Below are 144179 nucleotides of genomic sequence, written 5' to 3'. Positions count from 1 at the left end.
TTAGGTCTCACAAGATGCCACATAAATAAATATAAGATCTTATATCAGAAATATTAATTTGATACTTAATGTGAGATTTGTCACTTCAATATTTGGTCTCAACTCAATTTAAATTTTATATTATTTTTATTGTAAAAAATAACCAAAATATAAAAATTATAAAACTACACAATTAATAATTATATACCATATTTAAAAGATATTATACACTAATAAAAATATACTTTAAAATATTATTTAAATAACCATAACAACATTATAAAACACATTATATGTTTGAGACATTACATATTTTGACTCATTGAATTTGAAAAAAAAATTACAATAAAAAAATAAAAATTTTGGAGATGTGAAAATTAAGAACTTTGTGCATTTAGATTGGAAGAGAAATTAAAATTTTGTAAATAATTAAAAAAATATTAAGTTGAATTGGGTTGGATCTATTTTTTATTAAATTGATAAAAAGATAACAAAAAATAAAATAATGAAATGCAGAAATACAACTGAGTATATTCTATATATCTTATTTAGTTTGATTGAACTTTTGTCATTGTACGTTACAATAACAATATTCAAATGTTTATTTAATGGGTTATATAAGTGATAGTATTCAATTGGTCTTTTTTTTAAATAATATAGTTTTTTTTACTAATATTAAATATTATTTTAAATAACATATCTAATACAAATTTTAATTTTAAATTAATTTAATTATTGTATATATCAAAAATAATATCCAAAAAATATCATATTAGAGTTGCTCTTAAAAATATAGACACTATAATACATATTCGTTATTTGTTTAGTAAAACACATATTTTAGATGGATAAACTAACACACAACCACACATAACATAATACATGTATTTACTGTTTTGGCAAAAAGTTGGGACATAAATATTATTAGATATGAAAATGAAACACATTTTCCAGGCGAAAAAATTGTTACTAATAATAAATGTGTTTATGTTTACTTATAAGTATCTTAACAACCAAACAAATTATATATATGTGTGTGTGTGTTTTTTTTTTTTTTTGTTATACATACTTATTCACTCACACATGCTAAAAGTTTTTTATACTACAATCAAACTATATTATTGCTAGGAATAAAATTTGTTATCATATATGAGACTGTTTTGCTTTATTTTTGTCAATTTTAATAGAATGTTGAATCAAACTTATATCTAACATTTTAATTTAGGGAGCAAATATAACTCTTTTTATAAGAGAAAACTCGACCTAAAATTTATTAAACGTGTGTGTCAAACAATGAGTTAATACTCATTTTGGCCCCTGAAATTGTCGAGCGGACTCAATTTGGACCCCGAAATTTATAGTTACCCAATTAAAACCCTGAAATATTGAATCGTGACCCACGTTTGCCCTCGTAGCTATCTCCGTTAACGGAACGCTGATGTGGCACGTTAAATTGACACGTAGGAAAGTATAAAACGACGCCGTTTTATGTTCCCTCCCAGTTTTAACTCAATGTGACGTCGTTTAAGGGCTTTATTGGGTTAAAAAAATTGGGCCAACGTGTAGATGAAGACACAGACGTAGATTGACCCTTCTTCTTCCTTCTCTTTGTCTTCTATTCTTCTTCTCCACTTTGTTGTTCTTCTCCATTGCTTGACTGTGAAGAAGGAGAATCAGAGTAACATTGTTGGTGTATTGGACTGCTGGGTGAGGTTGCTGACGAACTAACATAGGCGCAGAAAGAAACGAAGAAGATCAGGTTAGGAAGTGAAGTTTTATTTTTTTTTTCACAAATTTCTTAATACTCTGTTTTTGGTTTTTGTTTGGGTTTTTGTATTGCATTGTTATTATCGAAGCAAGGTGCTGGTTATATTTAGGGCATTGAAAATTGTTGCATGTGAATGATGCTAGGGTTTTTTTTTCCTTGATGAAGAAGAGAATGTCGATTTTATCTTTTGCTATCTGTGAAAAAATGTTATCATGTGTGTGTTATTGCTTGTGTTTAAAAAATTTGTTGTTTTAAAATGAATGATGACCTATTGTCCTGTTTGAAGTTTGAAGTCAGTTAAGTCAGTATGCTTTGTTTTTTAAAATTATTGTTGAGATTTTTGTTATTTTGCAATGTAGATGGATGATGATATAACAATTGTCATCCACTATGGAGGAAGTTTTGAGACAAAAGAAGATGGAGAAGTTGTGTATGTTGGAGACCAAATTGAACAGTTATTTGGACTAGAGGCAGATACATTGGACGTGTTCTCAATAAGAAATTATTACAAGGTTCTAGGATATGACAACTTGAAGGAGTGCTGGTGGCTAGTTCCTGGAAGGCCCTTGAAGACTGGATTGAGAGCACTATCACATGACAAGGAGCTCTTAGAGATGTGCTTTCACGCAAAGAATAATGAAGGTGTAGTGCATGTATATCTTGAGCATGGAAATTCTGAACATGAAGGTGATGAGGTTCCACAACTGGTCCCTATGACCGCTAATCCAAAAATCATGGTATCTGGCACCACCTCAAATCCATCCTCATGTATTCCAAATACAGCCCTTGAACAAAATACGATCACATTCCCTGAAGCAAACTCTGTACCCCCAGGCCAACTGAACTCTGCTCCTCCAAGTCAGCCCCATTCAAAACCTCAAACCAAACCCACCTCAAATTATCCAGCTCAACCCACCTTTGAACCTGTAGCCCAGCCCACAACCACACCTCCAGCCCAGCCCACATCCACACCTCCAGCCCAGCCTAAACCAATGCCTATTTCCAATCCATGTTCTTCTAAACCAAAAAATAATAAATCTGAGAAGTCTATTCCACCTACCACTACAAAAAAGTCTGAAACAAGTGTAAAAAAGAATTCAAAGTCTACCCCAAAGAAAGGTGCTGTGAAGAAGGTACCGATACCACTACCAAAACGAGTGACACGATCAGCTTCAAGATTTGCACCCAAAGAGAAGAAGGTTGTTGGTGAGGTCCCATCCGTGACATTAAGCAGTGACAGTAGTGACTCGTATGAGAGTGCGAAAGATGAACTTTATAGGCCTGGATCCGAGGCTTTTGAGAGTTCAAGTGATGATGAATCTGATTCTGAAGTTGCTACAGCAAGACCCAGGGAGTTGAAAATGAAAAAAAATAAGGCAAAAGGTAAGATATGTCTCGAAGACTTGTGTGAAGAAGATGAGCTGATAGTTCAGAATTCTGATGAGGAAGTTGATCTGGACCAAGTGATTGGAAAAGCCCCTGAGCTCCAGCCACCATATGACGCCTTTGATGCATACCACGATGATTCTGATGGAAATGACTTGTGAAAATCTGAGGAAATAAAGACCCCACCTAATTCAGACGAAGAATCTGATGCAGATGAGGACGATGCTTTTCCAATGTTCATGGAGGGAGCAAAATTTGGTGAGCTAAAGTTGGAGGTCGGGATGAAGTTCAATAGCAAACATGATTTTATTGAGGCCGTGAGAGAGTTCACCATACAAGAGGGGAGGCAAATCAATTTCAAAAGAAATGAGAGTTATAGGGTGAGAGCTGTTTGCAAGTACAAGAAGGAGGGTTGTAAGTGGGTTGCATATGCCTCTATGGATCATGAAGGGACTTGCTGGCAGATGAAAACATTCAACAACAACCACATATGTGCAAGGAGAACTAAAAATAGGGCAGCAAATAGGAAGTGGTTAGCCTCAAAGCTGGTAAAGAAAATAAGAAAATATCCTAACCCGAAACATGGAGAAGCGTCTGATTACTTCAAGAGGAAGTGTGATCTTGACCTCAATAAGTCCTCTCTGACTAGAGCCTTAAGTGATGCAAGGAACATTGTATATGGAGATGCGGCAGCACAATACACACTTCTCAGAGACTATGCAGAGACACTATTGAAAAGTAACCTTGGATCAACTATTAAAATAGGAGTGAAGCCGCAGCCTGAAGGAGAACCAACTTTCGAAAAAATGTACGTATATATGCCTCGATGGATGCAAGAAAGGATTCAAGGCTGGGTGTCGGCCTCTAATTGGGCTAGATGGAGCCTTTTTGAAGACACACTTTGGAGGACAAATACTAGCCGCAGTTGGACAAGACGCCAACAACCATATATATGTCATCGCTTGGGCCATTGTAGAGGTTGAGAACAAGAAAAACTGGCGATGGTTTCTGGAGCTTCTGTTAGATGATCTGGGTGATGTAGCCTCTAACAAATGGTGCTTCATGTCTAACATGCAAAAGGTAATATTTAAGCTTTAAAAAAATTTGACTGCAACTATCGAGAACTCTGTTGGGACATAATTTAAATTTAAGGGTTTAGATAGAGTCATAACTGTTTATTTGGGGGGCTTAATTGGGGCTCGATAACAGTAATTGCTAACAGATATAGTCATATGATGGCAGGGGTTAATTCCAGCAGTCCGTGAATTGATGCCTGGAGTGCACCATAGGTTTTGTATGTGGCACCTATGGAAGAACTTTAACAAGCAGTGGAACACGCAAGAGTTAAGAACCATGTTATGAGAATGTGCAAGAGAGACAACTAGGCATAGATTTGAACAGAAAATGGAGAAAGTAAAGAGAAAGAATGAGGAAGCCTGGGCCTACTTGAACAAATGGCCAAAGGAAAGTTGGACGAAGGCATACTTTAGTCATGATCCGAAGCTGGATAATATTTGTAATAACGCGTGCGAGGTCTTCAATGCAAGGATAAAGGAGTATAGGAAAAAGCCTATACTCACTCTACTAGAGGAAGTACGCATGTTCGTGATGAGAACAATTGCAAAAAACAAAGTGAAGCTGCAACACCACATTGGCAGGTTACCTCCTATTCAGAGGAGCAGACTAGAGAAGATAAGGAAGGAGTCACAAAAATGGCGTCCGGTGTGGTGTGGTGATGATGGCTATCATAGATTTGAGATTCATGGATTTCCAACAAACATGGTTGTTGACTTGGAAAAGCATATATGCACATGCAGATTCTGGCAGATCACAGGTATAAGATTCTTTTTTTTTTCTTACTTGGTAGTAGTTATAAAATGTCTTAGAAGTACATATGAGGTCTCATTGGCAACTTTTGTAGGAATTGTAACATTGATTGAAATATAAACTGTTTGTGACGTGAATGAATATAAACTGTTTGTGACTGAACCTCCTCTTTGATTGAATATAATCTAGATTTCAGGCATGCCATGTGTCCACGCATGTGCTGCAATAGCTAGAATCAATGGGAATCCTGAAGACTATTATCACAAGTGGTTGACAATGGACTCATATAAAGAAACATATAAGCATTCCTTGAATCCCATCCCTGGACAAGCAATGTGGGAGAAGTCTCAGTATAGTAGGCCCAAGGCTCCCAAGATTCGGAGGAAGCCAGGTCCTTTGAAGCAGAAACGACGAAAGGATGCAGATGAAGAGCCTTCAGGAAGTAAGAAGAGTAAGACAGATGCAACAAAGCTACATAGAAAGTACAAGGAGTTTTCTTGTGCTTACTGTGGGACAAAAGGTCACACAAAGAGAAGCTACTCCCACAGAAAAGCTGATGACATTGCAGCTGCCCTTGCTACTACTGCAGCACCTGTAATAGCTAAGGAGAAACAAAAGGGTGCTAATGCAGCAACTAATGTTGCTACTTCTGCAGCAGCTAGTGTTGCCACTTCTTCAACAACTGGTGTTGCCACTTCTGCAGCAACTAATGTTGCTACTTCTGCAGCCCCAACAAATGCTCCTTCGGAGATTGTGCTTTCACAGACCCCTTTTTCACAACCAGATAATGGAGATCAGGAACAAGTAGGATTCCAATATGTCCTATTATTTGTGTTTTTAATGGTTATTTAAAAAATATCTGTTTAATTTAATTTTTACTTTGACTGACGGGGACTTGTATTATACTCATGCAATCATAGGTGACTCCTGCAATGAGGCCCGACAAATTACAGCCTAAGAGGAAAGCATCTCCAGCCCCAAGATCATCAAGTGTTGACCCATTGTAAGGAGCAAGTGCTGGAACATCTTCAAGGATGGCTGAATTCATGAAATATGTCCCAACACCAGGAGTGAAGCCAGCATTCAAACCTCCTAGGAAGAAATGAATGATGTTTAGTTGTGATAGACCATTATAGTTGGGGTAGTTGTTTTCTTAATTATGTTTATCTTGTGTCACTGGAACATGGTTATGTGTGTGTGTCCAAATACTTGGCTATTTTGTTAAAGAATTTCTGGATGTATTTTGTTAATGACTTTCTGGATATTTGTTCAGTTGTTGGCAAGCAATGCTTTTGGATATTCACTAAATATAGACCTTTATTTCAGGTTTATAAATGGTACCAATATGTTTAATATTTAGTTTTCCTTTCTTACTATTGCAATATGACATATGTACCAGAGGAGCTAAAACCATGCTTCTTTTTCATAAAATTCTGAATACAATACTTTCATTCACCCTCAGAGTACACACCTTCAGGTCCACACTTTTAATCAAAATTTAATCATACTTACACCATACATAACAATCAGAAACACAACTAAACAAATAACCAAACTTAAAATACTAATCCATATTTTCAAACACCTAATTTCAACTTCCATTGAAGTAATTCTCCATGCTAAATTCATCTTCCAACTATCATCACTGCTTGTAGGTTGTGTTTTGCCCACTAAACTCTGTTCTTCTTCACCGTCTGCCCACATAAAGAAACCACACCACATTCTCCCAGAACTCTGGCAATTTTGCAACAACCAGCAAAAAGAAAAAATCTTAAGATTACTCATCAACCACAAATACCAGTAGCAACACATTGAGGAAGAAGAAGACGACGTTGAGAACTTACATTATAATTTGGACACCCATAAAAGGGTCTATCAGGATTAGCATTTGTTCCAGACCAGCGAAGCAATGGACGCATTCCACAACCACACCAGTCAGGAATCTTCCCCAACCTCCCAACATTAAGGTTCCTCAGGGAAGCCCCATGAGAACGTGATCGTGCAGAACTCACTGCAGGTTGGCTTTCTGAACTCATCATTTCTCTAGCACAGTCTTCACCGTATTCGAAAAGGAGGGTTGCAAATTAGGGTTTTATCATCTATGGAGGGGTTAAATTGAGTTGATTCAAATTTGGCCACATCATTCACTCATCAAGAATCCACCCTGGCAAGCTACATGACACTTGGATACACACGCTGGCGACTTAACGTGCCACGTCAGCGTTCCGTTAACGGAACTATCGACAAGGGCAAACGTGGGGCACGATTCAATATTTGAGGGTTTTAATTGGGTAACTATAAATTTTGGGGTCCAAATTGAGGCACCTCGAAAATTTCAAGGGCCAAAATGGGATTCAACTCGTCAAACAATTATTTGTATATAAAATGTATGGAATATTTGATGAAAATTATATCAAAGAATGTAAATAATGATAACAAATGGAAATACAAAAAATAAATGAAATCTTAAATAAATAAGAAAGTAAAATTGAAACTGAGAGAAAATAAAATACTTAAAAAAAAGAAAACAATAAAATAAATTGAAAATTTGACTCCAGACACTCACATGAGTTCTCCTTGACGTTAGTATGAGTTGGAAATTATAGAGTTTTAGTGTAGTTTTTGTATTCAGATTGAATTCTCCCCATTCTTCTAAACTTCTCCTATTTATAGACAACAATGAAGGATTGCAGAATATTTCTCTCTTTCCATGATCTAGCTTTCCTTTTTTTTTCAGGTTCCCACAATCCATGGTCTTGCCTTGACTATGAAGAATCTTGTTCTCCAAACTGGATATCCCACGTCTTTTCTTTTATCTTGGTCGCCAAGCATTCATTCCCCACGTCCTTTATTTAGATTTTTTTTATAATTAAAATAATTTTTTTATTTATCAAAATATGTAATTTCTAACATTTTTATGAAAATACACCTTATCTCTTATTTCGTTTACAGTGTAAATGAAATAAGAGTACACGTATCTCGTTTACACTATAAACGAGATAAGGTACGGAATGGGATACATGTATATTTTGTTTACACTATAAACAAGATACATGAATATTTATGACGTTTATAGTATAAACGAGATACGTTACGACAAATTTTTAGCAGCTATAAAAGAATGTGCAACCCTTTGTATTCTCCACAAATATTTCACTTCTTCTTCTCTACCTTTTTTCTTCTGAAAAATAAGCCAAAATGTCTAGTAGTAGTGGTTATCTTATTGTAAGTATGTATTCCAATTGCCATATGAGAAATAGTAATACTAGAGTGATATTTGAGTGTTAGAATCTCATTCTATTGCATATCCGGCGAGTAAGTTCTTTGTCAGAGCTAAAGAGTTTGATATTGAGTAGCGTCCGTGGTAGCGGTAGAAAAGAGATCGGAAGGGTGGGGTATAGGTTGCTAACACCGATGAAAAATGGAGTTTTTTTTCGTCTGTTTTGCCTCCATGGCGATGAGCATGTGTGTCTGATGTTTGACATCCATAGGAGAATCATAGCGAAACAAGTGATAGAGATTTCTGCGAAGGTTAGTGATGTCGGTGGCGATGGATCTGGCCAGTCAAACTTTGTGCAGGATGACCCACCTCTCGCACCGAAACCGCTACACGTTGCTAGTCCAGTAGAAGACATGGACGTTGACGGTGGGGACTCCGACGAGGAGTATGTTGCGGATGGCAACGAGAGCGATTCTTCTAAAGATGATGATGATGAGGAGTTTGTACCAGAGACCCTAGTCGAGGCATTACGTCGGTATCTTCTGCCTACCTCGCACCCAATTTTGGCCTTATCATCTGTACCCAGTCACTATCATACATTGGATCTGGACGCGATACAAGAGAAAAATCCATTTTCCAACACGGGTGAAGATGTTTACAACTTCGACGGTGGTTTGGAGTTTTGGGTTGGGCATAGATTTAAAAGCAGAGATGCAGTAATACTGGGTGTAAAGAATTACATCATTCGCAGAAGTGCTGAGTACTGAGTCATGGAGTCAGATCCATTAAAGTACCATGTGCATTGCTGGCACTTTAAAGCAGGTTGTCCTTGGCGTCTCCGTGTTGCTCTCTGACAGAATCTCGGATATCAGTAAGTTCAAGTTTAACTGTGTTTTATATCCTCATTTATCATTATTGTGCTAGTTGTTCTATTTCTTTAGGGAGGTAAAGTAGGGTTGGAGGAGTGCACACATGTTTAGCACCCACCATGTCTCAAGACTATCGATAGTTGGATAACAGTCTCATCTGCCGTGTCATCCTCCCATTGATACAATCCTCGCCATCCGTTAGCATCTCTGTCCTATAAGGTGTAGTTAGGTAAAGATATCACTTCAAATCCTCATACAGAAAAGGTCTAGATGACGAAGCAAAAGGCAATTGCCCAGATATACAGTGGTTGGTAGGAGTCATACAATAAGGTGCCGAGGTTGCTGCAAGCACTGCAGAGTTGTTGCCCCCAAACGATATGTGAGATCAAGGCTATACCGTACTATGATAGGCACCTTATGGTACATGATTGCAGCGTGTTTGATGAGGTCTTTTGGGCCTTCCTTACCTGTGTGGAGGCTTTCAAGAATTGCAAGCCGTTCGTCTCCGTCGATGGCACGCATCTGTATGGCAAATATGGTGGTGTTTTATTTATTGTAGTGGCACAATACGGTAACCATAATATCCTTCCTGTAGCCTTTGCAATTATTGAGTCTGAGACCACGGAGTCCTAGTCTTTCTTTCTTAACAATCTGAGGTAACACGTGACCCCACAGGAAGGTTTGTTGATTATTTTTCACAGATCCCAGACGATCAAGGCTGTACTAAGAGCAGACAATAGTGGGTGGTAGCCTCCTAGAGCGTTTCATGGTTATTGTGTCTGGCACATGGCGGCGAACTTTATGTCCCATTTCAAGTCTGTCGAGAGAAAGCGGAATCTCAAAAATGATGCTTACAGTCCAAGCAAGGCTGGGTATATAACGACCCTAATTCTAGCCTGTTATGACCAAGGCTAGCAGTCAAGCGCTACTATTTAGCTGACTTTAGAGACTCTAGACCATATATTAAGTGTATATATATGAGCCTGTAGCGCTAGTCAAGAATCGTGTATCTAGTCGCGCATATTGGAATAATTGTAAGTTAAGCAGTTACTACAAGAAATGGAAAAGGATAGCAAAGCATAATCATATCATACATAAAACGCCCATAGGCTTTATTCCTTACAAGACCCAAGTTCATACTTAATTACTTATTATAATGTTTACATACTTCATTTTAATGATTCTAGGTCCCGGCTCACAAGAGCCACCGATCTACTTATTAAAGAAATACAAAAGAGCTAGCTTTCTAAGAAGATTATCAAGAGCAAGGGCAATGACCACTACTAGTAAGACTACTACTACTATTACTACTGGATATCCGAAAACTGCTGACACAATATGCTGAAGCGAGGGAATCACTCTGACGTGCCCGTGATGTTGCTGCTGCTCGCATCCTCTGTAGAGTCCTCCTCCCCGGTCCTAAAAGAACTAGAGTACAGATCCGCTATTATCTGATCAATCCATGCCTCTGAGCTATACTCTGTTGAAGGTGTGGAACCAGAGCTTTTGGGCATAGGTATATCAGGAACCACTTGATCCTCTTCGGGATTGAACCATGGTAGATACTTGGGTATGTCAACGATCAGGGATTCCAGTATTGGCTCTGCCATGTTTAGAGGGTAAGGCGGAAAAGGATACTGGCCTCTACCGGGGTGAAGCTCGGATAGCAGTGTATCATAGGGAATGTCAGGGTCAAACTCTTGGCTGAGCAGAGGGTGAGGAAAGGACAGTCAGAAAGATAGTAGGTGCGTGTACGTGGACAACCCCAAAACACCGCGCTCCCTGTCGTGGGGTCCACGTAGTTGTCGTATGCCAAGTACTCAAAGAAGATCACGCCGGTCCCCATCTGCAGACATGGAAAAAAGGAGTGAGAACCTGAGGTTCCCAGTAGGGTACTATACAAAAAATCTAAGGGGTCCGCAACCTAAGTCTAATCGTTTATAAGGTTACAACAGTAATCAATCATACAAACAAATTCAATCACAAGTATATAAATCAGTATAACAGTCACATATACAAGTAAGCAAACACAAGCAAAGAAATGTAGCAACCAAGTATGATGCATGTCTGGTCCTACGCAGGTCATGAGCTCATGCGTCAGTTGGCTACCTGCAACCCAACGTTATCCGACCCAAGTCCGGATATAGCTACTCCACTGGGTCGGTCGTGCACCAGTGCCCGAAATACAGTCACGACACTAATAAAGTATGGCCCAAAAATATGAGGTGCTCCCAATGAGTAACAGTCCATATGGCGGGTATCCCCACGTTCATATAGTCTCTGGCCAGGCGGGATGGAAGTCTGCTCTGACAGGTACCTCTTAGCACATGGGGGTTTACTGTTTCTTCTTCCGTGGCACATCTTAACAAAATTTATTTCTATGGGACTTCTTCTCCCTTTTTTTTTATAAAAACTTGTGGTCGGTTCTTTCTTAAAATATCTCAGCCTTGTCAGATTTTACCATTTCGCCCCTTTTATTTAACTTCTTTTTTTTACCATTTTCATTAAGTTTTTAATAACGCTTTCACCACTAATGTTATTATTTTACTATTGTATCTTTATATTTTTCCTAATAGACCTTTTTTCCTTCGTTGAGTTAATTAATCAAATTTAATTTGTGCCTTGTGCTTAAAAATTTCATTTTTACTCTAAGTGCTACAGTTTTACCGTTTAACCTTCTTAGTGTCAAAATTTTACCGGATTAATCCCAATAGTTCTCTATGACCAAAATTACTCCTAATATTTTTATTATTCCAATTTTCACTACTAAGGACCTAAAAGCCAATTTACCCTTTATTAATTTATTTACTTGCTCTAATGACCACTTTTTACCGTTTTACAACTACCTTTTACTAAAATTTTTATTCAGGCCTAAAACTTTATCTTAAATATAAGTTTTGACCCAAATAATTTATATAATTATTATTTATCCTCTAAACCTATTAAATTCAGAAATTTACTTATATCTTGTTTATATTATAATTTTAATCTCATTTTTATCCGAAAATGACCATAACACCCATTCTATTTTTACCTACTTGTTTTATAGGATCAAAACTATTTTTCTAACTAATTTTTAGTTCTTTTTTATCATAATTTTTGTGCTCTTGGTGACTAAAAATTTCAAAGGTGCAGTTTTTTATATTTTTCTTCACTTTTGTGACGTTTAAAGCTTGAAACTTATACCCCAAGTGCTTCTATGTTTCCGGCTGTTTTCACACAAAATTCAGAGGCAATACAACAGTATATTACACATAGTTAGCAAGCCAAAATAGTTGGTAACTTATAGAATTTCCAGAATTTTAAAACAAGTACAAATTCACCACAAAATGGCTCATATAAATACCGAAAATAAGCACAAACATACTCTAACTAATCGTAACCCTTATCTCTTATGTAATTCAGTTATTAAAGCTTTCACACACTAGAAAATATGCATACAAGGGCAGAAATACAACGGTTGGTGGTGAGTTTCGTTTTTCGGCCTAAAGTGTCACAAAACGTCGAAATTCAACCACTTTGAGCTCAAAACTCCCTAACTTCTTAGGCGTGCTCCATGGGTGCTTCAAGAGGATTTCTCTATACATGGAGAAGAGTAAGAATTCCTAATGGCTACTTGATTAGCGGATAATTTATACGCTTTTTGGCATTGTTTTTAGGTAGTTTTTAGTATGATTTAGTTAGTTTTTAGTATATAATTATTAGTTTTTATGCAAAAATCATATTTCTGGACTTTACTATGAGTTTGTGTATTTTTCTGTGATTTTAGGTATTTTCTGGCTGAAATTGAGGGACCTGAGCCAAAATCTGATTCAGAGGCTGACAAAGGACTGCAGATGTTGTTGGATTCTGACCTCCCTGCACTCGAAATGGATTTTATGGAGCTACAGAAGCCCAATTGGTGCACTCTCAATTGCATTAGAAATTAGACATCTTGGGCTTTCCAGCAATATATAATAGTTCATACTTTGCCCGAGTTTTGATAACGCAAACTGGCATTTAAATGCCAACTTTTTACTCTTTTCTGGTGTTAAATGCCAGAACTGGCATAAAAGCTGGAGTTAAACGCCCAAACTGGTACCAGAGCTGGCGTTTAACTCCAAGGATGGCCTATACACGTGAAAGCTTCAATGCTCAGCCCAAGCACACACCAAGTGGGCCCTGGAAGTGGATTTCTGCATCATTTACTTATCTCTATAAACCCTAGGTTACTAGTCATTATAAATAGGACCTTTTACTAGTATATTTTCATCAATCAGGAGATCTTTAGATCATTTTAGAGACTATCTTTGTATCACTTTTGATCTCTTGATCACGCTTAGGGGGCTGGCCATTCGGCCATGCCTGGACCTTCATCACTTATGTATTTTCAACGTTGGAGTTTCTACACCTCATAGATTAAGGTGTGGAGCTCTGTTGTTCCTCATGAATTAATGCAATTACTATTGTTTTCTATTCAATTTAAGCTTATTCTTGTTCTAAGATATTCATTCGCACTTCAACATGATGAATGTGATGATCAAGTGACACTCATCACCATTCTCACTTATGAACGCGTGCCTGACAACCACTTCCGTTCTACCTGAAAACAAGCTTGAATGTATATCTCTTGGCCTCCTGGTCCACGATGCATGGTTGCCTCTCCTGACAACAGAGCCTTCCATTCCGTGAGATCAGAGTCTTCGTGGTATAAGCTAGAATCAATTGGCAGCATTCTTGAGATCCGAAAAGTCTAAACCTTGTCTGTGATATTTCGAGTAGGATCTGGGATGGGATGACTGTGACGAGCTACAAACTCACGAGTGCTTGGGCACAGTGACAGTGCGCAAAAGGATCATTGGATCTTATTCCAACACAAGTGAGAACCGACAGATGATTAGCCCTACGTAACCCGTAGCCGGACCATTTTTATTGAGAGGACGGACGGTAGCCATTGACAACGGTGATCCCCCAATATACAGCTTACCATGGAAAGGAGTACGCATGATTGGATGAGGACAATAGGAAAGTAGAGGCTCAGAGGGAACAAAGCATCTCCATATGCTTATCTGAAATTCCCAACAATGAATTGCATAAGTATCTCTATCCCATTTTATGTTTTATTTCTCTTTTAATTATCAAAATCACATAACCATCTAAATTCGCCTGACTAAAATTTACAAGATGACCATAGCTTGCTTCAAGCCGACAATCTCCGTGGGATCGACCCTTACTCACGTAAGGTATTATTTGGACGACCCAGTGCACTTGTTGGTCAGCTTTGTGGAGTTGTGAAGAAAGTGTGTGAGATCACGATTTCGTGTACCACTACTATTTTAAAAAAATAGAAAAGAAAAGGAGAAAGAACAAGAGTTTACCTAGCCGAAATTTTGATATAAACGCAAGGATTAGCGAAAACGGGCAAGAGTTTGTGCTTGTATGGTTTGAGTCCTTGAATAATAGTGTATGAACAGTGAGATAGGAGGCTGAAAACGTAGTTAATAGGTGCAGAATTTTCTCTTTTTCTTCTCTCTCACTCACAGTTTCTATCTCTCTCTTTATGGTAAAATGTTATTGAATTTTTGCTTGGTGATTATCTTAAATAAAATCTGAAGTCTAACCAAATTAAATGTGGTAAAAGAGGTCTGAAAAAATGAGAGAGAAATGGGCTGATAATAAGAGAGAACGGGCGTGATTTCGAGAAAACACAGTCAGCGTCATAATAATGTGTTTATTCGCAGTTAACCGTGGTTAGTTACTCGTGGTTAAAAACACAAGAGAGAGGGGTGAGAGGCTAAGATAATCTCGGCCCAGAAGCTGAGAGAGGTGGGCCGAGTTACTTGGGTAGCAACCAAGAAGATTGGGGGCCTCTAGGAGTCGTTTGTGGAATACTAGATAGAAATTCGGTTGGGATAACTTTTACCAGGCGGTAAAATAATTAATGGCTAATATTTATTCTTAAAGAAGTAAATCATGAAGGGATGGCTAATATAAATCTAGAGACACATTTACTTGGATAGAAATTACTTTTACCACTGGTTCTAAGGTTTTTGGTTACTAGAGTTTTTCTCGGTGCGCGCAAAATTGTCACTAAAGTGTTTTTGTGGCTCAAAAGTTTCTGGTGTGGTAACTAAGCCAATGGTAAGATAGTATTTAATATCCATTAGTCAAATTTGACTTAGAGGGGTTAATTACCCTCATAAAGCCAAGTTTGACCTCGTAAATCTCTTTTTTCTATTTAATTTTTGTTTTTTTAATAGCCAAAAAAGTGTGTTTACCAAAAATCTGATTCTTACAGGGTACGAGCGGTACATGGATGCATTGAGGGGTTTGTCACAAGAGATGGCGAACTATGCTGGTAGGTTCAACAAAGAGATATGACTACAACAATGTTACGCCGATTGCAGGTTTGGGCACAAGACGACGAACCTCTCCGAGTGCATGAATGTTGTGCTTAAGGGTACATGCTATTTATCGATTTCAACCAGCGTACGATCCACCTACGAGAGGCTACAACAGTTGTTTGTCCGGACTGGATGGGAGGCACATCCACAACTAGTGGCGGGTAATCTATTTTCTCAATGGTTGATAGCTGCTATTGAGAAGAATAGAGAGGGAATCTGGAAGATGCATGTCACTCACTGCGACAGATGGGCTTCAATGTTCCTGGTTGAGGAGTTAGAGCCTTTCGAAGGTTGGTCGCAAGGGTAGTTCCGTGTTCGCTTGACGACGAACATGTGTGACTGTAGGCTTTTCTAGTCACTACGTTTCCCATGTCGCCATGCGCTAGCATCCTGTGCCGCCGCGAGTGTCGAATGGGTTGGGGTCAATACGTCCATCCGGTGTACATGCAGTAGGCTGTGTTCAAAGTGTATGAGGCGGAATCTCTGCCGATACCAGATGAGAAGCTTTGGCCGAAGTGGTACGGGATACAGTTTCGTCCTAATTCCGACATGTGCAGGAAGTCTACTGGCCGATAGGGGTGTTCAAAACCGATCCGGACCGAACTAAACCGACCAACCGAATCAAAAAAAACCGAAAACTGAACAAACCGATAATCGAAAAAACCAAAAAAAATATATTTTGCTATTTTTAGTTCAGTTTGGTTCGGTTTTCGGTTTTGATAATGAAAACCCCAACCGAACCAGTAAGGTAAAAAACATAAAAAAAAAAACAATCCCACCCCACCCCTCCCCCAAAATGAACGAAACCTAAACCTAACCCCGTAACCCCCATTCGACCATTCCCACAAGCCCCACTCCCAAACGAACCCTAGCCCTTATCTCCCTACTCCCTAAGTCTCACAGCCTCGCTCTCTGCACCTCCCATCGCCGGTGAGAGACCTCCTCCCACCACCTCGCAGCCACCGCCGACCTTCTTCCCAGCGCAGCCCTTTCACTGCTCCCACCTAGGACCTCCTCACGGACAGAGCAGCCCAACACTGCATCACACAGCCAGCGCTCAGCGCCCAGCGCCCAGCAGGTTGGCACCACCCTTGCAAGTCGCACCTACCACCACCCACAGTCCCTCGCAACTCGCAAATCGTACCCAGCAGGCCAGGACCACCCACTCACCCAGGACCACCCAGTGGACACAGAGCACCATATCAAGTCAGATATGGAATCCGAGCCATTGAGTCAGGTATGTAACTTTACTGAAATTGTTGTTCTGTTTGTTTTGTTGAATTACTGAAACTACTTCTGGTTTGTGTTATTCTGTTGAATTAATGAAAGTCTGAGTCTTATTTTGTTTTGCTGTTCTGTTGAATTACTGAATTACTTCTGAGTTTTGAAGTGATTTAGTATGATTTATCAAGTGTTAGAAGTTTTGGATCTTGATAATGTTAGATTGAAGGTAACATATAAATGGAGAAGTCTTGGAACTTGGGTGGTTAAGGTTATATTTCAATTGTGTCATCTGATGGTCACTACTGTTTGATTTGTAGAATATGTAACAGATTTCTATCTACCATGGTCTAGGTATAAAGGTGGACCAGCATTACCGAGGAAGTTGATCTCGCAGGGTGCTGCATTGAGGCAATATAGTGTTGAGGTTTACCCACTCATTTTGAAGTTGACTGATGCTAGAGATAACAGTGTGTCAGCTATAAAATTAAGCAAAAAGGTACCAATTGATTTCATATGGGGTTGTCTTGTTGGTTTTGCGGTTATGTTGCACTAAGTAGTAAGTATAGATGACTATCGAATATGATACCTATTTAATTTTAAAAGCATATGTAATACACATTGGCATTACCATGTCAATGATATTCATCTTTTATCCAAAAAGAAAAAATACTGTTGAGTATTTTTATGTGAGGAAGACATTGGAACACTGACATTACTCGATAGCCTACTGCAAGTAAAGAACATGATTTGCTATTATATGTAAAGTTCTTCTATTCTTTCTTATTAGCATATTTTCCAAGGCCATCTACTTTGGTTCTAACTTGGCATAATGTGATAATTGAAATGTTAGACTAACGTAGTTCTGATTATTGCTTTTTTGTTTCTCTCATAAATTTTAGGCGAACATAAGGGAACTATATGAACTGGTGTGTAAAATCAAAGGAGTAGAACAAAAAAAGGTGCTTATTTATTTATTTTTATATGTTTTCTTATGTGGTTATGTTTTGCTTTCTTTTTCTCTCTGTAATCAATAATGCTTTCCGCTTTTGTCTTTCTTTTCTTTTCCTGGTTAACAATTATGTTAAGCCAGTATTTGGGATTACTTCAATTTAAACAAACATTCAGTGCTAGTTGTGTCAGACCAAACAAGTATGGTAGTATTTTTTTTAATTGATTGAAAAAACCGAACAAACCGAACCAAACCAAATCGATTTTAATTGGTTTGGTTTGGTTCAGATGGCTTTGCTAAAAAAACCGAACCAAATCAAACCGCAGTTTAATTAGACGATCGGATCGGATGACCTTTCTCTAAAAAATTGAACCAAACCGCACCACGAACACCCCTACTGGCTGACCTGTTTCCACCAAGATTCATATTGAGATGGACAAGGGCGAGCGCGAAGAGAAAATGTGTGGTCTCTGCAGGCAAATCAGTCATACTCGAAAAGGATGTCCAAACCAGCCGACAGACGAGGTTTAGTTTACAGTCGCTACTTTGTTTATGTATTTTAAGGTTGTTTCTGTAGTTCATGTGTTTGTGTGGTTTAGTTTATTGTTCATTTTGTTATATTTTGAATAAGCAAATGTTGTACTCGAACATTATGCGGTTTAAGTTATCCATGTTTACGGCATTTATATTGTTAAGGAATTCTAAAGTTAAAAATACAACATATAACAGCATTTGCATAAAAATCCAAAAAAGAGCTCAATAATTGAACCTCAAACTAAATACAATGGATATAAAAAAAACCACAAATGGTGAATTAAAATGCAACATAAATATTGTACCAAAATATAACATAAATAGTGTATCAAAATACATCAACAGTAACATATGGAATTACAGCATACAACAGTAATAACAATATCATTGGTGGTGATCACCTGGGTAATGCAGCTGATGTCCGGTGCCACATAGTGGAAACTGAGCCTGTCGTTGAGGTCTGCTGAGGCTGTGGGTGATGCGAGGGATCCTGTGGCTGATGAGGCGGCTTTGAGGGCACAAGATGATATGTGGCAATGTAACTCTTGGAGTGCGTCACCGGCTGATACTGTGGCTGGTAAGGTGGATGAATCGGTGGTGCATGCATCGGCTGGGATGTCGTCATCAATAGGACATAGTCTACCGAAGGCGGTGTCGCATAATGAGCATCGAGTCTGACATGTGTGTCGTATGACGTGCCACAACCCAAAGAAATGTATGGAACCCAAACAGTGGTGGACATAGGGGCAGATGAATGTTGCTGTGCCTGTCCCATGCTCTACTCCCTACCTATGCAGAACTGCGCTACATGGTGGGTTGGTCAAGGGTATGAATGTAGAATGCCTCCTCAAAATCTATCTCGTCAACTATCAATGCCTCATAAGTCCTAATGACTGCTGGATGCCCCGAGGCATGCTAACCAGGGGGGCAACATCCCAATCACTTGAAATGCCTGTGATCCTGACCCTGAAGGTGGACGTGGTGGTAGAGGAGGAGGAGGGGTGGTCGTGGTGGAGGCGGTGTCACCTTGGTCGTCTAGGATATCACCGTGCTCCTCCTGCCGATGATACTTAGCCTCCTCCTTGGACTCAATGTCTAAGCGCCCCCTGCGAGGCCTAACCCTATCTTTCTAGGGTGCTGCAGCTCCTCCGTGCTCTCTGACACCCCTCTCTCTCCTAGTAAGCCTCTGGATGTCCGGCCAAACCTCCTTGGCCCACCGCCGACGATCAGGGACATCCCAGGGAATGAGGGAAGGTGTAGGACGTCCCTCTGCTAGCTGGCAGTCGGCTACTTGTCTCCCAGTAAATCCAACAGCATGGGGTCATCAAGCACATTATGTCCTGACAAGTGTCTAACATAGCAAGCCTACAGATACCAATCCCAATACTCCCGCGTTGGCTAATAGTTTGTTAACGGCTGAATGGATATACGGTGTCCCTCCTCAAACCAACCCCTCCACCGATCATACCACTAACAAAGCTTGGTAGGCCACCAGACATCCTCGCCCCGTCCTGTGGTAGTTAGGAACTTGTCAACGTTGACTGAGTCCCATAGCATTGGCTGCTAGACATTAAATTGGCATTTCACCCGGTCGACATAGTAAAAATCAACTATGTTGAAATAGACGAGGGGAACAACAAACATCCATGTTCCCCACTCCGCCTCTTCCTTCAGCCATACCGAGTAGATGTCCTACAGTGCAAGGTCATCGTAGGGCGTCCATATAAACTACAATGGACGTCGTGAAATAATCATGAATGACAAGGACTAAGAAAGTTTGAGTAATTTATGCAAATGTGACCAAATAAAAGGGTAACTCGCTTACCTCAGCTCACAGTAACTGATCCAACACCCGACGTCATCGCAGTACTCTCTGCTCGTACTGGTCCCTGCTCTGCTGTGTCATACCTATCAACCTATAGAATTTGCAAGAATATCCATTATTCGATTAGTCGCACATTATATTGAATTATGTAAACAAAGAATAATAAAACCGTAGTGAATAGTTACCTCGCAGCCATGAAGTACATGTAAACCTATCGCTTAAGTGGACACCACTGAGAAAATCTCTGGTATATCCAAGATACTAGCAAAAGAGTGCACCCTGTGATGTCTGTGGTTAAGCAGTGTGCTGTAGAACATAGAGAATGGTACGTCTATGCTAGCACCGCAGATCTCCAAGACAGAGAACGATACCTCTGAAAGTAATATAGTAGTGGAAGCCACCAGAGATTGACCTGATTATTTGACTTATCAGTCATCAGGTAACCCCCAATCATCAATAGTATGTAGCACCTCGCGTACTGTCAGAGGGTGGCTAGATCATCTGTATCGGGCATCTGTTGGAGTCGCTCCCAAAGTCATGTCAGTTTGAGGGAAAAAGACTCATTCCTCTGTGCACCCTGCCGCTAGACTGCAGGAAGCCTGGCACTGAGTAGCCGCTCCACCAACTCCAAAGCCTCGGTCTCATACAATGTGCAGAAATTACGGATGTACCCACCCACTGGCTCTCTATTAGCACGTAGCTCGAGGTGGTATGCGACATCCTAGAGGGTGATAGTGCACTCACCCACGAAAGGTAGAAAGTGTGGGTCTCAGGACGCCAACGCTCCACAAATGCCGTGATCAGGGAGTTGTCAAACAAAAAATCGTTTAGTGGTATGGCGTCGCCAAAGCCAACCTCCTTCAGGTAGAGGATAATGGCATTCGGTGGTGGGAGTGTGTGACTCATTCTCCTGGAAAGAAGTAGGTGAGACCTCTAAAAAAAAAAACTCTGAATCAGAAATGTGTAAATCTATCAAGCTATAAAAATTTCACGGTAAAAAATTAATTTGAATTATAAGTAAACTATTTTAACAAATAACGGCAAATATTTATCTTTTAAATTAATTTGAATAAAAATATTTAATTAAATAATAAATAACTAAACTAATAGATGTCTATATAATATAATTTAAATAGAAATATTTAGTTAAATAATTAATAACAGCATTCATTTTCCATCTCCTTCATAACTTACATTAAGTAGAACATTTACTTAAATAACTAACAACAAGTAAATATTTAATAACAAATTAAAAAAAACAATTTACTTAAATATTTAATAATTAAAAAAATAAACATCTTGTTACTTAATTAAGTTAACTAAAAAATATTTAGATAAATAATTAATAACTAAGTTAATAAACATATGCTTAATAACTTAATTTAAAGAAAAACAAACCTAAATAAACATTTAACTAACAAATCCAAGTCAAAGTATGCATAAAATCATACCCTATCATTTAAACCATTGCTAACAATATATTCATTCGCCTAATGTATACTACATAATAATTCTATAAAAGTACCCTAAATATGGCTACACATGTAAGCTTTATCATAAACATAAAATAAAAACAATACCAACCTCAAAATCGACTGCTCTTGTGATGTGCCATGTCGCATTCAGTCAATTGATGTTTGCATGATATGCATAAGCGCACACCATAATCTTGTAGTAACTCGAAATTTGATTAGAAAAGGATAAAAATGGAGAAAAAGTTGAAGAAATGAATGTGATAAGGATTAAAGAGGCATTGTGGACGAAATACATATATATAGGTTTCCTTCACTCTTATCTTGTTTACAGTGTAAACAAAATAAGAGTATACGTATTTCGTTTATACTGTAAACGCGATAAAGCACTGAATGACGTGTGTAATAGCCCAGACCACCCGCTAGCATGATATTGTCCGGTTTGGCACACAAGGCCTCACGGTTTTGCTTTTGACGATAGGGATGATAGCCGAAATCCCCCACACTCACTCGTCAAAACGCGTCATGCTAGGGAGAGGTATCCACACCCTTATAAGGCATGCTTCATTCCTCTCTCCAACCGATGTGGGACCTTACAACGTGGCCATATTATCTTGTTTACAGTGTAAACGAGATACATGTACTCTTATTTCGTTTACACTGTAAACGAGATAAGAAATAATATGTATTTTGGTAAAAATACTACAAATTACATATTTTGGTAAATAAGATATTTATTTTATTTATTTAAAAAATTCTCTTTTTATTTACCATGCATTAATGAATTAACCCACGTGTTAATAAAATTTCGACCTAAACCCTTCTTTGACTCATCTCACACATGATGTAATCGACATTTTATTTCATCATGATCGAATTGTACATCGTGTCGAGTTTTGTACTAACGGAGACAAACAACTTTGTCACTAGTATACAAGTCTCAGCCACATGTCATTGTGTCTATAACTATATTATTTTTAGATAGTCTATAATAACACAATTTAAAAGGACTCAACATCGATTAGTCCATTAAGATCGCAATATACTCTAGACTCGACGAATGCTGATAAAAAATACTAAAAAAAATGTTATAAAAAATTTATAATGTGATGGAAAATATTCAAATAATAATATTTAATATACATATTCTGAATCTGTGTATTTTGAATAAATAAAATTGTGTTACCCTAAAATGATATTAGGTTAGGGCTATATATCGAAATTATAAAAGTATGTCACATTTAGAATTAGGTTTAATTATATTACAAAAAAAAAGTTTATGATCATAGTGAAGAACTGTGATCATAGTTAGTGAAATGGTGACTATAGATCTATTGTCACAGTTTTTGACCTAAGGTCATGATTTTTCCACCGTGGCTTATTTTGCCGTGGCCATAGATCTGTTAACATGATTTTTTTATCTATAATCATGGTTTCTATGGTCACTGTTGCAGTGTTTAAATTCTGATACTTCAGACCACGTTTTTTTACCGTGACCATAGGTTATTCTATGTTCAGGCGTAAAAACCGTGACCATAACTTGCTCTATGGTCACTCTTTTATAAAACCGTGACCATAGCCTAATCTATGGTCACGGTTTTAATGTAACTATAGCTTATCTATAGTCACCCTATTTTAAAACCGTGAACATAACCTATTTTATGGTCACCTCTATTTTAAACTGTGACCGTAGCTTATTCTATGGTCACTCTTTTGTAAAACCGTGATAATAAGCTGGTCTATGATCACGATTTTAGTGTGACCATATGGTGCACGAAATTGTGATCTCAATGGGGCCAACAACTTGGTACGCACAATTGTAATCTCAACTCTTTTTCACAACGTCGCACAACTAACCAGCAAATGCACTGGGTCGTCCAAGTAATAAACCTTACGTGAGTAAGGGTCGATTCCACGGAGATTGTCGGGTTGAAGCAAGTTGTGGTCATCTTGTAAATCTCAGTCAGGCGAATTCAAATGGTTATAGAGTTTTGATAATTAAAAGATAAATAAAACATAAAATAAAGATAGAGATACTTATGCAATTCATTGGTGGGAATTTCAGATAAGTGTATGGAGATGCGTTGTTCTTTCTGAATCTCTGCTTTCCTATTGCCTTCATCTAATCCTTCATACTTCTTTCTATGGCAAGCTGTATGTTGGGTGTCACCGTTTTCAATGGCTACTTCCCATCCTCTCAGGGAAAATGGTCCTCTACGGTTTCTGTACGGCTAATTAACTGTCGAATTTCTCGTCTTGGATGAAAAATACCATGCACAGGTATCGTATGGCTAATCAGCTGTTGGTTCTCGATCGTGTAGGAATAGGATTTACTATCCTTTTGCGTCTGTCACCACGCCCTACAGTCGCGAGTTTGAAGCTCGTCACATTCATCCCATCCCAGATCCTACTCGGAATACCACAGACAAGGTTTAGACTTTCCGGATCTCAGGAATGCTACCAATGGATTCTAGCCTATACCACGAAGATTCTAATCTCGGATTCATATGCCCTATTGTCAGAGGGGAGTCGATGTGAATCGTTGATTAGAAACCCAAGAGATATATATTCAAGCTTGTTTTCATGTAGAACGGAAGTGGTTATCAGTCACGCGTTCATAAGTGAGAATGGTGATGAGTGTCACATAATCATCACATTCATCATGTTCTTGTGGGCGAATGAATATCTTAGAATAAGAATAAGCATGAATTGAATAGAAGAACAATAGTACTTTGCATTAATACTCAAGGAACAGCAGAGCTCCACACCTTAATCTATAGTGTGTAGAAACTCCACCGTTGAAAATACATAAGAACAAGGTCTAGGCATGGCCGAATGGCCAGCCTCCCCAAATGGCATATGAATTCAAAAATAGGGAAAAAGATCTGATCCCAAGATCAAGGATGATCAAAAGATGATCCCAGTATCCAAGATGTCTAATACAATAGTAAAAAGTTCTATTTATACTAAACTAGTTACTAGGGTTACAGAAATAAGTAAATGATGCAGAAATCCATTTCCGGGCCCACTTGGTATGTGCTTGGGCTGAGCATTGAAGCTTTCACGTGTAGAGGCCTTCTTTGGAGTTAAACACCAGTTTGTAACTTGTTTCTGGCGTTTGACTCTAGCTTGCAATTTGTTTCTGGCGTTTAACACCAAAATAGGGCAGAAAGCTGTCGTTGAACACCAATTTGTGTCATCTAAACTCAGGCAAAGTATGAGCTATTATATATTGCTGGAAAGCCCTAGATGTCTACTTTCCAACGCAATTGAGAGCGCACCATTTGGATTTTTGTAGCTCCAAAAAATCTATTTCGAGTGTAGGGAGGTCAGAATCCAATAGCATCTGCAGTCCTTCTTCAGCATCTGAATCAGATTTTTGCTCAGGTCCCTCAATTTCAGCCAGAAAATACCTGAAATCACAGAAAAATACACAAACTCATAGTAAAGTCCAGAAATATAAATTTTGCTTTAAAACTAATAAAAATATACTAAAAAGTAGCTAGATCCTACTAAAAACTATCTAAAAACAATGCCAAAAAGCGTATAAATTATCCGCTCATCACCATAGCATATCTATGATCACTCTATTTTAAAACCATGACCACATCCTACTCTAAGGTCACCCCTATTTTAAATTGTGATCATAGCTTACTCTATGGTCACTCTTTTGTGAAACCGTGACCATAGGCTGATCTATGGTCATAGTTTTAGCATGACCATCGTGTATCTATGGTTACCCTATTTTAAAACCATGACCATAGCTCACTCCATGGTTACCTTTTTAAAAAATCGTGATCATAGCCTTATCTATGATAACGGTTTTAGTGTGACTATAGCTTATCTATGATCACCCTATTTTAAAACCGTGACTATAGCTTACTCTATGGTCACCCTTTTGAAAAATTGTGACCATAGCAATTACCCTTTTGAAAAATTGTGACCATTGCTTACTCTATAGTCATCCTTTTAAAAAATCGTGACCATAACCTTATCCATTGTAACGATTTTAGCGTGATCATAGTGATAAACCACAATTTTATGATTTATCTTGTATTGAATTTTGTGGATTTTATCAACTTTTCCTACATTTACTCAATGAAATAACATGGTTTTGTGAATCTCTCCTAATTTGTGCTTAAGGGGAAAACATGCTTTTTAGGCATTTAATTTGCTAAATAAAATTTACTTTAAATAAAATATGTTAAGTGATTTCAGTCTTAGAAGGCAAAGATTAAATTGAAGAAGTGAAGAAAAAAGCATGCAAAGTGGAGAATTCATGAAGAAATGAGGATTTGGAGTAATTCATGGTCATGTGTACGCATGCCTTGCGTGTACGCATGATTTGGGAATTCACCATGTTGTGCGTACGCATGACTTAAGGCACGTGATTCACTTAAGAAAAAAGTGGCTGGCAATTTCTAGACCTCTTCAAGTTCAACTCCAACTCATTTCTGAAATATTTGAGACCAAATTCAAGAAGGAATAAGGAGAGAGCAATTAGGTTTAGTTTAGTATCATGTTTTAGGTTATATTTTAGAGAGAGAAGCTCTCTCTTCTCTCTAGAATTAGGGTAGATTTAGGTTAATCTCTCTTAGATTTAGGTTTTATTTCTTGTCTTGATATAGTTTCAATTGTTTTCCTTGTTTAATTGCCTTGACTCTCTTAGTTTACCTTGTTCATTTCTTAATTATGCTCCTTTTAGTTTATGAACTCTTGTTAGTTTTGATTTATATTAATGCAATTTGATGTTTTCATGCTCATTGATGTTTAATTAAGTTGTTAATATTGTTATCTTGCATTTAGTAGTTTTAGATTTTATTATTATTTACAATTTTACCATGCTTTTACTTTATGCCTTCCAAGTATTTGTAGAAGTGTCTTTTTTAATTCTAGGATAGATTTCTACACTCTTGCCTTGGAATTGAGTAGTTTAGGTGACCTTGATTTCACCAATGTCTGAGTTGATTGACAATTTGGAGATCTTAATTAATCTCATTTCCATTAATGAGTAAGACCAATGAATTGAGATTGATTAAGCCCGATTGACATATCTCATCATTAGAGGTTGATGAATTTGGTTTGCTCTCATAATTGTCATGTCGTGGTTAGTGATGCAAGAGTCTTTGATGTTCAATATTGATTAGTGATCTAGGATTGTTAGTTGTTCTTATTTTCATTGACGAGTAAGACCTACGGATTAAGACTGACTATGCCTATTTAACTTTCTCCCGATGTTGGAGATGACTAAATCGGATTAACTCTGGGCAATCATCATATTCGTGATCAATGACTTGAAAACGAATCCTTGATTACCAATCCTTGCTAGGAGTGTCTCTTAGCATTTATACTTCCTTAGTTGTTAGCTTTACTTTCTTGTCATTTACTCTCTCGCTCCTCTATCCACAAACCACCCCCGTATACTCATAACTGATAACATGCATACCTCACTGCAATTTCTTTGAGAGGGGACCCGATGTTTAAATACTCTCAGTTAATATTAGTTTGTATTGTGACAAACAAATTAAACTTTGATTGTGAGGATAAATTGCCGATTTGAACTATACTTGCAACGAAACAATTCTATTTCTATTGAGAAATTTCGAATCGGCATAAATTCTCACCGTTACATAGCTTATCTACGGTCACCCTATTTTAAACCGTGACCATAGCTTATTCTGTTTTCTAAGATTTATTTTTTTAAAGCATAATTACATCCCAAAATTATGATAATCACAAAATAAGTCTAAAAAGGAGAAATTCAAGAAATCTAAATTATAAAATTTAAATTAGGGTAAAGTACTAAATTGGTCCCCTAGGTTTGGGCGTAATTCTGTTTTGGTCCTTAAGGTTTAAAGTGTTCTATTTGAATCCAAAAAAGTTTCATTTAGCATCAATTTAGTCCCGCAGTGAGGTCAAAATTAAACAATTAACAAAATGTCCTACATAACAACATTTCAAGAACAAAATCGATAATCTAGAGAACAAGTACAAGCTCCAGAGGCACAAAATCAACCATTGATGCATCAATACATTTATTTATCATTTTCTTTAGTTTTATAGAAAAGATTTTATTTATATTATAAAAAAAATAATAAATAAATATATTGATGTATCAATGGTTGATTTTATGCCTTTGGAGCTTGTACTTGTTCTCCAGATTATCGATTTTGTTTTTGTACTGTTGTTATGTAGGACATTTTGTTAATTATTTAATTTTGACCTCACTGTGGGACTAAATTGATGCTAAATAAAACTTTTTTGGATTCAAATAGAATACTTTAAACCTTAAGGACCAAAATAGAATTACGTCCAAACCTAGGGACCAATTTAGTACTTTACCCTTTAAATTATAAATTAGATATGTTTTTAGTTCAAACAACATAAATCAAAATAGGGTGCAATTTATCCATTATATGTAATACCGAATAAAATCTCTTAAAAAAAGTACAGAAGACATCGAAATAACTAAACAAAATGTTAACTAAAAATATATGCTCAACTTTCTATTTTCATACTAATCAAAATTTAAGGTGTAAACAATGTGAAGAATATATCAAATTTTCCTCATTCCTACAATGAATTCACTCATTTATCAAGGAGATTTTTACATCACTGGCTAATGTTGTTAATGTAACTTTTGATAACGGCTAAAGAAAGCAAAGCATTCAAATCTATCTTGATAAAAATATTCGCATAAAACAGAACAACAGAATCGTATCAATTTTGAACTTTTAGATGAAAAAAAAAATACTTCACAAAAAATTGTGACTATAATTCATCTTTTTTATTAGGTGCTTGATAACATTTCTCATCCTAATAATAAAGAAATTATAACTTTACTCTAGAGAGAGGCATGGATCAGTCCTCATATATGAACCTAATCAAGAACCAGAACAATCATAATGACTAATAAGTATGATGGTTATAGTGCAAAAGAATACGGTAAAACACTTATATAAACCAAAGGCAACTCAATTTTACATGAATCACCTAAAATAGAAAATGTTACGTGGATGTCTCCATGCACATTTCTATATAAATCGAATTATAGTAGTAAATCGAATTACCTTGTATCGAATTATTAGGGTTTCATGTAAATCAAATTAAGTAGAGTTGATTTACTAAGAAATGCACATGGTTTGACATCACCGATAGTAAATCGATACAGCTTACTTCGATTTAGTCCACGGTTTTTGCACATAATAAATTGACACACTCTGATTCAATTTATGCATGTTCGTGCTTCCAATATAAATCTACACACCTTGATTCTATTTACACGGAAACCCATATATATAGAATTCGAATTCACTTGTTTTAAATTACATTTCACCACATCATACCCCACCAAAACAAAAAATTCAGAGAAACTGAGACAATCTATACTAGAAGAGTGACACTGCGGAAATGAAAAATGACCCAAATCGAATCTATCAGTTGGACGGAGTCGCCCATATTGCTAGTAGTGTGTATGAAGAGGTTAGTAAATGAAATTTATTTTTTTATTTTCTTTAAGAAATAAAGAATTGTTAGTGATATTAAATGGCTGAAAACTTGATTATTAGAATTATTAGAATCTATAAACTTCAAATAGTAGTCAAAGTATTGATTTAGGGGTAATAGTGTGTTAGAAGATTGAAATTACAAATGCATGTTGGATGAGGGGTAACTAAGCATGTTGAATTGTAGATTTAATAGGTTTAGTTAGAGTTTGTAAGTTTTTATTGTTAGACGTGTAACGAGGTTAGAAATTTTGTTGGAGTTTAATTTGATTTAAATTGATTTGAATTTCAAGTGTTGGGTCAATTAGGTAATAGAATATTAACAATAATTTAGAATGATTTAATTTATTTAAAAAATTGAATTATTAAATGTTAGATTAACGAGGCACTACAACTTTAGTTATAAACTAAAGAGTTTAGTGTTTCGTCGGATATACTAGGTTAACTATGTTCCGATAGAATTTAATTTAATTTTTGTCAAAGTATTTTTTTATTAGAATTATCTGTTCTAGGTGATTTTTTATTTCTAAAGTGTTATGGTTCTAAGAGAATTATTTCATTGTCATGCAGCCCCATCGATGTATCCCAAGCATGAGGAGGCAGCATGGTATACCATTAGACGATAAGATCATGTTGTATCTGTAGATGGCTGACTTGCCCCATCTCGCGAGGCTCAACGGTTAATGGTTTAGGTTGGATGAGCCATTAGTAAGTACATTTGTTGAGAGATGGCATCCGGAGACGCCTATATTTCACCTACCATTCAGGGAGTGTATGATTACGCTATAGGATGTAGCATACCAGCTGGGGGTTTCCCATCGATGGATAGTACGTCAGCGGATGTCTGACAGACTTCGAGCGGTACATCGACGGCGGCTGTCCAACATGGTCATGGTTCGAGGAGTTATTGGGTGTGTTGCCGCCAGCGGGCTGCATCGACAAGTTCACTGTGAAATTCCCGAAGGCGCAAACGAGGAGACAGTTAGGAGGTACACGAGAGCGTATATCATGATACTATTATCGATGCAACTTTTTGGTGACAAATCCAGTACACACATGCATATTAGGTGGTTATCCTATGTAGCAAGATTAGAGGACATGAGCATTTACAGCTGGGAGTCCGCTGCTATATCGTGGTTATACCGGTGCTTGTGCCACAAGCACGTGGTTAAGTTGGCCGATTCATTGCAGCTCCTCTAGTCATGGATCTTTTGGCGGTTTTCGGATTTTAGGCCTGAGGGGTTTGATGCCTCTCGTTGGCTTTGAGGTACTCAACATTAATACTTATTCTGTGTGTCATTATTTTTATAATTTATGCCTGTTGTGGATACATGTATTGGGTCGCAGGTGGTCATGTTATCAGCCAACATCAAGCGAGAGGGATCTCGAGTCGTGCATTGCAGACTGAGTGAGTCCTGTCGACACTAACCAACGACTTACAATGTCGGAAAGCCTCGATACATGGTGGGATTGTCCAAAAAGACGATGGAAATAAACATGCGACTCATTGACTTGCCCACTCCCTCGAACAGGACTTGTCCTCAACACAGCAACACTACCCGACATCGTCATCTGCACACCTAGTCTTCTGTCGCATTCAGCAGTACCTTGACCGACACGACAACATCAACTCTAATAATAGGAAGTATGTAGGCCGTCATCACATGGTAATCAAGCATCATGTGATCACTCGATATCGACGTGGCTAGACAAGTATGAGGTCCATTATACCATTTTACCTCCCAAATACCTTTGCGCTGGCAGAGACTGATTCGAATCAACCATGTGCATCCGTTGCCAAATTCTTTACCCTTCTCAGAGTACTTGCGATAAAAAATTTGGGAGTATGAATTCTTTTAATTTTCATTAATTAATATTATTAAGTATAACTTTTTATAATTTAATATTTTTTCACATAATTTTTGTTCTATTTAAAAAATATATAATGAAAAATTGCACTTTACCATATCAATCAAGGAAAGAAAATAAATAAGAGAATCTATTTCCATGATATTGAGACGTGTTTTATTTGTATTTGTATGGATGAAAGTTGAGCCCTTGACCACATGGTGAGTTAACCCGGTCACCACTTCACATCTCATGGTTAAATAAACTATATTATTATATTGATTAAAAGAATCAAATACTTTATCGGAATAAATATTAATGTCATGGAAAATTTTAATTTTATTATTATGAAAAGAAATGTGATTATTCTATTATATTAAATTTAATTATTGTATTATTAAATATTTTATTATTATAGTAATTAATAAAAAAGAATTATGTAAAATCACATATAAAATATATAAAAGGTTTATTTAGTTATTTACTCTCCATTTTAATAAAATTATAGAATATTTTTGTGATTAATATAATTTTATTTCTTCAATGTACTAACTGTTATTAGAATGAATTGATGAATTGATATGTTCAGTTTTACTCATTTTATCTTTAAAATAAAACACCTTAATTAAATAATTAATCAAAAAAGTAATTGTAATTCATTATCATTAATAATTTTTAATTCTTATGAGAACCATTTAATTTTATAGTGAATCGAATTAAAATTATTTTATTTAAATTAACATCTATTCTCTACATATGTCAATAAATCTAACAAATCTACTTAATTAAATGAAATATATACACTATCTAAATTCTGCTATTGGTTTTTTATTTTTTTTTAAATTATAATAATAAAACTTTAAGGCTGCGTTTGTTTATAGAGACAGAACACTGAGATAGGGACACAGAGACACAAAATCGTGTTTGGCAGAAGAGACATGGACAAAGACAATGTGTCTAGAGACACTAAATTAATATATTTTGTGTCTATCCTGACAAGAAGGACACAGAGATTAACAAGGGATACAACTTATTTTTTATTTTTTCTCTCATTATTCTTGTTAATTTTTTATAATTATATTTTTTATTATTATATTTTTCATCTCAAATTTTTTGAATGAGAAAAATGAGAATAAATTGGATTTTCATAATTTATTCTAGTTTATCGCCAAACGGAATACAAAAACACAAAATTTTGTGTCTCTGTCCATCAGTGTCTTATCCTGTCCTGTTCTCAATGTCTTATCCTATCCTATTCTCGGAAACAAACGCAGCCTAAATGTTTGTGACAAATTATAATGATAATCAACATTTGAAAATAATATAATCAATTCACTTTTATAATAAAAAATGTTAAATAAAATATAAAATATAGCGAAGATTGATATTGATATTTTGTATGGTGCAAAGTTTAATATTATGCTATAAACATGTTTAATTATTCTACCATAAAAAAAATTGATATTATTCTATAAACATCCGGAAAAATTTGATATTGCTTTGCCATAAAACGTGCAATTATTTTATCATAAAATATTTAACTATTTTAATAATTGATAATTCTACTATTGATAGAAAACGAGACAAAGTAACTTTGGAGGATGAAGAAAATCGGATGGTACAATTTAAAGATGAGAATGTGAGTGAAAGAATCGAAAAGTGCGCTAATAATTTAGTGGAAAGATTAATGGCAGATAGAAAAGTCGGCACCGATACAACGGAGCCAGTGTTCTACATTATTTGGAGACAATTAGAGGGTCTAAAATAAAATTGTAGACTTGGAAGGCAGTGTTCTATACTATTTGAAAATAATTAGAGGGTCTGAAATTTGTAGATTTGTAAGGCAGTATCTTTTATTTCTTCTTCCAAAAAAAAACTAAATTTGATTCAGGTGGATAACCTGAATCTTAAAAGATGGTGTAAGGATAACCTCATTGATGAAAAAGACTTTGCACATGTCCTTATATGGATCCAATTATAGGAACTACCAGAGTATTATAAAACAAAGGCTTTAGGAAGGAGAGTAGGTGGAGCAACTGAAGAAGTTTTGGATGTAGACTTGTTTACTATAAGAAACCAGGAGAATCACATCATTAGGATTCAAGTCATGATGGACATGACCAAGACACTTTGTCGATTTCTAAAAATTTTAGAAAGTAATAACAAGGTGATCAAAATACAGCTCAAAAATATGAGACGATACGAAATTTCTGCCATTATTGTGGAAGTATTGGGCATGAATTAAGGGCGTGCGGGGGTATTTGGAGGACACGGAAGTTGGGAACACAAGGGAGGAACTTTGGGGGTCGTGGTTGAGAGCGGAACAATTCAGGAGGAGGATGAATGAGCAAAAAAGAAATCAATCCGCAATTAGAAAAGTTAGGCTGACAAAGATGTCCAGAGGTCAACGAGCCTACCAACCTGGTTTGCCTAATACGCGGTTTTACTAACCTTTCGGTATAAGATGACAATTCACTGATAAAGAAAACTGTGGAGAAAATTCAGAATGGCCAAGACAGAGAGGTTTAGGCAGAGAAAAGCAAATGTGAAGGAGCAGTGATGAAGGAGATAGAGGAAGCTGGTCAGAATCATAAAAGAATAGGAGAACCATTTCATTTATCCAGCTTCGTTGATACCTTCTCATTAGGTGTTATGGAGGAACCGAAGAGAAAAAAGGGGATGAGAAAACATAACATGAAGCAAATAGCAAGGAAGAGACTCTTGGGTAAAGCAATAATGGGAGTGAAAAGACATTTAGAAAGAAATGGAGATAGTACTGTAACTAAAAAATAGTGCCAAGAGAGATTAGAAGTTGCTGAAAAGGGAGAGGGTGCCACCTTTACATTGGCACCCCAAAAGGCATGAAGATGTTCGCGTGGAATTGTTGGGATTTGAAAAAATCCCTGACAGTTCACAACATGGAAGGGATTATTGAATCCCATTCCCCGAGATGTTGTTCCTTTGTGAGACAAAAAATAACAACTCAAAGGTAAAGTAGGTGCTTTGGAGAATCGGCTTTCAGTCAGTATTTACTGTTGATCCTATAGGTCAATCGAGAGGTTTAATAGTAGCTTGGAGGGAGTTCTTAGATGTGCATATACTCAACTATGAATACTATTTAATTCATTTCACCGCAAGTCATGAGCAACAAAGTAAAAAATGTGAGATAATGGGATTTATTTGCACTTAGAAGAGGCACAAAAGGAGGAACAGTTCTCGAGAATACTACACCTAATGAAAGGACGAGAAGATGATAGTGATGGAAGATTTCAATGTAATTAAAGCTCACTATGAGAAGGAAAGAGGGAGGGAAAAGTCGGCTTCATCAATAGCCAGTGATAGAGTATTTTTGTCGGCTAAGAATTTCTTCTCGGTTAGAGGAAATAACTTCGTTGCAAGTATAGTTCCAAACTAATAAGTAATGCTCAATCAAAGTTCTAATAGTGGTTATCACAGGTACAAACCCCAATAAAAATTAACTGAAGTATTCAAACCTCAGGTCGTCTCATAAGGAATTGCAATGAAGTGATCAATTATTGGCTATGAAGGAACAAGGGGGGTTTGATTTGATAAAATGGGCAAGAAAATAAAGCAAACAATTAAAGAAAGCAATTAATAAAGAGAGACATTCATGGCAATGATTAAGAATATATGCCTTCTATCTTAGTCACTAATCATAACAATAATTATCAAGAGCTTATTCTATTTAGTCATCTCCAACAATGGAAGAAGGTACAATATTATCTTCACACGAGAGAAAGTTAAATAAGACTAGTTAATCTCAATCCAAAAGTCCTAATCAACTCACTAATTAAATTAACAAAAGATTAGCGTCAATGAAAATAATATTAACTAACAACTCTAGATCACCAACATGAGTTGGGTATTAATGACTCAAGATTGCTTAATTCCTCTTTCCAAGCCAAGAATGCTCAAAAAGTTACTCTAACATCCAACCAAGCATTTTGTCAAATCTTGGAAGGCATAAAAGAAAAACATAATAAAATTGCAAGAAATATAAATTCTACAACTATCCAATGTAAGAAATTAACAATAACAACTCAAATAAAAAATAAAAGAACATCAAACATCAAATTGCATTAAAGGAAATCCAAATCCAACAAAGGGTGTTCATAAACTAAAAGAGGCAAAATAAAGGAAATAGCAAGAGAGACTAAGAGAATTAAAGTGCTAGAAATATAAATTGTAAAGAAAACAAGATGAAAACAAGAAATTAAACCTAGATCTAAGATGAAAATTAACCTAATAAGAACCCTAATTCTAGAGAGAAGAGGGAGCTTCTCTCTTTAGAAAACTAACCTACATGATGCTAACCTAAAACTAATTGCTCCTCCTTTGTCCAATCTTGAATTTTGCATCAAATAGCCTCAGAAATAAGTTGGATTTGGGCATGGGAAGTTCAGAAATCGCCCCAGCGAATTCAATTTAATGAGGTCGCGTGCCTGCTGTGACGCGTACGTGTCTTTTGGCCTTTTTCTTTTCACACGTACATGTCATGTCACGCGTACGCGTCGCCTGGACGACCTCATCTTCACGCGTGCGCATCTGTCATGCGTGCGCGTCGATGTATACACTCCAAATCCTTGTTTTTCCATGAATTCTCCACTTTGCATGCTTTTCTCTTCACTTCTTCCATCCAATACATGTCTTATGAACCTGAAATCACTCAACAAACACATCAAGGCATCGAATGAAATTAAAGTAAATTAAAATTAGCAAATTAAAGGTTTAAGAAGCATGTTTTCACACTTAAGCACAAATTAGGAGAGATTCACAAAACCATGCTATTTTATTGAATAAATGTGAGAAAAGTTGATAAAATCCCCCAAATTAAGCTCAAGATAAACCAGAAAATTGGGGTTTATCAAACATCCCCACACTTAAACCTCCCTAGCAACGGCGCCAAAAACTTGAAAGAGTAAAACCGTCAGCAAATAATTTCTTCTCGGTTAGAGGAAATAACTTCGTTGCAAGTATAGTTTCCAACCGACAAGCAATGCTCAATCAAAGTTTTAATAATTGGTTGTCACAAGTACAAACCCAATAAAAATTAACCGAAGTATTCAAACCTCGGGTCGTCTCACAAGGAATTGCAATGAAGTGATCAATTATTGGCTATGGAGGAACAAGGGGGTTTGATTTGGTAAAAGGGCAAGAAAATAAATGGCAAGAAAATAAAGCAAGCAACTAAAGAAAGCAAGTGATAAAGAGAGACATTCATGGCAATGATTGAGAATATAGGCTTTCTTTCCTAGTCACTAATCATAACAATAATTAACAAGAGCATATCCTATTTAGTCATCTCCAACAATGGAAGAAGGTACGATGTTATCTTCACACGAGAGAAAGTCAAATAAGACTAGTTAATCTTAATCTAAAAGTCCTAATCAACTTACTAATTGAATTAGCAAAAAATTAGCGTCAATGGAAACAATATTAACTAACAACTCTAGATCACCAACATAAGTTGAGTATTCATGACTCAAGATTGCCTAATTCCTCTTTCCAAACCAAGAATGCTCAAAAAGCTACTCTAACATCCAACCAAGCATTTTGTCAAACACTTGGAAGGCATAAAAAGAAAGCATCATAAATTGCAAGGAAAGATAAATTCTACAACTACCAATTGCAAGAGAATAACAATAACAACTCAAATCAACAATAAAAGAATATCAGACATAAAATTGCATTAAATGAAAATGGAAATTAACAAGAGTGCTCAAGAGGCTCAAAGGAGAAATTAACAAGAAAACTTAAGAGAACAAAGATATAGGAATAAGAAATTGTAAAGAAAATAAGAAGAGAACAATAAATTAAACCTAGATCTAAGATGGAAATTAACCTAAGAACCCTAATTCTAGAGAGAAGAGGGAGCTTCTCTCTCTAGAAAACTAACCTACATGGTGCTAACCTAAAATTAATTGCTCCCCCTTTGTCCAATCTTGAATTCTGCATCAAATAGCCTCAAGAATGAGTTGGATTTGGGCATGGGAAGCTCAGAAATTGCCCCCAGCGAATTCACTTTAATGAGGTCACGTGCCTGCTGTGACGCGTACGCATGGGCCACGCGTACGCGTCGTCTAGCCTTTTTCTTCTCACGCGTACGCGTCGCTTGGACGACCTCATCTTCACGCGTGCGCGTCTGTCACGCGTGCGTGTCGATGTATACACTCCAAATCCTTGTTTTTGCATGAATTCTCTACTTTGCATGCTTTTTTCTTCACTTCTTCCATCCAATACTTGCCTTATGAACCTAAAATCACTCAACAAACACATCAAGGCATCGAATAGAATTAAAGTAAATTAAAATTAGCAAATTAAAGACCTAAAAAGCATGTTTTCACACTTAAGCACAAATTAGGAGAGATTCACAAAACCATGCTATTTCATTGAATAAATGTGAGAAAAGTTGATAAAGTCTCCCAAATTAAGCTCAAGATAAACCACAAAATTGGAGTTTATCAGCCAGCTTTAATGACTTCATGGATTCTGGAAGGCTGGTGGATTTGGGGTTTGAAGGAGAGATTTTTATCTGGAATAATAGACAATTTGAAAAAATTACATTCGGGAAAGGCTGATGAACAGAGTTCTCACTATGAATGCTTACAGATAGGAGTTTCCTAATTCCTATGTGATGCACTTAACTAATATGGGGTCCGGCCATAAACCTCTATTACTTAGTGCGCATAAGGAGCAGCGTAAGGTCAAAAGGAGATTTCGCTTTTAAAAAAGATGGTGTGAGAATGAAGAAGTGGTGGAGATAATTAAACAAGCATTGAACCAAGAGAAAATAGAATCCCTGATATTTCAACTTGCTAGTAAGGTGAAGAAGTGTAGGTATAAGATAGTGAAATGGCAGAAAAACTATACGTCTAACTCCCAAGTCCAAATTGTTAATGCTAAAGACAAATTAGCAATCGAGTTGGATAAAGGAGACAATGCTAATGGAGTGGAGGTTCGGGTTCTTGAAGAAGTGTTATAGGAAGTGTTGATTCAAGAGGAGAGATTTGAAAGGAAAAATCTAGAATTCAATGGCTTCAATGGGGGAATAGAAACACAAAGTTTTTTCATTCCAAGTGTCAAGCAAAGAATAGAAAAAATAAAATTCATACATTGGAAGATGAACAAGGTAATTCAGTCTCAGACTTGGAAGGAAATGCTAAGATTACTCAAGGCTACTTTGAAAACATCTTCAAGACTAGTAACTAGGGGTGGCAAACGGGCCTAAATCCGCCGGACCGGACCGCGTAACTCGCCAAAAAAGGCGGGTCGGACTGAAAAATTGGGACCGCCAAATAGTAAAAGCCCGCCTAACCCGCACCGCTTAAACCGCGGGCTTTGGCAGGGCAGGACGGGCTTCCTCGCCGGGTTTAGTATTTTTTTTGCAAGGGGTGTTTTTGTAATTTTTTTGTCAAAATTCAACTTCCCCCAACCCAATTTACAAGAGAATGAAGATGAAAATTGAGTGTTTTGGATTATGTTTATTTTGTTTTGGAGACAATATTTATAATTATATTTATTTTGCTTTGGAGACAATATTTATAATTATGTTTTGGATGAAAACTTGGTTTATAATTATGTTTATTAGATATTTATAATTACAAAGACTTTAATGTTTGTGAATATAAAAATTATAATTTTTTTATGTCTTTAGAAATTATAATAGTTAAAAGTAAAAAAAAAAAAAAAAAGAGGATATTTGGCGGGCTTCTGGCGGGGCGGGGCGGGCTTCCCCGCTTGCCACCCCTACTAGTAACCCAAAAGACCTGGACGAAGAACTACTAGACATAATACCGAAAAAATTGACAAAGCAATTAAAATAATGTTGGTCAGACTGATGTTGAAAAAGGAGATTAAAGATGCTATTTTTTTTTAATTAACCCGTTCTCTGCTCTCGAAGATGATGGGTTTACAGCCAAATTCTTTTAGTTTTTATGGGACACCGTAATAAAGAAAGTCATAGCAATAGTAAAGAGTTTTTTTTCTAGAGGTAAAATTCTCAAGGCATTCAATTATACACATATTTGTTTGGTCCCTAAAGTTCCTAATGCCAATACTATGAAGCACATCATACCTATAAGCCTTAGTAGTATTTTTTTACAAAATAATATCCAAGAGTTTGGTGCACATATTACAGTTTGTCATGAATAGACTTATCAGTGATTCTCAGAGTGCGTTTACCAAAAGAACGCTTGTTAATGATAATGTTTTAATTGCACATGAATTTATACACTTTTTGAAGAATAAGAAGTTCGGCAGTTATGACATGGCACTAAAACTTGACATGAGTAAGGCTTATGATCGGGTGGAATGGACTTTTGTTTGAGCTATGATGAAGAAATTGGATATTAGCGAAAAGTAGATGATATGAATTAAGAGTGTGTGACTACAGTTTCTTACTTTGTTATTGTGGATGGACAACCTCATGGTTTCTTTAAACCATGTAGAGGGTTGTGTCAAGGTGACCCTCTATCTGGTTATCCCCTTACCTATTTCTTTTTTGCGTGCGTCAGAAAGTCTTTCCTCATCTGCTCCACAAAAGAGAATAGAGGCTGAAAATTTTAGGACTGAGACTTAATCATGGATGTCCTATGCTCAACCATCCATTCTTTGCAGATGATTCAATTCTATTTAGCAAAACCACAGAAGATGATTGTCTAAATCTGATTCGAATTTTGAGAAACTATGAGGAAATTAGTGACCAAGTAGTTAATCTAGACAAGTCATGAGTCTTTTTTAGCCATAACACTCCTAACACTACTCGTGATCACCTTGCTGAAATTCTAATAGTTTCTCATGTTGGAAATCAAAATAAATATCTTAGGCTACCAACGGTTGTTCAAGATCAAAGAGGGACACATTCAACTACATCAAAGACAAAGGTTTTCAAAAACTTCAATATTGGAAGAGATCATCATTATTTGTGAGTGGAAGAGAAGTCCTAATTAAGGTTGTAGCCACAGCAATACCTTTGTATACTCTAAGTTGCTTCAAGTTACTAGAATCGCTGACGGATGAAATACAAAAAACAATGCTTAATTTCTGGTGGGGACAAAATGGTACGAAAAGAAGGGTGCATTAGATAGGGCAGCAAACTTTAGCAGACCAAAAAATCAGGAAAGTCTCATTTTTAAAGACTTAAAAGTCTTCAACCTTGCAATGCTAGCCAAGCAAGGTTGGATACTTTTAACTCGACCTAACTCATTGATTAGCAAGGTTTATAAGAGTAAATACTATAGATATTCCAATTTCATGAGAGTCGAGTCAGAAAACAATCCGTCATCGGGGTAGAGAAGTATAATTAAAGGACACAGTGATAGAAAAAAGGTGTATATGAAAAATTGGTAGAAGTAACATTGTTCGTAATAAGAAAGATTCTTAGGTACATGAGTTCACAACAATTACAGCAATTCCAAATTCCTACATTAATTACTATCCAAAATGGGTATTTGATTTAATTCACTAAGATAAGCAATGAAATCAAGTTTTGATTAGAAAATTTATAGCCCAGAAGTAGCTATAGCAATTCTAAATACAGAAATCTATGGGAAAGAAGATGCAATTACCTGGCTAAAAGAAAAATCAGGTAGCTATTCAGTGGCATCCAGATACAAAGTAGCCTTTCATTTCTTTCATGCATCGTCAGACTTCTTGCCTGCACAAATGCCAAAATAAAACAACTGGTCAAATATTTGGAGACTTAAATATTAATTAAAAGTGAAGAATTTTCTATAGAAGGTTTTTCATGGGGATCAGGTAGGTAGAAGCTTCATGCTAGAATTTCATTAGTGGACCCGATTTGTCCTCGGTGTGGATTGATTGCGGAATCAATGGCCCATTGCTTCTGGGAGTGCCCTAAAACAGAGACAGCGTGAAAGATGATGGACTTTTCGGTACTGAACCACATCAATGAACCGTGGAAACGGTAGAGTGAATTTTGAAATCAAATTAGTAAAGATAGTAATGAGAAAGAGAATCTGAAATTAACGGTTTATCTAACTTGAAACTTGTGGAATTCGCGAAACTCATTGGTCTTCGAAGGTCAAAAGCTCTCCTCGGCCATGGTGGTAGAAGAAGCCTCTCGTTGTGTTCGTGCAATAAATTTTTCTCTCTAACTTTCTTTCTCAGCAAATGTATCTAATTAGTTAATCTTTAATTTTGGGTGGAACTTTTTTTTTGTTTATTCGTGTCTATTGTCCATATTTAGACTAATTCTTTTACTTACTAAATCAATAAAAGATGCCTACCTTTGATTAAAAAAAAATTGATAATCCTACTAAAAAAATATGTTAAAAGTTGATATATGCATATCAAATCAATTAAAACCAAATTTAAACGTTAAAATTCAAAACTCAAACTAAACTTCTTATTGAACTCAAACTCACAAATCAAACACCTCAAAACTACTATCAAACGTATAATTTATGATCAAAGCCAACAAAATCCTCTAATCAAATACTAATAAACTCAAAAATAAAACCCAAAAAATTTTACAAAATTCTCCCATCAAATACCAACTTAAAATTAAGGCACAATAAACCAAAAAATAAGCCCTAAACTAAAACCTATGAAGTTATAGATACGTATCAAACATTATTACAAAATACGAGTTTAGTTATTTTTTTTTGGTCAATTAAGTAAGAGTTGGTGAAATTAAAATTAAAAAGTCATATTAAAAATAAAAAATATATACACATTCCTATTTCTTTAATTAAAAAAGTCATATTAATAGTTGAGAAGATTTTTGAATTCAAGTAGAAAAATTAGTTAGTCAAGTTTTTTCTGGTTTAGAGATGAAAAATTCTGATCTCTTAACAAAACATGATCCAAAATCTCAACCTAATGCAATCCGATTTATTTGAATAGACTTATTTATTGTGGCTTTTTTTCCCTTTTTATTTTCTCTCTTAAAAAAAACCCTATAATAAAAATACGTAATTTAAAAGTAAAATATTAATACGAAATTCAGTGATATTTGATGTATCAATAATGTTATGTTTTTCTAAAATAATAAATCTGTTCTTATCTTCATTATTTATTTATTCTTTTTAAAAGGTAATATTTATTTGTTTTATTAATTTCCAATAATATCCTTCCTGGTACTTACTTACTAGACCAGACACGCACACACATCACTACATCAGCACAAAGCCCAGCATACAGACGGAAAGAAAGAAAGAAGGCATCCCTTCACTCTTTTAAGCACTGCGCTGCGCAATCACTCGCCTCTTTTACTTTCACTTTCACTTTCACTAACTCTCCTTCTTCTTCTTCTTCTTCTTCTTCTTCGTAACTTCTTCTCCGTCGTTCGCGCCTTCTTCGCTCACTGCTTCATACATCACTTTCTTTCTGCAATCGCAGCCGCCACCACCACCAATGCCTCCTCCACACTTAGAGGTACGTTATCACTCTCGCGCTCTCTTTTTTCTGCTTTTCTTTTCTTTTATTTGTTTATTTTTAAAATTCTTATACTTTTGTTTTTCGAATAGCTTCAATTCGGTGCAATTCACAACCGACACGACTTCTCTTCTCTGATTCTGAATTGACCTAATTTTTTCTTTTTATTGGTTTTATTTCTGCGTGCTTGCTGCTTTGCTTGGTTTATTTGTGTTCGTGATTGCTGCTAGGGTTTTTGGTAGTGAGGGAGAGTAGATCGGTTTGTGGTTGTTTGTTTGTGTTCTGAATTATGATTCTTCTTCTTCTTCTTGTTGTTGCAGCAGCAGGAGGACGAAGAGATGGAGGTTCCTAACTCTGATAATCCTGAAGGCCCTCTTCCCATGGAAGGTACAAAATAAATAAAGCTTAAATTGACATGCATTTGGTTTTTGGTGAATGATGGTGATGTTGCTAATGATCACGGTGGATGAGTCTGTTTGTAGAATTATTCGTTTATCTAATTCTTAATACCGTACGGTATCTATATTTGCATATAATATCTAATGTGTGCTTGTTGCTTCCTTATTGTACCCCGGTGAGAGGTTCGTGTCAGTACGATATGGTTTAGTTTGCTGTTGGGTAGCTCTTTTAGTTTTGCTTGTATTTTCGTTTACTGTGGGTAGCTCTTTTAGTTTTGCTTGTATTTTCTTTCGGTCTTTGAATTGTAAGCAAGGTCACTTCAATGTTGTCTCTATCTTAGTATTAGGTTTGTGTGTGTGTTGTTTTTATTTTGTGGTGGTTTTTTGGGGGAGACTTTGGTGTTTTGGGGGGGGGGGGGGGATCATGCATATTGTCGTGAAGTGCAAACATTGCTTTGATTAAGGAACTGCGGGAAGTGGGCATTATAGCTTTATGAGTTTCCCCTGCAATGTATGTCAAGCTGTTTTGATTTGCAAAGTGCTAGTTTGGTTAACGATTCTTTCCTCCACATTGTGCGTGGACTTGTTTGACTGGATAAGCATTTCATTCTGCATGGGCCTGCATTATGGAAGTGGATTATTGTAATATCAAAGCTAATATTATTTCCTCCACCTTGTGTGTGCTGTGTGGAGCTGCTGACCCTCAAGTGCTTGTTAAACATAAATCAATTATTTTATATTTTTCAGTGATTTGAGTAAAAGAGTGACTGTTCTACTTACATTTGTTGGTTTTCTTCCTTTATCCTTTTCCTATTTGGTTCTAGTACAAGCAGAAAACATTAGTACGGTTGATGCACCTATAGTGGATGATCCACAATCTGGGAGGTTCACATGGACAATTGATAATTTTTCGAGGCTTATGAGGAAAGTATATTCTGACTCTTTCCAAGTTGGAGGCTACAGATGGTATGTGGATTTTTTCTCATATACTTTAACTAAATTTTGTTGTTTGAGATGGCGGTCCTAACTCCTAATTCACCTTATTTGCAATGAGCAGGCGGATACTTGTCTTTCCGAAGGGGAACAATGTTGATCATTTGTCTATGTATCTGGATGTTGTAGATTCAGTGTTGTTGCCTTATGGATGGAGTAGATATGCGCAGTTCAGCTTGACTGTTGTTAATCAACTTCATAATAAATTCTCAATTAGAAAAGGTAGTTTCTCTCAATAGGCGTTCACAATGAAGATATTATATTGCCATATGTAATAAGTATAGGATGAGTTATGTTTCTGTTTGATGTCACAAGTCCTAGTGAGCATGTTTCCTTCTTGCACTGTGGTGTACTTAATTTTAATTATCTTATTTCTATTGAAACAGTGATTTCTGTAAGCTTTTGATCAAAATAGCTGTACAATTTTGCTTTTGGTTGACTTTCTATAACATTCTTGTTCAAATTATAGCAGTGGTCTGGATTTTGATCAGACATCTATTGATTTTTGTTTTGATTCAACACATGAAATTATATAAGTTTGAATAAATATTGGATATGACTGATATTCCACAGTGCCTGTGACTAATTAGTGCAGTTTATGCATTTGTACTCAGCTAGATTCTTTAGGAGTTTACCTGTCGATGATAATTATGCTTGCTCTTACTTGATTAGTTTCGTCTTCTATTTTTTTCTCTGGGTTTATTTATTTGCATTTGGGGAATAAAATATTTCTTTGATTGCTTTCCAATTGCAGAAACATCACACCAGTTCAATGCACGTGAGAGTGATTGGGGGTTCACCAATTTCATGCCGCTTTCTGAATTGCTCGATCCTAGTAGAGGCTATGTTGTGAACGACACATGTGTAGTTGAGGCTGATGTTGCTGTACGTAAGGTTGTTGATTACTGGTCTCACGACTCAAAAAAGGAAACTGGTTATGTTGGATTGAAAAACCAAGGAGCTACTTGTTACATGAATTCTCTCCTTCAGACATTGTATCACATTCCATATTTTAGAAAGGTTAGCTGGTATACACATAGAAAACTATTTTTCCTTCTCAAAGGAAGCAGCTCACGTGCATTATATTTTGTTACAGGCTGTGTACCATATGCCTACAACTGAGAATGATATGCCATCAGGGAGCATTCCCCTAGCATTACAGAGTTTATTCTACAAACTGCAGTACAGTGATAGTAGTGTAGCAACAAAAGAGTTAACTAAGTCATTCGGATGGGATACGTATGATGCATTCATGCAGCATGATGTCCAAGAACTTAATAGGGTTCTTTGTGAAAAGCTAGAAGACAAAATGAAGGTACAATTTTTCCTTTTTAATGGTAACTGCTTTTAGTTATGTTGTTTTGACAATGTTTTAGCTACACTCGTCATGTAGCTTTTTATATGCCTAGGATATTATTGTATTGAAGTTTCCTCTTGTTTTAGGGAACTGTTGTGGAAGGCACTATACAGCAGTTGTTTGAAGGCCACCATATGAATTATATCGAATGCATCAATGTGGACTACAAATCCACAAGAAAAGAATCATTTTATGGTACGTGCTTTAGAATGCTGTTGTATATTACATCATTCCATCTATTCTATGACTTTATATAGAATTTTGGCTATTTGATTGTAGATCTTCAGCTTGATGTCAAAGGGTGTCGGGATGTGTACGACTCCTTTGACAAGTACGTCGAAGTGGAACGGCTTGAGGGTGATAACAAGTATCATGCGGAGAAGTATGGCTTACAGGTAAAACGATTTGATACCAAGTTGTACCTTTTTCTTAGCCGTATATGGCTACACTGGTTATGCACTTAGTGCTGGTGCAATCAGCTGTAGTTATATCCATGCATTTATTTTTCTTTTTCTCTTTCCCTTTGTTCTGGTAATAGGGAGAAATTTTATAAAGGAGAAAACAATATACTATAGATGATAAGAAATCCTCAGGCATGAAGGTGTATCCATGCATTCTTATGGGTTCTTGTTGTGCGAGACAGCCTTGCTTTTTATGATGGTAAAGCTGTGTACATATGACCCTCTATAAATGACACAATATTTCTAGTCTTATTCCCTAGATGTGTTTCTTTTACTTTCCCCTCTTGTTTTCAATATTATATTAAATGTATTCCATATATGTCACTTTTTGGCATTTCTCAATATTATTCTTGTGATTATTCTTTCAGGAGGCAAGGAAGGGTGTGTTGTTCATTGATTTTCCACCTGTTCTTCAACTTCAATTAAAACGATTTGAATACGATTTTATGCGAGACACTATGGTAAAGGTTAGTATTAACTCTAAAATCAAGGATATATTCCTTCCTTTGTAATATAGTTGTATGTTTCAGTTTAGTTTTCAGTGTCATATTAAACCAAGGTAAGCAAAATTAGCATTTACTTGTTAACTTTTTTGTGTCTTAGTTCCTATTAGTTTTCTGTCTCTCTTATCTTGAATTCTTGATCCAAATTTGGTGAATTATGCCCTCAAGATCTATTGATGAAACCATAAAAGAATGTCTATATTTTAATTGTTTGATTGTCATTGGAAGAAACTGAGAGTGAGGGAGACAGAAAATTTTGGCTTGATTATTATGATCAAAAATAGAGTACATCTGAGTCTATAGGATCAGCAGATCCAATGTATTATGGAAACTAGTTGGGTGATTTGTTACATGTTTGTAAAATGTTATGCAAGACAGCTGTCACTTGCAAAGTTGCAGTGTAATTTTTACATCCTACCTTGTGTAACCCTACTCTAGCAGATGGTTGAAATGGTTTAGAAAGAGTATAGAACACTAGGTCTAGTTTTATCTGTGTAGTTGACTCGATCTATGCAGACATCTTGTTGGTCGCTGCTATATCTTAGTGTGTGTGTGTGTGTGTGTGAAGTTCTCCATTTTTCATCTTTTTGACATCTTTATGGGCCATTAACAGATCAACGACCGTTATGAGTTCCCCTTGCAACTAGATCTTGATAGGGAGGATGGAAAGTATTTGTCTCCTGAAGCTGATAGAAGAGTTCGCAACCTTTATACACTTCACAGGTATTTGAAATGTTTTTTCTTTTGTTGATAAAATAAAGGTATTCGATACTTTGTGACCATTGATCTTAATTATAGGAAATTCTATTCAATGAAATCTTCCAAGTTGAAACGAGTTTGTGAAAGATCAATCTATTTCTTGTGGACTGTTATTGATTTTTTTTATGTTATAGTGTGGTGCAATATTTCATAAAAAAAAAGGTCCAATTTGGCTGGACAGCAGTAACGGGGTTGACTGCTTGAACTCCTTTAATGTTTTATGTTTTGCTTCATTGTTTCATTTTATAATGTATTTATGTACACCACCTTATTGACCAAAATCTGTGTGTTTTATTTTCCTCTTCATCTTAAACTACTTTTAATTTGATATGGTTTGGTATCTAATTAACCAGTTGCTTATGATATTGTGTGTGCCATTATTTGTTTTCAGTGTTTTGGTTCACAGTGGTGGGGTTCATGGCGGACACTACTATGCTTACATTAGGCCAACTCTATCAGATCAGTGGTATGCACTTAATTCTTTCAGTATTTTTATATCAACTGTTACATGCTTAAGTCTGTTTCTTTGTTTTGTACTATATTTTCCATGAAAACTGGTTTGGTTTCTGATTGCCAACCAATTTTCCCCGTGAAACGAGAAAATATATTGGGTTCTGTATAGATGTTCCACAGTGCTAGTGGATTCTGAACAGTTGACATAGCTAGTCAATGCATTGATCCAGGCACAATAATTTTTTTCCCAATTCATTCCCCTTGAACTTCTGTTATAGGAAAAACATTTAATGCAGTGGAAGAAATGATTACAGATTTACAGCAGAGGCACTTCGCTAAGAAAGCAAAAGTTAACAACCGAGTCCTTTGTGAAAAAGAGGGATTGGTAGTTTGATGGATTTGCATTTCTTTTTTCCTCCACTCTTAAAAATGTAGTTAAGCATATATAATGCGCAGCCTAGTGCAAAGCATCCCACATTATGTAGGGTCCAAGAAAAGCCGCATCTATGGCGTTGTTTGCCTCATATAGTTGACTCATCAAGGAGAATAAGGCTTATTTGTTGTAATTTATTTATTTTTTTGATATGTAATTTTGGTCTTATCTCTAACTTTGATTGAGGAGTGATGCCTACATGATTGATGTTTCATTACTTTTAATTGTTTTCAACTGTATCTGTATTGTTCATGTCATCTTTTTGTGCTCTATTTTAAACTAGCATGACTCTTCTTTTAGGTTTAAATTTGATGATGAGCGTGTTACGAAAGAGGAGGCTAAAAGGGCATTGGAAGAACAATATGGTGGGGAAGAAGAAGTAATATTCCATTATCTTGCTTTGGCACTTCTTTCATCCATAGTTTGATATCAACTTTTGTCTGAAATGAATGTTCTTTTTCTTTTTAGTTTGAGTAGACTTTTTCCCCCCGCAATGTTTTATTTCTCAGTTACAATATCTTTCTATTTCTTAATTTTTGTTGTTTGCAGTTACCTCATACCAACCCTGGCTTCAACAACTCCCCCTTTAAATTTACGAAGTATTCAAATGCATATATGCTTGTTTACATACGCGAGAGTGACAAAGATAAGATCATATGCAATGTGGATGAGAAGGACATTGCTGAACACCTTAGAGTAAGATGTTTGTTTCACTGGTGTAATTTGATTTTGCTGTTCGTATTTTGATGTAGCAATGCTTTATTTTCAACTTTACACTTTAGGTGAGGTTAAAGAAAGAACAAGAAGAAAAAGAGCTGAAGAGGAAGGAGAAGGCAGAGGCTCATTTGTATACCATTGTAAAGGTTGCCACTTCTTACTCCAATATTCTTTTATAAGATGCTTTCTAGGTTGGGTGACTCATAAGAGATTGTTTAGTGATAAGTTATTGATGCTGGCCACAGGTTGCACGTGATGCTGATCTGTTTGAACAGATTGGAGAAGATATATTCTTTGATCTTGTGGATCATGATAAAGTGAGAAGTTTCCGTATTCAAAAACAAATTCCCTTCAGCGTTTTTAAGGTATGGATTACTGTTTTATAATTTGATCTGCATAGTGCTCTAATATGTTTGGCAATTTATACTTCTATATATTTCATTTGAGAATCTAGCAAAATTTACCATCCATTATGGATTATTTTCACTTGGCATTTGATATCATCTTTCAGTCATGTGGATCAATCTTGCAACAACACATGGTGCTGTTGTAAGTTATGGATATTGGACTTAGATTTGTAATGCCTGAATGACATTTGCTTCTTTTTTCTGTTGGGATTGCGGCAGGAAGAAGTTTATTTGTCATGGATTTTTTCCTTTCCTCATATATTTCACTTTAGGTGTCTGATACCCGGATCTGGGTTTTCGAGGATTGTACTGGGATCTACTCCCATATGTGGATTTACCAGACAACTGGTTGAATGAATTTGTCTCAAAAGATCTTTCTCTTATCAGGTTTTCTGAATGAATATCCTCTAAATTAGGGGTTTTGTTGGCTTTTTTTTTTTTTTTGGGTGGAGTGGTTTAGTGAGTCAGTTAATTAGAATTTTAAGATAATAAAAGCTGCTTAAGTTGATTAGAAATTCTCATTTTAAATGTTGTACCCGTCTTTGCTAATAGAATGCATGCTTTTTCAATTCATATTGATTGTCATCGTCCACTTAGGTGATCCTTGACAAGTTGGACTGTCATTTAATTTGTATGATATCTGAGAAAATAAAAAGTTATTTATATTTTCTCCGTGTCTTTCTGACAATGAAGCTTTTCTCAGGAGGAAGTTGCCAAAGAGTTGGGTGTACCTGTCCAGTACCAACGGTTTTGGTTGTGGGCAAAACGCCAAAACCACACATATAGGCCAAATAGACCTGTGACACCTCAAGAAGAAGCCCAATCAGTGAGTACTTCACCCATTTTAATTGCTTTGTGCCACTGGCCATAAATTGCATGCTGGTAGCCATGATCTATATATTAAGTATGATAACTATCTGTTATTGTGAGATTTAGAGTGGAAATTAAAGTTTCTTTTCTATCCAAAAGAGAAAAAACAAGATGTTTAAATTTTTTAATATATGTTATGATGATATTGCTGATTGTGCTATTTGCAAATTGTTTTGTTTTACTTATCACTTGCAGGTTGGACAGTTAAGGGAAGTGTCCAATAAGGCAAATAGTGCAGAACTGAAGTTATTTTTGGAAGTGGAAACAGGACAGGTACTATTTTCCTTTACATTTTCAACCTTGTTCCTGGTAATACAGTTCCGTCAAAAAATTGCACGTGATTATGTTCTTTTTCCTACTAGCTTCTAAAGGACATGGATTTTTTGTTCATGATTTGCATATTCAATTAGGATTTCCGGCCTATCGCTCTTCCTGAGAAGTCAACAGAAGATTTGCTGCTATTCTTCAAACTTTATGACCCATCAAATGAGGAATTTCGGTACTTGACTGTCTTATTATTTAGAGTGCAAATACATTTAAATATATAAATGGCACTTGATCTTCCTATTATTTTTTAGGTGAAAATACATTTAATTCACAAATGGCAGATCTTTTGTTTTCTCAGGTATATAGGGAGGTTTTATGTGTCGGCTAGTGGAAGGCCTATGGATATATTGACTAGACTAAATGAAATGGCAGGATTTGCTCGTGATGAGGAAATTGAACTTTTTGAGGTTAGTCAATATGCATTTGACATATCATCATTTACCATGATTGTAACATGAAGCGGAGAGGAAAAGAGTACTTACCCTTCACATGCACATTCAGGAAATAAAATTTGAACCTCAAGTCATGTGTGAGCTTGTTGACAAGAAATCTACATTTCGTGCTAATCAGGTATCATTTATAAATGATTAACTGCCTTTTTTTTTGTCTTTTTCTCTTCCCCTCAATGCTTTCTATGATCATTTGTTATTTATTTATTGTTATTGGTTGGGTTTTCAGTAATGTCCACACTATATTTGTTGACTAGATCAAATCAAAATCAGATTCCTAATTCTTTTTATGAATCTTTTATGTAAATAGAATTAATTATAAATCTTTTCCTTTTTTGGTTTAGCTTAATTTTAGGGATTTTATGATTAGAAATCTTTTCTTTATTTTTGGCTAGTATTTTCCCTTCTTTCCTATTTTCTAGTTATTTCTATTTCTATAATTCCTCTATAAAGAGGATGATTCCCTGTACATTTGATAGAATAATATATTCAAACACTTTAACTTGGTATCAGAGCAGGATCTCTGCACTGTGCCTTTGATTTATAGCTATGGCTGATAGTTGCTCAGTCATTAATCCTGAACAAAAGGAGAACACCACTCCTACTCCATCATATTTAAAATCTGAGCAATGGGTACTAGTTAGTGGTGATAGTGTCAAGGAGATGTACTCTGATCTTGGGAGTAAATCCCAGATTTATGAACTTACTCTAAAAGCTAGAGAAATTCAACAAGGGAGTGACAATGTCACCAAATATTTCCACACATTGAAGCGGGTGTGGCAAGATCTTGACCACTTCAATAACTACAAGTGGAATTCAGCCGCTGATGGCAAACACCACCAACAAACAGTGGAAGAAGGGAGGATATTCCAGTTTCTTGCAGGCCTCAACGTGGAGCTAGATGAAGTTCGTAGCAGAATTATTGGAAGAGCAATCCTATCCTCAATTGGAGAAGTATTTGCTGAGGTTAGAAGAGAGGAAACTCGTAGAGCTGTGATGATGGGGAAAAGCAAGACTGAACAGACTTCTTTGGAGTCTAATGCACTCTTAGTGGCACCTGCTGCACTTAAAAGTTCATCAAATCAGAAGCACCCCTCCAATCTTTGGTGTGACCACTGCAATAAACCAAAAAAGGAAAAGATTTATAATTAATTCTATTCACATAACAGATTCATGAAAGGAATTAGGAATCTGATTTTGATTTGATCTAGTCAACAATATTCTATTTTATTGACACACAATTGTGACTTCTATCTTTTTGTCCTTGGCCAGCTTGAGGATGGTGATATTATTTGCTACCAGAAGACCCCCAAAGTTGGAAGTGCTGATCGTTATCCAGATGTTCCTTCATTCTTGGAATATGTGCATAACCGTCAGGTATGACATTCCTATAGTTTTGTATCTTTGTGACTAGCTGTGTGTAATGATCTCGTTAAGGACATCATAGGCATAGTTTGCTAACAAGTCCTTTTGTATTTATTTTATTCCTTCGTTTCACAGGTTGTACGCTTCCGGTCTTTGGAGAGACCAAAAGAGGATGAGTTCAGTCTTGAATTGTAAGTTTCTGCTATTCCTACAATCATGGAATCTTTTCTGTTCCTTCTTTTTTGTTTTTCTCTTGTTATCATAACTAAATTGTAGATAAATGCATCTACCTAAAGATCCCGTCATTGTGAAAGCATTAGATAACCACCTTAGTTCCATTATAAATATTTCCAAGTAGTCAAGATTTTGATATCTCCACCTGCAAGTATCTTTATGTGGCAAGTGATATGTGCTTGATGGTCATTTAGGTCAAAGCTGCATACATATGACGATGTTGTTACAAGAGTTGCTCAACATCTTGGTTTGGATGATCCTTCTAAAATCAGACTGACGTCTCATAACTGCTACTCTCAGCAACCTAAACCACAGCCAATCAAGTATCGGGGAGTAGAAAATTTGTCTGACATGCTGGTTCACTACAATCAGGTATTAGTCACAATTTTACATCTTCCTCAGTAGATTATGTAGGACTATATAATTTTTGCAACTTTTAAGGGTTTCAAAAGTTGCTATCTGTTTTGTTTTCTGATTTCATAAATTAATTTGTTACATTTATATTTCTAGACTTCCGATATTTTATATTATGAAGTGTTGGATATCCCTCTGCCAGAATTGCAAGGTCTAAAAACACTCAAAATTGCTTTCCATCATGCTACCAAGGATGAAGTGAGTGCTAGTCATTTCATTAACTGTTTCACTATGTAAATTTGTTAAGCTGAGTATTCTTCTTCTAAGAGAGTTATCCTTCCTCAGGTGTTAATTCATACTATTAGATTACCAAAGCAATGTGACGTGGAAGATGTAATTAATGATCTTAAATCAAAGGTAAAGTATGAATTTATAAGTGATGCATAATCCAAGTCATACTGATTTTCCAGGCTACAAGAAATCATTGGCATGCCTTATTGCGTGCTTAATTCAACAGTCTGTTTTAATGCTTCTTTTTAATATATATATATATTTCTTCTATAATAATTGTGTATTTTGAAGCAGGTGGATTTATCTCATCCTAATGCAGAACTTAGACTGCTCGAAGTTTTCTATCACAAGATATATAAGGTGCTGAAGAGCATAGTTTGTGTTTTCCTTATTCAAATCCTAGCATTGTTACAAATTTCCTTCAGTTGGTATTTTTGTCACATGGCAAAAAGCAGATTGATTAGACTCAATCTAATGCATCGAGGCGATGTTGCCTTTATTGAAGTCACGCCACTAGAGTCCCCCAACCACCCAAATAATTATATAGCTACATTATTAACTGAAATTAGTTCCTTTAAGCAATTTACATGATAAAGTATTAAAGTTATAGTGATAGAAAGAGAGATGATAGCTTTACGACCCAATTGTCAAGTTATGACAATGTTCAAGAAAGTCTTTGTGAGGTAGCCACCTAAAACTGACTTGTTCTCTCCATCTATGATGATCTGAAAGTAAGATGTCATTTGCTGATCTCTCCTTTTTTCAATGATAATGATGCTTCATTATACATATATAACAATGTCCTTGTGGCAGTTATGTCTCTTGTGATGTATATAGTATAGGCATTTATGTTTCTAATGCGTCGCTGCTGCTTGTCTTATTTATTTTTGGATTTTTATTCCCATTGCTATCTTGCTAAAGATGTTTTAACTTTACTTTTCACAGATTTTCTCTCCCAGTGAAAAGATTGAGAATATTAATGACCAATATTGGACACTAAGAGCAGAGGAGGTAAAGATTACTGCATTGTGATGAGTTTATAATTACCAATCAAATATAAGATTCACTTGATAGAGAGACTGCTTTATTTTTTATACTACTGATGAGGTCCGGTGACCTGTTAAACCAGTTTTTAATGATCTGAAATGCAACTTTCATTTGATATTTTGGATAATACTAGTTTACTGTTCATCCTACAAAAACTAAAGAACTAAATTTATGGTGATATGATTTTATAATTTTCTCGCTACCTTTTCCTCTTTGTTTTAGTTTATTGTCCCAAAAGTAATTTTGTTGTATACTTTTGAAGATTCCTGAAGAAGAGAAAAATCTTGGCCCTAATGATCGGTTGATCCATGTTTATCATTTCATGAAAGATACGACACAAAATCAGGTAGTGAGATGAAGTCTATTGTATACTTTTTGTATTTTAGTGCTTTGATCCAAGTATATTTCACCTTTCAAAGAAATCAAGTCATATTACTATCTAAAACTTCACTTTCCTTCTGATTTGTGTTTCTATTTTTTTCTGGCGGCTTGGGAATTTAACAGCAAGTTCAGAATTTTGGAGACCCTTTTTTCTTGGTTGTACATGAGGGTGAGACTTTAGCTGATGTCAAGTTGCGGATACAGAAAAAGTTGCAAGTTCCAGATGAAGAGTTTTCGAAGGTTAATAAGCCCAATTAATTCAGTTTATACTGTTTCTAGGCATTTTCAAGCTTGGCTAGTAAATTTGCGTGGTATTGAGCTGTATTAGTCATTACTTGTTATTTGGGTGTCTGGAAAATTAGTTGTTCTTTGCATTCCACTCCTGCTTCAGCTTCTGTTTGGATGAGAGTACAGTTATAATGTAAATTGTGTTATTTTCCAGTGGAAGTTTGCATTTCTGTCACTCGGTCGTCCTGAATACCTACAAGATTCAGATGTTGTTTCCTCTCGGTTTCAGGTCTGTTGGTGTTCTCTTTCTCATGTTACTTTTACTTTTGGGTTGTGTAATTTTGAGTCTGAGTTTGTTCTGGATTCCACTGTGGCATATTGTTCAATTTCTAACTCCAAGTTACCGCACACTGTTTGAATGTTTAGAGAAGGGATATCTATGGCGCTTGGGAGCAATATCTTGGACTGGAACACACGGACAATGCTCCAAAAAAGTCCTATGCTGTCAACCAGGTAAATAGTATTTTCAGCTAACAACTCATTCTTTTCTTTGGTGATGCTCTGTGTGGCATTGTCAGTGGCATATGTAACCTGTCTTAAGCCTGATATGGATGGTATTGATGATCGAGAGTTAACGATGGATTAAAGTATAGCGTCACTTTTGTGCTTTTATATCAGGTACTAAACAGAAACTAAGACAACCTAGATATGACGATAGATCTCCTTGCAATGATAATAAAAGCTAATCAGAATTTTGAAATGTGATAAATCACCTCCCTTGTTTGAAGCTATTTTTGTCAATTACTCCTGTTAAAATCTTTCTACCTAGATGGTCTCTTAGCATTGATTTTCTTATTTAATTTTCTTTTATTTCATTATTTTTTCCTCATTTGATTAGGATTAGGGTTTTAGTATTATGATAAACAGGGATGATGTTTTGCTTATTTTATCACACTACATTAAATCATAAGAATATATTTCACGTTACATGTAGTTTGTTCTCTATTTCCTCTTACTTTAACGCCATAATCTTAAAATGGTATTTGAATGTTACCATCCTTTGTGACCTGTCCTATAATTTTCTCTGCTACGTTCCTAAACACATTAGAACTCGGTTATAATAATTTTTACTAACATGTTATAAGATTTTCAGATATTCAAATTGCGCAATTTTTTTTTGCCCTTTTGTATGGTTTTCTCAATGCAAGCATCTTCATTCACAACCGTTTTCAGTGTCTTTATCTGCCTTACCTTTTCCTTCCATCAGTCGGGATGCCCCCTGACCATTGTCCTGGAAACTTGATTGTTCCAGTATATATTTGGATATTAGATTAGAGAACGTATTTACTGAAATCAAATTCTTTGAATTAATGATCTGAGATCATGCATAGAGTATGCATCACTGGATATAATTCTATTTGAAGGTCTCTTGACATTTCCAATGATTAGTTCTCAATTTTGCAGAATCGTCACGCATTCGAGAAGCCGGTAAAAATCTACAACTGAGGATATGTATCATCTGAGCCAGTCAATATAATAATACATTCAGCCAATGGCACTCTGCAGCTTTCAGGGGGTGGCAAAAGAAGTGTGTAGATGATAGAGATGCTGTCTATGAATCTTATGTTGGAAATCATTACATTATTATAGCTTAGGAGATAGGTGTATAGCCTTAAACAGTTGCTTACTGGTTATTGAAACTCATTCCCTTAGGCTCTCATCTGTTGGCGATTCCTTTGTATTTTAGTACATAAGATTTTGGGTTTGGTTTTGTATAGAAGTTATAGGGATTACTCAAATGTCTTCCATGTCTGCTTCTATTCTGGCTCTCTTTTGTTTGCATTCGTTGGAGAGCTAGAAGATCAGGATTTTGTATATGCTTTTGCAGGGTCTTCCATGTAATTTTATTTCATGGCTGGTTTTAATTTTAAATAGAAGCATATTATTGATTTCACTTTAATTGGAACATTAGTTTGCTCCCAGTTGGGTTCTCATCTTTAAATTGCTGTTCTAATATTTTTCTGTTCAATTGCCAAGATCAGAGGACATATGTTTAAACCGATTCACAGCGTATTTACCTTTTGATAGCCGAAACTGTACGACGCTGGGTATATTGCTAAAAGCTATAATATGGGCTGCTTTCGAAGATTTTAAGGATCTTAGATCTTTGATGTGATTTTAACGAGTTTGCTTCATTCAGACGGGTTTTAATACTGTGCACCTCATTAGCAATGGTGCGTGGTTCATCGTTATAGAATAGCAGTATTCCTTTTGAGCCTACAAGGGTTTGGTTTTCAAAGTCATGGTCAATCAAAAGGTTGTATTAGGATTTTTTTTAAATAAATAAAAAAAATTATATATGTATCATTTTATATAAAAATATAACTATTATTTTACGTATTATTTCTTACTCATATTTGTAGCCGGTAAATGAATTTGAAAGCATATTTTCTATCTTAACTTCGCAGTCACTGTTTCATCCAGTGAATTTGAGGCAGAGTAAACACATTAGCTATTATACACAGTTTCTATTATTTTTAACAGGTTACTAGTATTTATGTTTTAAAGTTAATGGAGTCATAGAGAGTAAATAAATAATTAACTTCAAATTAACATTCATAAAAATATTGTTTTAGTTTAAGTTTTGAAAAATCAAATTTCTACAAACTTATAAATTTAAAACAGAATGATTAAAATATAAAGACACCAGCTAAATCTATGCAATTATGTAATTCGAAAAATAATTAAAATATTATATCAATTAAAATGTTATTTAATTTGTGAAATAAAGTGCATAATAAATATTTTGATGGTGGTATTTATTATCTCAAGTTCTGAAAAATCCAATTTTGAGTTCTTAGGCCACCATCTTGGAAAATTATATTTTATATAAATTTTGTTATTAAAAGTCTCGGTAATAATTCTTTGGATGCTAATAAATCAAAAGATAATTTTTGATAAATTTTAAGAAATTGTTAATCATGCCGTTATAAATTTATAAGTTTGTAAAATAAAATATTTTTCAAAATTTGAACTATTCTTATTACTTTTATTTTTTTTATATTTTATTTATATCCAAATAGAGTATTTTTTTATTCACATTTATGTTTTAAAATTAATTATTTATTTACCCTCTATTAAATTTAAATGTCAATGAATTGTTGAAAATAGTAAAAACTGTGTAAAGTAGCCGTCGTGTTTATAACTTTATATGTTACAAATTTTCTATCAGTGTTCAGTACCAGCGAAATTGTATTGAAAATTTTCTTTTTCAATTTCGCTAGCAGTTGACTGTAAAAATAAGGTTGAAAATATGCGTTTTTAATTTCGCTTACACTGGCTGCGAAAATTAAAAATAATATGTAAAATATTAAATAGTTGTATTTTTGTATAAAATGTTAAATATGTAACTCTTCTATTTATTAAAAAAAAGGCCAAGGATTAAAAGGTTCTTAAATGTCAAGTGAAAATCAGATGTCATTGATAATAAGCTCATAGTCTGATAATGTTTAAGGAAAATTAATGTAGCGTCTTTAATTAAATAAATTAGAAGAGGTGGTCCAACTTTAAAACCAAGGAAAAAAAAAAAACGGAAATGTTTGGTAACTAAAGAAAATCAGCCAAAAACAGCCATAACTTGCATTATTTAACATTCATTAATTGTTGCGACAATTAATTAATGCTAAATAAGGCAAGTTCTAGCTGTTTTTTTTTGTCTACCTAGCATTACCCAAAAAAAAAACCTAATATTGATGCACCTTAATGAAAAGTAATTAATAAACCTATTTTAGTGTCATCCTAACATGCACATGTGCAGAATATCCCATTTGTTCTCAAGTAAACAGATGAGAAAGTGAAGGGAGGTTGTGGACTTGATGCTGATGCACAACCATGGAGCAGAGGGAGTGAGTTAAAACTTAAAAGTACATTAAAAACATAACATAAAATCAAACTAAAAAGTCTCCACTGGTCCAACATTATAGTAAATGGTGGAACCACGTAGAACGATTTAAAACTTTATAAACTATAATAACAACGAGTTTTTTAGAAGAAATAAAAAATTACATATTTAGTGTTTTATACAAGAATACAACTATTTATCATTTTACGTATTATTTTTTATTTTTGCAGTTGGTGTAAGTAAAATTAAAAAACCTTTATTTTTTATATTAGTTTAACAGTCATTGCCTGCAAAATTAAGAATGAAAAAATCTCAATGTAATTTCGTTAGCACTGTCAGCAAATTTGCGACAGATGCTACTCTACACAACTTCAATTATTTTCAACAAGGTATTGACATTTCTTTTAACTTAAAACATAAATATCAAAAAATATAATAACAAAAATAAAAATTTAAAATTTTGTGTTTTAGTTCATATTTTAAAAAATATGTATTTTTACAAATTTATAAATTTAAAATAAAATAATTAATAATTTTTTAAAATTTATTAAAAATTATCGTTTGATTCATTAATATCTAAATAACCGAAAATCTTACTTACAACAATGGATTGTCATTTTCAATTACAAGTTGATCACTGATTATTTATATACTAAATCATCGTTGTGAAAAGTAATTAAGTTCATCATCATCATCCCAATTAAGACAACTAAAGTTCAAAAGTGCTATATATCATAAAAAAATACTAATAATAATGACGAAAATTCGAACAAAGCTAACAAACACGAGATTTTCATTAGCTTCGAAGTTCCAAGAAAAAAAAATATATATATACGTTAAAGGCAACATCATCGCAATTTGCAATGCTTGAAAACGAAATATTAAAATGCCAAGTAATAACCATTTGGAATTAATGACAAAACTAGACGGAGAATACAAAGTAACTAGTTATAACTACCAACTAAATTGGAATAATATTTTTATGCACTTTGAGCATATTCAGTGTACTTTATTCTCTTTTCATATAATTTTCAGATATTATAACATAAAAATCCATAGTTAAATATATTTTTAAAAGTACATATTTAATGTATTAGATCTTGCAAGTAATTATCACTAAATTTACAATTTATTTCTTTGATATCATGAATAGCAATTTCTAAAGAAAAAAACAAAGATTTATTTAGTCCTTCCTTGGTTATACCGTTAAAGTATATGTCAATTACATTGAGCCATTCAGCCACCATTAATCAAATCATAGTTCACATAATCATATTAACATCAAAACCAATATTTGTTTCACACCTACCCCTCATTCTCTACATCAATTCCTATATATACAAGAAATTAATTCATACAAAACTCATAACAACAATATAATAAAATCCAATAATTGTCACACCCTATATCTCTCTCTACACCAACTACTTTCTATATATATGCACACAAGGAATTGGTACACTCATAACCAAATTTCTTCAATATTTTCTCACTTTGAAGAAGTTAAGTTTCAACTTTATCATATATAGATACATGGCAAATAGTTCAACCAACACTATTGCTACTTTTCCGCCAGTGGAAAAATGTAACTCCATAGGGAGAGAAAACCACACTGTTGTGGCAGACATGGATGGAACTTTGCTCATAGGGCGAAGTTCCTTCCCATACTTTGCCCTAATTGCCTTTGAGGTCGGTGGGTTCCTAAGACTCCTCTTCTTTCTCTTGGCATCCCCATTGGCTGCCATTTTATACTACTTTGTCTCCGAATCCGCGGGGATTCAAGTCCTCGTCTTCGCCTCAATGGCGGGGATGAGGCTCTCCAGTATAGAGTCTGTAGCACGTGCCGTGCTCCCCAAGTTTTATTCTGGGGATCTCCACCCGGAGACATGGCGCGTGTTTTCGTCATGTGGAAGGCGGTACGTCCTCACGGCGAATCCACGGGTGATGGTGGAGCCATTTTTGAAGGAGATGTTGGGTGCCGACATAGTTTTGGGGACAGAATTAGAAAGTTATAAGGGAAGAGCAACCGGATTTGTTTGCAAGCCCGGAGTTCTTGTTGGAAAAAATAAAGCAGATGTGCTCAAGAAAACTTTTGGTGATGAGAAACCAGATATTGGACTTGGAGATAGACTCACTGATGCTCCTTTCATGTCTTTGTGCAAGGTAATAATAATAAATACCATTTTTTAATATACATTTTTCATAACATAAAAAGAAAATGTACTCATTTCTTAAAAAGGAAAAAGAGAGAGTAAATTTTGTTCTAGCTAGCTAGGTAGGTTAAGTAAAATGAAATTCTAATAGTATATATATGGTTGTTTGCATGCATGCAGGAAGCATATATTGTCCCTCCAAAACCACAAGTGAAGGCAGTTACAAGTGAGAAGCTTCCAAAACCCATAATATTTCATGATGGAAGGCTTGTCCAAAAGCCAACACCTCTCAATGCACTGCTAACACTCCTTTGGATCCCTCTAGGGTTTCCCTTAGCCTGCCTCCGCATCGCCGCCGGATCTCTCCTCCCTATGCCACTTGTCTACTACGCCTTTTGGGCCCTCGGCGTCCGCGTCACCATCAAAGGAACACCACCTCCGCCGGCAAATAAATCCAGCGGCCAAAGCGGTGTCCTCTTCATATGCTCCCACAGAACCCTACTTGACCCTATTTTTCTCTCCACAGCCCTCGGCCGCCCTATACCGGCCGTAACCTACTCAGTCTCACGTCTCTCGGAGATAATCTCACCAATCAAGACGGTTAGATTAAGCCGTGATCGCGCCACGGACGCTTCGATGATTAAGAAGCTTCTACAAGAAGGCGACCTTGCAATTTGCCCTGAAGGGACAACTTGCAGGGAACCTTTCCTTCTAAGGTTTTCGGCCTTGTTCGCGGAGTTGACGGACGAATTGGTGCCGGTGGCAATGGTGAATAGGATGAGCATGTTCCATGGAACAACCGCTAGAGGGTGGAAAGGGATGGATCCATTCTACTTCTTCATGAACCCTAGCCCAGCTTATGAGGTAACATTCTTGAACAAGTTGCCTAAGGACTTGACTTGTGGGTCTGGTGGCAAGATGAGCATTGATGTGGCCAATTACATTCAGAGGCTCATTGCTGCAACATTGTCATATGAATGCACAAACTTCACTAGGAAAGACAAGTACAAGGCTCTTGCTGGTAATGATGGAACTGTCCCTCTTGACAAAAACCCTATTCTTAAGGCCAACAAACTCATGGGCTGCTAATCAATTTCAATGTTAAACTTGTCTCTAATTCAAATACATACATCGTCTATCTTTTATGTTAGATCATGTTACTCTAAAATGTGAACATTGATAGAGCGAAAATTAAAGTAAACAAGTTTAGTCGGTCTTGAATCAAGTGTTGGAATTTATATATAATTAATAAAAAATACAAAATTTAATATTGGTTAATTTTTTATTTTATTATTTTAGTAATCTCCTAGTATTAGAACATCTTTTTCTTTTGAGAGCCACTCAGATAAAAGACGCTTAAAACAAATTTTTTAAAGATAGTTTTTAGTAATTAAAACTAGTATTTTTATCTGTAATAATATTACGGAAATATAAATTTTTTAAAATTACGGTCAACTTTGTTCTAACAGTATAAATTATGCATGACACAAAAGATTTACGAAATCAAACTACTTTTTTATGGTAGGTTGACAAAAATTTCAGACTAAGAAGACAAAGGTATCTGTAGATAAAAAATTAAATAATAATTAGATATTAGCATAAAAAATTATACTAATAGTTATAAAATTAACTCAAAAATTAATTTTTTTAAAACAATTGAATCTTGATTCTAATTTTTAATTATAATATTAGTATTCTCTCCAAATTATATGTAATAAATATTTGAAAGAAGAGAAATAAAAATATAGATTAGAAAGATAAGTGGTGAAAATTTAAAACTAAATAAAAAACTAAAAAAATATGTATATAATAATAATAATAATAATAATAATAATAATAATAATAATTTTTATTTGAATTATATTATTTTGTTAATTTTGTTTTCTGTAAAACAGAAATATAGAAAAAATAGAAAATGAGAGAAAAAAAGAGAGAAAGATAAAGATGAAGAATGAGAGTAAGAGTAAGAGCAAAAGTGAGAGTTTGTTAATTTTGGAAGAAAAAATTTTAATTTTAATAGTAAAAAAAATCGGATGACATATTTTGATTTGTCAAATTACTAATATAAAATATAAATTATATATAGAGTAAAAATGGTAGAGAGAAATGAAAAATGGAGAGAGATAGATGAGAGAATTTAGGAAGGGAGTTTATTAATTTTGAAAAAAAATATTTTTTCTCAATTTTAATAACAAAGTGTCATGTGATACTTTTGATTATTAAATTAGATAGTAATATATGATACATAATATAGGTATATTTTAATTTCAATTTTAATATTTTAATTTAAATTTTAATGTAATTAAAGAATATCACATTTTGGTTCTCAAATTAATAATTAATCATTGATATTGATAATGATATATAAAATAGATAGAGTGGTTGAAGGAACGAGAGAAATAGAGAAATGAAGAGGGAGGAGGGGAGAACTCTTTAATTCTGGAGGAAAATATTTGATTTCAATTGCGATGAGGGAGTGACATATAGCACATTTTGATTGTAAAATTAGTAATTAGATAGTAATATATGATACATAATATAGGTATATTTTAATTTCAATTTTAATATTTTAATTTCAATTTTAATATTTTAATTTAAATTTTAATGTAATTAAAGAATGTCACATTTTGATTCTCAAATTAATAATTAATCATTGATATTGATAATGATATATAAAATAGATAGAGTGGTGGGCAATTTACATCAATAAATTGTTTGTCCCTTAAATTTACGCAATTGCATTGTTTCAAAAATGAAGACGTAAATACATTGTTTCATATATCTATAGAAACCGCTACTACCAGTAGCAGTTTATCAAAACACGTAATCCGCTATAGCCAGCAGTGGTTTACATGCGAATGGGGGAACACAGAAACCGCTAGAGGCTGTCGCGGTTTCTGTTTGTTGATGCTTGGCCATAAACCGCTAGAGGCTTATGTGCGTACACCGCTAGAGGCAGTAGCGGTTTATGTGTATTGGGACATGTGCGTACACCGCTAGAGGCTTACGTTGATTAGAAAAAAAATGTTTGTTTATGCTAAATTAAGTTACAAAAAGATTGAGAGAAAGAAAACGGAGTATATATTTTTTGCAATTATATGATTTATATGGATAAAAAATGAAGTAATTTTTAAAGAAAAAGTGTATGCTTTAGTGAATTTTTTACTAAAAATAAATTATTTTATCATTCATGAGTTTTAGAAGGGATGAAGATAAAAAAAAATTTAGTCTTAGTTTATATATTTTAGTACTCTGTGAGTACTCACTCTTTGATTTGCTATTTAATCTCATTTTAATAATAAATACAAATAAAAAATTATTACATGCATATTTATATTTTTTATTTTATTCATCAAAATTATGATGTTATCACTATTAATAGTATATACCATTAATTATCATTTCACAATTAATGGTATATACTATTTAAATAATATTATAAATAAAAAATTTAATTTATCATTTCACAATATAATTTAAAAAATATAAATATGCATGTAATATAATTACTTCATTTTTTATTCATATAAATCGTATGATTGCAAAAAATATATACTCCGTTTTCTTTCTCTCAATCTTTTTGTAACTTAATTTAGCATAAACAAACATTTTTTCTAATCAACGTAAACCGCTGCTGTCTCTAGCGGTTTACGCACATGTCCCAATACACATAAACCGCTACTGCCAGTAGCGATTTATGGCCAAGCATCAACAAACAGAAACCGCGACAGCCTCTAGTGGTTTCTGTGTTCCCCCATTCGCATGTAAACCGCTGCTAGCTATAGCGGATTACGTGTTTTGATAAACCGCTATTGGCAATAGCGGTTTCTATAGATATATGAAACAATGTATTTGCGTTTTCATTTTTAAAACAATGCAATTACGTAAATTTGAGAGACAAATAATTTATTTATGTAAATTGCCCTAGAGTGGTTGAAGGAATGAGAGAAATAGAGAAAGGAAGAGGGAGGAGGGAGAACTCTTTAATTCTGGAGGGAAATATTTGATTTCAATTGCAACAAGGGAGTGACATATAACACATTTTGGTTGTAAAATTAGTAAGGATGAGAGAATAACTCTTTAATTTTGGTGGAAATGATTTAATTTCAATTACAATGAGAGAGTGACATGTGGCACATTTTGGTTGTAAGGAGGAGAGGATAATTCCTTAATTTTGGAGGGAAAAATTTGATTCCAATTGCAATGAGAAAGTGACATGTGGCACATTTTGGTTGTAAAATTAGATATATATAATAGATTTAATATATATAATTGATTAAATTGTGTTTTTTTACAAAATTAAATCAGACAAATTGATTTGGCCAAAAAATCGGTAAATTAAATCTTGAATCGGTCTAAATTAATATTTTTTTTTATAAAAAGTGACTACAATATTTCTATTATAGAAAACGACTAAAATACTCTTATTATTATTATTATTATTATTATTATTATTAATTTTGAGAACCGTAAATTCAAACTCTTCTCTTCTCTTTGTGTCATCGTAGGGTTAAGATTTAGGATTCTCAATATTAATTATAAGAATCATTTTCTAAAAAAAAAATAATTTAGACCGATTTAAAATTTGATTTATAAATTTTTTGGTCAAATCGATTTATTTAATTTAATTTTGATAAAAATAACACCATTTAATCAATTATATATATTAACTTTTAATTGCTAAAAAATATCTTTAAAAAAAATATTTTAGATTTCTTTATCTATTGGCTTCCTTTTCTTTTATGTGTTAGATGAGCTAGATATATATAAAAGATAAATTTTGTTTTTAATTGAAATAAAACGAAAATTTAAAAATTGTTTCTATTTTACATATATTCTAAAAGATGTCCTTAACGAGAATAATATAATATATTGTTTTGTCCATTGATGGATAACTAAGTTGACAATGTCTTGCATACATGCAAGAACATCAATTTTCAGAAACATTCTTAAATCCGTAAAGCAAAGTGACAAACATAGTATTTGTCTCTCGAATTCATCACTAAAAAGGACAGAAAATACTTTACTTCTTCCTTTGGAATACGATACATTAATGAGTATACCTAAGAGTATCAATTTGCAAAATAACCTCATAAACATGCTTTTAAAATATTCAAATCAAATATAAATTGACCTATTCAATTTAGATACTATATTTTTTTTTCTTAATAAAAAAAGTAAAGTTGGTTTTATTGTTAATCATCCACACATTTCAATTTAGATTCTTCTTGTTCCAAGGCCATTGTTATTATGGGCAGGGCTTACGATAGTCCAAATAATAACAATAATCTAATGATAAATAAAGTAGGATATACTTATATATGCACCTTATACTCTATGATGCATTACCCTTTTCATTTTGGTCAAATTTTATTTAAAAAACAACACGCGCACACATACACACGTTAACACATAAGTAGGCGTGATAAGAAAATATAATATGTATACTAGTACTTTTAGCTAGAATCACTTATAAAATTTAACCATTCAATAGAGATTAGATTTTATTTATTTATATGAAATTCTTACATGTTCAAAGGCGATTAGGTGATCAAATTTTGTTTCTGCAACACTAGAAAATATAATGATAAGTTATTCATAATATCCGAATAAATGATATGTACGAAACTCTCAATTTTTTTCGGATAGTTTGTACGAAAATCCCGTTACTTCTAAACTATATTTAACCATATTTATATTTTTTAAAAAAACTAAAAAATGTATAACAACATAGGACATTAGATTATCTAAGTCCAAAACTTAGCTAGCATTGGCTCCCAAGAACATGGTTATCACGGTTTGGAAATAAAAGGGGGGAAAAACACAAACACACACGACAGACTCATGAAAATGACCAAGTATGAAACTGCAAAGACATCAAATTAATAATGAAAAACAAGACATGTAAAGATTGTATGGAACTTTCACATGAAACAAACTCCAAAACAAATCAGGAATATAATATTCCATCTTGCCAAATAATTTCTTCGCCTACATCCCGCAGAAAAATGTACTAAAGTATGGAACCTTTTATCCCTTTACAAATTTATGGTACAAATCCAGATAGTGAATTGAGAATACCATACAAAAGGGTATAAATTTGAAATGAAAAAAAATACCCCACAGTCGGTGACAACAATTTATATACAAGGTTAAAACTTATTCATGCAAAATTGATAACTAAAAAATATTATATATAATTTAATTAAACATATGAAATTATTTCATAGTTTTCAATTATCAACTTTAAATAAAAGATCACTACATATAAATCTTTACATATAAATTTTTACCTTTATATTTTGTGAAAAAAACAATGGTCCTCTTTTTCCATATATATATATATATATATATATATCATCTTGTCTTTTGTATTTATTAAAAGGGATTTTTCAGTCAGGAACATAGACCTATCTTACGTGGAGAGAGGATACTTGTCACCACTGAAATTAAAAAAAAAAAATAATCAAAGTTGTATATTATATATATTTACTCTTATTATAATGTTTTTGTTCCCATAATAAATTATAGATGATTTTTTAAAAATTTATCTTTAAAAAATAATTTATTTAATTGAACGAAACATGCAGCAATATTTACCTTGTTAAATCTGATTTAATATTAAAACTCAAAATAAATAGAACTGCTCAATAAAAAAATTAATTAGTGATAATATATTTTTTAAAACTAACCAATTAGTTAATTATCAAACTAAAAACTTAATTTTTTAAACACATAAAATTATCAATGTTTTTTTTTTGTCTTCAAAAATCATTTGATATAAAAAAGAACATTATCTGTTTATCTATCTATTAATTAATATTATTTATTTTAACTCTTAAATAATCATATTTGTAACCGTTGTTTTTGTTGAAAAGGTTATTTTTTTTTTCCATAAATATTATAACAAATGAATTCTCTAATTGAGTGGAAGGTATCAACAGTTAAGTTTTTCTAATACTTAAATATAATTCTAACTTCAAATTATAAATACTAGTATATTAATAGACATATCATACCTATTGATTAGTTCTTTTATTTATTAAATATGTAAAAATAATAAAAATACAATTAACTGAAAATATGAGATAACAAATTGCTTATAATTTAACTAAAATTTTGAGTTCAGATTTTAGAAATAAAAAAAAATATTTTTTCAAAATTGTATATAATAAAAAGTATTTTTAAAAAAAAGTTGCGCACTAATTCTTTTTAATTTCTATATCTCTAATTTTCTATTACATAAAGTATAAACATTAATATTCAATAAAATTTATTCTAATATATTTTCGTCCCCACTATGAAAATTTTATGGATACGTCATAGAACGAGAATGAATTATCTTTAACTATTTATTGGCGCTGATTTCTGCCTCATATTGTTGAAGAATAAGGCTGCATGAATTAATGGTCCGTGCATGTAGAAGACCATGATTCCATAATTTGATGGAAAGCAACCTCCAACACCTACCAACAGGACCAAACTTGTTATTATTTGCAAATCCTGAAACATCCAAAATATATATATGATGATAATGAAGCATGACATTTTGATTGAAGGCTAAGTCATAAAGAGGATAAAAGAACATATAATACAGAGCAAAGTGTCAACTTATTCTTCCTTCAAATCCAGATTTGTGTCTCTCACTCTAATATAAAACAGCTCCTTTCAATATGCATCTATATATTAAGACAACGTAATTTTACTCGAATTTTGGTTTCTCACATTTGTCTCACGATTTTGTAAATAATAAATTTAAAGATAAAGTATATTTTTTGTCCTTGAAATTTGTTAAAAGTTTAGAAAATATTCTTAAGTTTTATTTTGTTTCAACTTTGTCCAAAAAATTTTCAATTTGTATCGAATATATTCCTGGCGGGTAATTTTTTCAAAAAAATTAGAATGAATTTAGCAACAATTTCACAAGAACAACCTTCAACACAACCAACTCAAACATAGGTATCATGCATTATTACTAGATTGGTCCTAAACCTTCTCAAAATTTGACTATTTGGGATATATTTGATGTAAATTAAAAACCTCAGAAAAAATTGAAACAAAATACAACTTAAGAGTATTTTTGAAATATTTTTCAAACTTTAGAGACAAAATATATACTTTACCCGAAATTTAAAATGGTTATAGAGCAGACTAGAGTCAAACCCAGTCTCTTCAAGTAATACTCCATATATATGAAGCACGAACAGCGACAAGAACATGGGACACAACACGCAGGCACACTAATTTCAATTTTTTTTGAGACACAAAAACATGCCATATATATTAAAATATAAACTGCTTTAGATAAATTGTAACAATATCTTGATATTTTATTAAAATTAAAGCACAAACTAATTTTTTTAATGTCTTTTTTAATTATATAAATCATGTAAGAATTGTTTGTATTAATGAATAATAAGAGTAATATTAGGTAATCAACCTTTTTTTCAACCAACATTAGCCGATATATTTAAAACTATTTTATTTATCTTAAATCTTAGACATTAAATCATAAACATTTAACTCTAAATACTAAATTATAAACCTCAACATTAAAGTTGACTAATGTTGGTAACTAAAAGTTGGTTCCTTATACTTTCTCATAATATTATATATTTTTTCTAAGCTAATTTAAGAAAAGACCAGAGAATAATATGAGACACACCGACACATGATGATTTTTGGATATGTCCAAGCGTTTCTGCAGAAGTATTTTTATTTTTTATTAAGACACAATCAGACATAAAAGATTCAAAGGCATGTCGAAATGTGTCCAACACGACAACTCAATGAAGTGTCCGTGCTTCATAGCTCCTTGCGGATTTTTCTAAGCTAAAAAGTGGCCCGACATGCAACACTAGTATAATATAAAATGAGAGCACTCTGATACAAGAAAAAAAGGAAAGGCTAGTTACCAAGTCAATTTGGAGCACTCTAGAAGCTCATAGCCATGGACTTTTACAAAAGCCTCACATGCCCATGGAACATGACCATTAGCCCGCACCCTGCCACATGAAAATAATTGATGCTAGAAAGTTTAAAATCGAATGAACAAGTCTATCAAAACAAGGAAGATGCAACGAACAGAGAGCGAATAGAGTCAAAATGAAAAGAACTTACCGTTGCTTTCGAATAAACGAGTTCCACATATGCATGAATTTCTTCTCAGCATTGGTCACATTGTCAAAATTACCAAGCCTCTGCAAGGTATCAAAATGTTTCAATGAATCCTCAAAACGTAAAGTATGAAGAAATACTAAAAGGTGCAATAGATTTCATATTCACATCCCAAAGCCTCAAACTAAACCTATACAATGATCAAGCAGAAATTTAATTGTCATATTAGAATCACAAATGGTAATTAAGCTCTCCTAACAAGGTCTAAAATTCGATTAAACCATCCAATTTAAGTGTTGGTAAAGTATATTCTTTTTGTTCCTGAAGTTTTCGAAAAGTTTCAAAAATATCAACGTTTAATTTGTTTCAATTGTGTCCCTATTGTTTCAAATATGTCTCTTAACCCCGAAGGGTATAATTGAAACATATTTGAAACTAGAGGAACAAAATTGAAACGTTAGGGTAATTTTAAAACTTCTCGAAAAATTCAGGGACAAAAAAGCATATTTTATCCTTTAAGTGCAGTCGATGTAAATCCAAACAACAATTTGTTAAGAAACGGCATATAAAGTAATTAGGAGACTCTTATGGGTTAAGTAATTAGTCACATCGCTAACATGTAAACACTATTAAGTAGAAGGTTTTTGGGTAAACGGCAAAATATTTCCCTACAGCTTTTCTCTGTTCTTTCTTTCTCCCTTTGAGACACTAGTCTTTCAAGAAGTTAATAATAAAAGTAACAAAGAACTACTGAGCCTCATAGCCACAGGGCCATCCAAGTTTTACCCAAAAGCTTTACCAGACCATTCTTGTATCACAAGTGTTACATTTAAAAAGGTAAAAAAGATTATAAATTTTAAAACAAGGATCATATATATAATCATGCATACCCTTAGCTCTTCAAAATCAGCAACTTCATCATCAACTTCATCCTCACTATCTCCTTCTGATAGAACTTCTTCAAGTTCCATTGGCTTGAAGAACAAATAAATAAATGAATGAAAATGGAAATGAGGAAAATATTTGTCCGACATAATAAACCATTAAAGGGCATGTAATTACATATTTTGATTTCTTTTGAGAGAGAGAGAGAGAGAGGGAGATTTTTCTAAAATATAGAATTGCTAGCATACTCTATTAAGAACTTTCCATTTGATGGACAAAAACATACTTTTGGTAAAAAATTTCTATTCGCATCCCCAACATTATCGAACCGATGATCTAAAATCACATTTATTATCCAACCAATTGCAACAAATAGAACAATTTCCACAGGAAGATACAGGGTATAGGCCTCTTATTGTACTCAGATCGTGGTTTTTCAGGATGATTTATATGTGGTATGTCAAGGAAACTGAAGTGCAGAACAGTAAACAAATAAATGGCAACCACTTATTACCTGGTATATGCGAGAGTGATAGAATTTTCGCTTGCTCAACTGGGAAAGGCTGAAACGTTTTCGAAGAACTATGTCAGAGCTGCGTACATCAAGTAATTTACAGGAAAAAAGATTTATGATCACATGTAGAGAATGACATGACAACTTATTTCAACGCTTCCTATATACCAGTCCAAATATCATTTAGGCAGATCAGTTTTATTCCCTCTTAGTAAATATTGAGAAAACCTACATCTCAATCCCTGAAAACTTCTGATAGTATTATATTTGTCCTTCAAATAAAAAACACACATTTTGGTTCCTGACTGTAACAGAAAATATTAAGACAGTAATTTTGAACTTGGAAATAGAGTGGAAAATGAAGTTCAGGCATAAAAACATTGCAAATAACATGAACAAATCAAAAGTAAACAAAACCCAAATAAATAATCAAAATCCACATACAATTAGCTCCTACAAATTAGCAATGCCTTTAATTGCAAATGAAGATATCTAGCTCAACTTGAGCACTAGCTTAATTTATTAATTGATTTATACAACCAAGTGGTTTCGCAATATAATTAGGCATCTAACAATATCCCAAAATGTAAGAGCTCATATATGTATTTTCATATGCCAAAGAACATACATTTGTGGGTCAATGTTATAACGCTGAATTGTAGACTTCCGTGTTATGGCATCCGGTAACACAGCATGATTCAAAAGAGCATTTTCATCTGTCAGTGGTTCCGGTGGGACACAGTCTTGATCAGGTTGAAATGGTACAATTGCGGTTGAAATCCCTGCGATGTCTAGAATTTCATGACACATTCATCACACTACAACACTGATGCTACCATAAATATCCCATAAGATATGTTACCCTTTTCCCTTTTTATCAGCAAGATTATTTGGAAAAAAGTTATCAAAGCCCATATGAAATAAGTTAACAAGCATTTCTAAAGGGGAAAAACAAAGACGGGAGTTTTCAACTTTAAGTTGTAATCAAATAAATTATGACTAGTTGTTCTGATCACTTTGACTTATGTAACAACCATCTATGAATTATAAAAAATTTTGAATTAACTGTCAGATTTTCTTGGCTAATTAACATTGTGTGCATCTGATAGAACCAGCAATAGTAGAACGGGTAAGCTTTATTGCTGCACAGGGATGGCCAATTAGCACTCCTTAGAAGGTTCTACACAGTTGGAACTACCAACTCAGGGAGAGGGATTCTCTCCAGTTTCTAACAGAATTCATAACAGAAAATACACATAAACTAAACTAACTATAACCTAGCTATTTATAGGCAGTGAGTAATAGAGTCTAACAACCTATCAGCCAACTGGAACATGCCAACAACTCCTAAAACTGTCACTTAACCGCTACTTACCTCTCCTTTTGTAACACATCCCAAACCTGATAGTAGTAGGCGTCTCTCTATCAATACTCCCCCTTGGACAACCACCTTGTTCTCAGGGTGAAACTCCGGAAAGGTAGCCCGCAACGTCGCTGCTCGCTCCCAGCTGTCCTCACAAGGAGAGATGCTCACCAAGCGCACCAAATACTCCAAAACCCCGTCCTCTGTGGTTCGCGATGCCACGATTCGAGACGGATGCATCACCAGTTCACCATCCTCAGCCAGCCCCGGTGGAAGCGTCTACACCTGCTGCTGCGGTGTGGGACGGCCTTTTTCAGCTTGCTAACGTGGAAGACCGGGTGAAGTCTGTACCCTTGAGGCATGGCTAACCTGTATGCCACCGCCCCTATCTTCTCAATCACTAAACGGTCCATAGTAACGAGGGCTCATCTTTCATTGACCTTCCGCGCTAGTGTCCGCATCTGACAAGGTTGCACTTTCAAATAAACCCACTCATCAGGCTTGAACTCCACATCCCTTCGATGCCCATCTGCTGCTTGTTTCATCCGCTGCTGAGCCTGCACCAATCAGCTCTGCCAAAACAGCATCCCTGGCTGCAGTCAATGCTGCCACCTCCTCAACATGCGATGGAAAAGTCTCTCCACGGAAAAGAACAGGTGCTGGCACACCATAAAGTGCTTGAAATGGTGTTGTCTGGGCTGAGGCATTGTAGGAGGTATTAAACCAAAACTCAGCCCATGGTAACCACTCCAACCATTTCCTCGGGTAGCCACCCACAAAGCACCGCAAATAAGTCTCCAAACAGCGATTCACCACTTCGGTTTGGCCATCGGTTTGCGGATGAAATGCCGTGCTGTACTTCAATTTTGTCCCAGTAGCTTGGAATAGTTCGGACCAAAACTTACTCATGAACACCCTATCCCTATCCGATATGATTGACTTGGGAAACCCGTGTAGTTTAACCACCTCCTTAATAAAGGTTAGTGCCACCTCCTTGGCTGAAAACGGATGAGCTAGGGGGATGAAGTGAGTGTATTTAGTTAACCGTTCGACCACTACCAGGATAGTATCCATGCTTTTGGATTTTGGCAATGCTGCCGCAAAATCCATTGTAACATGCTCCCAAACTCTTTCCGGAGCTGGTAGGGGCTACAACAGCCCTGCCGGTTTCATCTCGGCATACTTGTTTTGCTGGCAAGTGTGGCAACCCGCAACATAATCCCTGATCCTTTGCCTCGTGCCGCGCCAATGAACAGCTGCTGCCAACTGCTTATAGGTTCGAAAGAAGCCTGAATGTCCTCCTACCCCACTATCATGGGACTCAGCCAGCAAAAGTGAGATCTGAGAAGAATTTGCAGTCAAAACTGCTCTCCCTTGATAAAACAGCCTACCTTGTGTAAGAAACACCCCGGATAGTCATCCAACCCCTGCTACAGGGCGACCACGATCTTTTGTAGCTCTTGGTCGAGAGCCACCTCCTCTTCCACCGTTTCCCAAAGGTTCATATGCACTACTGAGATTGCCCTTGCCATCATTTGTCGTGACAATGCATCTGCCGCCTTATTCTCAAGGCCTGGCCGGTATCGGATCTCAAAATCCAAGCCTAACAATTTAGTAGTCCACTTCAAGTAAGCTAGGTCCATGAGTTGCTGGTCTGTGAGGAATTTCAGACTTCACTGATCTGTGAGAACAATAAATTGGCGACCCAACAAGTGATGCTGCCACTTTTGGACAGCGAAGACAATGGCCATCAACTCCCTCTCAATGCAGATTTTTGCCGGGCCCTTGGAGATAGTGCTTGGCTTAGGAATGCTATTGGTTTGCCCTGCTGAGACAGCGCCACACCCAACCCCTCACTCGATGCGTCAGTTTCCAACACAAAGTCTTGATTGAAATCCGGAACTGCTAGGCTACGTTTATTTCTGAGAATAGGACAAGACAAGACACTTAAAATAAGACATAAAAGACAGAGACACAATTTTGTGTTTTTGTATTTTATTTGGTAATAAACTAGAACAAATTATGAAAATCCAATTTATTCTCATTTTTTTCCATTCAAAAAATTTGAGACGAAAAATATAATAATGAAAAATATAATTATGAAAAATTAACAAAAATAATAAAAGAAAAAATGAAAAATAAGTCGTGTCCTTGATAGTGTTTCTGTGTCCTTCCTATCAAAATGGACACAAAATACACTAATTCAGTGTCTCTGGACGCAATGTCTCTGTCCATGTCTCCTCTGTCAAATACGATTTTGTGTCTGGTATCCCTATCTCAGTGTCCTGTCTCTGTAAACAAACGCAACCCTAGAGTCGGTAGGTCTGCCATTAGCTTCTTCAATCTCTCAAAAGCTTCTTGGGCCTTGTCATTCTGTTCAAATGCATTTCGCTTTGTCAACTCCGTCAACGACCTGGTGATAACCCCATATCCTTGCACAAAACGCCTATAATATCCGGTAAGGCCCACGAATTCCCATAAAGCCCGCTGGTCCATAGGCACCGGCCACTCTAGCATCGCTGTGGTTTTGTTAGGATTAGTCGAGACCCCTTGTGCCGAGACGATGTGACCTAAGTATTCTATCAAGCTCACTGCGAATGTGTATTTCTTCTCATTCAACACCAACTAGTTCTCCAATAAAATCTGGAAAACTTGTTGGAGGCAAAGGGCATGGCTCGCCATATCATGACTATAGATGAGAATATCATTCAAAAACAAGATGAATTTCCGTAATAGAGACTTAAGAATGACATTCATCAAGTCTTGGAAGGAGCTAGGGGCGTTGTCAAGCTAAAGGGCATGACTAGAAACTCATAATGGCCCTCATGAGTGCGGAAGGCGGTCTTGTGGATGTCTTGATCCCTCATCTGAATTTGGTGGTACCCAGATTTTAAATCCAGCTTAGAGAAAACTATAGCTCCGGCCAATTCATCGAGTAGCTCATCAATGATGGGGATAGGAAATTTATCTGGCACCGTAATACCATTTAACGCCCTATAATCGACACAATCTCCAGCTGCCATCCTTTTTCTTCACCAACAATATCGGGATAGCATAAGGGCTGGAGCTTGGCCGAATTATCCATGAGGCCAGCATTTCTCTCACCATTTGTTCAATCACTGATTTCTGATGGTGCAGGTAACGATAAGGTCTTATATTCGGGGCTGAAGCTCATTCTCTCAATGGAATGGCATGATCATGGTGATAGTGCGGTGGCAGCCCTGGTAATGTCTGAAACACCTTAGCATTAGAAGCTAACACCGATTGTATCACCTGTGGCACCTGCGATACAGCGGCAGCTTGCAAAGTCATGGGCCACAGCTGGACCATAAATCCCTCTCCTCCTTCTTGAATGGACAAAACTGCAGATTGAAGGTGCATGCCTCCATAGCACAGCTCCGGGTCCCCCCTACAAAGTAACCATGTTGTCCCCATTCCGAAATCGAAGGCGTGATTTTTTGAAGTTTGTGATGACGTCTCCCAACTTATCTAGCCACGCCAGCCCCAAGACAAACTCGGCTTCGTCAGTTGGGAAAATGAAGAAGTCTTCCTTGATCGTCAATTCCTTGAATTCGAGAGATAAACACAAACACCTTCCTTGTCCCCCTTTATTGCTGCTGTCCGCTACCCTGACCTGGAACTTGGGTGTTGCCAATCCTTAGGCCCAACTCGGTGACGATTTCCGGTGTCGCGAAGTTGTCCGAAGCTCTACAATCTATGAGAACACATACACGGCGGCCATTTATCTCTGCCCAGGCTTTGATTGACTTGTGATGTCCACTCAAGCTCATGAATTTGAGTTCCAATTGTCCCTGCTACCCTGTTTCCGGAACTGCCTCATGCTATAACCAATCTGCTTCAAAGTCTGGCTCCATGATCAAAAGCTCGAACTCCCTATTCGTGCAAACGTGATCCTCGGTGTACGGTTCATCATAGAGGAAGCATTCCCCCCTGGCGCGCTTCACCCTATACTCCTCGTTGCTGAGATGTCTCAATCCGCGCCCTTGCTTGCTGCAGAGTTGGACGCTGTAGCAGGATGCACAGCTTTGGTGGCAGTTGAATTGGCAACGACGAACTTGGAAGACGGTGGTTTACTACGTCCGGATACTCCTCGCAAGGCAGCATTGCGGTTTTCTACCCTCTGTACCAGTTCCATCAACTCATCCACTGACTGGTATGAAAACAATTTACATTCTTCACCCACTTCCAATTTCAGCCCGTTCAAGAAGAGGTCCATCAGCAGTTCCGGTGTAATTTAGCGGAGAGGCCGCGTATGAAGCACGAACTGACCAATGTAGTCCCGGACCGAGTTCGTCTGTTTCAGCTTCGGTAGCGTTTGATACAGACTCTGCAGCCGTTCCGGTTGAAAATACCGTAGCAGCGCCACACTGAGGAACTGCCACTGAAGCACCGGCGCCGTCGCCTCCCACCACCTGAACCACGCGAACGCCCTTCCTTCCATCGCAAAGGTGGCGACCGTGAGCCATTCCTCCATACGTTCAATCCAGACCACTGCGTCATCACCGCGGAAGATCGAAAGTTCCAACTTCCGGCATTGCTCCGGTGCGCTGCGGTTTCTGGCCGACGAGCCTGCGGCCAGGTGCGATCCCGGTGAACCACGCTCGTCCCGATTAGGCGCGCGATTTTTGAACGAATCCATTCTGGAATCGAAGCGCTACAGCATCTCCTGCATTGATCGGAACATCTCCTCCATGCACGACTCGATTGTGTCAAATCGTGTCTCCATTTTCCTCGATCTCGATTGCACCATTCAGCGTCGGGATCCTCAAGCTCAGATACCAGTTGATAGAACCAGCAATAGCAGAACTGGTAAGCTTCATTGTTGCACCCGGATGGTCAATTAGCACTCCCTAGAAGGTTCTACACAGTTGGAACTACCAACTCAGGGAGAGGGATTCTCTCCAGTTTCTAACAGAATTCATAACAGAAAATACGCATAAAACTAAACTAACTATAACCTAACTATTTATAGACAGTAAGTAATAGAGTCTAACAACCTATCAGCCAGCTGGAACATGCCAACAACTCCTAAAACTGTCACTTAACCGTTACTTACCACCTCTCCTTTTGTAACACAGCCCAAACCCGTTAGTAGTAGGCGTCCCTCTATCAACATCACTTATTAAAATGCTTGAAATAGTTGTAATACATACCATCAGCTTTCTCCAAAAGATCACCCTCTCCAGTTGGAATTTCGTATCGTAAGGCAAGTGGAGCTGCATCCTTTGCTCTTTTAGAAGGTTCATCCTCTGGCCGTATGCGCTTAAATGGTTTGGCACTGAAATAGGTTTTAAATGCATCTATATGAACGTATCTGTAGCCAAGTAAATCTCAGACCAGTGCAAAAACGAGAATAGCTTACCAAAAGTTAATAGCGCGCAACTTGGGATCAACAATTTTTGCAAAAATCTGGACGGAAATTAATTAACAAGTTATTAAAGTGAACAAATAATTTCAAATGAACTCATGCTATAAAAGCTCGGATAGTTTTGTCATGCTTAACTTGCATGTTTCTAGGAACCTCATCTTCTCTAAAGGGTAAAACAACCAACATGTATAATTTTAGACATTATATATAGCAAAGTAATGAAATCTTAAAAGATAGAGATGAAATCCACTAGATATTAGACAATACTTATACCAAAATAAAAGATTCAATACAAAAATAGCATAATGTAATAAAAAAAGTAATAGTTGAAGTATAAAAGTCTAACAACTTATCACTAATTTTAATAAAAGGTATACTTTAAAGAAGTATATAACTTTAGCGGTGGGTCATCCTAAACCCAACCCAAAATTATACCGGGTGAAAATTGCAAATGTGAATCTGACAAAAATAAGCCGGATCTGAACACTAAAGAGGCATCACACATTACATTCAATTCTGTTGTAAGAAAAAATATAATAAAACTAGACAAACTTAAATTTGAAAAAAAGAACTTGACATCAAACTGTTCAGACCTCAGATTTCCAGTTATCAGTTTTCGCAGATATGTTTATTGTCGGACAGTCCTCCCATGCCTGCAAAATGATTTATAATTGAAACTAACAGTTTAATACAGCTCAAGCCTCAAAGAATGTAAAGTTTGCCAGAGATCTGAAGAAGACTGACCAAAAATTCATAGTTGAAAAGATCATGTGATGCAAGCATGTGATATTTTATACCCTACAAACAGAACATGTCAGAAAAATTAAAAAATAAGTTTATAATTATCACATTAAAAATTAAATGTTTAAATTATCAGTGAGAACTCAAAAGCAGTGCTAACCTTGTAGCTTGCACATCTAACCAAACATAATGGACAGGAGAAATCCTCGGTGACTGTAATTAAAACTTTCTGTTACCATATAATCTGATTGCCAGGATGCATTGATATTATCAAGGAAAGAGATAACAATGTAAAATAAGAAATCTAAGCTTAGATATTTTTTTGGTTGCTGAAAATATGGTCAATTTCGGTTTCGATCTCTTCCAAACCTTTAGTTTGATTTGATCCCAATGATTTTAACATGTTTCGTTTCAAACACTATTGTACTAAATTCTGGTCCTTCATATTTTTTGTTTGGTGAATATAAATGTTAACAATTTACTTTTGCTTCTTATAAATATTACCACTCAATAACTACACTAACAGAATAGACATCGAAACACAACATTTTGAAAATATGTGGATTGAAACTAAACCAAAAACTTTGTAGAGATCAAATGCAAAAGTCACTATATTAATTACGAACTAACCCACAAACAACTATACTACACAACCATAAATGTTTAGTCAGCTACATGGATCAAACTACACTGATTGTTAACCCCCCCCCCCCCCCCCAAAACACCAAAATATAAAAAAAACCCCAAAAGAACATTAAAGAAGCATTATATTACCTTCAGTTCTCTGCAACTTATCATAGTAATACCTGTAATATAATTTGATAAAACAGAAGAATAATAAGTAGCAAAATTTCGACATTTCTTCTAAAAGCAAGTAACATGAAATATGCAAGAGATGCAGAAAACATAAGAACAAATGAGGTTTTCAGTACCACTGCGTATTTGCACCCATTAATAGACAGTCAATATAATCCCCATAAAAGAACCAGAGATACTATCATAAAGAAAATAAAATGTAATACCTGAAATTAAATTTCAGGTTTCCCTCCTTCAACCTGAATCATACAAGTTGAGAAGAAGTTAGAATGAAGACCACATTTATTTAATATGAAGTACATGATAATTCAAGCCAAATAAGACGAAAATACATCTAAATTTAGAGAAGAAAAGCTTTCATATTAAAAGATTGGTTTGGAAACTACACTACTTCACATTACCAATTAAAATATCTACTTTGCATTTAGCAGGTAAACCCTAAGTCCTAAACCCTAAATCAACAAAAACAAAATGAACCCCTCCTACCCCAAATTATTCATTGCAAAAGAAATATTATGAGAAAATGGTAACTACCGGGTCATACGCGATGCAAGTGCAGTTATGTTTGTATCATGGGAAGATTTTTCCTTTGCCCCAATCTGTTGGGCATACATTTTAATTTGCAATTGCGTTGATGTACTCTTTGGAAACCCATTCTCAAAATTATTTGGTGCTTGAACTGAGATGTTTTGCTCCTTATCTCGAGCACCATACTGCAGCATAAAGAAATTTATAAGGTGGCACATCTATCTTATTTGGAATGGAGAAAAATGTTTGAAATTATCGCTAAAGAAAGAACAATGAAGACAATATTAATTACCTTCAGTATACAAGGATGAAGATCAACAGTTGACACAGCCTCAGCTTGAAGTCCCAATCTTAAATTTGAAGATTCATCCCAGGACTGAAATTCTTTTTCGAGAGATACCTTCCCACATAAGCAGTAGTTTGCATCTCTTGCTATCAAGCACAGAATGAAATGAAATGAAAAGATGAATTCTAGCACTGAAGAGTGATTAAGTTCACAAATTAGTGAAACTACCAAGGTTCTAAAACTCGAAATGAACCTGTCATATAGCTGGTTTAATGGTTCAACTGCGCTTGAATTGGGTTAAATAAGAAAGATATTTTATTTATAAAAATATATATTTATATAATACAAATTATTCAATTATTATAAAAATAATTAATTATCATTACTATTTATAATCAAAAGATGCTAACATTTTCCCAAATAAAAAAATAACAATGATTATAATATTTTTTGGCCTTTAGCAACAAACTAATTTGACAAATTTTTTAGGCTTTAGAATCACAATCCAATTTTACATTGTAACCAAAATTTACCCTAATAATCTCTAATATTTTTTCCATAACTTCTCTTCCCATCTCAATGGCATCTGTCTCTTTCTCCCAAATTCCATTATTCACCCCTCAAGGGTCTTTTTTTTCATTATTCTCACTTGTAAAGGTCTTCTCTGTCCTCCTCGCATCGGCACCTTTGGAAAGGAGCTCGAACTGGCTAACTGGCAGAAGGAAGATGATTGAAGAAACCGCACGACGCTCACAAAGTTGCAGCAATGATGAAGCACTAAACATCAACGAATAGAAGAGAAGAGGAAGAGCAGAAATGGAGACCCTAGTTTGGAGGTAGAGTCTCTACTCTCTAACTCTATGGCTCTGCAATTTCTTTTTCCGAAAAACCTACTAGACCGGCCAAACTGGAAATGGTTCAATTGGTTTGCCGGTTTTTTATCGATTCAAAAGGTATTTTACCGGTTTGTGGCAGACAGGTTATGTATGTCAACCACACCGGAAGCCAGTTTCTAGTTTAACCTGATCAAATTACCAGTTCAGTCCAGTTCTCAGAACCATAGAAATTACCTAGGGGTGTGCATGGCTTGGCTCGACCCGAAAATCCGGCCCGGTCTCGAATACTTTAGGGACTATTTTGGTGTGATTTCACCGGGTCTAGGGCCGGGTAAGGGTCTCAAAAATAGACTCGGTCATTATTTCGGATCGGGACCGAATCATGGCTTGGGTCACCCGAAATTGACCCGGTGGCCCGGTCATCATACACAATTAATATTTTGTATTATTAGTGATGGATGATGGCTATTTTTATATGGAATTTAAGTATTGTAAACCTTAATATTTTGTGTTATTAATTATTATAAGACTATAAGTTAATGTTTTATGTTTAAAATGCATAAGATTTTAGACTAATGCATAATATTGTATTATTTATATTGATTTAAATATTTGGAGTTATTAGATAATATTAATATTGATTATGGTTATGCTTTAATTTTAGAGAAGAGTTGGTTCTTGTTATATTTTTCTAAGTGAATTTTACCATGTCAAATAATGGTTGGAGTCTTGGAAATTTGGATATTTTCACATGCTAGCTTATAAGAAGGTATCAAGGTAATGTAATGTTAACGACCCGGTTTTTACCCAGTATAATCGTGGCCCAAAAGTGTATAGGTTTCATCGGGTCTAGGGCCGAGTTCGAGTCTAATAAATAGGCTCGGTATATATTTCAGGTCGGATTTGGATCACATCAAATCCGGTTTCACCCGGTCTATGCACACCCCTAAAATTACCCATTTCATTAAAATCAACACGGGGGGAGACCTGTTACTACATACTAGACCTTGAAACATCAGCTTCTTTTCTAAAATAAAATCACAGAAAATCTAATTACATAAGAGTTAGGAGGGTAAAAAGAAGGAAAATATATAATCAATATAGCAAAGGTGAATAGTCTCTCGACATATCTAGAAGAGAAACTCTATAAAATAATCTATTCAGTCTTTTAATCTTTAATAAAGCATTAGTTACAAATCATTTCATTTGCACACTGCAGAATTATGATACTATTCTTTTTAAGAACCAAAATAAAAGCTTATGCTTTTAGTTGCAACATATATGAATTGCTTATGATCTCTTACACACATCAAGCCTCAAAGTAAATTTTTAAGCACTTAATTGAGCAGGTTATTATTCAATCGGGATCGAAGAGTGTCATCGTGTGTGTGAACATGTGTTCATGTGTACATGTGGTTCAACAAATATAGTTCTGAAAATTGAACCAGACTGACCGGTATAATTGGGCTAATCGGAAACCAGTCACCAATCGATTAGCCTCATGAATCTCCTGACAAAAAATCAGTTACAGAACTGGTCAAATCGACAGCTAACTGATAAACCGATAGAACCGGCCGGTTTATTAAAGGATTTCCAGTTCGGTAAACCATTCCAAAATGGCGCCGTTTTCACCTTTTAAAAAAAAAAAAGGAAAACCCTAAATCCACAATGCAACCCAGTCCCACACTCCCACTCCTACTCCCGCTCCTCTCCCTTCTCTCTTCTTTGAAACTGAAGTGAAAGTTTGAAATTGAAAGAACAAAGAACCTACAGCCACTGCAGCCACCGCAGCCTGCAACCACTGCAGCCCCGCAGCCCCCACAGGCACCACATCCACTGCAGCCATGCAGCCACCGCAGCCCTGCTTCGTTATCATCGCCGAGCTCTCTCTCTCTCTGTATCCGTTGGTATCGCCGTCTCCATTGTAGCCCCGCAATCCTAAAGATGTCGTCGAACTCTTGAAGCTTCTCGTCCACCACATTGGAACGTTGCTTCCACAATTATTTGATGGCACCACCAAAACCAAATTCGGAAGCACCAAAACCATTTATTGAATTTATATATTTAAAATTATATATAAGTGTTTTAATAATTTTATTTAATATTTAATTAAATTGGTTGAACCTCGGTCGAACCAGTAAATCATTATTAAACTAATGACTTTACTGGTTTATTGACCGGTCCGATTCTCGCAACCTTAGTTCAACTAATAGCAAGGTAACAACAATATGGTCATTTGCAGCCAAATTTTACATTTCATATATAAGCAATAAAAGCATATCTCACATTTAGATGAATTCGGAGCTAAAGGCACCAGGCTTACATTGACCCCGGATGGGAAATTTGGGTTCTCCACTGCAAGTAAAAAAGAATTTAGCAAGAATGATATTATATTATATTGCATGTGTCATGTGTGTGTACAGGATTACGCAAATACATGCATACCGGCGGTGAAAAACAAGAGAACAAGTGACCCGGATTTAGCTGTCAGAGCTAGTCTATGAATGTCAGGGAGCAAAAAGTTTGCTTTTTGTTGAGTATCAACATCAACTTCAGAAGGATCTTGAAAGATGAAAACCCGACCAATGCGATATAAAGCAGAATACTTCTTTGTTTTTGTAGTTAAAACATCAAGAATCAGAAACATTTATTAGATAAAATATATGTAGTAAGAACCCAATTGGCATGAGTAATATTAATTAGCTCATAATAACATGCGCAATTCCTACCTTGGCATCCTCATCTTTAGAAACCACCCTTGCTAGACAAATATACAAGGGAAATAAAGCTTGAGTTTGATCTATATCACCCAACAAAGCTGTCAATTGTATCCTAATCATTGAAATATAATTCATTAGTATCACAGATAAGATACTTTACATAGGTAAAATGAAAGAAAAATTAGGAGAGAAAAAAGAGCAAAATTATGCCTTAAATGAAACCTTTACAAACTACGTCATAGTCAATCAAATGTATCAACGGGTACATATCCACAGCTGAATATAAAGGTTAAAAATGGTATCACAACATGTACATAATGTATATCTCATTGATCTTTAAACAGAATCTTATACTAGAAAAGATTATTAGTTACTCTTAGGAAGCATGTCATATGTTTGCAAGCACTAGTTAGATACGGTTGGACAATCTTCATCCCATTTTACATTAGGCTTGGTCACGAATTGTGACGTTTGGAGTTTAACCAACATTGGATTTTAGATCTTTGTATAGATTGGACAAGGTTATGTTCTGATGTTGACTTGCAGCTAAATGGTGATCATAGACTGACAAACATGAATATTCGCCGGTTCTTATTAAATAAAAACAAGTTCAAATGATCAAATTTATAACCACCCAAAACCAATAAATGGCTCCTAAGCTTCGCAAATATTTTTATTTAAACTTTAAAGTGAATGTAGCACATCCACCCTGTAGGCATGTGGCATGAAATGACATAAATTGTGAAAGAAATGGTGCAAGTAGGAGAAGGAAGATTATCTTTGGTAACTCTTGCCTCTTTTTTTGCCTGGCCTCTATCTTATAGTCCAAACATCTCTGAAGAAATGTAGGCTACAAAATAGAAAAGTATATTGTTAGAATAAAACATGCAATGTCATTGTCACACATCAACATAACATGAGGAACCCAACATGATATTTTTTCAATTTTTTTCACAAAACAAGAAATAATTTAATAAGAAGAGAATGAAATAAGCAAGTAGAGGTAAGCAAGTGACAAGGCAAGTAAACAGAAAGTACAAGAAATCCTTCTAAAACAATAGGAACAGAAACAATAATGTTACTTAGAATAAAATACACCCTATGCTCATGTAATATATTCCATGAAAAAATATGAATAGTCACAATATAACTATCAATAACAGATAATTTTAACCAATCATATGCAGTACATTTCGTAAAGCACGTCGCCGAAGAATGTTGTAGAATTCTACAGGCTTGCAATAAACTGCAAAACTCTCTTCTGCAGAAAGCTCCTCTTCAATAGATAAATCCCCTTGAGCGTCTAGATAGCATATTTGATTTATGTTTCTGAAATATTTGCACAGATTGACAGATATAAACATTGACTAAGCTGCACCACTTTTCTGAAAAGAAAACTACATTTGTTTCTCGAGAACAAGAAACAACCAAGAGAACATCAAAGATGGTCATAAGAGAACATACGATGTTTCACAAGTTGTAGTAGGAAAGCCTGGCATCGTTAGAGAAGTATCAGATATATATAACACTTATCTGAACCTTTTAATTTGCGAAACTTTCTCAAACGACAAACCTGCAACTGAAACTACTGCAAGATATCATCAAAATCGTGTAATAAGTTATATACTCCTCTTCTATAATTAAGGAAAATAGAACAAATATTTAACTAGCAAATTTATTATCCATAAAGTCATCTATCCTATTTGAAATTGAATGTTTTCTATGGTTTATTACTACTGAACAAAAGTTTAGGATACGATAATTATCATTTTTTTCACATAAACGATACGAAATCCCAATCTTCTAAGGAATGAACTGCAAAGGATACAATTTTAATCATCACTAGGATGTAGAAAGTAGAATTACCTGATATGATTCAATCACTAAAAATCTCCGTAGTATTCAAAAGGATTTCAAGTTGATTTTGTGTGACACTTGAGGACTAGGGTTTGTGAGTTGCGGCGATGAAATCGAGAACTCTCGATATATATAGCCTCATATTCGATATGGTTGAGATAAGGACTTATTAAATTATTAAAAAATGTAATAAAATAAGATTATGATCTAACTCACGTGTAAGAGAAATATTATATTGTTTCCAATTAAACCAATTTCATTCAAGTAGAATAACATGACACGATAAATATGATAAAATTCTCTTTTAAATGCAAATAAGTCATTCATTGTGTATGTTATTTCAAACTTCATATATATTAAATTCATTAAGAATGATGTTTACCATGCCTGTACTTTTATTTGATTAATTTTTTTTATCAATATCATTATAAGTCACTAGATCCCAAAAGCATAAAGCTTGAGGATTACCTCCTAAATGTATGCCAATGTAAGAGAGAGGCCACCATAGGACTCCAACCAGACAAGGAGCAAAAGAAATTGATTATCCATAGTTGGTTCTGAGAAGAAAAACGAGTCATTAGTTGAATCAAGAATTCTCTATATATGTGGAGAACATTGTTCTCACCTAAATTAAACTCAAACCAAAATTATTGGAAGTTTATTATTCTATTAAAATATACCAAAGCCAACTCAAAAATCATACAAAGTGAAGTTTAAATTTTCCAAGTTCAAGCAAAAGATAACATGTATTGTCCGACTTACACAAAAAAAGCATAAGAATTCACATAACTATATGACCAAAACAAATACTTACATGTGATGCATGTATAATGTTCAGTCGGGAAGAAAAACGCCAATCAATTATTATGCACAAGAGTACATGCATTGGAATGAGTTATTGATAATAAGATACCCTCTTCATGAGCAAATCTACAAGATAAGAAAGGCAGGTGTATCATGCATTACCAGGGAAGAGGGGATTCGATGGTTTCTGCTGGAGGAGGGTTGGATGAAACTCAACGATGATGGATTTGTCATCCAACCCAGCCAGAGGAGACTGTGGAGGCTTGCTAAGGGACGCTCTTGGAAGACCTACCATAGGATTTAACATGAAGATTGGGTGTTGTACCATCACTATGGCTGAGTGATGTTCGGTTTCTTGTATGGTTTAGAATTTCACAAATGAAATCTCGTTGCAAGTATAGTTTTAAGCCAACAAAGAATCCTCACATACAAATTTATTGGTTGTCATAAGTACAAATCCCAATAAGAATTAACCGAAGTATTTGAACCTCGGGTCGTCTCACAAGGAATTGCAATGAAATGTTCAATTATTGGCTATGAAGAGGGTAAGGGGTTCGGTTTGGTAATTGACAAGAAAATATAAATGACAAGAAAGTAAATTACAAGAATTAATAAAAGGATGGAAAAGAACTCTTGGCTAAGACATGGGGAATTGAGATCACCATCCTTGTCTACAAACCATATATTGACAATTATGAGGAACCAAGCTCATTAAGTGTACTTCTATACTTGAAGTATGTCAAATGGCTTGATCAACATCAATCCATAAGTCCTATCCTAGCCACTAATTGACTTAGTAGTAGGCTAGTAGCAATGGTTATCAAATTGACCATTAAGGATTCTCAAATCACCAATTCAATGAGACCCAATGACTCAAGATCAATTAATTCCCTTAGCCTAGGCCAAGAGTCAAGAAAACTACTCAAAAACTAGAGAAAACATTTTATCAAACACCTAGAGTGCAATAAAAGTAAATATCACAAAATGCAAGAATTAACAAAATCCACAACTATCATAAGCAAGAAATCAACAATAGCAATGAAGGTAAACATAAAAGAACATGGAAACATAGAATTGCATTAAAAGAAATCAAGATCCAACAATTGTTCATTAACATAAAAGAGAGCAACATAAGAAATTAACAAGAGAGACTAAGAAGATTAAGACAATAGAACACTAAAATATAAAGAGAATTGAAATCAAAACAAGAATTGAAAGAGAAATTTGAGAGAGATTAACCTAACTTCACCCTAATTTCTATCCTAAATCTAGAGAGATGAGAGAGCCTTTCTCTCTAAAATTCTACTCTAAAACATGATGAAACTAAACTATGGCTACTTGGTTCATTCCTCCTTCAATCCTTGGGTTCAATAGCATCAGAAATGAGTTGGATTGGGCCCAAAATGAGCTAGAAATCGCTGGCCACGATTTGCCTTTAGTGAGTCACGCTGATCCACCCATGCGTACACGTGATGCACGCGTACGCATCTCTAGACGCCAGGAAACTATGGAAAATTTTATATCATTTTGAAGCCCCGGATGTTAGCTTTCCAACGCAACTAGAACCGCCTCATTTGGACCTCTGTAGCTCAAGTTATCATCGATTTAGTAGGAAGATGTTAGTCTTGACAGCTTTGCGATTCCTTCATTTGTTCATGAGTTCTCCCACTTTGCATGCTTTTCCTTCATCCCTTCAATCCAATATTTGCCTCCTAAATTTGAAATCACTTAACAAACATATCAAGGCATCGAATGGAATTAAAGTGAATTAAATTTAGCTATTTTAAGGCCTAAAAAGTATGTTTTCATACTTAAGCACAAATTTAGGGAGAATTACAAAACCATGCTATTTCATTGAATAAATGTGAGAAAAGTTGATAAAATTCCCCAAATTAAACACAAGATAAACCACAAAATTGGGGTTTATCACTGAGTTATGGGAATTTTATGTTGGATTGAATTTGGCAAGGAGCTACCAATCACTAAGCTAATGGTAGAAGGAGACTCCAAATGTGCCAATGACTTAATCCAAAAGCAGGACGTCGTTCATCACATCAGTTACTCTCTCATTAACTCCATCAAGAAGCTTCTAGCAGAAATCGGTGATACAGCCGTCGATCACATCTTCAGGGAGGCAAACTCTTGCACTGATACTCTAACTAGACAAGGGGAATTTCACGAAACTGGGATCGGCTTCTTTGAAAGCCCTCATTCCTTCTCTTATCCCTCACATCCTTGCTGATGTTTCTGGAACTAATTTTTCTAGAGTGTTGAAGTGCTAGTTTTTTAGTGTTTCTGGGTCTTTCACCCATTTGTGTATCAAAAAAGTAAAATAAAATAAAATAAAATAGTTTGCCATGAAAAGGTATGCTATGGAATTCAAAGTGACATAATATAGGGACCCATTAGTTAGTGTCTATATGGCAAGTAAATCAACTTAAACTTTATATACAATTAAGAAAACTATTTATATTGAGTTATCGCAAACCGACAATTTATCATATTGTTCAAATTACCCACAGTAGGCAAATCATGATCATTCATTCTAATAATTCTAGGAAAATTTTACGAAACCAATACCGTTATGTGGTAAACTTGCTTGAGATATAAGGAGACCTGCAATTGAAACAAGACATGGGGAATAGAAACCAATTACTAAAATGAGGGAAGTCAGGGACTAGCAACTAGAGCATATTTAAGAAGGAGCAACCATTAACAAATAACAACTGTCAACAACTTTTGCATATCATTGATTTGGCAAACACAACTTTTATGTAACATTGATTTGCCAAACATTTAGATATATAATAATGAGTAAACAAATTGACAACCTCAACGATAACCATAAATGAAATGTTTACAATCAGTACAAAAAAGTTGCAATATAATTTCATTTAGTCACAATGCTTGCTGCAAATTCACCATAACTAAAAGAGCTTCACCGTTAAGCCAATCACAACATTCTTAAATGTACACAATATCATGAGGAGGTCGGCATAAATCCAAAATCCAAAATCCAAAGTTATTAAACTTGAGTTCAGGAAAGTTCACCAGGAGTTCAACATAAATCCAAATCGTAAACTCTCATGTGTTTACTTTACATCATGATAACTAAAGTCTGTAAAATTAAATAACGTATGAAATTGTAATTGCTTACATTGTTATATATGTATATATTGTTAAACAAAAAGAAATAAATACATATGCCATCTAACATGAAGCCTATATCAAGTTCTACTTTATCCTAGGCCTAGTCAACAAAACAGAATAAAAACAAAGTAGTTCAGCTCATCGAAAATCCGACGGTGAGTGACCCAAATTGGACGTTCGCCCATTTTCATATTCCTTCCTCAATTCGCATGGAGATGGAGTTATTTAGTTAAGAACACCTAAAAAGACTTGTGGACTTTTTGGAAGATAGTAATATAATGATTCCCATTTGTCCATGAGAGTGTTATTCTCAAAACAACACTTAAAAGCTAACTAAGTATCGTTATTATTGTTATTAACTTATTATTAGTATTATTACACTGAAAAAGAACACGTTGAATTTTCTAGAGTCAACACATTTAATGGGAGGAGAAAAAACATGATTCCCATTTGTCCATGAGAGTGTTATGCTCAAAACAACACTTAAAAGCTAACTAAGTATCGTTATTATTGTTATTAACTTATTATTAGTATTATTACACTGAACAAGAACACGATGAATTTTCTAGAGTCAATGCATTTAATGGAAGGAGAAAAAACAGTGAGCAGCGAAGACAATACCTAATGATGGTGACATTGTCGTGATGGCGAAGATAGCAAGACAGGCTTATGATGGCGGGATGAGCTCAACTTCCGATGAGAGAGAGAGAGAGAGAGACAGAGAGCCGGTTACCAGACGGAGGGAGAAGTGAGGAACGTTGATGAACATAAGGGGAAACGGAAACTACGCTTTTTTACCTCTTACATGTGTCAGCTGCGGTGGTTTTTTCTTTCCTTTATTTTATATTTTAAAAACAATTACGCCACACATCCAACGGTTTTTTTAACCAAATTGGCCAAAATTAAAAAAAATCACACAATATCTGTCGCGAATTATGTACTTCTTTTTTCGCATATTTTCTCCTCATCATCGTTGAATTTTTTTATTTTTTCTTCTCCTCCTTTGGATAGTCACTTTTTATTTTTCATATTGGAGTGACAATTGCATTTTTCAAAATTATAGATGACTGGAGTGTTAACTTCGTTTGCTTTAGAGTACATAAATCATATCCTGTAATTTCTATTTTATAAAAATTAAAAAAAGGTCTAGAGAGTCAACTAAAACATAAGCCAATGAAGGCAACTTCTTTTATTTTTTATTTTAAAATTCAAAAAATTAGGCTAATAAAGAATTTTTTTTTGTAACAAACCTGTTTTTTAACTAGTTGATTGGAGTTGTCTTCCTCCCTAGTTGATTCTCTAGCAAAACTGAATTAAAAAATCTTAGATATAAAAATCAAATCCTCAAATTTTAGTTCTTTCTATAATTTTAAAGAATACAAAAAATTACAATATTAATGTATATCATGTAACGATCCACAATTTTGAAAATATAAATAAGCTATAATTCATTTCATAAATTGGAGTTCCTTATTTTAGAAATTATTTTATTATAAGTAACTAAATTTTATAACTATTTGAGTTCAATTAAATTCAGATTCTTATATATATTTTTAGAATTATTCTCCACATACAAGCGTTTTTCCCATATAAGTCTTTACAAGTCATTTATATTCACGCGCTTCGTGCCCTTACTGCATGTTCTTCTTCTACTTCTTCTTCGTTATTTTTCTTTTTCGTTATCGTCGTCATTAACACCACCACCTCCTCCTCCTCTTTCTCCTTCTTTTTTCATTGGAATTTCTTCACCTCCTTTTATTGTTTTAAATCCAATCAAGTGGTTGAGGTTTGGTTCAATTCAGAAGAAAAAAATGTAGTATTAGAGGAAACATTTTTCTGTATTTGCAGCAAATTTGAGTGTAACACGGAGATATTTTGGTGTATTTTAAGAATTTTAGGTGTATTTTTGTTCTGATAAGTTCTGCATAATTCAAAACTCTTCCTCTTTCTCCTACTCATCTTCTACTGCTTTTTTTATCATCATCACCATCTTCTTCTTCTTTTTGTTTTACCTTCTCAAGTTTCTTCTTGTTTTACTCTCTTAACAAGAATAAAAACAAAAGAATCAAACAAAGAAGAAGAAGAAACACATAATGCTGCAAAATTACTTAGAAGAGGATGAACTTACATTCATTTAACTAAAAGAAAGAAAGAAATAAGGAAAAAAAGAAGAAGAAAAAAATGCAGCATTAGAGGAAATATTTTTTTGTATTTGCAGCAAATTTGGGTATAACACAAAAATATTTGGGTGTAATATGAAGATATTTGAGTATATTTTAAGAATTTTGGGTTTATTTTTGTTCTGATAATTTCTGCACTATTCAAAATTCTTCCTCTTCCTCTTCCTCATCTTCTATTGCTTCTTCTTCTTCTTTTTTTTATCATCATTACCATCTTCTTTTTTTTCTTATTCATCTTTTTTTTTTTGTTTTACATTCTCAAGTTTCTTTTTGTTTTACTCTCTTAACAAGAATAAAAACAAAAAATCAAATAAAGAAGAAGAAAAAATACATAATGCTGCAAAATTACTTGGAAGAGGATGAACTTACATTCATTTAACTAAAAGAAAGAAAGAAATAAGGAAAAAAAAGAAGAAAAAAATGCAGCATTAGAGGAAACATTTTTCTGTATTTGTAGCAAATTTGGGTGTAACATGAAGATATTTAGGTGTAACACGAAGATATTTAGGTGTATTTTTATTCTGATAAGTTCTGTATAATTTAAAACTCTTCCTCTTCCTTCTCATCTTCTACTGCTTCTTCTTCCTCATCTTCTTATTTCGTTTTTTTTATAATTCTTCTTGGGAGAGAAAATCAAGCAAAGAATAAAAAAATACATAATGTTGCAAAATAATAGAAAGAGGAGGAGAAAAAAAATGCAGCAACAATAACAACAATAAAAAGAACCACGATGAGGATGAAAACGCGAAGAAGAAGAAGAAGAAGGAATGCGAAGAAAAATGAGGAGGAATGCAAAGAAGAAGGAGAAGAAGGAGAAGGAGAAGGAGTAGGAGGAAGAACATGGAATACAAACGTTGAAGAAGAACCGTTTCTCATTTCGCGCTATTCAAAGTTGAGGAAGCGCGTGTTTACACGCTCTTTAAATTGAGAGTTGTTTTTGTCGGACTTTGGCTGACTTGTATAGACTTGTATGCCAAAAAGTCTTGTATGTGTAGCAAGTCTCATATTTTTATTATGATAAAATATTTTACATAATTAAAACCATAATTTTATTAAGTTATAAATAATGAAAATTATATATATATATATATATATATATATTAATTTAAGTAATTGATATTTTTTAATTTAAAATAAAGTTTAGTTAATAATATTATTATCGAGTTCAATATCCGCCGATATGAGTAAATATTGTACTTCTCGGTGAACGTAGCTTTGCTAATGCTTCATCGTATATCTTTTATTGTTATGTTGCTAATGTCATTTATATTAGTAACTCATATATATTATTACTTGTGTTTTAATATATCCAGCTTTTATAATTATCCGTTTAAGATATTTATAACTTGAATCGCTGACTCAGCAGCCTTATAACGCGACACCCAACCCCATTCTTTGACAACTCATCACTACCTTAATTAATCATCATCATTATCCTTCATTATCTCTTGGAAACGAACCAATAAGAAATAAAAAAGAAAGAATGGCCGTGAGAGAGAAAGAAAGAAAATCATGGAACCTCAACCCTTCTGAGTTCGATTTCTTGATATTCGTAACTCCAATAAAAAATCTAATCCAATAAAAGTGTTCGTATCTTCTTCTTCTTTACGTTGACGTTTCTTTTGTTCGGTAGAAGTTGATGGTGACATAGCTCCCCTTCCCCTTGAGTTTGGCCAATTGGAGTTCTAGGAGGCACAGACAATTTATGACGTTTCTTCTTCAGCTGCTCGGTCAAAAAGCTTCTCCGGAGCTTCCGTTGTTTTGATTTCATACGGAGGTAGGTTTGGTAATTTTATAATAATTAAATGTGAATTTTATAAGTAAATATTGGTTTGATTGATTATTGTTGAGTTTGATTGAGTTTTATGTTGAAATTTTGTTGAATTAGTGTTGTTGCTTGTGAATTGTGGTTCGGCCATGAAGAACAGCCCAGCTGGGGTTATTTTGATAATTTTAGGGCTGTTGTTGTAAAACCCGTAAAATTAATAAGTAATTAGCTAATAAATTAATAATTATTAGAAAAAAATTAAGGATATGAATTTTATAGTTTAATAAGATAGAGCTAATTAAAATAAGACTTTTAACACTAATTTTAAAGAATTTGGTCCAAGATTTGGCTGAAGGGGCCAAACCGGTTGAATCGGGCCCTATTGGGCCCAAGGCCCAACCCATTCCACTCACACTTAATGACTCAGCACACTCTCTCTTCCTCCATTAGCATTTCACACTGGAAACTTGAGGAGAAGGGGGAGAGCTTCCAAAACACAAACCCTCACCTTCCAAACTTCAATTCTTGATAACTTTTGATTTAGAGTTTTGATTGTCGCACCGTTTGTGGCCACGCGACCGCAGTGTCAAGCTCTACAAAGCCCAGTCATTAATTAGGTATGGAATTCACTTCCCAGTTTTAGATTCTCTCCTTCCCAATTTCGAAATTCAATGTGTATCCATGTTGAATCTTGCTTAATTTTGGTGTTTAGGTTCGAATTAGCTTGTGGGTTTTGTTGGGTTTGACTCACTTGAGCTATAGGCAAGGTAAGAACCCTAACCCTCTTGTGAAATTGTGAGATTTTGAGTTTAGGGATTAATTATAGTGATATATGTAGTTTAGATTGAATGTTGTTGGTGAAAAATCAAATTGGAGGTCAAACTTGTGAAATTGAAGCTTTGGATCAATTATGGAAGCTAGGATTCATTGGTGTGGGGCGGTGGTTGATAGCTTGTGTTTCGGGGAACACTTGAGGTGTTCTAAGTTTATTAGAGAATCGGCCAAGGTATGGTTTAGGTTTCTCGTATTTAATATATAATGTCTTGTAAAAACTTAGCTAGATGACCATAGGATAGGTTGGAATTGTATGTTTGTGTTAAATGCTTAGTAAAGTTTATGAAGGATGTTGAATTAGTATGATAAGGAGTTGATGATTGTTGCTTATGGTTGGTAGTTGATGATGTAGTGAAAATTAGGAGTTTTGGAGATGGATTGGTAATTTAGTTGACATGGTATGTAGAGTTGATAATGAGGACTTTGATGGGGGTAAATAAGAATGTTGGTTATGGTTATGTGAAGGATAATGATTTCTATGTTATGATTGAAAATGTTGGAAGGAAATGTATGCAAACTTGAGGTATGATTGTTTGTGGTAGAATATGGGGTTGTAGTGCTGTAAATGGTATGTTTTGGTGCTATTATGAGTATAGAAATGTTGGAATTGAGTTATGTTTTTATGAAAATAGAGGTTTGAAGATTTTGTGAAAAATCCTATTTTTGGCCGAACATCGGCGATCCATAACTTGGCTTCCGGACCCCTAAGTTCTTTCAAACTCATTTCATATGAAAATTGGATCCGTGAAGTTTATGCCGTTTGAAGAATGGATGAAAAATGTTTTAAAACGAACAAGTTATGCGTGTCGGAAGTTTGGAGTTCAAAACTAAAATCTGCAGACTTTCAGACTTAGCCAAATATTTGACAAAACCTCCTTGCATGCGTACACATACCCTTCATTTGTGAAGGGTCGTTTCTGTCCAGCGTACATGCGTACGTAGACAGTTCTATGCGTACGCGAAATGGGCCAAGCTGCACGCCCATGCGTATGTGTGGCCCTTGTTTCAGCAAATCAAGGTTTTGTGTTTTAAAGCTAAATTTCGAACTTCTAAACCTCTATTTTAATTTCTTTGGCCCTAGATCTTGTTAGTAAGCCTAGTAATAGGATGAAGCTAGAAAATGGTGGTAACTTGAAAATGAAGAAAGATTTTTAAAAGGTAATATGTGGTTAGAGAAGATGGTATTTGATTGATAAAGATGATGAAAGTGGTATATGAGGCAATTAAGAGAGTAAAGTAACACTGAGAATGATGTGTGAGACATTTGATGATGTTAATTAATTGAGAATGATGAGATGAGCTATGAATTATTGTTGAGAATGAAAATGATATTTATGAGACATGATTGAATTATTATTGAGACATTCATTGACCCCCTGTACGTAAGATGTGACCGGGCATTTTAACTCCCCGGGCTCCCCCATAGGCATGCATATATGGAATATTATTGAGTTTGGGGTGTTGTCTCTCCAAAGTCAGCCCCATGTCAGCTTGGGATTCTTCCCATGAAATATTATTGAGCTTGGGGTGTTGTCTCCCCCATGTCAGCTTGGGTTCCGTCCCATGGTTTATTTTTGAGCTTGGGGATGCGCGTACAGAAGGACTGTCCACGGTTAGCTACCAGGATATGTCGGGATAGCTATATAACCGACAGTTGATATCAGCAGCCATAGGGTAGGCATACATCATATGCATATTGTTTGAATTGCTTGCTTGTGCATTAATTGGGATTGCCTAAATGATTTTAATATGCTAATTGTTATACTTGCTATCTGTATTATTTGTATTCTACCTGTGTTTGCCATTGTCTATTTGTTTGTCTTTGTAATTTCATCGGAGTTAGAAGAACGGAGGAAGGGCAGAGAAGTTAGGGATTTAGTTAGGCTTAAGACTTGGTTAAGTTAGGAATTGTTAGAAAACCACCTTGACTTATGGTTTCTATTTTAGTCCTTTAAGTTTTATAATCTGAGAGTCGGCATTCTAGGAATGCCTCTGGCATTCCCAGGACCTTATATCTTATGTACGTGGCACCTTTACCATACTGAGAACCCCTGGTTCTCATCCCATACGATATTGTTGCTTTTCAGATGCAAGTCGAGAGGCACCTCGCTAGGGTCTGGAGTTTCTGCAGCGAAGTGGATTCATTTTGAGATTTTACTTTTGATCTTTTGTTATATATATGTATAGACTTTCCTCATGTATATATATGCTTTATTGTTGCACCTCTTAGAGGTTTATGGAGAACTAGGGTTTTAAACATGTATTTTGGGTTATGGGATTGTATATTTTGTATGTAAATATTCTCCGGCCAGCCTTAGCTTCGCAGGTTGAGTTAGGAGCTTGATATTCTGTATTCTTGACCCTCTATTCTCACTTTATATATATATATATATGAACTCTAGCTTTCTTCTTACGCAAGTTACGTTATTTATGAGAGTTGCGCTTTTAAATTTTGCGTCTTCAAGATTCCTAGTATACTACGTTCTTTAAATTATTATATGTATTATATTTTATTTTAGAGGTCGTAATACCATGCCACCTTTGTTTTACGACTTAAGCGTAAAGCTCTGTGTGATAGGGTGTTACATTTGTGAATGAGAATTATTGATTAAAATCGATGATATTTGATGACCGAGAGATTAAATGAAAAGCGGTGAAAGATCGGTAATAGTAAAGCTTAAAAAATGTACTTAAAACTCAAGCTGAGAACTTGAAGAATTTTGGAAATGAGATTCAGTCCTTTGGTAAAGTTAAAATCAGGGAAATAAAGTTTATATTTGAAATTGAAATAGTAATTTAATAAAAATTGAAGTTAGTTTTGTAATTATATACATTTTGGGGTATTTTGGGTAATAAATAAAGTACAGGGATAAAATGGATATTTTATAAAAGTGCAGGGTTACTTTTATAAATATTAGGATAAGTGAGGTTTCAAATATAATTTTATAAAAATTTTGGGTTAAAAATGAAGTATTTAAAAGTTTGGAGTTTAAAACATAGATAATAAGAGTTTAGAAATAAAAGCTTTAGGAAGCTAAGTTTTTAAGAAAAGATATAAATATTATTTATTTATCATTTAAATTATTCTATTTATATTAATATTAATATTAATATTTTATTATGAATATTAATTAGTAGAGATATCGTTAATATTATTATAAGTCAGAGAAGAGCAAACAGAGTGATCTTAAAAGCTTTAGAAAACGCAAACTTAATTAAAGTACTTTATAATTCTTTTCCATAAGACACTTAGGGAAAGACGAGGGAATAATGCGAAGATAATTCATATTATGGAATGATAGGTGATAAACCCCATTTTTAGAGTTTATCCTGTGCTTAATCTAGTGGATTTTATCCATTATTCTCACACTTATTCATACAATTCGCATATTTTACGTTTTCCTTCCTGATTTTGTGCTATGATTGAAAACATGCTTCTTTGGCCTTATATTTGCTAATATTAATCCTCTCTTATTACCATTTGATGCGGTGATATGTGAGTTAAGTGATTTCAGGGATTACAAGGCAGGAATGGCTTAGAGGATGGAAAGGAAGCATGCAAAAGTGGAAGGAATACAAGAAATTGAAGGAATTGCTAATGCTGTCAGCCCTGACCTCTTGATACTAAATCGATCATAACTTGAGCTGCAGAGGTCCAAATGAGGCGGTTCTAGTTTCATTGGAAAGCTAACATCTGGGACTTCACAACAATATATAATTTGCCATAGCTTTTCCAAATATAGGCGATGTTCACGCGTGGATCACGCGTACGCGTGACCTGGAGAAAATTCAATCCACGTGTACGTGTGGACGACGCGTACGCGTGACTTTGCCGCGTGCTGGACGTATCAGAAATCACTGGAGGCGATTTATGGGCTATTTTTGATCCAGTTTTTGGCCCAAAAAACATAGATTAGAGGTTATAAAGTTGGGGAATCGATTCATCCAATCATACAACTTCTCATTATTCATAATTTTAGGTTTTAGATGTAGTTTTGTAGAGAGAGAGGCTCTCTCCTCTCTCTTAGGTTTTAGGATTAGGATTTCTTCATTTTATCAATTCTAGGTTCAATGTTCCTTAATTTAGTTTCTTTTCTACTTTTAATTGTCTTAGTATCCTACTTTATCTATTTCTCTTGTTAATTACTTATGTTGCCAAATTGGTTTATGGATTTCTATGTTTAATTTGATTTTCTATTTAATACAATTTGAGGTATTTCAGATTTAAGATTACTTTCTTTAAATTCATGTTATTGATGCTTTTAATTTAATTTAGATTTCCCCCCTTTGCTTTGGTTGAGTAATTGGTGACACTTGAGTTATCAAACTCAACTGTTGATTGAAAATTGGAATTTGCTGATTGATTTGGATCCCTCTAAAGCTAGTCTTTCCACAGGAGTTGATTAGGACTTGAGGAATCAAATTGATTAGTTTACTTGACTTTCCTTTATTTAGTAAGGGTTAACTAAGTGGGAGCAATAAACAATTCTCATCACACCTGATAAGGATAACTAGGATGGGATTTCCAGTTCTTATACCTTGCAATGGTTTTCATGATAATTAATTTACTTTATTGCCAGTTTATTTTCCTGTTCCTTATTTCAAAAAAATCCAAAAATATACCTTTTTCCATAACCAATAATAAATCATACTACCTTGTAATTCCTTGAGAGACGACCCGAGGTTTAAATACTTCGATTATAAATTTTATTGGGTTTTGTTACTTGTGACAACCAAAACTTTTGTACGAAAGGATTCTTTGTTGGTTTAGAAGCGATACTTGCAATGAGAACTTAATTGTGAAAATTTTAGACCGCGCGAGAGTTCCGTTCGTCAATAGGAAAGAAAAGAAGAAGAAAGAAAAGAAAAGTAAAGAAAAATATTAAAGAACCTCTGCCACAGGAGAGCAGAGAGCAAATATTAAAAGAATCTAAAGAACCTCTACCACAGGAGAGTAGAAAAGAAAGAAAGAAAGAAAGAACAAAAAGAAAAGGAGATAAGCAAAGATGATTGTTTACCTACTGAAAACGAGCAGAGATATGGTGGTGAGTCCACCAAGTTTTGCTTTCCAGAGATACATCGGCCAATCCAGGGATAGTCGCACCTGTAAGACAGAGGTTGTTTACAGAGGTTATCGATACATACATTGGCTAGAGAGAGCCTCACCTGTAAGACCGAGGTTGCTTACAGAGGTTATGGCACTGGAAACCAAACTCAGACAAAGGTTGCTGAGTTACGTAGGGAACGGGTCAAAATCGACAGATGTGTTTATTACCTGCACTAGGGATAGACATGCATCATACTTGTTTGCGCACATTTGTTTGTGTGTGTTTTCTGTGATTGTGGATGTGTTAAATGGTTGTCTGAATTCTGTGTTCCATAATTGTTGAATTGGATTGTCCTTTGTTGAATGTTATTGCTGACCAAGTATATCTAAAATGAACTAAACTTCTAACCCCGATCCTACTAAGAACTCCCCAATTCTTACCCCCTATTTCCACCCCTTTCAGCTACAGGTGCGAAGTTTAGAGCATAGAAGATTATATTCACGAGTTGAGTTGTTAGAATTTATTTTTCCTTATCGTTTATTGTTTTTAGTTTTTAGAGGGGTAGGATTTCTTTCTAAGAATTTTGAAATAAGTCTATGTATATAATGCTACGTGGATATATATATTTTTGTGATTAAATGGTTTAAAGTAAATACTCTCCGTTTTTCCTGGTTAAAACTTTGGTTCGTATTTGCGAAGACTCAATAATAAATAATGATAGTATAAATTGATGTATTTTTGGGTTCTAAAACATATTTAAATGTATTTTGCTAGTTGAGCGAGTAAAGTTTTTAGACTTATAATCCTTTAAAAATTTCTTATGTCATTTACCACAAAATCCTATGTCATTTCTAATTAAATGATGTGTTTTTGTTATCACTGAATTGATTGTATGGTATTGAACTAATAACATATAAGAGATTTAGTTATGAATATTTACCCATTTTGGTCCTCAAAGAATTTCGAACCAGACACTTTAGTCCCCAGCTAAAATTAATTATTCGATTGGTCCCTAACAATTAATTCCGTAAGTCACTTAGGTCCTTCTCTCCATTAACTCTAACGGAAGACAAAATGGTCCCTGACAACTCTAATGGGGGACAAAATGATCCCTGACCTCCTCTATTCGAAAACGACACTATTCTCCCCGAATTTTCATCATATCTCGCATAACACAAACAGTTTAACACTGTAACTTCAAGTTACACAATGTAACCTCTGCAACTTCAATATTCATAAGAAGAAAAATTATCAACTTGTTCTCAACCAATTCATACTCAAGAAACTAATGACAATGTCTCTCAAGTACTTGTCGTCTTTGATGGATCCCATGAATCTAGACAAAATGATCCCAGTATGGTTCAACAAACAACAAGGTAACAACAATATGGTCATTTGCAACCAAATTTTACATTTTATATATTAGCAAATGAAGCATATCTCACATTCAGATGAATTCGGATCTAAAGGCACCAGGCTTACATTGACCCCAGATGAGAAATTTGGGTACTCCACTGCAATTAAAAAAGAATTTAGCAAGAATTATATTATATTATATTGCATGTGTCATGTGTGTGTGTGTGTGTGTGTACAGGATTACACAAATACATGCATACCGGTTGTGAAAAACAAGAGAACAAGTGACCCAGATTTAGCTGTCAAAGCTAGCCTATAAATCTTAGGGAGCAAAAAGTTTGCTTTTTGTTGAGTATCACCATTAACTTCATAAGGTTCTTGAAAGATGAAAACCTGACCAATGCGATATAAAGTAGAATACTTATTTGTTTTTGTAGTTAAAACATCAAGAAGCAGAAACATTTATTTGATAAAATATATGTAGTAAGAACCCAATTGGCATGAGTAATATTAAAGAACGGTTTAGAAGCCACCCTTGCTAGACAAATTTACAAGGGAAACAAAGCTTGAGTTTCATCTATATCACCCAGCAAAGCTATCAATCCTAATCCTTGAAATATAATTCATATACTACAACAAATAAGGATTTTTACAACGGTCAAAAACCGTTACCGTAGATCAGAAAACCGTTCCTAAAACTTTAGGCAACGGTTTGGCAACGGTTTTTGACCTATGGTATATACAGCCGTTACCAATGCTCATAGGCAACGGTTTTTTACCTAAGGCAATGGCAACCAAAAAATCGTTGCCATAGTTACTGAAATAGACAATGGTTTTTACAACAATTTTTAAAGAACGGTTTAGAATCGTTACTAGATAGGCAACAGTTTAGAACCGTTCTCTTTCATGACGTAACGATTTAAAATCGTAACTGGATAAGCAACGGTTTTAAGCTGTTGTAGTTTTGTTATTCACAAAGACAATGGTTTAAAAGCGTTGCCTTTGGTGTTATTTTTTTTGCAACGGTTTTAATACCATTGTCATTTTGTAGCTGCCTTTGACAACGGTTTTAATACCGTTGCCTTTTGTGACTTTTGACAACGGTTTTTTGTAATTATATAATTATTTATTTACAACAGTTTTCTCGTGTTGCATTGAAATTAGTTCCAACTATTTTTTTATGTTAGTGTCAATAAATAACCTTAATTATTTGAATCAAATTATTAAAGAAAACTAATTGAATATTTAGCATAAAAAATAAACAATTATATATTTAGTGAACCAAAAAATTCCAAATGTAGTATAGTTTTATCAGTGTCGGTTACAAGTAATTTCGGATATTTTTTTATTATCCCAGGAAGATAAGCTTCAGAAACGCTAACCTTAGAAAGGAATTCAATCTTCCTGTAAAGAATTTTATCAATGCTGGCAACAAAAATTTCTGGACAGCAAGAAAGAATTCTCCCAATAGTTTCTCTATCCAAGCCCATATTTTCAAAAATAGAACAACCTGCAGACAACAACGAACACAAGCTTCTTAACTGGAAAAAAATGAAGCATTTTGAATCAGTAAGATATGAAACTAAAGAACAATGGCATGCATATAACCTATGACTGTAGAAAAAAAATACCTATAGAAAATCTCTGGACTTCTGTAATAGTAGCTGTGGGCTTCTAGCATTAACCCTGTCTAACTTATTTCCCTTAACTCCAAGATCAACTAACTAATCTAGCATCGACCTCAGCTTGCCAGTGGAACAACCCAATAAGTAAGGTTGGCCTTTGATTGCACAGTTTATACATATCTTTCTAACCTATAATGAAGCATTCCTTTTGTTACTAGTCTAGTACTTCAACAAAATAATTTTTCTAGTCATACTAATGAAATATATCTACCTTAACTACCTATCAACTCATCCATTAAATAAGTATCACTAGCATCAATGGATACAAGCACATAGGTACTTAACAAATTCAATTCTTAATAAGCATCAAAAGGATCAAGCAACCATAGTCATATGGAACTGACTGCTAAAGATCTCCACATAATCTTATATAACCATGAAGATCCTAAAGAAACAATTACACAAAATTAAAAGATGGTAAGTACTAATTAGAATATTAATGAGTTGATTATGCAATGATTCTTGAAAAATAAAATAAAATTTAATTTTATAATTAGTTTTTGAAAAAGTTCTTACCATATTCTCTTGAACTAATCTTACGACCAGCAACTTGTAAAAGCCTAAAAGGTTAGATATTTATTAACTTGATGCCTAAAATTTATACTTAAAACATTGCAATAGCACATCATACTAGAATGTATGCCAACTAGATATTTTTGACAGCATTGACATGGTTGTGATTTAATATGTTAAGAAAAGATATTTAACTTGTAAAATATAATGCAACAAGTTTATTTTAGTTTAGCATCTTACTTAATTGAAATTGTTTGATCTCACTGTAGAGTCTGTTTTCATGTACATAGGAAAACACCAATTCAAACTAAAATCCTTTTTAATTTGAGTAATATTTTTTGTAATATTTTCATTTTTGACCTTATCTTTACTCATTTTCTTAACTTTTTTCTTAATCTTCCTTTTTAACCTTTTCCTTAACTTTATCTTTTCTTTATATATATATATATATATATATATATATATATATATATTTTAATCCTTATATTTTACGTAATTACTTTCTTACCCTTAAACTTCCACACAATTACCTTTTTTTCACTCAAACCCGATTTAACCTTACCCTCATATAATTCTTTAAACTTTTCCTTATCCATCTTAAGCCTTCTTTACTTCAAACCTTAATCTTTAAATTCACTTTATTTTCATTACTTAAACGAATTTAATTCAAACCACTTTAAAACACCGTAACCATTTATTTCTAGCTATCAAATATTCAATTTATTAATCATACATCCTAGGTACAATTTACACAATTCAAATTAACTAAATCCTATATTTTTATAAAATTTTGGACATAACCTCTCCTAAAAATAGGACTTAACCACCTTCAAGGGTTCCCTCATTTACAACAATTCACCAATCATTTCTCAACCAATTCCACATAATTAATCAAAATAAGAATTTCCAACCAAATTATTACAATAATCATCCAATCAATTACCATACATAACTATACTCAAATCAATAATAATTTGTCACAATCCAAATCAAACTCAACAATCAGTCATTCTAAATTATTATAACATTTTTTGTAATTATTCAATAAGCTTTATAGACATTCTTAAATCAAAACCTTTAATTTTAAAACGGAAACCCCTACCTCAATTTAGTCGAATCCATAGGAATTAATCGCGATAAACCCGTTTATTTTGAATTCGCCACAACAGCTATAATTCCAATGCAACCGGGATGGCGGCAGCAGCACCAACTTCTTTTACGCTCACAACAACAACAATTTCGACAGTTCCAATAGAATACAACAGTACTAAAACAGAGATATTGGCTATCATAATTTAAATAAGAACATAACAGAGAAATAAAATGCTAAAGATAAGGAGCGTTACAGGGTTATGAATGGAGGTTTAGTGTCAAAACGAAGAGGATGGTGCAGTCGCTTCCCTCACCCGGTGACAAGCTCTAGTTGTAATGATTCCAATGAATACAGTGTAATCAGAAACATTAGATGCAGAGATAGGGTCATTTCAAAGCAACAAAGGGCTCATAGATGGTGACTCTGGTAACTAAGGCACAACTGACTCACCAGTAAGGACCGCGGCAACCAAGGTTTCTAGCGACGGTGGCGGCAGAGGAACGGCTCCTCCTCGGTCACGTCACTTTCTCTCGCGCATCCGTTTTTCCCTTTCACTATTTCCCAGTGGCGGCTCTATCAATGGTAGAAACAGCAAACCCTAATGGCAATGGGAACAGGGTACGATGGTGACGGCTAAAGCGGTAGCGACGAACCCTAGCAGTGGTGGTGGCGGTTCGGCGGCGTGAAAGCATGGCGGCGCGGAACAGAGCCTCCCTCCTTCCCTAGTTCTTGCGTTCTCTTCTCCTTCACGTTAGACTCTTTCTCTCTCTCTTTCTCGGTCACTCCTCCACCACCACTCTACAGCGACGGCGATGACGGTGGATGTAAGAACCGGGTTTTTCATGCAAAACCATTTTAATAAAAATAATAATTTTAAGTGTCCGAGATGGATTCAAAATTTAGAAGTTTTAATTTGAAAGTAAAAAAGGTGAAATTTGGTTTCAATGAATTTTTCTAAGTCGAAAAATGTATTTTCTGCGAAAGACCAAGAACCGGCAACCGAATCGGTCGAACCGGTTTAAGTCTGTCCAGTACTGTATTTTTAGAAAAATAAGATTTTGGAAAATTGATTTATTGTTTTAAAATGACAAAAATAATTTAGAATTGAAAATCGGGCACTAATCTTAAAGGTTTTGGCCCAAAGTGGGCCAAACGGGCTAAAAACTTTAACGGGTTACATCGGACCCAAACCGGGCCCAAGGTCCAACATATATAAGCTCATTTAATGAGCTTTGAGTTCATTTTTCCAGCCCTAAGAGAGAGAGGGCCACGGTTTTTAGAAAGGAGAGGAGAAGAGGGATGACACTATTCATCCTCCACTTCCGGGAGCCATAACTTGAGCTACGAAGCTTCGATTGACGAGCCGTTTGCAACCACGCGAAGCTCTCGACGAGCTCTTCCGTTCTATCTAAGAAAATCTGTTAAAGAATCGCATTCTAATTCCCAGTTTCCAGCCCTAAGTTCTGCGCGTTATTGGGTTATGGTTTTGAGTAGATTTTGTGGTTTTGCTTGTTTAGGTGATCTCTAGTAGTGGGTAATTGATGGATTTTATCCCTAATCTCATTGAGTAAGGTAAGGTTTTACTAAACCCTTGTGTTTAGTTGTTTTATGTATCTTAGGTTTTGATTTTGGTGATATATGTGTTGTTAGTTTGAGCTTTGGTGTTTGTTGGAGTTGGTTGAGGTTTTGGATCAAGTTTGGTGGTTTTGTTTTGGTGTTTGGAGTGTTTGAAAATCAGTCAAGGTATGGTTTCGGTTTTCTTTATGTAATATATAATATTTCTGGACACTTAGGCTAGTTGACCCTTAAGATAGGATTGAATGCTTTGGGTGTATGCTTAATTGTATGTGATTTTGATGTTTGGGGATAACTTGTATGATGGTGATGGTGATATAGAGTTTTGGTATGAGGAGTATATGAGTTGGATGGTGATTGTTGGTATTTAATGATGATGAAGTTTGATGATAAATTTTTGATTTAATTGTAATTGATGAGGGATTGATGATTAGTGAAATTGAGAAGGAATTGTAGTGATTGTTGATATTATTGATGATTGATATTAATTATGAATGTTATGATGGTTTTGGGTGTTGGTGATGATTTTGATTATTGGATATTGTGGTTCATGATGGAAGTAAGTGAGTGAAGTGGTTGAAAATTGAATGGATTAGACGATAATAATGGAATAAAGGAATTGGTGTTTGTATTGATTAATGTTGAGAATTTAAATGGTGGTATTAAGAAAAAGGGATTTGATGTTAGGTTGAATTTTAGATTTGGATGAGGTGAGTATTAAATGATTTAGATGATTGAGTGGTTGAAGTAGTGTTTGGTATGAATTTTGGGTTGTTTTTGGTATGGTTGAAATGTGATTGATTGGTATTGGATCGAGGTTTGGTTAAAAATTGAGGTTATGTGGTGTTTGGGTAAAAATGGATTTAGATGAACGAGTATTATTAATTATGAATAGGAAGCATGGTTGAGTTGATGATGAGAATTGGTAGTGAGATAATGATGATTGGTGGATATGTCGTATATGTGTTAATTGAGGTTGGAAATAATGGAATATGAAGGAAATTGTGGTATGATTGGTGTGATATGATCCCCAAGGGGTAATTTTGACGAAGAAGGGAGTTTGGAATGGTTTGGTATTGTTTTGGGTGGTTTGAGATATGATAGTTGGGAAAATTGGTCATTTGGATACTTTTGGTAAAATTGGATTTTTGGTGAACTTTGCTTGATCATAACTTTTGCCTCGGTTTTCCAAATTGATTGAAATTTGTTTAGAATTAAAGATCTTTGAAAACCCTTTTAAATCAATATAAAGTTTGTGAAAATTGAAATTTTGTAGAGGAAGTTATGATTATTCAAAGTTGGTGTTGAAAATCTGAAATTTTGCTAAGTTGCAAAATTTCATGATTTCTGATATGTGCGAGCGCACACCCTCATGCGGACGCACACCCTGCAAAAAATTTTTTTGACCTGTGCAGACGCACACACCGGTACACACGCACAGGCAGGGAGATGCGTTCTGTTTGCAGCGCTAGCACAGCTTGTGCACGCGCATATCTAAGGAAGGATTTCAACCTGTGCGGACGCACACGTTGGGAAGGCCAGTCTGTTAGGGGCCCTGGCACAGGTTGTGCGAGTGAACAGATTCTGTAATTTTTGCCACCTGTGCGTACGCACACATTTTAAAATCTCCTGGGTGCGCATGCACACACCCCTGTGCGGCTGCACACGCCCTGTTTCTCAAATTTTACTTGTTTTTCAACTATTCTACCTCTCCAACAAGGTTGTAAGCTTTTATAACACCATTTTAAGACTTTTGGGCCTAGTTTTGAGTATTAGAACATGGGATATAACCTAAGGGTTCTAGTAGATGATTTTATGATAAATTAGAAAATGGAGGCCTAGGTTTCTGGTGTACTGAGAATGGGTTGGGTGGAGATTAAAGAAGAATTGGTATATGAGATGAGAACTGAGGAACTATGAGTTCGGAATGGAAATCATGAATTGAGGATGGTTGAGATGAGTCGAGGACTCGATGAGAAATGATGATATTGATGAATATTGAGAATTGATAACTGAGAGTGATTTGAGATAAAGAATGGTAAAGTCTGGTGATGATTTGATGATAAGGAAATGATTGGATTATATGAGAGTGTGCGGAGCCTATATCTCCGGCGTAGCAGATTGTTCTGCTGCATGACTAGTTGTTGTTGAGAGTGGGCGGAGCCTATATATCCGGCGTGGTAGATGTTTCTACCACATGATTTGTTGGATGTTGAGAGTGTGCGGGGCCTATATCCCCGACGTAGCAGATTGTTCTGCTGCATGATTTGTTGTGGTTGGTTCTTTTTCTGCTGCAGGAAGTGTGCGGGGCCTATATCCCCAGCGTAGTAAACTCCCTACTACATGAGTGTGCAGGGCACTATATCTCTAGCATAGCAGAAGAGTTGCTGCATGAGTGTGCAGGGCACTGTATCCCTGGTGTGGCAGAAAAGGCTACATCCGGGAGGATGTGTCGGGTTGGCATTTACGGACCGACAAGTGATATCACGAGCCAATAGGATAGATATTCATCATATACATCTCTTATGTGCTTGTTTGCTTTTATTACTTGAGTTTGCCTAATTGTATAACATGCCTACTTGCTTCTTGAATTACTTGCTGTATATGAAAACTATCTGTGTTTTACTTGCTTGTATTAGTTGTGATTGTCTGGTGCTGAGGAGGTTAGGTAGGGGGTGGTGATGGGATCGCACGGAGGTTAGGTTGGAGGAGGCTGTGGGACACATCGGTGTGATTAGTATTAGTTAGAATCCCCCTCTAAGTTTAGATAACCCTGGTTTATAGTTTAAGTTCTTTTATTTATTTTGTTCTAAGCTTGAATATCTGTATGTGATGTGAAGTTCTAGGATTGCCTTCGGTGTCCCGGAGCCTTACATCTTACATCATTGAGCACTATTACCATAGTGAGAAGCTCCGGTTCTCATTCTATACTTTGTTGTTATTTTTCAGATGCAGGTCGTAATCTACTTCGGTGAGATTGCGGATATGGTGACAGAGCGGAGTATGGTTCCTCCTTGGTTTATTTACATTTTTCTTTGTTATAGTTGCTCTCACATCTTTTGTATATTTATCTTTATGGCCTTAGAGGCTTATTTGAGAGAATAGTTGTATAAGCTGTTTTTAACTCTAAACTCTGTATGTCTGTATATATACTAGTCGGCTTAAACTCCGCAAGTCGCGACTAGTCCCCTATGATTATTATACTATTATATCTATATATATTCCATTCTTTTGCATCTATATCTTGTATCTTATGTGTTAGCTTCGTGTGAATGTTTCGCGATTTTGTAATTCTGTCTTTGAGCTATATCCTTCATCAGGCTTCTAGATTATATTATTTCCTTCTATATATATAAATATGTATAAGCCTTAGGACTGTCGTAACCTCTGATTAACCTTTGCTTTACGGCTAGAGATAAGGCTTAGGATAATTGGGGTGTTACAGTGGAACCATTGTCGGCGCCGTCCCTTCCATCTCTTCCCTCTCTTCTTCTCCGTTTCTCTGCCCTTCTGGTTTCCCCTTCGAGCTCCCCTCTCTCATTTCTTTTCTTTTCTTTAAAGTGTATGTATGTTTAATTTGAAAATTAGGTTAGAGTTAGGGTTAAGAAACAAAAAAAAAAGTGAAGATAATATGAAGATTTTAATAAAATTATAAAGCAGAATAGTAATTTATAATTAAATTTATTATTATAAAATTATTTTAGGAATATATAAAAATATTTATTACTCAATTTATAAATTAGGCTTAAGTAATTACTCTTATTTAAAATTAAAAATAATTAAAAATAATTTAATAAATATTAAAAGATCACTTCTATATTTTGTTCTGAAAGGAGGTTGTTGAAATGTTTTTGAGGTGTTAAAAAATATTATGTTAAACTTTAGAGTAAAAAGAAAATAAAAAATATATAATATTTGTTATAAATTTATTTTTTTATAAATAATATTTGTTATATGTTTATAACAATAATTTTTTAGTGTTCTATAAATTTAGTATTTATAGAAAAAATTGTTTAAATTTGTATGATTATTTATATATATCTTTTAATTTGTATAATTATTTAAATAATATTAGAAAATTGTTGTTTGATAAAAAATTATTGTAATGATTATAAAATCGTTCTTTAAAATAGTCAAAGAGAACAGTTTGATTTTGTTACTATAGCGTAATGAAAAATTGAACTTCAACTGCAACACTGTAAAACTCGTTGTCTAAGATCATCTAATAGAACGGTTTTAAAGTGTAGCATTTCGGCAACGATTTTTATACGTTTCTTTTGTACAATTATTTAAACAACAATAAAAAAACCGTTGCTTGAAAACAAAGCAAGGTAACAGTTAAAAAACCATTCTTTAAAATAGTCAAAGAGAATGGTTTTAGTTTTGTTGCTATAAAATAATGAAAAACTGAATTCAACAGTAACACTATAAAAAATTGTTGTCTAAAACTATCTAAGAGAACGGTGTTAAGACGTTGCAAAATTTGGCATTGCTAAAACCCATATTTATTAGATAAAATATATGTAGTAAGAACCCAATTGGCATGAGTAATATTAATTAGCTCATAATAACATGCGCAATTCTTACATTGGCATCCTCATCTTTAGAAACCACCCTTGCTAGACAAATATACAAGGGAAACAAAGCTTGAGTTTCATCTATATCACCCAGCAAAGCTGTCAATTGTATCCTAATCGTTGAAATATAATTCATTAATATCACAGATAAGATACTTTCAAGTAAAATGAAAGAAAAATTAGGGGAGAAAAAAGAGCAAAAATATGCCTTAAATGAAACCTTTACAAACCACATCATATTCAATCAAATGTATCAACGGGTACATATCTACAACTGAATATAAAGGTTAAAAATGGTATCACAACATGTATATAATGTATATCTCATTGATCTTTAAACAGAATCTTATGCTAGAAAAGATTACTAGTTACTCTTAGGAAGCATGTCATATGTCTGCAAGCACTACTTAGACACGGTTGGACAATCTTCATCCCAGTTTACATAAGGCTTGGTCACGAATTGTGACGTTTGGAGCTTAACCAACACTGAATTTTAGATCTTTGTATAGATAGATTGGACAAGGTTATGTTTTGATGTTGACTTGTAGCTAAATGGTGATCATAGACTGACAAACATGAATATTCTCTAGTTCTTATTAAATCAAAACAAGTTCAAATGATCAAATTTATAACCACCCAAAACTAATAAATGGTTCCTAAGCTTCGCAAAAATTTTTATTTAAACCTTAAAGTGAATGTAGCACATCCACCTTGTAGGCATGTGGCATGAAATGACATAAATTGTGAAAGAAATGGTGCAAATAGGAGAAGGAAGATTATCTTTGGTAAATCTTACCCCTGCCTTTGCCTGGCCTCTATTTTATAGTCAAAACATCTCTGAAAAAATGTAGGCTAAAAAATAGAAAAGTATATTGTTAAAATAAAACACGCAATGTCATTGTCTTTACGGACCACACATCAACAAAACATGAGGAACCCAACAGGATATTTTTTCAATTTTTTTCACAAAACAAGAAATAATTTAATAAGAAGAGAATGAATAACCAAGTAGAGGTAAGGAAGTGACAAGGAAAGTATACAGAACATACAAGAAATCCTTCTAAAACAATAGGAAGAGAAACAATCATGTTACTTAGAATAAAATACACCCTATGCTCATGTAATATATCCCATGAAAATAAATGAATATCACTAAATAACTATCAATAACAGATAATTTTAACCAATTATATGCAGTACATTTCATAAAGCACGTCACCAAAGAATGTTGTAGAATTCTACAGGCTTGCAATAAACTGCAAAACTCTCTTTTACAGAAAGCTCCTCTTCAGCAGATAAATGCCCATGAGCATCTAGATAGCATATTTGATTTGTGTTTTTGACATATCTTCATAGATTGACAGATATAAACATTGACTAAGCTGCACCACTTTTCTAAAAAGACAACTACATTTGTTTCTCGAGAACAAGAAACAACCAAGAGAACATAAAAAATGGTCATAAGAGAACATACAATGTTTCATAAGTTGTAGCAGGAAAGCCTGGCATTGTTAAAGAAGTATCATATATATAACACTTATCTGAACCTTTGAATTTGTGAAACTTTCTCAAACGAAAAACCTGCAACTAAAATTGCTGCAAGATATCATTAAAACCATGTAATAGGTCATATACTCATCTTCTATAATTAAGGAAAATAGAACAAATATTTAACCTGCAAATTTATTATCCATAAATTCATCTATCCTATTTGAAATTGAATGTTTTCTATGGTTTATTGCTACTGAACAAAAATTTGGGATACGATAATTATCATTTTTTTTCACATAAACCATATGAAATCCCGATCTTCTAAGGAATAAACTGCAAAGGATACAATTTTAATCATCACTAGGATGTAGAAAGTAGAATTACTTGATATGATTCGACCACTAAAAATCTCTATAGTATTCGAAGGATTTCAAGTGGATTTCGTGTGACTCTTGAGGACTAGGGTTTGTGAGTCGCGGCGATGAAAGGAGAGTTGAAATCGAGAAATCTCAGTATATATAGCCTCATATTCGATATGGTTGAGATAAGGACTTGTTAAATTATTAAAAAATGTAATAAAATAAGATTATGATCTAACGCACGTGTAAGAGAAATATTATATTGTTTCCAATTAAACCAATTTCATTCAAGTAGAATAACATGACACGATAAATATGATAAAATTCTCTTTTAAATGCAAATAAGTCATTCATTGTGTATGTTATTTCAAACTTCATTGTGTATGAAATTGATTAAGAATGATGTTTACCATACCTGTACTTTTATTTGATTAATTTTTTTTATCAATATCATTATAAGCCACTAGATCCCAGAAGCATAAAGCTTGAGGATTACCTCCTAAATGTATGCCAATGTAAGAGAGAGGCCACCATAGGACTCCAACCAGACAAGGAGTAAAAGAAATTGATTATCCACATTAATATTTGCTAAACCACTCTTAGATTGATTTTAAGACCAAAAAGGTTTCAAAGAAACCCAAAATGGATAAAATGTTTACAATAGTTGGTTCTGAGAAGAAAAACGAATCGTTAGTTGAATCAAGAATTCTCTATATACGTGGAGAACATTGTTCTCACCTAAATTAAACTCAAACCAAAATTATTGGAAGTTTATTATTCTATTAAAATATACCAAAGCCAACTCAAAAATCATACAAAGTGAAGTTTAAAATTTTCAAGTTTAAGCAAAAGATAACATGCATTGTCTGACTTACACAAAAAAAGGCATAAGAATTCACATAACTATATGACCAAAACAAATACTTACATGTGATGCATGTATAATGTTCAGTCAGGAAGAAAAACGCCAATCAATTATTATGCACAAGAGTACATGCATTGGAATGAGTTATTGACAATAAGGTACCCTCATCATGAGCAAATCTACAAGATAAGAAAGGCAGGTGTATCATGCATTACCAGGGAAGAGGGGATTCGATGGTTTCCGCTGGAGGAGGGTTGGATGAAACTCAACGATGATGGATTTGTCATCTAACCCGGCCAGAAGAGCCTGTGGAGGCTTGCTAAGGGACGCTCTTGGAAGACCTACCATAGGATTTAACATGAAGATTGGGTGTTGTACCATCACTATGGCTGAGTTATGGGAATTTTCTGTTGGATTGAATTTGTCAAGGAGCTACCAATCACTAAGCTAATGGTAGAAGGAGACTCCAAATGTGCCAATGACTTAATCCAAAAGTAGGACGTCATTCATCACGTTAGTTACTCTCTCATCAACTCCATCAAGAAGCTTCTGGCAGAAATCGGCGATACAGCCGTCGATCACATCTTCAGGGAGGCAAACTCTTGCGTTGATGCTCTAGCTAGACAAGGGAATTTCACGAAACTGGGATTGGCTTCTTTGAAAGCCATCCTTCCTTCTCTTATCCCTCACATCCTTGCTGATGTTTCTGGAACAAATTTTTTCAGAGTGTTGAAGTTCTAGGTTTTTTATGTTTCTGGCCCTTTCACCCCTTTATCTATCAAAAAAATAAAATAAAATAAAATACTTTGTCATGAAAAGGTATGATATGGAATTCAAAGTGACATAATATAGGGACCCATTAGTTAGTGTCTATATGGCAAGTAAATCAACTAGAACTTTATATACAATTAAGAAAACTGTCTATATTGAGTTATCGCAAACCAACAATTTATCATATTGGTCAAATTGCCCACAGCAGGCAAATGATGATCATTCATTCAAATAATTGTAGGGAAATTTTACGAAACCAATACCGTTACGTGGTAAACTTGCTTGAGATATAAGGAAACCTGCAATTGAAATAAGACATGGGGAATAGAAACTAATTACTAAACAGGGAACAACAACTAGAGCATATTTAAGAAGGAGCAACCATTAACGAATAACAACTGTCAACAACTATTGCATAACATTGATTTGGCAAACACAACTTTTATGTAACATTGATTTACCAAACATTTAGATATATAATAATAAGTAAACAAATTGACAACCTCAACGATAACCATAAATGAAATGTTTACAATTAGTACAAAAAACAATATATTTTATTTAGTCACAATGCTTGCTGCAAATTCACTACAACCAAAAGAGCCTCACCGTTAAGCCAACCCCAACATTCTTAAATGTACACAATATCATGAGGAGGTCAGCATAAATCCAAAATCCAAAGTTATTAAACTTGAGTTTAGGAAAGTTCATCGGGAGTTCAACATAAATCCAAATCGTAAACTTTCATGTGTTTACTTTACATCATGATAACTAAAGTCTGTAAAATTAAATAATGTATGAAACTGTAATGGCTTACATTGTTATATATGTATATATTGTTAAACAAAAAGAAATAAATATATATGCCATCTAACATGAAGCCTATATCAAGTTCTAGTATATCCTAGGCCTAGTCAATAAAACAGAATAGAAACAAAGTAGCTCAGCTCATCGAAAACCCGACGGTGAGTGACCCTAATCGGGTGTTCACCCATTTTCATCTTCCTTCCTCAATTCGCATGGAGATGGAGTTATTTAGTCAAGAACACCTAAAAAGACTTGTGGACTTTTTGGAAGATAATAATGTAATGATTCCCATTTGTCCATGAGAGTGTCATGCTCAAAACAACACTTAAAAGCTAACTAAGTATTGTTATTATTGTTATTAACTTTTTATTAGTATTATTACACTGAACAAGAACACATTGAATTTTCTAGAGTCAACGCATTTAATGGGAGGAGAAAAAATAGTGAGTGGCGAAGACAATACCACCTAATGATGGTGACATCGTCATGATGGTGAAGATAGCAAGACATGCTTACAACTGCGGGATGAGCTCAACTTCCGATGAGAGAGAGAGACAGACAGAGATAGAGACAGAGACAGAGAGCCGGTTACCAGATGGAGGGAGAAGTGAGGAACGTCAACGAATGCAAAGGGAACCGGAAACTACGCTTTTTTACCTCTTACAGGTGTTAGGTGCGGTGGTTTTTTCTTTTCTTTATTTTAATTTTTAAAAACAATTACGCTACACATCCAACGGTTTTTTTAACCAAATTGGCCTAAATTAAAAAAAAACCAATCACACAATATCTACGCGAATCACATACTTCTTTTTTCGCATATTTTCTCCTCATCATCATTGAATTTTTTTTATTTTTTCTTCTCCTCCTTTAGATAGTCACTTTTATTTTTCATATTGGATTGACAATAGCATTTTTCAAAATTATAGATGATTGGAGTGTTAACTTCGTTTGATTTAGAGTACATAAATCATATCCTGTAATTTCTATTTTATAAAAATTAAAAAAAGAGACTAGAGAGTCAACTACAACATTTGCCAACGAAGCCAACTTCTTTTATTTTTATTTTAAAATTCAAAAAATTAGGCTAATAGAGAACTTTTTTGTAACAAACTTGTTTTTTAACTAGTTGGTTGGAGTTGGCTTCATCCCTAGTTGGTTCTCTAGCGAAACCGAATTAAAAAGTCACAGATATAAAAATCAAACCCTCAAACTTTAGTTCTTTCTATAAATTTAAAAAATAAAAAAATTACAATATTAATGTATATCACTTGTCTTAGTTCTATATGAAAAAAAATTAGTGACAATTCAGGTGCAGTCAACTTCATGTGAAGTTGATAGTTGGGTACCATTAAATAATTTGATTGATTTGATTAAATCTTCATCTAACGACTCTCAGTTATAAATTTCACGTGAAGTTGTCTGCAGCTGAGTTTTCACCAAAAAAATTAGCCTCAGATAGTTATTGAAGTATTTTTTATTTCTTAGTTTTCTTTATTTAATTTATTTCTTCTCTTTGTTTTATTTTTATTCTTATTAAAATGGTGAAACAAAAAGAACTATGAAAAGATGAAATAAAAAGGAAAAGATAAAAAATAAAAAGAAAAAGATGGTGATGAAATGAGGATGAAAAGTTTTGAATTATGTAGAATTTATTGAAAAATACTAAAATTTTTTAATTTGTGACACACTTTTTTTTTTAATTTTGACACCAAAATTTTTTAACTGTGACACAGATTCTTGTTAAGAGAGTGAACCAATAATTATGAGAATGTAAAATACGAAGATTGTTCTTGTTAAGAGAGTGAAACAATAATTATGAGAAGAAGAAGGAGAAGAAGAAGAAGAAGAAGAAGAAGAAGAAGAAGAAGAAGAAGAAGAAGAAGAAGAAGAAGGAAAGTTTTAAATTGTACACAATTTATCAAAAAAATAGCACGTAAATTTCTTAACCGTGACAAAAGAAGTTTTTTTTTTTTTAATTTTGACACCGAAATCTTTTAACTATGTCGTTTCCGATTAATTGATGTATCTTTCTTATCATTAAACTAGTTGAGTGGTATTGAATTCACATATAAGAGATCTAGCTATTCCTATGTCATTTACAATAAATTGATGTATTTTTGGGTTATAAAACATATTTAAATATATTTTGCTAGTTGAGTGAGTTAAGTTTTTAGACTTGAAATTCTTTAAAAATTTCTTATGTCATTTACCACAAAATCCTATGTCATTTCTAATTAAATGATGTGTTTTTGTTATCACTAAATTGATCATGTGGTATTGAACTAATATATAAGAGATTTAGTTATTTATGTGTTATTTGCAACAATTTAATATATATTTGAATCTAAAACACATTTAAATATATCTTGTTGGTTGAGTGAGTCGGTTTGGAATTGTGGTCTGATTTCTTATATCATTTAACAAAAATTTTTGTGTTATTCATCAATTTTTTTGTCATTTACATCTAAATAATATGTTTTGTTAAAGTAATTATGTGATATTTAATTAAGAAGAAGATGATGATGTTGGTGATGATGCTAGTGATAATGATGATAATGATAATGAAGAAAGAGAAGAAAAAAGAAGTAATAGAAGAAATAAATGAAGAAAGAACGAGGAGGAGGAGGTGATGATGCTAGTAACAACGACTATGATAACAAATTAAAGGAAGAAGAGGAGAAAAAATAATTAGGAGAAGAAAAAAATAGCAAAAATGAGAAAGACGAGAAAAAGATGTGATAGAAAAAATAAATGAGAAAAGAATGAGGAGAAGGAGGTGGTGGTGCGAGCGTCGAGCGACAACAACAAAGATAATAAAAAAGAAGAAGAGAAGAAAAAAAAAGTAAAAATGCATGTAGACGAAGAAAAAGAAAAAGAAGCAGCAGAAATGCATGTACCACGAAAAAAAAAGAAAAAAGAATAAATGTATATGAAAAAGAAAAAGAAAAAGCGAGCACAATAATTTAGTTGAACTTATTTAAAAATTTGTTTGATTGTCTAATTTCTTTTTTTTAAAAAAAAATGAACTAGATTCAAATAGTGACTAAAAGAAAATAACAAAATGTATTTTTTTGTCGATATTTGATTCAATAAAATTGACAAAAGGGCTGTCGATTTAATTATTTAGATACCGACAAATTCTTTATCTGTATTTTGTTTTTTATCTATTTTAAATTTAAAAAGCAACAACGTTGCCGTCGATTTTAATAGCTGTATTTTTTAATTATTTTTTCTATTTGAAAAAAGTAGACAATTAATACAAATAAATTTTTAAATATTGAAATAAAATTTATACAAAATATTAGATAAATAAACTTCTAAATATAAAAATAAAATTTATAATAAATATTAGATAATGAGTTTACAAACTTATCAAAATAATAAATATTCCTCTAACATAAAGACTCAAGACAAGATAAATAACTAAACTTAGACTTATATTCGTTTAAATTGCAATCTACTAATAATACAAAATATTCAAACCAAAGTAAATAATCCTACTCATACTCATCTAAATAATCACCCGAGTCATCAAGATCGTTAGAATCATCATCCCTTTGAGAACTCTGTGGTTATCCTGGTCGCTGCAGAATAGGTGGGAGTTTTCTACCTGGGCCTGTGCTTTTCTGGGAGCTTAGAAAAGTAAAAGGAGGAGGTGGGGGAACACGTGATCCAGAACTACTAGGACCCATGGCCCTCACATACTCAGTCAAGCTGCTCAATTAATGACTAAACTGATCCATCTATGAATTACTGGTGTTGAGATCCTCACGCAAGGATTCAACAGTCTGTTGCCACTCTCTTTTCTCCCTTTGGTAATGGTCTTCAAGCTCTCTATATTTAGCAGTATGTTATTCAACTTTCCTATTGAGTATTGCGATTTGTTCTCTAAGATCTAAAACATCAGTGCTGGTGGTCGTGGTTGGCCCATCAACTCGAGGTCGTACCATGGAAGAGTCCCTTACCTCACCCATGCCATATACCATACCTTTTCATTTTTCACCCACTGTCTCAATCCATATGCTTTCCTTAGAGACAGACAGTGGATCAGTTACACCAGCCTCTATAGCAGCCTGTCGCTCTTGCTCAGCCTGAAACATACGCTCTTGAAATATATCCTACAATGAGGAGAAATGATTGATAAACTACTATAAGTATCAATAATGCAAAAATTAAGGGGGTATGTGAAAAAAAAAAGTCCAACATTACAATGAAGGTAAGTTACCTTTGTCTTTCAGGAGTGTTCATCAACCCATTGAGTCCTATGCTCTTTACGAGTATGAGTGTGCTAAAAAAGCTCATCCATACGTGATGGTCTTCCAAGTGAATGATTCTACATAATGTAACCAAATTATCAACAAATATGGGTGTACAATTGATGATGTACTGAACTAAGCAATTGATGATGTATATACTTAAAGCCATGTATCAATAAACTTTGAAAACAAAGGGCTTCACTTTCTCTGATTCTAAGATTTTGGTAGGAAAAAACCAAAATGGCTGCTGCTGTTGGAACTGTCTCCACCACCACCAAGGATAATAATGTGAAGAACATGATGCTGATGATGACAACAAGTGTTGTGAAACTGAGAAGGAATTGGATCTTGGTTATTAGCTAAAAGTAGCATTTTGTTATCTAGCATAGTATCAATACTTTTTCTAGCCATCCCTTTCGTGCTTTTGAGAAGATAATTCTAAAGCCACTACACTTAGATAGAGCAGCTTTCTAATCTCTTCATTTATTGATAGGTGTAGAAGTATTGTGGATCAAGCTTAGTATCTAACTATGCTATACTCATTTACATATCCTAGGAAAAAATCAGAGTAACAAGCATGTCTATATGTATATGCAATACATGAGTTTCCCTTAGTATCTACCTATGTTATACTCATTTCTTTTTGCCTTAAAATACTTTTTACTTGTTTATTATTGTAGTTAATAATCAAGAATTAGGAGGGGATGCCATATAACCCATATTTCTAATGTCATGATATTTTGAAACAGACCTTCGTTATAAACCAATATTGAATGGGCGGAAATTAGCCGATTAAGAATTTAATATAGAAATAATGTTGCGAGTACAGTTCCTAACCGACGAAAAATCCGCTTATCAATTTAGAAAGAGTTGTCACAATCTTAGAATAAAAATACTGGGAGTAGAAATCCCAGGTCGTCTCCCAACGAGTTGACAAAAGAGTGCTATTTTATTAGTCAGGAGTTTTCCGAGAAATTTTAAGAGTTGGAGGACAAAAAAAAAATAAATGATTGTAAATTAAAGCAATGAAAATTAGCAAGAGAATTTATGTAATCAGAATAAAAAACCTTGACCGGGGGAAAGATTAATTGGAAGTTCTATCCTTGTTGGATTTTCCCAAGTGTAATAGCAAGAGGTTATTATTTTCACTAGTTAACCCTTATCGAATAAAGAAAAGTCAAGTGATTGAGCTAACTCTTATTCACAAGTCCTAATCCTCTCCGATGGAAGGATTAGCGTTAGTGACTAGAGAGTTAGCCAACAACTTCTAATTAAGATTGACACTTGAGTATTCCAACTCAAGGGTCTCCTTTTAATCAACCCCCAAAGTCAAGTTAGGAGTCTACTCCATTGACATGAATACAACGTTCACAGGCATGTAAAGAGAATAAGAAGAAGACATAATAATTTAAACGAAATAATAACTGAAAATTAATTAAAGATAAAAGTAGTTCTTTGCATTAATAAATTCCAAAATCATAAACATCCTTATCTGAACAGGGTTAATAGGTAATCAAAAGAGTAAAGAAATAAGAAAACAAACTAGAATAGCAACTTCAATGGAGGTAGTGACTCTTCTTAATATCCAAAGCAAAAGCATCAAAAGCATAAAAACTAGAAATCTATGAATGTAAAGAAACCTAGAGGAAGTGGTGATTTTTCTCTAAGATTCCAATCTAAAACTAAAAACTATAAGAATGAGAACGTTTGTTGAGTCTCTGCTTGTCCCCTGGCTCTAGTCTGTGTTTCTGGGCCGAAAACTGGGTCCAAACTCAGCCCAAAATTGCCCCCAGCATTTTCTACGATTTCTGCAGGTAGCGCATGTCACGCGTATGCGTCAGTCACGCGTACGCGTCGCTGGTCATCTTCGCATGTCACGCGTACGCGTCAGGCACGCGCACGCGTCGCCGTGCAAACTCCAATTCACGAGCACGCGTGAGCCATACGTGCGCGTCACTCCTCGCTGGTTATCTTCTTTATTTCTTGTGCTCCTTCCATTTTTGCAAGCTTTTTTTCCATCCTCTAAGTCATTCCTGCCCTATAAAGCCTGAAAATACTTAACACACAGATCACGGCATCGAATGGTATAAAGGGGAATTAAAATACATAATTTAAAGGCTTAGGAAGCAAGTTTTCAACCATAAACAAAACTAGGAAGGAATTGTAAAATCATGCAATTTGTATGCATAAGTATGCAAAGACTTGATAAAACCACTCAATTGAGCACAAGATAAACCATAAAATAGTGGTTTATCAATCTCCCCACACTTAACATTAGCATGTCCTCATGCTAAGCTCAAGGAGACAAAAGGAATGAATGGGGGGAAAGTAAGACTCATAAGATGCAACCTATGAATGTGAATGCAACTATATACTAAGATGATTCTGTCTACTTGGTTAAAAGTAGATAAGCTCTTTAAGACAAACATAAATCAGATTCCACTAATTCAAATCATACAATAAGAAGCAAGTAAACTTGTAAGAAGATAGCTCATGAAAGCAGGGAACATAGAATCAAGCATTGAACCCTCACTGGTAGTGTATATGCACTCTAATCTCTCAAGTGTCTAGGGTTAATTTACTCTACTCTTCTCTAGTCATGCTTTCTAGACTTTGTTCTTCATCTAACCAATCAACAAAAATTTAGTATACCAATGCAAACATCATGAGGTCTTTTCAAGGTTGTAATGGGTCTAAGGTAAGGGTGAGGATATATGTATGGCCAAGTGAGTTATAATATGAATCTTTGACTAACCTAAGCTCTCACCTAACACACACACACACACACACACACACACACACACACACACACACACACACACACACACACTATGTAACTCTAAACTCATGCCTAACTACCCATAATTCCCACTTTTGTATATTTCACATACTCATGTACCAAATTTTTCTTTTAATTTCACCACATATGCATTGATCTTTTATTAAACTTAGCATTGAGGTAATTTTTTCCCCTTATTATTTATTTATTTATATTATAATTTATTAATTTATTATTTTTTTATTTATTTTTTTTGAAAGCAAACATAACCTATCAATGCACATAGGTTTGAAAACTTCTTTTTTTTTTTGGTTTCACATGAGTAGGTACCCAAATTCCCAATATTCAGACAAATTAGAAACACAACACCTTCCCATTAACCCATGTTTCCACAGTTCCTCACACTTAATTAATACACAATCTCTATCTTAAGCTAACCAAAGATTCAAATAAGGTAATTAATTGTTTTTTCACTTAAGGCTAGTGATGTGGTAAAATATAGAACAAATGGGGATAAAAGGCTCAAAGTGGCTAACAAAGGTAAATGGAATGGTAGGCTATTTGGAATAAGTGAGATAATAACAATTGATGGCCTCAATCATGTGCATGCATGCAAATACACTAAACAATGGACATATAGAATGGAACAAAATATGGATTGCAATCATAGAGAAGAAAATACACAAGAATAAAATATTATGGTTAGATAATGTAACCATATAATTAAGCTCAAATCTCACAGGTTGTGTGCTCTTAGCTATAATTCATGTTCCAATTTACAATCCTCAAACACGTTTAACACAAAATTTTCAATTTAAATTAGTGAAATATTGTAAAATAGGGTCTTGAAAAGAAACTTAGTACTTTAACCAAGCAAAACATACATGCAAACAATTATTATCATGCAATCTATCCTATCTAACAAAAGAAAAAGTCAAATGTTGGAGTTAAGAGAGAGAAATTACCCCCGGAAGTCAAAGACTGACCTCCCCACACTTAAGGCTTGCTACGGTCCTCCGTGCCATCAGTAAGGAGCAAGGTAGGGTTGGAAGCATTGCCTCCGCTGTCTGGTTTGCCATGGCTCCCTGTGCTGCTGGATGAAGGGGAGTCTGGGGTGTCCTTTGATTCTGGAGGTGGGTGAGTACCAGCTATAAGGTCCTTCAGATAGTTGTATCGGCGCTTGTTACGGCGCTCCATTTGCTTCATCCGCCGGTCTTGCCGGTCGAACCTCTCAAGGATCTAAAGGAACATCTGATGAATGGATGGTTCTTGTGGTGTGGATGATGGTGGAGTGGAAGAAGGAGGAGTATCCAAAGATGGGCCTGTAGCCCGACTCACAGAGGGAACTGGTGGCCTGATGTACTTTCCATTCGGGACATACTGGTCGGCCCTAGGGATCATGACCTTCGTGTCTCCTGAGCGATAGGATACACCTGCTACAGAGACTAAATTTGAAACCAAGGTGGGGAAAGACAGGTTACCCGCAATCTGTACGTGTCCTATGGCCTGCCGGATGTGTTGGGGTAGCTTGAGGGGTTGCTCTGTCAGGATGCACCAGATGAGAACAGCCATGTCTGCTGTGAAGGTGGACTCGTGAGTGCTCAAAAAGATACAGTGGGACATAATTTGTGCCCACACGCGAGCCTCCAAGGTGAGTGACTGGGCTGAGATGCTTGACGAACGTGATTTTTACTAGTAAAGAATTTGTAAAAATAGTCGCGTTGTAGATATAGTTTCTAAACCAACAGAAATCTCTTCGTACAAACGTTTTGGGTGTCACAAGTAACAAACTCCTTTTTAAATTGTTAACCGAAGTATTTAAACCTTGGGTCGTCTTCTCAAGGAACTGCAGGGAAGTATGTTCTTATTATTGGCTATAAAGATTGTAAATCGGGGTTTAGAGGATGAGAAGCAGGTGATTTAAATGACAAATAAAGTAAATGAAGAACAAGTAATTTAAATAGCAAGTAAATTAAATAAATGACTGTAAATAAGCTTTTGGCAAGGTATGAGAAATTAGAGGTCCTATCCTAGCTATCCTTATCAAAGATGATGATAATTGGATCTTAATTCCGCTTTGTTAACCTTTACTAAAGTAAAGGAAGGTCAAGGGATTAATTAATTGATCTTCGAATCCTATTTATTTTCTAAGAAAAGATTGGGATTATTGAAGCTCAAATTAACAAAGATAACAATTGTCAAGCATGTTTGAGTTTGATAGCTCCTGAGTTACTGATTTCTTAACCAAGACCAAAAGGGGGAAAAATAAATCTATCGAAATAAAAATGCCTTCAGATTGGGAATGACAGTAACATAAATAAAAGAAAGCGATATTAAACTGAAATACCTCAAATAACATTAATTCAAAATAGTAATCTGTAACATGGGAGTATTCATAAATTCAATTATAAAAGTAAACAAGCAACTAAAGCAATGAATAAAAGTAAAAGGGAAGCTTAAAGTAAAGGAATATTAAAACCTGGGATCGAGAGTTACTCCTAAAGAGAGAAGTCCTAAATCCTAACCCTAAAGAGAGAGAGAATCTCTCTCTAAACTAAATCTAAATCATGAAAACTAAACTAAAGTGGTTTCTTCTTTTTTTTGAATGAATGCATTCCCTCACTTCATAACCTCTGGTCTATGCCTTCTGGACTTGGATTTGGGCCAAAAAGGGCTTCAGAAATCGCTGGGAGCATTTTCTGCAATTTCTGGTGCGTGGCCTCTGTTACGTGTCCGCGTGAGTCACGCGGTCGCGTCATTCGAAGCTTTTCTTGCCACGCGGTCGCGTCAGTTATGCGGCCGCGTCGCTGTTGATTCGCGCTTGGCATGCGTCCGCGTTGCCCATGCGATCGCGTGGATGCCAATTTCTTCAGAAACTCTGTTTTGTGCTTTCCTTCCATTTTTGTATGTTTCCTTTCCATCCTTTAAGTCATTCCTGCCTTAGAAGATCTGAAACTACTCAACACACTAATCACGGCATCGAATGGAATTAAAGGTGATTAAAATAATTAATTTAAAAGCATAGGAAACATGTTTTTCACATACATCACATAATAAGGAAGGGAAAGTAAAACCATGCAATTAACATGAATAAGTGGGTGAAGGATTGAATAAATCACTCAAACTAAGCACAAAATATATCATAAAATATGGGTTTATCAATGCTCTTGGATTTTGAACGATGCTGCCCATAGATCCAAGTGCTACCAGGTTGGGCTATAACTCCAAGTACGCTATCCCAGTTGAACTGATACATCTGGCGCTTACGAGATGCCTCTTGATTTGCATCCCATCCATCTGGACTAGGTGGAAGGTCCAGTGCTCTCTGTATGGCACTCTCGGAGACAGGGAGTTACTGCTGACGGACGTTGACAGTCTGTAGAGTGGGTGAGTAGAAGTTTGAGTAGAATTCAACTACCCATGATAAGTTGGCCTCTCGCGGCTGCCTCCTCAAAAATCCCCACTGTCTCCTTTCTATGCAGGGCTCCACAAAATCAACAAAGTGTGTTGGGACAATGAGTAGATGCTCATTGTTGTAGTTCCTCTCAACTAGGATGGGGAACATCTGTTCGTAATAACGGTTAGTGAACCGTGTGGAGTCTCATACGGGAAAGGCTTTCTCTGCTTCATCAACCTTAATGATCCTCTTTACCCGCTTTGTTGGTGGCTTGACACTGGTAGATGGTGGTGCTTTAGCCGGTGTTCTCTTGGTTCCTCTCCTTGCTGGTGTCTTGTCAGTGGCCTTCTCTTTTCCTTTCTTGGTACCCATGCCTAAGGAAGAAAGAAAGAGGAAGAGGTGAAATATATATATAACCAAAATTGGAGGGAAAAAATTCAAAGTGATAATGAATGCCAAAGGAAAGATAATAGCTTAAATACATGGTAGCTACAACATGTAGGTAAGACATCAATGAAGCAAGAAGCCAATTCATAATTAAATAGATGCAAGAGGTAAAAGCATGCAAGGAATATGCATGAGAAGCATAACTCAAGCATCAACTAATAAATGTGCCAATTTAGAGAGTACTTGTATGATGACAATTGTGAATGATAATTCCAAATACATATGGAGTACAAGTGTGGTGAAAAAGGGGCATTCAAGTAAAAGAGTAGAAGAAAAATAGGATTCAAAATGCCATAAGTGCTTTTTCACAAACACTTGGTGTGCAAGTTGAAATAGGAATGAAAATAATATAATCAAAATGTATATGAGAGCCAAATTAAAATATCAATTATCAAATCACTCCTCATAATATCCACAAGCTTCATTACAGTAAGGTAATACCCAGATAAAATTCCAACACCAACATAAGAATGCAAGAAAAAGAAAAGAAAAAAAAACCATAGATAATTAAGCTAAAAGAAAGATTGAGAAGAAAGAAAAAATTAGTAAATGCGCTAATGAAAGAGTAGAAGGGAGGGAGAAAAGAACTGAGGAAGAAGATGAAGAAGGAAAAAAGAAAGTAATAGAAAGTAAGAAAGAATAAGGAAGAAGAAAGAAAGAAGAAAGAAGAAATAATTAGGATTGAAAAGAATTAGGATTGGGGGAGGGGAGAATTGAAATCAGGCGTTGAATTGGTTTAATTGTGCGTCGCATGCGACGTGTACGCGTGATATGGGTTGTGCGAATGGCGCGAAGGCAGCCCCACGCACACACAACTCTCTGTTTGATACGCACGAGAGCCAAAAATGCATACGACGCGCACGCGTCAGGGACGCGTACGCGTGATGGGGTTGTGCTCCAGCACAGTTCCAGCCCCATACCAACATAACTCTCTGGACAAACACCATTTATGCCGATTTTTAGGGTCACGCGTACGCGTGAGGGACGCGCACGCGTGGGCTGGTGAAATTGCAAGCGACGCATACGCGTGAGGGACGTGTACGCGTGGTCTTGCTTGTGCGCAAGGCACGCTACCAGCACCACTCCTGCCCAACTCTCTGTTCAATTCTTCTTATTCTCGCACTCACATATGACGCGTACGCGTCAGCGACGTTTGCGTGTCGAGTGCCATTTTTTATGTAGAATGCAAAATGCAGAATACGGATGAACATGCAGAAATTATGAAGGACTACATATGAAAATCAAAAGAAAATAAAACTAGGAATGAAAAAAGAACGATCATACCATGGTGGGTTGTCTCCCACCTAGCACTTTGCTTTTACATCCTTAAGTTGGACGGTCCATAAGCTCAATCTGCTTCTGTTGGTGGATCCTCCAAGAGGAAGACCTCTAGCTCTTTATTGTCCTTCATCTTCTCACCATGATATAGCTTTAAGCGATGTCCATTGACCTTGATGAATTTGGAACTTGAACGATGACTCAGGTTGAAGGCTCCGTATGGCTCTGCCTTTTCCACTCTATAGGGGCCTTCCCATCTTGATCTTAGCTTGCCTGGCATGAGCCTTAGCCTTGAGTTGCAGAGGAGAACTAGCTCCCCAGGTCTAAAATGTATTCTCTTGATGTGCTTGTCATGCACATCGTTCACCTTCTCTTTGTATAGTCTGGAGTTGTCATATGCTTCGAGTTGAAGGTTCTCCAGTTCTGCCAGTTGCAGCTTCCTCTCAGCACCAGCCTTTTCAAATCCCATGTTGCACTCTCTTACAGTCCAGAAAGCCTTGTGTTCCACCTCCACTGGGAGGTGGCAAGCTTTGCCATAGACTAGGCGGAAGGGACTCATCCCGATTGGTGTCTTGTACGCTGTTCGATAAGCCCAAAGCGCATCTACAAGTCTGGTGCTCCAGTCCTTCCTATAAGGCTTGACTATCTTCTCCAGTATGCGCTTTATCTCTCTGTTAGACACCTCTGCTTGTCCATTGGTCTGGGGATGGTAGGCTGTTGCTACCTTGTGCACAATCCCATGCTTCTTTAGTAGACCAGCTAATCTCCTGTTAAAAAAGTGGGTGCCTTGATCACTCACAATTGCTCGTGGTGATCCAAAGCGACAGATAATATGATTTCTAACAAAGGAGACAACAATTTTAGAATCATTAGTATGAGTAGGAATTGCTTCCACCCATTTAGAAACATAATCTACAGCATACAATATATATAAGTGATGAGCGGATAATTTATACGCTTTTTGGCATTGTTTTTAGTATGTTTTTAGTAGGATCTAGTTACTTTTAGGGATATTTTCATTAGTTTTTATGTTAAATTCACATTTCTAGACTTTACTATGAGTTTGTGTGTTTTTCTGTGATTTTAGGTATTTTCTGGCTGAAATTGAGGGACTTGAGCAAAAATCAGATTCAGAGGTTGAAGAAGGACTGCTGATGCTGTTGGATTCTGACCTCCCTGCACTCAAAATGGATTTTCTGGAGCTACAAAACTCAAAATGGCGCGCTTCCAATTGCGTTGGAAAGTAGACATCTAGGGCTTTCCAGAAATGTATAATAGTCCATACTTTGCCCAAGTTTAGATGACGCAAACTGGCGTTCAACGCCAGCTCTCTGCCCAATTCTGGCGTCCAGCGCCAGAAACAAGTTGCAAAGTGGAGTTCAACGCCCAAACTGGCACCAAAACTGGTGTTCAACTCCAGGAATGACCTCTACACGTGTAACACTCAAGCTCAGCCCAAGCACACACCAAGTGGGCCCCGGAAGTGGATTTATGCATCAATTACTTACTTCTGTAAACCCTAGTAGCTAGTTTATTATAAATAGGACTTTTTACTATTGTACTAGACATCTTTGAATCTTTGGAATCATCTTTGGATGCCTTGTTCTTAGATCAGAGGGGCTGGCCATTCGGCCATGCCTGGACCTTTCACTTATGTATTTTCAACGGTAGAGTTTCTGTACTCCATAGATTAAGGTGTGGAGCCCTACTGTTCCTCAAAGATTAATGCAAAGTACTACTGTTTTCTATTCAATTCACTTATTCCGCTTCTAAGATATTCATTCACACTTCAACCTGAATGTGATGAACGTGACAATCATCATCATTCCCTATGAATGCGTGCCTGACAACCACTTCTGTTCTACATTAGATTGAATGAGTATCTCTTAGATCTCTTAATCAGAATCTTCGTGGCATAAGCTAGATTGATGGCGGCATTCATGAGGGTCCGAAAAGTCTAAACCTTGTCTGTGGTATTCTGAGTAGGACTCTGGGATTGAATGACTGTGACGAACTCCAAACTCGCGAGTGCTGGGCGTAGTGACAGACGCAAAAGGATAGTAAATCCTATTCCAGTATGATCGAGAACCTCCAAGATGATTAGCCATGTAGTGACAGCGCATCGGACCATTTTCACAGAGAGGAATAGAATGCAACCAACGACAAGGGTGATGCCTCCAGACGATTAGCCGTGCTGTGACAGAGCATTTGGACCATTTTCCCGAGAGAGATCGAAAGTAGCCATTGGCACCGGTGACATCCTTACATAAAGCCAGCCATAGAAAGGAGTAAGCTTGATTGGATGAAGACAGCAGGAAAGCAGAGGTTCAGAGGAACGAATGCATCTCCATACGCTTATCTGAAATTCTCACCAATGATTTTCATAAGTATTTCTATCCTTAGTTTATTGTTTATTTTCGAAAACCCCATTACTATTTTATTATCTGCCTGACTGAGATTTACAAGGTGACCATAGCTTGCTTCATACCAACAATCTCCGTGGGATTCGACCCTTACTCACGTAAGGTATTACTTGGACGACCCAGTGCACTTGCTGGTTAGTTGTGCGAAGTTGTGAACCATGGTATTGGCATCATGTTTTTGGTGCCATTGCCAGGGAAAGAAAGAGCAATGACTTTTACATAATCAAAGTGTAATCACAATTTCTGCGCACCAAGTTTTTGGCGCCGTTGCCGGGGATTGTTCGAGTTTGGACAACTGACGGTTCATCTTGTTGCTCAGATTAGGTAATTTTCTTTTTGTTTTCTTTTCAAAAATTTTCTCATCTGTTTTCGAAAAAATAAAAAAATGTTTTCAAAAATATATTTTTCTTCAGAATTTTTAAGAATGAATTCTAGTGTTTCATGAAGCATGTGAAGCCTGGCTGGCTGTAAAGCCATGTCTGAATTCATTTGGACTGAGACTTCCAATTTGTCATCAAGAGAAAGCTAGTTGTTGCTAATCCATCTGCTGCTGTTCCTGATTTACATACTAAAGCTTGGCTGGCTATTAAGCCATGCCTAACCCTTTGATTGGAGCTTTAGACTAAAGAGCATAAGATTCTTAGAATTCATATTAAAAATTTTGGAATCCTTATTTTTCTTTTTCAAAATGATTTTCGAAAAAAAAATTAAAGAAAATACAAAAAAAATCATAAAATCATAAAAATCAAAAAATATTTTCATGTTTCTTGTTTGAGTCTTGAGTCATGTTATAAGTTTGGTGTCAATTGCATGTGCATCTTGCATTTTTTCGAAAATTCATGCATTCATAGTGTTCTTCATGATCTTCAAGTTGTTCTTGGTAAGTCTTCTTGTTTGATCTTTGCATTTGCATGTTTTATGTCTTTTCTTGTTTTTCATATGCATTCTTGAATTCTTAGTGTCTAAGCATTAAAGAATTCTAAGTTTGGTGTCTTGCATGTTTTCTTTGCATTAAAAATTTTTCAAAATTATGTTCTTGATGTTCATCATGATCTTCATAGTGTTCTTGGTGTTCATCTTGACATTCATAGCATTCATTGTTTTGATCCATAACTTTCATGCATTGCATCATTTTTCTTGTTTTTCTCTCTCATCATAAAAATTCAAAAATAAAAAAAATAATATCTTTCCCTTTTTCTCTCATCAAATTCGAAAATTTGGATTGACTTTTTCAAAAATTTTTAAAATCAAGTTGTTTCTTATGAGTCAAATTAAATCTTCAATTTGAAAATCTTATCTTTTTCAAAATCTTTTTCAAATTTCTTAGTTATTTTCGAAAATTCCAAAAATATTTTTCAAAAATATTTTTTCTTATTTTTATATCAAATTTTCGAAAATAACATCACCAATTAATGTTTTGATTCAAAAATTTCAAGTTTGTTAATTACTTGTTAAGAAAGATTCAAACTTTAAGCTCTAGAATCATATCTTATGATTTCTTGTGAATCAAGTCATTAATTGTGATTTTAAAAATCAAATCCTTTTTCAAAACTAATTTCAATCATAGTTTTTCAAAAATATCTTCCTTATCTTATCTTTTTCAAAATTTGATTTCAAAATATCTTCTCTAACTTCTTATCTCCTTATCTTTTCAAAATTGATTTTCAAAATTTGTTTCAACTAACTAACTAACTTTTTGTTTGTTTCTTATCTTTTTCAAAACCACCTAACTAACTCTCTCTCTCTATTTTTCGAAAATATCTCCCCCTTTTTCAAAAAAATTTCTTTTTAATTAACTAATTATTTTAATTTTTTGATTTTCATTTTCGAAAATTTCTAACCTTTTTCAAAATTACTTTTCGAAAATTACTAACCCTTTTTCAAAAATTATTTTCGAAAATCCTCTCTCTCTCTCTCTCTCATCTTATTCTATTTATTTATTCATCTACTAACATCTCTTCCTCACATCACTCACCAAATTCGAACCCCCTCTTCTATCTGTGTTCGAATTTTTTTCTTCTTCTCTTCTTCTACTAACAATAAGGAACCTCTTTACTGTGACATAGAGGATTCCTCTTCTTTTCTTTTTCTCTTCTCTTTCTTATGAGCAGGGATAAAGAAAAAGGCATTCTTGTTGAAGCTGATCCAGAACCTGAAAGGACTCTGAAGAGAAAACTAAGAGAAGCTAAATTACAACAATCCAGAGACAACCTTATTGAAAATTTCGAACAAGTAAAGGAGATGGCAACCGAACCCAACAACAATAATGCAAGGAGGATGCTTGGTGACTTTACTGCACCTAATTCCAATTTACATGGAAGAAGCATCTCCATTCCTACCATTGGAGCAAACAATTTTGAGCTGAAACCTCAGCTAGTTTCTCTAATGCAGCAGAACTACAAGTTTCATGGACTTCCATCTGAAGATCCTTTTCAGTTCTTAACTGAATTCTTGCAGATCTGTGATACTATTAAGACTAATGGAGTAGATCCTGAAGTCTACAGGATCATGCTTTTCACTTTTGCTGTAAGAGACAGAGCTAGAATATGGTTGGACTCTCAACCCAAAGACAGCCTGAACTCTTGGGATAAGCTGGTCACGGCTTTCTTAGCCAAGTTCTTTCCTCCTCAAAAGCTGAGCAAGCTTAGAGCTGATGTTCAAACCTTCAGACAGAAAGAAGGTGAATCCCTCTATGAAGCTTGGGAAAGATACAAGCAGCTGACCAAAAAGTGTCCTTCTGACATGCTTTCAGAATGGACCATCCTGGATATCTTCTATGATGGTTTATTTGAGCTATCAAAGATATCATTGGATACTTCTGCAGGTGGATCCATTCACCTAAAGAAAACGCCTGCAGAAGCTCAAGAACTCATTGACATGGTTGCTAATAACCAGTTCATGTACACTTCTGAGAGGAATCCTGTGAGTAATGGGACGCCTATGAAGAAGGGAGTTCTTGAAGTTGATACTCTGAATGCCATATTGGCTCAGAACAAAATATTGACTCAGCAAGTCAATATGATTTCTCAGAGTCTGAATGGAATGCAAGCTGCATCCAACAATACTTAAGAGGCTTCTTATGCAGAGGAAGCTTATGATCCTGAAAACCCTGCAATAGCAGAGGTGAATTACTTAGGTGAACCTTATGGAAACACCTATAACCCATCATGGAGAAATCATCCAAATCTCTCATGGAAGGATCAAAGGCCTCAACAAGGCTTTAATAATGGTGGAAGAAATAGGTTTAGCAATAGCAAGCCTTTTCCATCATCTACTCAGCAACAGACAGAGAATTCTGAGCAGAATCCATCTAGCTTAGCAAATTTAGTCTCTGATCTATCTAAGGCCACTGTGAGTTTCATGAATGAAACAAGGTCTTCCATTAGAAATTTGGAAGCACAAGTGGGCCAGCTGAGTAAAAGGATCACTGAAATCCCTCCTAGTACTCTCCCAAGCAATACAGAAGAGAATCCAAAAGGAGAGTGCAAGGCCATTGACATAAGCACCATGGCCGAACCTGTAAGGGAAGGAGAGGACGTGAATCCCAAGGGGGAAGACCCCCTGGGACGTCCAGTGATCAATAAGGAGCTTCCCTCTGAGGAACCCAAGGAATCTGAGACTCATCTAGAGACCATAAAGATTCCATTGAACCTCCTTATGCCATTCATGAGCTCTGATGAGTATTCCTCTTCTGAAGAAAATGAGGATGTTATTGAAGAGCAAGCTGCCAAGTTCCTTGGTGCAATCATGAAGCTGAATGCCAAATTATTTAGTATTAAAACTTGGGAAGATGAACCTACCTTGTTCACTAATGAACTAGGTGATCAGGATCAACTGACATTACCTCAGAAGAGACAGGATCCTGGAAAGTTCATAATACCTTGTAACATAGGCACCATGATCTTTAAGGCTCTGTGTGACCTTGGTTCAGGAATAAACCTCATGCCCCTCTCTGTAATAGAGAAACTGGGAATCTATGGGATGCAAGCTGCTAAAATCTCATTAGAGATGGCAGATAATTCAAGAAAACAGGCTTATGGACAAGTAGAGGACGTGTTAGTAAAGGTTGAAGGCCTTTACATCCCTGCTGATTTCATAGTCTTAGATACTAGAAAGGAAGAGGATGAATCCATCATCCTAGGAAGACCTTTCCTAGCCACAGCAAGAGTTGTGATTGATGTGGACAGAGGAGAATTGATCCTTCAATTGAATAAAGACAGCCTTGTGTTTACAACTCAAGGATCTCTCTCTGCATCCATAGAGAGGAAGCAGAAAAAGCTTCTCTCAAAGCAGAGTCAAACAAAGCCCCCACAGTCAAACTCTAAGTTTGGTGTTGGGAGGCCACAACCAAACTCTAAGTTTGGTGTTGAACTCCCATATCCAAACTCTAAGTTTGGTGTTGGAGAGTCTCAACAATGCTCTGAACATCTGTAAGGCTCCATGAGAGCCCACTGTCAAGCTATTGACATTAAAGAAGCGCTTGTTGGGAGGTAACCCAATTTTTATTTATCTAACTATATTTTTTCTTAGTTATATGTCTTTATAGGTTCATGATCATGTGGAGTCACAAAATAAATATAAAAATTGAAAACAGAATCAAAAACAGCAAAAGAAAAATCACACCTTGGAGGAAGACCTTACTGGCGTTTAAACGCCAGTAAGAAGCATGTTTTGGGCGTTCAACGCCAGAACAGAGCATGGTTCTGGCGCTGAACGCCAGAAATGGGCAGCATCTGGGCGTTTGAACGCCAGAAATGCACCCTGGAGAAGAGCTGGCACTGAACGCCCAGAACAAGCATGGTTCTGGCGTTCAACGCCAGAAATGGGCAACAAATGGGCGTTGAACGCCCAAAATGGGCACCAACCTGGCGCTGAACGCCCAGAGTTGTATGCAAGGGCATTTTACATGCCTAATTTGGTGCAAGGTTGTAAATCCTTGAACACCTCAGGATCTGTGGACCCCACAGGATCATCTCAGGATCTGTGGACCCCACAGGATCCCCACCTACCTCCACTCACTTCTTCTCACCCCTCTTTCATAAAAGCCCATAAACACTCTTCCCCAAAACCCTTCACCAATCACCTCAATCTCTCTTCCCCATCACCTCTTCACCACTCACATCCATCCACTCTTCCCCATAAACCTACCTTATAAACTCCACCTACCTTCAAAATTCAAAATCAATTTCCCACCCAAACCCACCCTAAATGGCCGAACCTTTACCCCCTCCCATCCCTATATATAACCCTCCATTCTTCCTCATTTTCACACAACACAACCCTCTCTTCTCTTCTTGGCCGAAACACAACCCCCTCTCCCTCTCCTCCATTTCTTCTTCTTCTTCATCTATTCTTTCTTCTCTTGCTCGAGGGCGAGCAAACTTCTAAGTTTGGTGTGGTAAAAGCATAAGCTTTTTGTTTTTCCATTACCATTGATGGCACCTAAGACCGGAGACTCCTCTAGAAAAGGAAAAGGGAAGACAAAAGCTTCCACCTCCGAGTCATGGGAGATGGAAAGGTTCATCTCCAAAGCCCATCAAGACCACTTCTATGATGTTGTGGCCAAGAAGAAGGTGATCCCTGAGGTCCCTTTCAAACTCAAAAGAAATGAGTATCCGGAGATCCGACATGAAATTCAAAGAAAAGGTTGGGAAGTTTTAACAAATCCTATCCAACAAGTCGGCATCCTAATGGTTCAAGAGTTCTATGCCAATGCATGGATCACCAAGAACCATGATCAAAGTAAGAACCCGGATCCAAAGAACTATGTTACAATGGTTCGAGGGAAATACTTGGATTTTAGTCCGGAAAATGTGAGGTTGGCGTTTAACTTGCCTATGATGCAAGGAGATGAACGCCCCTACACTAGAAGGGTCAACTTTAATCAAAGGTTGGACCAAGTCCTCATGGACATATGTGTGGAAGGAGCTCAATGGAAGATTGACTCTAAAGGCAAGCCAGTTCAACTAAGAAGATTGGACCTCAAGCCTGTGGCTAGAGGATGGTTGGAATTCATCTAATGCTCCATCATCCCCACTAGCAACCGATCTGAAGTTACTGTGGATCGGGCCATCATGATTCATAGCATCATGATTGGAGAGGAAATAGAAGTTCATGAAGTCATCTCTAATGAACTCTACAAAATAGCCGAAAAGTCATCCCCCATGGCAAGGCTAGCTTTTCCTCATCTTATTTGCCATCTATGTTACTCAGCTGGAGCTTTCATAGAAGGAGACATTCCTATTAAGGAAGAGAAGCCCATCACTAAGAAAAAGATGGAGTAAGCAAGAGAGCCCATTCATGGAGCTCAAGAGGCGTATGAAGCTCATCACCATGAGATCCCGGAGATGCCTCAAATGCATTTTCCTCCACAAAACTATTGGGAGCAAATCAACACCTCCCTAGGAGAATTGAGTTCCAATATGGGACAACTAAGGGTGGAACATCAAGAGCACTCCATCATCCTTCATGAAATAAGAGAAGATCAAAAAGTAATGAAGGAGGAGCAACAAAGACAAGGAAGAGCTCAAGGACATCATTGGTTCCTCAAGAAGAAAACGTCACCATCACTAAGGTGGACTCATTCCTTGTTCTTACTTTCTCTGTTTTTTGTTTTCTATGTTAAGTGCTTATCCATGTTTGTGTCTTCATTACATGATCATTAGTAATTAGTAACTATGTCTTAAAGTTATGAATGTCCTATGAATCCATCACCTCTCTTAAATGAAAAATGTTTTAATTCAAAAGAAAAAGAAGTACATGAGTTTTGAATTTATCCTTGAACTTAGTTTAATTATATTGAAGTGGTGACAATGCTTCTTGTTTTCTAAATGTATGCTTGAACAGTGCATATGTCTTTTGAAGTTGTTGTTTAAGAATGTTAAATATGTTGGCTCTTGAAAGAATGATGACAAGGAGACATGTTATTTGATAATCTGAAAAATTATAAAAATGATTCTTGAAGCAAGAAAAAGCAGCAAAGAACAAAGCTTGCAGAAAAAAAAATAAAAAAAAGAAAAAAAAATAGGCGAAAAAAAATAGAAAGAAAAAGAAAAAGTAAGCAGAAAAAGCCAAAAGCTCTTAAAACCAAGAGGCAAGAGCAAAAAGCCAATAACCCTTAAAACCATAAGGAAAGGGTAAATAAAAAGGATCCCAAGGCTTTGAGCATCAGTGGATAGGAGGGCCTAAAGGAATAAAATCCTGGCCTAAGCGGCTAAATCAAGCTGTCCCTAACCATGTGCTTGTGGCGTGTAGGTGTCAAGTGAAAACTTGAGACTGAGCGGTTAAAGTCAAGGTCCAAAAGCAAAAAAAGAGTGTGCTTAAGAACTCTGGACACCTCTAATTGGGGACTTTAGTAAAACTGAGTCACAATCTGAAAAGGTTTACCCAGTTATGTGTCTGTGGCATTTATGTATCTGGTAGTAATACTGGAAAACAAAGTGCTTAGGGCCACGGCCAAGACTCATAAAGAAGCTGTGTTCAAGAATCATCATACTGAACTAGGAGAGTCAATAACACTATCTGAACTGTGAGTTCCTATAGAAGCCAATCATTCTGAACATCAATGGATAAAGTGAGATGCCAAAACTATTCAAGAGGCAAAAAGCTATAAGTCCCGCTCATTTAATTGGAGCTATGTTTCATTGATAGTTTGGAATTTATAGTATATTCTCTTTTTTTATCCTATTTGATTTTCAGTTGCTTGGGGACAAGCAACAATTTAAGTTTGGTGTTGTGATGAGCGGATAATTTATACGCTTTTTGGCATTGTTTTTAGTATGTTTTTAGTAGGATCTAGTTACTTTTAGGGATGTTTTCATTAGTTTTTATGTTAAATTCACATTTCTGGACTTTACTATGAGTTTGTGTGTTTTTCTATGATTTTAGGTATTTTCTGGCTGAAATTGAGGGACTTGAGCAAAAATCAGATTCAGAGGTTGAAGAAGGACTGCTGATGCTGTTGGATTCTGACCTCCCTGCACTCAAAATGGATTTTCTGGAGCTACAAAACTCAAAATGGCGCGCTTCCAATTGCGTTGGAAAGTAGACATCTAGGGCTTTCCAGAAATGTATAATAGTCCATACTTTGCCCAAGTTTAGATGACGCAAACTGGCGTTTAACGCCAGCTCTCTGCCCAATTCTGGCGTCTAGCGCCAGAAACAAGTTGCAAAGTGGAGTTCAACGCCCAAACTGGCACCAAAACTGGCGTTCAACTCCAAGAATGACCTCTACACGTATAACACTCAAGCTCAGCCCAAGCACACACCAAGTGGGCCCCAGAAGTGGATTTATGCATCAATTACTTACTTCTGTAAACCCTAGTAGCTAGTTTATTATAAATAGGACTTTTTACTATTGTACTAGACATCTTTGAATCTTTGGAATCATCTTTGGATGCCTGGTTCTTAGATCAGAGGGGCTGGCCATTCGGCCATGCCTGGACCTTTCACTTATGTATTTTCAACGGTAGAGTTTCTGCACTCCATAGATTAAGGTGTGGAGCTCTGCTGTTCCTCAAAGATTAATGCAAAGTACTACTGTTTTCTATTCAATTCACTTATTCCGCTTCTAAGATATTCATTCGCACTTCAACCTGAATGTGATGAACGTGACAATCATCATCATTCCCTATGAATGCGTGCCTGACAACCACTTCTGTTCTACATTAGATTGAATGAGTATCTCTTAGATCTCTTAATCAGAATCTTCGTGGCATAAGCTAGATTGATGGCGGCATTCATGAGGGTCCGGAAAGTCTAAACCTTGTCTGTGGTATTCCGAGTAGGACTCTGGGATTGAATGACTGTGACGAACTCCAAACTCGCGAGTGCTGGGCGTAGTGACAGACGCAAAAGGATAGTAAATCCTATTCCAGTATGATCGAGAACCTCCAAGATGATTAGCCATGCAGTGACAACGCATCGGACCATTTTCACAGAGAGGAATAGGATGCAACCAACGACAAGGGTGATGCCTCCAGACGATTAGCCGTGCTGTGACAGAGCATTTGGACCATTTTCCCGAGAGAGATCGAAAGTAGCCATTGGCACCGGTGACATTCTTACATAAAGCCAGCCATAGAAATGAGTAAGCTTGATTGGATGAAGACAGCAGGAAAGCAGAGGTTCAGAGGAACGAATGCATCTCCATACGCTTATCTGAAATTCTCACCAATGATTTACATAAGTATTTCTATCCTTAGTTTATTGTTTATTTTTGAAAACCCCATTACTATTTTATTATCTGCCTGACTGAGATTTACAAGGTGACCATAGCTTGCTTCATACCAACAATCTCCGTGGGATTTGACCCTTACTCACGTAAGGTATTACTTGGACGACCCAGTGCACTTGCTGGTTAGTTGTGCGAAGTTGTGAACCATGGTATTGGCATCATGTTTTTGGTGCCATTGCCAGGGAAAGAAAGAGCAATGAATTTTCCATAATCAAAGTGTAATCACAATTTCTGCGCACCAATAAGAAACCACTAGAGTTCGGAAACGGACCCAAGAAGTCAATGCCCCAAACATAAAAAATTTCACAGAATAGCATAAGCTGTTGGGGCATCTCATCCCTCTTGGATATATTACCAAACCTTTGGCATGGGGAACAAGATTTATAGAAGGTAGTAGCATCTTTAAAAAGAGTGGGCCACCAGAATCCACAGTCTAAAATTTTTCTAGCTATTCTTTGAGGGCCAAAATGTCCACCACTCTCAGAGGAGTGGCAAGCCTCTAAAATTGACTAGAATTCTGATTGAGGCACATACCTTCTAATTATCTGGTCAGCACCATACCTCCATAAATATGGGTCATCCCATATATAGTACTTGGACTCGCTTTTCAGCTTGTCCCTTTGATGTTTAGTAAAATTAGTAGGGTGGTATGACTGACTAAATAATTAGCTACAGGTGCATACCAAGAAACTACTTCGGATATTGCGTGCAAGCTATCAAATGAAAAATCATCGCTGATAGGAGTGGAGTCATTCTTAATGTGCTCTAGGCAACTCAAGTGGTCCGCCACTAAATTTTGGGAACCACTCCTATCTTTGATTTCTAAATCAAATTCTTGCAGCAACAGTATCCAATGTATTAACCTTGGTTTGGACTCTTTTTTAGCTAATAAATATTTTAGAGCTGCATGGTCTGAGTATACTAGCACTTTAGTACCAAGTAAATATGCTCGAAATTTATCCAGAGCAAAAACAATAGCCAGAAGCTCTTTTTCAGTGGTAGTATAATTAGACTGAGCAGCGTCTAAGGTCTTAGACGCATAAGCAATTATGAAAGGGTCCTTACCTTCGCGCTGAGCCAGCGCCGCTCCCACTGCATGGTTGGAGGCATCATACATAATCTCAAAAGGCTGGCTCCAGTCTGGTCCTCTCACAATCGGAGCTTGAGTCAAGGCGATCTTTAGCTTATCAAACGCTTCAATGCAATCCTCACTCAGCTCGAACTCAACATCTTTTTGCAGTAGTCTGGATAAAAGCAATGCTACCTTACTGAAGTCCTTGATAAATCTTCGGTAGAAACCTGCATGACCAAGAAACGAACGAACTTTCCTCACGGTGGAGGGGTAAGATAAACTAGAAATCACATCTACCTTTGCTGGATCTACAGAAATACCAGTATTAGAAATAACATGTCCTAGAACAATACCTTGTTTTACCATAAAATGACATTTTTCAAAATTTAATACAAGGTTTGAACTAACACATCTGTCTAATACTCTAGCTAAACTATCCAAGCAAAGGGTAAATGAATCACCATACACACTAAAGTCATCCATGAAAATTTCCATACAGTTCTCAATAAGATATGAGAAAATACTCATCATGCATCTTTGGAAAGTAGCCGGTGCATTACATAAGCCAAAAGGCATCCTCTTGTATGCATACGTTCCAAAGGGACATGTAAAAGTAGTTTTATCCTGATCTTTAGGAGCTATATGAATTTGAAAATAGCCTGTGTAACCATCTAAAAAGCAGTAGTGTGATTTACTTGACAGACGATCAAGCATCTGATCGATAAATGGCAGGGGGTAGTGATCCTTGCAAGTGGCTTGGTTGAGGCACCTGTAATCAATGCACACCCTCCAGGAGTTCTGCACTCTAGTTGTCAGGAGCTCTCCATGCTCATTTTTTACTGTTGTGACTCCAGACTTTTTGGGCATCACTTGTACTGGGCTGACCCATTCACTATCTGAGATGGGGTAGATGATATCAGCTTGAAGCAGTCTGGTCACTTCCTTCTTGACAACTTCTAAGATGGTGGGGTTCAGCCGCCTTTGGGGTTGATGAACAGGCCTTGCTCCCTCTTCTAAAAATATTCTGTGCTCACAAACTTGAGGGCTGATGCCTATTATATCTGCCAAGCTCTACCCAATTGCTTTCTTGTGTCTTCTCAGCACACTAAGCAGCTGCTCCTCCTGTTGGGAAGTGAGTTCCCTGGTAATGATAACTGGGAGCTTCTGATGATCCTCAAGGTAAGCATACTTGAGGTGGGGTGGAAGGGGCTTTAACTCCATTTTCTGTTCATGGTTAGGCACGTGATCATATGAAACTAGTGAAGGTGGCAATGTGTCTTCATCTTGTTCAGGGGGCTTCCCCACACTTGCACTTTACTCCATGTGCCTCTCTTCTACTTTCTCTTGGTGAACTACAGCTACAGTCTCATCAATGATGTCGTACTGGAAGATGGAATGATCTTCCGGAGGATGCTTCATAGCTTCATCCAGGTTAAAGCTCACTGCTCTGCCATCTATCTCAAAGGAGTAAGTTCCTGAGAAGGCATCCAATTTGAACTTTGAAGTCTTCAGAAATGGCCTTCCAAGGAGGATGGATGATGGTCTTCCTGAGTCATTAGGGGGCATCTCCAAAATATAAAAGTCAATAGGAAATGTGAGCCCCTTAATGCTCACCAGTACGTCCTCAGCAATTCCAACCACAGAGATAATTCTTTTATCTGCCAAAATAAAATGTGCTGCCAACCTTTTTAAGGGAGGGAGCCTCAAAGTATCATATACAGATAATGGCATTATACTAACACATGCGCCTAGATCACACATGCAGTTAGAAAATTTTACACCCTCTATGGTAATAGTAACCATGCATGGACCTGGGTCACTACATTTTTCAGGTATATCATCGACTAAAGCAGAAATGGAGCTACCTTGAGGAATAGTTTCTAAATCCTATAATTTATCTTTATTCATGCATAAATCTTTTAGAAATTTTGCATATTTAGGTACTTGGCGAATGGCATAAAAAAGGGGAATGGTTACCTCAACCTTTTTTAAGATCTCCACCATCTTGGGGTCTAGCTCCATCTATTTCCTGGATTTTCTAGCAAGGTATGGAAATGGAATGGGAATGGCTTCTCTTGTAACTTTAGCTTCTTTTGGTGTTCCGTTCCCTGGTTGAGCTGCTTCTTCTTCAACCATGTCTTGTACTTCATCCTCTTCTTCAGCGTCCTCTACCTCAACAACATCTTCAACTTGAATTTCTTCCTTTGAGCTTGGCTTCTCCTGACTCCTCTCTGGCAGTGTGGTCCCAGACCTCAAAGTAATGGCATTGATTCTACCTTTGGGGTTGGGTAAAGATTGAGAAGGTAGTACACTAGAGCTTGAAGGTTAATTGTTGGGAGTAGAAGGTGGTTCCAGCCGGGAGATGAGAGCTTGTAAAGTGGAGGTAAGACCAGTGATGCTGGAGGTAAGTGAATTCTAAAAGTCTTTCTGTCCTTGTACAATAGAGTGAAGCATCTCATCATTGGCAGAAGAAGGGGGATAAGTAATTTGAGGGGCCTGCTGTTGGTTGTTCTGAGGCGCCTGGGACTGCCTTAGGTGTGGTGCTCGGTAAGGCTGGTTTTGGTTTTGCTGTTGGTAAGGAGGATTCTGCTGATATCGGTTCTGCTGATTGTTTTTGATGTTCCACCTCTGATTTCCACTGTTGTCTCTGCCTCCACGGTTATAATTGTCCCTCCATCCCTGGTTGGAATTGTCTCTCCAGCCTTGGTTAGAGTTGTCTTGCCAACCTTCATTGTAATTCCCACCTTGATTATGATTGCCGCCTTGTTGATAATTTCCTTGATTCGAGCGGTCATAAAAATTGTGGGTAGCTACCAAGGTGTTATCTTCTTGTTGTTGGAGTTGCGGACACTCATCAGTGTAATGAGTATAGCAGGCACATATTCCGCACACTCTCCGAGGAACTAATTGTTGACATTGTTGTTGTGGGGGAGGCTGATGTTGTTGTTGATTCAGCTGTAGCTGCTTCAGTATATTGGTCATCTCTCCTAGAGTCTGTGTGAGAGCAGCAGTCTCACTACTAGAGGAAACCTTCACAATAGCCTTCGGATGGTTGTTCTTGTGCCTGACATTATGGATAGATTCAGTTAGATCGGTGATCAGTTGCCACGCTTCTGTTGCCGTCTTGTACTTCTTCAGAGAGCCATTACTTGCAGCATCTAGTGTAGTTTTGTCTTGAGGCTTCATGCCTTGTGTGAAATAGCTAATCAACACCAACTGGTCAATCTTGTGGTGGGGTCATGAGTCTAGGAGATTCCTGAAGCATTCCCAATACTCATAAAGAGTTTCTGATTCACCTTGAATAATGTAGGAAATTTCTTTCCTCAGTCTGTCTGTAACTTCAGCTGGAAAGTACTTTTCCAGGAATTCCCTTTTGAGCAGATCCTAGTTAGTAATGACTTCTTCAGGTTGAGTGTAGAACCACTCCCTTGCTTTTCCCTCAAGAGAGAACGGGAAAGCATATAGCCAAATAGTAGTTTCATCTACACCATGACGCCTAGAAGTTGAGCAGGCTGTCTGAAAATCTCTGAGGTGCTTTATGGGCTCCTAAGCTGGTAAGCCATGAAACTTGGGCAGTAAGTTGATTAGCGCAGTTTTCAGTTCAAAATCTATAGCCAGATTAGGGTGACGCGCTTGATACGGTTGCAGTGTAAAGTCTGGAGCTCCTGCTTCCTGCAGAGTGATCCTTCGGGGCTTCGCCATATTACCTGCACGTAAATCAACAGAATCAATAGAAGAGGAGCTTGTTTCTTCCTCAAATGGCGCTTCAGATTCGCCCTCAGATAAGATTGGTGAATTGGTAGTAACCACTTCACCACCTTCAAAGGCTAACCGATGCCGAGCTCGCCTAATACGTGACATAGTTCTTTCAATTTCAGAATCAAACGCGGCTAAGCTCGGATCAGGCAGTGAACGCGTCATTCAATGAAAGAAACATACAGCTCATGGTAATAAAATAAAATAAAATATGAAAAAATATAAACTTAAAAATATTTACACTAACTAATAATTTAGCACGCTATTGCAACTCCCCGGCAATGTTGCCAAAAATTGAACGGGCGGAAATTATCTGATTAAGAATTTAATATAGAAATAACGTTGCGAGTATAGTTCCTAACCGACGAAAAGTCCGCTTATCAATTTAGAAAGAGTTGTCACAATTTTAGAATAAAAATACTGGGAGTAGAAATCCCAGGTCCTCTCCCAATGAGTTGACAAAAGAGTGCTATTTTATTAGTCAGGAGTTTTTCGAGAAATTTTAAGAGTTGGAGGACAGAAAAATAAATGATTGTAAATTAAAGCAATGAAAATTAGCAAGAGAATTTATGTAATCAGAATAAAAAGCCTTGACCGGGGGAAAGATTAATTGGAAGTTCTATCCTTGTTGGATTTTTCCAAGTGTAATAGCAAGAGGTTGTTGTTTTCACTTAGTTAACCCTTACCGAATAAAGGAAAGTCAAGTGATTGAGCTAACTCTTATTCACAAGTCCTAATCCTCTCCGATGGAAGGATTAGCGTTAGTGACTAGAGAGTTAGCCAACAACTTCCAATTAAGATTGACACTTGAGTATTCCAACTAAAGGGTCTCCTTTTAATCAACCCCCAAAGTCAAGTTAGGAGTCTACTCCATTGACATGAATATAACGTTCACAGGCATGTAAAGAGAATAAGAAGAAGACATAATAATTTAAACGAAATAATAACTGAAAATTAATTAAAGATAAAAGTAGTTCTTTGCATTAATAAATCCCAAAATCATAAACATCCTTATCTGAACAGGGTTAATAGGTAATCAAAAGAGTAAAGAAATAAGAAAACAAACTAGAATAGCAACTTCAATGGAGGTAGTGACTCTTCTCAATATCCAAAGCAAAAGCATCAAAAGCATAAAAACTAGAAATCTATGAATGTGAAGAAACCTAGAGGAAGTGGTGATTTTTCTCTAAGATTCCAATCTAAAACTAAAAATTATGCGAATGCGAACGTTTGTTGAGTCTCTGCTTGTCCCCTGGCTCTAGTCTGTGTTTCTAGGCCAAAAACTGGGTCCAAACTCAGCCCAAAATTGCCCCATCATTT

At 35.4% G+C, this 144179-nt stretch overlaps 3 protein-coding genes, 1 long non-coding RNA gene and 1 other non-coding gene across 14 annotated transcripts; 3 read left to right on the top strand and 2 right to left on the bottom strand.

The window, feature by feature from the left end:
• The first annotated feature begins 41915 nt into the window (after positions 1–41915).
• Positions 41916–56216, top strand: LOC112779935 (ubiquitin C-terminal hydrolase 13). 4 transcript variants are annotated; one of them, XM_072226620.1, is made up of 32 exons: positions 41916–42207; positions 42531–42594; positions 43430–43571; positions 43663–43820; positions 44353–44618; positions 44695–44913; positions 45042–45150; positions 45235–45350; positions 45785–45883; positions 46533–46642; positions 47070–47144; positions 47865–47943; positions 48114–48260; positions 48347–48427; positions 48527–48646; positions 49392–49514; positions 49754–49831; positions 49969–50057; positions 50184–50292; positions 50387–50455; positions 51607–51711; positions 51835–51890; positions 52128–52305; positions 52444–52545; positions 52633–52704; positions 52873–52938; positions 53524–53589; positions 53888–53971; positions 54130–54246; positions 54449–54523; positions 54661–54747; positions 55699–56216. In XM_072226620.1, exons 1-32 carry the CDS (start codon positions 42187–42189, stop codon positions 55738–55740), a joined length of 3324 nt encoding a protein of 1107 aa, XP_072082721.1. In that variant the 5' UTR covers positions 41916–42186; the 3' UTR covers positions 55741–56216. The 4 variants fall into 4 exon arrangements, with proteins under 4 accessions (XP_072082721.1, XP_029151209.1, XP_025680070.1 ...); XM_029295376.2 differs by having other exon boundaries at positions 55684–56216; XM_025824285.3 differs by having other exon boundaries at positions 42528–42594.
• A 3419-nt stretch (positions 56217–59635) lies between these two features.
• Positions 59636–61406, top strand: LOC112778830 (glycerol-3-phosphate acyltransferase RAM2-like). The gene is made up of 2 exons (XM_025823111.2): positions 59636–60298; positions 60469–61406. The coding sequence occupies exons 1-2, from the start codon at positions 59669–59671 to the stop codon at positions 61375–61377; spliced, it is 1539 nt and encodes a 512-aa protein (XP_025678896.2). The 5' UTR covers positions 59636–59668; the 3' UTR covers positions 61378–61406.
• A 6077-nt stretch (positions 61407–67483) lies between these two features.
• LOC112776086 (polycomb group protein EMBRYONIC FLOWER 2) lies at positions 67484–81384 on the bottom strand. 7 transcript variants are annotated; one of them, XM_072226624.1, is made up of 16 exons: positions 80577–81384; positions 79934–80073; positions 79648–79826; positions 79320–79352; positions 79072–79103; positions 78458–78510; positions 78301–78354; positions 78150–78209; positions 77551–77597; positions 77342–77466; positions 71433–71595; positions 70805–70853; positions 70296–70379; positions 69409–69488; positions 69204–69293; positions 67484–67791 (listed from the first exon to the last, which is right to left on the bottom strand). In XM_072226624.1, exons 1-16 carry the CDS (start codon positions 80710–80712, stop codon positions 67779–67781), a joined length of 1338 nt encoding a protein of 445 aa, XP_072082725.1. In that variant the 5' UTR covers positions 80713–81384; the 3' UTR covers positions 67484–67778. The 7 variants fall into 7 exon arrangements, with proteins under 7 accessions (XP_072082725.1, XP_072082723.1, XP_072082726.1 ...); XM_072226622.1 differs by having other exon boundaries at positions 67484–67754; XM_072226625.1 differs by having other exon boundaries at positions 71433–71586.
• Positions 80569–96477, top strand: LOC140181765 (uncharacterized). The gene is made up of 2 exons (XR_011876961.1): positions 80569–80763; positions 96164–96477. It is a non-coding gene; the product is annotated as an uncharacterized lncRNA (long non-coding RNA).
• A 34959-nt stretch (positions 96478–131436) lies between these two features.
• On the bottom strand, positions 131437–131544 carry LOC112781008 (small nucleolar RNA R71). Its single transcript, XR_003191809.1, has one exon. It is a non-coding gene; the product is annotated as a small nucleolar RNA R71 (small nucleolar RNA).
• Between the last annotated feature and the right edge of the window lie 12635 nt (positions 131545–144179).

The sequence above is a fragment of the Arachis hypogaea genome, chromosome 19 (assembly GCF_003086295.3).
Source record: "Arachis hypogaea cultivar Tifrunner chromosome 19, arahy.Tifrunner.gnm2.J5K5, whole genome shotgun sequence".
NCBI lineage: Eukaryota > Viridiplantae > Streptophyta > Magnoliopsida > Fabales > Fabaceae > Arachis > Arachis hypogaea.
This window is presented reverse-complemented; position numbering and strand designations above follow the sequence as displayed.

Coding starts and splice junctions, on each gene's coding strand:
- LOC112779935 (XM_025824284.3), top strand. CDS start 42,187: ATGCCTCCTCCACACTTAGAG. Junction 44,914..45,041: donor AGCTAGAAGACAAAATGAAG/GTACAATTTTTC, acceptor CTCTTGTTTTAG/GGAACTGTTGTGGAAGGCAC. Junction 54,748..55,683: donor AGTCCTATGCTGTCAACCAG/GTAAATAGTATT, acceptor TCCAATGATTAG/TTCTCAATTTTGCAGAATCG.
- LOC112778830 (XM_025823111.2), top strand. CDS start 59,669: ATGGCAAATAGTTCAACCAACACTATTGCTACTTTTCCGCCAGTGGAA. Junction 60,299..60,468: donor CTTTCATGTCTTTGTGCAAG/GTAATAATAATA, acceptor GCATGCATGCAG/GAAGCATATATTGTCCCTCC.
- LOC112776086 (XM_072226622.1), bottom strand. CDS start 80,712: ATGTTTAGTGCTTCATCATTGCTGCAACTTTGTGAGCGTCGTGCGGTT. Junction 78,355..78,457: donor TTAGATGTGCAAGCTACAAG/GTTAGCACTGCT, acceptor TTCTGTTTGTAG/GGTATAAAATATCACATGCT. Junction 69,489..70,295: donor CTGATTTTGAAGAGCTAAGG/GTATGCATGATT, acceptor GATACCTTGCAG/AGGCTTGGTAATTTTGACAA.